The 121,896-nt window shown below is 36.8% G+C and overlaps 5 protein-coding genes across 16 annotated transcripts; 2 read left to right on the top strand and 3 right to left on the bottom strand.

The window, feature by feature from the left end:
• Window positions 1–371: 371 nt before the first annotated feature.
• Window positions 372–5,097, bottom strand: LOC126814590 (leukocyte elastase inhibitor). The gene is made up of 2 exons (XM_050539847.2): window positions 4,852–5,097; window positions 372–3,448 (listed from the first exon to the last, which is right to left on the bottom strand). The coding sequence occupies exon 2, from the start codon at window positions 3,416–3,418 to the stop codon at window positions 2,147–2,149; it is 1,272 nt and encodes a 423-aa protein (XP_050395804.1). The 5' UTR covers window positions 3,419–3,448; window positions 4,852–5,097; the 3' UTR covers window positions 372–2,146.
• Window positions 4,952–21,794, top strand: LOC126814597 (leukocyte elastase inhibitor). 6 transcript variants are annotated; one of them, XR_007677681.2, is made up of 8 exons: window positions 6,661–7,598; window positions 7,893–7,929; window positions 8,362–8,550; window positions 8,675–8,950; window positions 14,432–14,564; window positions 15,500–15,632; window positions 16,322–16,410; window positions 16,852–17,995. XR_007677681.2 is itself a non-coding variant. In XM_050539870.1 (2 exons), exon 2 carries the CDS (start codon window positions 19,062–19,064, stop codon window positions 20,214–20,216), a length of 1,155 nt encoding a protein of 384 aa, XP_050395827.1. In that variant the 5' UTR covers window positions 4,952–5,071; window positions 18,906–19,061; the 3' UTR covers window positions 20,217–21,794. The 6 variants fall into 6 exon arrangements, 4 of the variants coding, with proteins under 4 accessions (XP_050395827.1, XP_050395835.1, XP_050395818.1 ...); XR_008787971.1 differs by lacking the exons at window positions 14,432–14,564; window positions 15,500–15,632; window positions 16,322–16,410; window positions 16,852–17,995 and adding an exon at window positions 9,575–10,000 and having other exon boundaries at window positions 6,665–7,598; XM_050539870.1 differs by lacking the exons at window positions 6,661–7,598; window positions 7,893–7,929; window positions 8,362–8,550; ... (3 more) ...; window positions 16,322–16,410; window positions 16,852–17,995 and adding exons at window positions 4,952–5,071; window positions 18,906–21,794.
• A 2,969-nt stretch (window positions 21,795–24,763) lies between these two features.
• Window positions 24,764–53,776, bottom strand: LOC126814628 (uncharacterized). 4 transcript variants are annotated; one of them, XM_050539927.2, is made up of 2 exons: window positions 53,688–53,776; window positions 24,764–27,757 (listed from the first exon to the last, which is right to left on the bottom strand). In XM_050539927.2, the coding sequence occupies exon 2, from the start codon at window positions 27,748–27,750 to the stop codon at window positions 26,794–26,796; it is 957 nt and encodes a 318-aa protein (XP_050395884.1). In that variant the 5' UTR covers window positions 27,751–27,757; window positions 53,688–53,776; the 3' UTR covers window positions 24,764–26,793. The 4 variants fall into 4 exon arrangements, with proteins under 4 accessions (XP_050395884.1, XP_050395870.1, XP_050395879.1 ...); XM_050539913.2 differs by lacking the exon at window positions 53,688–53,776 and adding an exon at window positions 46,205–46,224; XM_050539922.2 differs by lacking the exon at window positions 53,688–53,776 and adding an exon at window positions 30,604–30,838.
• On the top strand, window positions 30,862–75,311 carry LOC126814654 (uncharacterized). Of its 4 annotated transcripts, none has more exons than XM_050539952.2 (4): window positions 30,862–30,991; window positions 64,665–65,408; window positions 72,340–72,507; window positions 72,957–75,311. In XM_050539952.2, the coding sequence occupies exons 2-4, from the start codon at window positions 64,792–64,794 to the stop codon at window positions 73,123–73,125; spliced, it is 954 nt and encodes a 317-aa protein (XP_050395909.1). In that variant the 5' UTR covers window positions 30,862–30,991; window positions 64,665–64,791; the 3' UTR covers window positions 73,126–75,311. The 4 variants fall into 4 exon arrangements, with proteins under 4 accessions (XP_050395909.1, XP_050395919.1, XP_050395927.1 ...); XM_050539962.2 differs by lacking the exon at window positions 30,862–30,991 and adding an exon at window positions 47,190–47,418; XM_050539970.2 differs by lacking the exon at window positions 30,862–30,991 and adding an exon at window positions 52,170–52,257.
• Window positions 75,312–75,917: 606 nt separating this feature from the next.
• On the bottom strand, window positions 75,918–120,177 carry LOC126814493 (mediator of RNA polymerase II transcription subunit 12-like protein). The gene is made up of 42 exons (XM_050539670.2): window positions 120,080–120,177; window positions 118,668–118,730; window positions 117,741–117,779; window positions 117,285–117,389; window positions 116,775–116,855; window positions 115,043–115,202; window positions 113,644–113,828; window positions 112,901–113,011; window positions 111,907–112,049; window positions 111,012–111,279; window positions 110,688–110,793; window positions 109,809–109,942; window positions 108,788–108,919; window positions 107,577–107,703; window positions 106,744–106,967; window positions 105,628–105,745; window positions 104,298–104,875; window positions 103,577–103,740; window positions 102,638–102,752; window positions 101,711–101,841; window positions 101,251–101,364; window positions 100,300–100,441; window positions 97,298–97,427; window positions 96,299–96,523; window positions 95,725–95,851; window positions 94,663–94,939; window positions 94,068–94,142; window positions 93,489–93,607; window positions 92,807–92,965; window positions 91,587–91,725; window positions 90,529–90,597; window positions 88,453–88,565; window positions 86,921–87,044; window positions 86,220–86,381; window positions 85,737–85,876; window positions 85,088–85,190; window positions 84,193–84,306; window positions 83,446–83,572; window positions 82,590–82,776; window positions 81,245–81,345; window positions 80,161–80,374; window positions 75,918–79,574 (listed from the first exon to the last, which is right to left on the bottom strand). Exons 1-42 carry the CDS (start codon window positions 120,170–120,172, stop codon window positions 79,274–79,276), a joined length of 6,339 nt encoding a protein of 2,112 aa, XP_050395627.1. The 5' UTR covers window positions 120,173–120,177; the 3' UTR covers window positions 75,918–79,273.
• Window positions 120,178–121,896: the final 1,719 nt, after the last annotated feature.

Below are 121,896 nucleotides of genomic sequence, written 5' to 3'. Positions count from 1 at the left end.
TGAAACAACACTCGGCTAACACCTCGTGCAGTATCAATATATTACTTAATGTCTCGCTCTCGACCATGAAACCACACATAATATAACCTTATCAGCTATTCTGGAGAGAGAGAGAGAGAGAGGGTTTAACATCCACTTGACACAAACTAGATCATTTCGGGACTAACACATGGTTCAATTTTATTTCAATAATTCGCTTAGGCGTAGGGGTCTTTAGCAGTGGGTGGAAACCAGAGGGCCCGGAGAAAACCAACGAGGTTGGACAGGCGACCCCATGGTGGATGCAGTGATACAATAAAATCTTGTCTATCTACATCTACATGTATCAGCTATTCTGGACACCCCCTTTCACATCATAAGGTTGACAATGATTAATAATCTAACTTATATTTTTATTTTTATAATAGGAAAATAGATACATAAATATAAATAGATACATATACATAAAATAGTGTTTTTTTCTTGATTCTGTGGACAAATATGTATCAAAAAGAAATATTACAATATTTTCTTACCTATTGCATTATGCATATTATATGGTCAATAAACATCACAGATTTTATTCATTCATAGACCCACCCCCTCTCAAACAAAAACAACAAAACAAACCAAGAAATAAATAACAGATGATTAAATTATCGTTGTTCTTAGCGTTTAACGTCCGCTTCCACCGAAGGTGATATCGCAGACAAGTTCATTTTAATGATCTTAGCGCACGCGCAGGGGTCTTTGCTATGGGAGGAAACCGGAGTACCCGGAGTAAACCCACGAGGTTGAGAAGGCGCCCCTATCTCCAAGCCACATACGCTCACACCTGGGATCGAAACCACAGCCGCAAGCCAGAGGTGACCGGCCAACTAGAGGTCGAAGCGTGACACTCTAGACCACTAGGCCATCCCAACCCCCAGGGTGTATTGGAATTTATAATGTTTGGCAGGTGTAGGGATGGGACAGGTAACTTGCAGGGCTGGTTTCCAGCCATGGTGTGTTGATGAAAATTAATAAAACAATTATAATAAAAATAGTGTCATTTACAACAACTGTGGATTTCGAGATGTTGGAATTACAAGCTAGCTGTTTTGAGTGACAGGTGACAGCATGTGCATAGACTCTTTTTGAGACTATTACAAGGACAGCCACTGTCACATTGTCATCCAATCAGTGGATTCTCACTTGTATTGGGGCGCCACACGTCCATACAGTCCTTTCATGGACGATCGTGGAATATCATTAGTCTAGTATTTACAATAGTTAAGTTGACTGAAATTTCAGGAACATAAAATAAGCTGTACAGGTATTGAAAGTCAGTTATCATTATGCATGTATTAGTTACAGCTGAATATTTTTAGTAAATGAAATGGGGTTTATTACTTTTCTGCACCAACTGGGCTAATGAAGACAGGAGTAAACCATGCATTGTGCTATGAGAAATTGTTTGCCTGAACAGCTACTCTACCGTCTATTCCTATTTCTAATTCCAATTATTAAAGGTTCTTTTATGTGCACATTAATTTGTACATGGATGAGAGCTTGGTCTTTCAGAATAACTAGATGCTGTCTCTTGCACCAATGACAAGGTGAAACCATGTCAGACATTCTGTCAACATAGAGTATACCCGTAACCCCCTGGTTTACCCTTTGGTAAATGTATCAGCTAGATTTGAATATAGTTAATAATGATCATTATCAGGAACCACAGAATTAAAATTTTAATAGTATTCTAAAATCTAAACCCTTGTCTAAACTTAAGCTTAAACAAAAACCAGTAAATACATATGTAGTGGATATAGCTAATATGGTTTTTTTATAAATCAAACAAGTCAATATCTTTAAAAAAAAGAGTCTCTTCCAGTTGATTTCTTATTTTAACCAGCATTACTGACATATTTTATTTGATATCAAACAAGATTTAATTTACCCATCAATATGTATTATTTAATTATTATTTAATTTTATTCAAATTAACTCACAGATAATTCAATTTACTACAAAGTGCACATCTAGACCAATAAATAATTTATTTTTCAGTATTCACCATCACAATTTTGTATTATAAGTATATTGTGATAACTTCAGAGTTCCTGATGTGTTTTAATTTTTCAGTATTCACCAACAAAGTTTGTATTGTAAATCTATTATGATAACTTCAGAGTTCTTGATGTGGTGTATTAACAACTGAACCCGCTGGCTTTTGTAGTTTTCCCCAAAATAGAATCATATCACTTCTGTTGTCTTTAATGAAGAAGAGAAAAGGATGATCGGCCCGGAATTGTGGTATCATTACTAAAGATCGTTTCATTATAGTCACAGCAGTAGCAGCAGCAGCTTCAGTACCTTCTTCATTAACTTCTATAAAAGCTTTGTGAATGGCATCAGATACATACAGCTCTCTGGTGCCATCAATTCCTGACAGATCAGCTTTACTTACAACAAATATATCAGATAAACCCAGATTTATCAGAACTTCTTTCAGGTTTAAATCCGCTTCAAGTTTAAATTTAGGTAGAGCAATGTCCACTTTAACTTCCTTCATTTCTTTCATTAATTTGTTCAGGTTACTGGGTGTTAAATTATTCACCAATGACGCCACACCATCAATCTTCTGGGGCAGTAAAAGAACCATACTCAAGTCTTTCTTTACGTAAGGTAACTCAAGAATGCTACAACTGAGGTCGTCACTCTGTCCGAATTTAAACTTCATTTTCATTTTCATCATCTGAACATCTACATGTGACGAGGGATCAATGTAAAATTCTTCAGATTGTGTGTCTTCAACTTCAAACTGATTTTCCCAGTTGCCTTTAAAATAGATAGCATTAACTAAAACCATGGCAGTCAGTGGATTCAACATACCAGACGGAATTAAATCTTTTATTTTAGAATTGGTTTCTCCTTCCACCCATTTATTTATTTTATCTTTCTCTCCTTCAGCATTGCTAATAAAATCACAGGTTTGAGCTTCAGCCTTGTATGTAGCTTGTAATGTCTGAAGATATTCTTCTAGAAATTTATATTTATTATTAATAAAAACTTGATTAGCTGAAGACAAGGCATATGATGATTGTTTTTGATTCAATATTTGTAAATATTCTCCTAGAGAACCATGAACAGAATCAAAATCAAAATATAAAACCTTCTCTACTTCTGCTTTAGAATTATTCCTGGTACCAAGATGTAGCATGGCCATGGCAGTCTGAATACTTAAAGGTGAGACAAAAATATTTTCAGTTGGTTTACTGGAAGCTATTGTTTTCAGGATATCCAGACCAAACTTCATGTTACTTTGAGTTAATTGGGCCATTACTCCTAGTTCTTCAGCTTTGGTTTTTGAATTTATAAGAAAGTAGATATACAGAATTATTGCTGATATTGCTGGTACTCTTATTTGGGTGATTGGTTTGGCTAAACATAAAAACATACTATCTTCAGCGTATGATGTACCAGTAAACTGAAATAATTATACAAAAGATAAGTGATTTGTACAAAAACATGTACTGGTATAGTTCAGAAGCAACTTCACATTAAAGAACAATATTGGTGTCAGTCATTATCACATATGCGATAGAACTGGTTATACACGTTCCAAATACATGTATAATTTTAACACAGAGATCATTGCTATGATATTGATAGATGCATTTTGAAGATTTAAAAAAAACGGAAGTGATAATGATTGACACCAATATTGTCCTTTAACTAATTGGTTGTTAAATGGAAAGATTCATTGAAATTTTTAATTTTTACAGAGAAACACAATCTATGTGAAATCTAACTGCATCTGTGATTGGCTAGTCTATAGACAGAGAGAAATAAGGTTTAATGTCTACTCGACACAAAGTAGGTCATTGCAGGACTAACATCGTTCAATTTTATTTCAATAATCCACTTGAATGTAGAGGTCTTTGGCAGTGGGAGAAAACCGGAGGACCCAGAGAAAACCCCGGAGGTTGGACAGACGACCCTACCCCTTGTCAGGTACAACCGGGGAATCAAAACCACACCAGCTGACTCGATGACAGACCTTATGATACAACATGCATTTATATAGACCTTCTAGAAGATAATATTAAAATTGTATAGAGGATCTCAGGAGGTAATAAATAAATAATATGTAATGGTACAACTACACAAGACATCACATTTCATATACCGTACTATTATTACTAACCAAATAAGAAAAAATGTACCAGTAGTAGCAGTAGGCTTACTTCACTACTTGCCAGTACCGGTAAGTTCTAAAACCATGATATTTTGATAGAATTTAAATTAGTTAGTAGCATAAATCTGTGTTTTCTAGGGGGGTTGGATGGCTGAATGGTTAGTGTGTGCGCGCTGTATCATAAAGTCTATCATTGAGTCGACTGGCGTGGTTTCGAATCCCCGGTTGTACGTGACAAGGAGTAGGGTCGCCTGTCCAACCTCGTGAATTTTCTCCGGGTCCTCCGGTTTCCTCCCACTGCTAAAGACCCCTACGTGCAAGCGAATTATGTAAATAAAATTAAACCATATGTTAGTCCCAAAATGACCTAGTTTGTGTCGAGTGGACGTTAAACCCCATTTCTCTCTTCTCTCTCTCTCTCTCTGTTTTCTAGGCCTATTAGTCAAATGTATGAGATGAGTCCAGTTATTCTAAAGATCATTCATCACTCCCCCAGTGGTAGTTTAGAGTCGATGGCCCATGCAAAAGTAGGCCTAATCTAATACAAAATACAATAGTATAATTGCACACCCCACCAGTGGGCAATTACTGGGCATTTTTCTACGATCAACAGGGACAAGATTTTCTCGTCCTCTCCTGTTGAACATGTGACCTACCATTTAAAAATTACAAGCGGTTCGGTAGATACTTACCAGTAGTAATACTAATCCTTGAAATGTTTGTTTATTGTTGTTTTATTTACATTCTTCACCAGTACCACCTTTAGAGTTATCTTCCCTTTAATTGGCAAGAGTTATGGTTCTTTTATAAATACATTGGGGATGCTCGATTGTCAGTCCAGAACGTTCCGAATTGCAATCGAGTGACACGGAATTCAGTCCTGTCACAGTTCTGCCAGTCCCGAAAACAAAGGTAGTGTGAGTAGAATCATGACGTAATTAAACCTTATGAATATAATATGTTTCAGCTGTCGTGGTTGGTTGGTTGTGATATTTTCTCACGCAGTCCGCGCATGCGTTTTAGCCCAAAATCTCATTTTCTCTCGATTGTCACCATTTTGGGGTGTGACAGAATTCAATTCCGGAAGGTTCAATCGAGCATCCCCATTACTTCCTCCTTCCATGGTACTATGTGTATACCACACAAATATAATCAACAGATTTTTCTTGGTTAAAACTAATATTAATAAAACACTCGAGATCAGCTCCTCCACCCCAACCTAGACATGGAATATCAACTTCAACTTTTTTATTTGCATATTAATATTAGACTACGTCCATTAATTACGAACAATATATGATAATATATGTGAGCAAAACATAGGCCTACACCTGCGCATAGTGGTTTTACTTTTAGGAGGGCGTAGCTCATTTTGCCTGTGATAAAGCATATGAAATGATATAGAAACCTGCAGCTTTTACAAGACGGACTTGTATAGTTTATCATCTTATTTTATGCAAACTGGATTTTCGTTAAACAATAACAATTATCTAATTCTGTCTGACACTGTTGTAAGTATAATCACATAGACTAGATATTTAGTCCGGAAAGGGACCATTAAAACAAAATAGTTATTTTAAATAGTCAGCGATCGATAGTCGGCATGCAACGCTTGGTTGCTTAAATTATAAATAACAAGGTAGACTTAATATATATACCACCGCCAGCCATTTTGTGTGTTAAATAAATAAGATGTGGAAATATGTTGCATATGAATCGTAACAGAGAGCTCTAGATAGGGAAAAAAATGGGGTTTGACGTCCACTCGACACAAGCTAGGTCATTTCGGGACTAACATTATGGTCTAATTTTATTTCAATAATTCGCTTGCGCGTAGGGGTCTTTAGAAGGGGGGGGGCCCGGAGAAAACCCACGAGGTTGGACAGGCGACCCTTCTCCTTGTCACGTACAACCCGGGATTCGAAACCACGCCAGTTGACTCAATGACAGGCCTTATTATACAGCGCGCACGTGCTAACCATTCGATCATCCAACCTCCCAAATCGGAACAGCATTCCAGCCATAATCATTTAGTTTAATGCTGTAATTTCAAGGCCTGTGTAACACCGCCCCCCCCCCCCCCCCCCCCGTCTTATCGCCATAATCGATACGGTATAGTCTAACTGGGCGCCGAGGAGGCCCGAGACAGTATTCGCCGCCCTCCTGGCCCATGTCATCAGTTTAAAACACGTATTTTAATTTTACAATTTGTAATTTCTATTGCTCCACAATACCAATGTCACAGTGTTAAAATATATAATACACTTTTCAATAATACAAAATACAGTATAATCACTGAAAAAACACTTGTGTTGGATCTCAACACAAGTACTTGTGTTAAAACTAATCTACACAAGTTATGTGTTGTTTTGCATTGCATTAACACAAACTTGTGTCGATTTATAAAATCTTGTGTTTTTTTCATATCATTAACACAAGTAATGTGTACCTTCCAAGATTTGTTTTCTTTTTTAAAAAAAAACTCCATACAAAGTCTGAATTCGGGAGTTGTCAAGTTTTAAGAAAAGTAATAAAGGGCTTAATTCACATCTCGAAAATCACATGCTGTTCTTCACTGGAAGGGTGTGAGTACCAATTAATCAGACAATTGCCAGACAGACTTGAATGTTAATTGATGTTAAGTTGTCTGTAAAGTTAAAATGTCTGTCTTTTTTTATTGACCCAATAAACTGATAGATCAAATGAATATATAGTGTACATGTGATTTTCAGCACCCTGGTGTTTTAGAAAATTGATTCAATGTACAATGAACAAAAAAAAATGAGTAAAACTCTTAATAATGTAATTGGTTGATGTAATCAAAATTGGACAGTATTGGTTAACTGAAAAGTAACCAATCAAATTTAATTGATCATCCACGTGTATCTCATAATCGACTTATTGATATAATGGTTCTCCAAGTTATCTATACTTTTTCTCTGCGATATCACTTCGGTGGAAGCGGACGTAAAATACAACTAACTAAGAAGAAGTATCTATACTTTAGTCATTGCGACAAATTCTTTCTTTGATATTATATCAGCGACATTCAGTTAGATAGATGTAGTGAAGTTAGCATCAACAGGGTGCTTTAGCCGTGATATTTTAAAAAAAATTATAATGGTCACATAGAATACCAGACCGCAGGTTTGTAAATTTTTACAAAAAATAAAACCGTGTATTTAATTTAGCATGTATATATTGCTTCTATGTATATAATAATAGAACTACTGCCACTGACTGCACCGGAAGTCTATTTATATAATTGCGCCACAAAGAAAATTTTTTTGATGTGTTCTAAAAGTGTTCCGCTAATTCAGCAATCTAATGAATCTGTCTTAATTTTTCTGAAATCGTGCTTAATTATTATTAGCTAATCGGCGCTACACCGTTGTTCAAATACTTATAATTGCAAGAAACCCCCGACTAGGACCAGCAGGTAAGAATCTGTCTTGATTTTATAGTAATACCCGGTTGCAATTATTTGCCGCCATCTTTGATTTTTATAGACGTTCGGGCAAAAGGAGAAATGTATATCCAGACATGGACTATAGCTAGATACTAACTTTTGTGTTAGTTGTTTAGTTGAAATGTAATCTTATTTCTGTAAAAGAAAAAAACAACAACAAACAAATCAGCCTTTTTTTATATCAATGTCATCAATGTGTAGGCCTAATATTAGACTTTCAATGATTCAGAAGTTTCTCTACAGTTTCGTTATTTTTTTTTCCAGTCATTGATGTTAGCATGTACTACACAAAGAAAAACAGGTAACAGAATTTCATTTCCTTTTAATATATTTTTTTAATAATGGCCAATAATTGTTATTGTATGTAACACGAAAAGTATTTATCTCTGTAGAGAGAGGGCGAGTAAATGGGGTTTAAAGTTCACTAAATTCACTTGACACAAACTATGCCATTCATTTCCTTGTATTAAATTGGTCGAATCAAGTAGGTCCATGCTATATATATGTCCTAGAATCAAGTAGGACAGGTAGTCTTCTTCCGCCCTTTTTCTGAACACTGTCTCATTCTATTGACATCTGTGTATGTTGTGTTATATTAATTCTGCATAATTAACTCTAGTTAACCTAGTTAACTCTATAATAATAAATGAATTTAATATATAAATAAATAAATAAAATATGAATAAACCAATAATATATTTGTAGTTTAATATGTTTTATCTTATCATTACAGGCAAAGCATGAAGCCAAAGGAAATGTTTTTACCAAGGCATGTTCCTCAATAGCGGAGAGAGTTTTATCCAGTGTCGGTTCTGCAGAAGAACCCATTCATAGCAGACCACCCATTGCAGCACTTGTAAGGTCGCTATAAAGAACCCGACAGACTCTGCGACCAAAAGATCCCACTGGCGTGTCGTCAAGCGTAAGTACTCATGCAATTAAATACCCATGTATATAAGAATTTATTAACATGTAATTAAATGTACAATTTTATTTATTTATTAACATGTACTTAAATGTACTTTTTTATTTATTTTTTGTTTTAGCTTGACGAAGATTTCATCGATCATAGTGCACCGGGATTTTATCAAAAAAGAGTAAAAGTTGGGGAAAGGCGCCATCACATTTTTTGTACTGATAGACAGATGCAACTACTCGCACGCGCAAAAACTTGGTATATGGATGCAACTTTTCGGGTGGTGAACAAGCCATGGTCTCAGCTGTTTTCCATACACGCCTTCATTAAGACTGGAGAGAACACCCGACAGTTACCATTGGTGTTTTGTGTAATGTCGGGTAAAAGCCAAGACGACTATTATAAGGTAAATAGCACTTACTGATTGAATTACTATTAATAGTAAAAAAGGACTATTATTTGGGACCTTGAAATTGTCACAAATGGGTCGCACTAACAGCGACATTTGTTTCAGGCATATTTGTTTCATCGGTGACACGTCTGGTGTCATGTGAATGCAACGACAACAGTCTGGTTGATTGATTTGTTGATTGGAGTTCAGATGTCTACATTAAAATCGACCACTTTCAGGTTGCCGTATTCACGGCCAGGCAAGACCGACTTCAAATTTCTAGAAATTTTTCTGGGGGAGACAGGCCCCAACAAATCCCCCGACGGTGCGTTTCACGACTTTGGCGCAAGACGGTGACCTTGAAGAGACGTCGAAAACCATTTAATAGACATAGTAAAAGTCATATCTTACGAGATTATCGCTGGTCTTGTCAGAAAATGCTATTTTATATATGACCAGTTTGTGTTTGAAAAATTTAATTATTTATTCTCCCACCATTAAAGCACACTAATTACGAAATATCGCTCTCAGAAACTTCATGGTTTCTTTTGCAATTTGTTTGGGGTAAGACGTTTTATAAATAATATCAATCTGTCTACCACACAAATTTAACAGATACAAATGCATGTTATTCCACAGGTAGACAGACAGGGCCTCCTTTGAAGGGACTCAGTGAAGGGAACGCGGTTGGTTTAGAGTTTGTCTGACCCCTTTGAATATTTGCGTCTCATCTCCAATGAAAACAATCATGTTGCTCTCATGCTGTTCTCAACCAGAATCAAACATATATCGTACCTGAGATTTGTTAGCATGTTCCACACAACCCAACATTTATCGGCACCGGGATTAAGGGTGTATATCTTTGTTTCTAACGCTTATTGGGAATACGCCACGGAAACTACAATAAAAACTTATTTACAAAAACATTCTAAAGAGGGAAAACTGACATATTTCAAGCTTTACTGTATTTAAAGAAATAATTTAAATCAGCCGGCTGAAACCCCGTCTCCGCTATTTGTTCAGTCATTCTTTAGGTATAGTGCCAGTTTCCACCGACAATGATATTGCAAACAAGTGTCCAACCTATAAAAGCATACATTCCTACAAAATGTTTCTTTAGTCAAGTGAATTCGTAACGTGAATAGGCTAATGTGACATAGAACAAGGTCACATTGATGTTGACAAATACGTAAGACGATATGAACATCAACTAAAAAGATATGTAATGTGATTCAGCTGCAAGGTGATATATGCATATATGCAGCATAGATAATTAAAACTTCTATTCAAGTTAAACCAACTGTATCTATTTATTTAAGTCTTACGTCGAGCTGAATACATTTTATGATTTATTTTCATCTATTGGTGGTTAACAGTGTGTAACTAAAAACTAAAATTGGATCTTATTATTGCCAATGATATAATGTACATGTAATAGCAAGTGTATATATATTTTTTGTTCAGTCTGTACACAGTAACATATCTGAGAACCATATTATTATCATTTCTGCCCAAAGCTCCCTGTGCCTTATAGTTAGCAGTGATACAAGGCAATTACCAATTTTCCATGTTCTTGGCCTGAAGAAATAAAATAATAAAAGTCAAGTTTTTATTATTATGCAAGTGGAAAAATACAATTATTCATAGTATGATTTGAATAAATACAACTGATTTGAAGTTGGAATTATTATTTGTCTAAGATGACTGGGCATTTACAAATTGAAATAGCTACTCTTCAATAAGAAAATACATGAATATTTTTCCCAATTCACCTGGATTTTATTGTCGGTCTTTGTACGTGAAATAGCTTTATTTAACGTCCGCTACCACCGAAGTGGTATTGCAGAAAATTAACAAATTCGGATTCCCTTTTAAAGGAAATTGACTGCACTATTGCTGGATTGTATTATATAGGTCATGTCAGTTTTTTTCAAAATGGCGCCCAGAACACAAAACAAACATTGCAATTCAGGGCTGACTGGTGTCGAGGCTGTATCCTAAGAATGATTTTTTGAATATTTAATCACACAGAAACACAAGTATGCACATGCAGTTATGATATAATATTAAATTAGCTTACCTCAAATACCTCGAAATATACTGTTTGGTCAGTTTGTCCGCCCGCCATATTTCCTTCGGCTAATTAAAATGGACGTATATTTTGTTTTAACCGAAACGAAAAATTTGCGTTATAAATAGTAAACGAGCTTGATTGACAGACCACTGCTAATGTTTTTTCGTGAAACGGTATAACTGCAATCAACACACGGCCGCCATTCTCGATGATTGACAACTCACATTTTTCCTCATCCACCAAAGAACCGTTAGGTTTCTTTGAACATACTGTAATAACATTGGGATTATCAGTTAATCAGCTTTAATTATCCCGCTTTGATCGTTGCCATTTCTTATATTTTCCACAAAAAAACTTTGCCTTGTACACACTAATTTATCAATTGGTATTGCCATCTACGACAAGCATGTCAACATGCAGCTCACGGATTATCGTTAACAATTTCTAGGGGCTTGTAAAAAAAGATTTTGTGTAGGTCATTTTCAAATAAATTCATCAGCATATTATTCGTTTTAAATAAATATAAAACTTTTATGAGAAACGATGATTATCAAAGAACCGTAAGTGCAACTAATGTTTTATCGTTTGGTTGAGCCTTTTACTAACCACGTGTTTCATGTTAATAAATATTTTCTTTCGTGTTTTGTTTGAATTGGCCTATTTCTAATAAATTATCCCGAGTCCCAAACGTCGTTAACCCGAGTCCCAAACGACGTATACCGGAGTCCCAAATGTCGTGGTCATATTTTTTTGGGTCCCAAATGACGCGAGTCCCAAATGATGTGAGTCCCAAATGACATGTAATCAACCTAGAGTTGTTGTTGGTGTTTGTCGGATAGATCCTTTATACTTACTGGCGCTAGGTAATTTCGAGGCTAATATTGTTCAATTTTATTTGAATGATTTGCTTACGCGTACCGTAGGAGTGTATTAGAAACAGTGTTTGCGCAGGTTCGAGAACGGCTGAAGAACATGAAAATACTTTCATGAGTCTCGAACATGAGAGAACGGTATCCATGGTAACAAGATGAATTAAATTAATACAATCTGTTACGATAACTTGTTTAGTATTTACTTCGCTATTAAGCATAATTTTGATAAATTATGACACCGTTTTACTCCTTTTCAATTCTTTGGATGACGATTACATCACCTTTTGATTCGCCCTCGTCCGTAGGTTTGTCCATCGTCTACAGAACTGATTATTTTAAAATTGATATGTTGTTTATTTTAATGAGATGAATCCTATTTAATTTCAATAATTTCTGTTAGTTTCTTCTGGAGTTATGGCCCTTGTTTCACTTTGTGAAATTCATTTGAATCTTTTAAATTAGTGAAACGAAGACGTCTATTAAATTTCTGCGATTTCTGTGAATTATGTCTAGAGTTGTGGCCCTTGTTTCACTTTTTCGAACCTTGTGAACGCACGAACAACAAAATTATCATCCGATTTGTATGAAAATTGTATGCATTATTTAAATTAGTAAAACACAAAACAAAAAAATCTGTCAAATTTCAACAATTAAGGCCCTTGTTTCAGTTTGTAGAACCTTTGTAAACCCACAAACGACAAAAATTTTAATCTTGTATGAAATTTTCTTGTAAATGCCCACATTACCTGCAAAAGAATGAATATGCGACAATCCCTGTTGACTGCGCAAACGATTAAACTGCTGTGGGCATATGTTTCGTTGCCTGCCAACCTAACTTACTTCATGTTATACTGGCCACATACTACATCCAATTTTCGAATGGTATTAAACTTCTAAATTAATAAATGCACCCATGATGCTGTTTTCTCAGCAGTTATCGATGTGTCGACCTTTGTAAACCCACAAACGATGAAAATTATAATCTTGTATGAAATTTTCTTGTAAATGCCCACATTACCTACAAAAAAATGAATATGCGACAATCCCTGTTGACTGCGCAAACGATTAAACTGCTGTGGGCATATGTTTCGTTGCCTGGCAACCTAACTTACTTGATGTTATACTGGCCACATACTACATCTAATTTTCGAACGGTATTAAACTTTTAAATTAATAAATGCACCCACGATGCTGTTTTCTCAGCAGTTATCGATGTGTCGACCATGTTTGTTCTCCCTCACACCAGCTATGAGGTAGTGTGGGATTTGAGAACGGGAATGTGTTCGTGAACGCATTCCAGACTGCTCAAGTCCCACAAGAACCCATTCTCCGTCCGTTCTCTGCACCGGAACACTGTTTCGAATACACCCTAGGGGTATTTAGGAAAGGGAGGAAACCGGTGGACCCGGAGAAAACCCACAAGGCTGGACAGGCGACCCTATTCCTAGTCACATTCAAGTGGGGAATCACATAATAATGGCCTATTTCAAATAAGATATTTGCATATAAAGAAAGTAGGCTTACAGCCTCTTTCAAATGTGATATTTGCATATAAAGAAAGTACAAACTTAAATCGTCAGTGCTGGATAAACTAGCCAAAGGATTTGGCTGAATCAATTGGCGCTAAACTTCACCTAGTTTATCCACAGACATACGCCCGAATCAAACATGTTTGATATATTTGGCTGAATTGTATTTGAGTGGTGTGTCCGCTTCGCCGAAGCATTCGTCTGATTTTAGAATTCATTAGCCAATCACCACTCATTCATATCGAGTGGGTATCGCAAACTAGCAGTCGAACTGTGACACGGGTGCTACAGCCAACAAATTCCAACTACCGTACTATCGGCTTAAATGCACGCCAATGGGACCTCAGGTTATGTGTTCCATTGAAACGACTAGAAATGAAATGAAATGGGGTTTAACGTCCTACTGTTTTGCTCCGAACTGGGCTAATGAAGACAGGCATACACCACACAGTGTGCTATGAGGGAAATTTTGCCCGGACAGCGGCACTGCGGTGTATCGAATTCCAACTGTCAAGGGATCTTTTACGTGCACGCCAACGTGTACACGGGACCTCGTTTTTTCATTTCATCCGAATGACTAGACAGCTGTCCTTGTCAGGCCCTCCGTCCTGCATCACTGACAAGGGGGAACCACGCCGGGAAATCTGGGTGAACTTTCTCGGCCAATGCAGGGATCGAACACCCGACCTCCAGGCTAGCGAGCCAGCGTCTTACCCACTTAGCCACCATGACGACTAGGCATGGAATCCATGCTGAAAAATTCAAATGAGCTTTCTCGGTCAACACTGGGAGCGAACACGCAACCTCCCGGGTACCAAGCCAGTGCCTTACACACTAAGCCACATGACTCTCTTCTAATTACTGTGACAGTCCAGTCACATGACAAACAAGGGTTATTAAAACAGATTTTCAAGGCTTGGGTAAGATCTTCGGGATTCAAATGGTTTTAGATATCACACAGTTTGTATATGGTAAGGTATCTTAAACAGTTTATTACATGTCACATATTCATATTTTTCAGTTTCCATATTAGATGCCATAGCAAATCAAAGATCATATAATAAAATAAGTCAAAAAACCCAAATATGGAAAAAGAAAGAGCTGAAGAAATGGTGATTTGAGCACCTATGCTTTCTCATAGGTGTTTTTGGAGGGTGAGTGTTCAATTCTAATAGAAAAGATTGTTGTTATGGTATTTTAGAATCTCACCATAATGTGTTTGGCACAATATATCCCGGTTGGAGCTGATGTGACATAAACCTCCATTTCATTTTATTGTTTTGAAATTTAAAATTCAGTTTAGTATAGTAAATTTGTACACGTACATGTATGTGCACAAACAGAATCTTACTTATGTCCAGATACATGTAGATATGACTGTCTCATCTGTGGGGGACCACGGTGGCCAAGTGGGTTAGACACTGGCTCGCATATTTTAAGGTCGCGGGTTTGCAGTAAGACATTGCAGTACGGAGGACTGGGCTAATGAAGTTGGGCATATGCCATACAGTGTGCTACGAGAGAAATTTTGCCGGGTACCGTGACCTTAAGGCCTTCTCTTGTATCACATTCTAACTGCCAGGGGATCTTTTACATGCACACCTATGTGTACACGGGACCACGTTTTTTTGTTCAATCTGAATGACTAGACAGCTGTCCTTGTCAGGCCCTCCGTCCTGCATCACTAACAAGAGGAAACCACGCCGGTAAATCTGGGTGAACTTTCTCGGCCAATGCAGGGATCGAACACCCGACCTCCAGGCTAGCGAGCCAGCGTCTTACCCACTTAGCCACCATGACGACTAGACAGGGAATCCATGCTGAAAAATCCAAATGAGCTTTCTCGGTCAACACTGGGAGCGAACCCGCAACCTCCCGGGTAGCAAGCCAGTGCCTTACACACTAAGCCACATGGCTCTCTTTTAATTACTGTGACTCTCCAGTCACATGACAAACAAGGGTTATTAAAACAGATTTTCACGGTTTAGGTAAGATCTTCGGGATTAAAATGGTTTTAGATATCACACAGTTTGTATATGGTAAGGTATCTTAAACAGTTAATTACATGTCACATATTCATATTTTTCAGTTTCCATATTAGATGCCATAGCAAATTAAAGATCATATAATAAAATAAGTCAAAAAACCCAAATAAGGGAAAAGAAAGAGCTGAAGAAATGGTGATTTGAGCACCTATGATTTCTCATAGGTGTTTTTGGAGGGTGAGTGTTCAATTCTAATAGAAAAGATTGTTGTTGTGGTATTTTAGAATCTCACCATAATGTGTTTGGCACAATATAGCCCGGTTGGAGCTGATGTGACATAAACCTCGATTTCATTTTAATATTTTGAAATTTAAAATTCAGTTTAGTATAGTAAAACTGTACACGTACATGTATGTGCACAGACAGAATCTTACTTATGTCCAGATACATGTAGATATGACTATCTCATCTGTGGGGACCCATGGTGACCAAGTGGGTTAGACACTGGTTTGCATATTTTAAGGTCGCGGGTTTGCAGTAAGACGATGCAGTACGGGGGGCCTTACAAGGACAGCTGTCTAGTCGTTCAGATTGAACAAAAAAACGTGGTCCCGTGTACACATTGGCGTGCATGTAAAAGAGCCCCTGGCAGTTAGAATTTGATACAAGAGAAGGCCTTAGGGTCACGGTACCCGGCAAAATTTCTCTCGTGGCACACTGTATGGCATATGCCCAACCTCATTAGCCCAGTCGAAGCTGAACAGTAGGACGCCAAACCCCATTTCATTTCATTTTTTTCATTTTGTCTCATCTGTGACAAAGCAAACCAACACATTACAATACAATTTAATTAAATTAAAACTTTCGTCTATTTAAATATTGAATCGATTTAAGTCAACTAAAACATAGTATGTTTTTTTTCTCAGTTAACTACATCAGAAAGATCAAGACCGTTGGAAATGGCTATTCATATTATGGAAACTTTTTCTCACAGAGCTTGATAATCAGGTAAAATGTAAGTAACATACATATTTGTATTTTTAATCATCAACTAGTTCTATACACTTGATTGGTAATCTAGTTATTCTTCTTGGGGCAATGCCTAGGACTCTCCTATTCAAGTCTTGGCATTCTTGATTTTTGACAATCACATCCATTGATTTTCTTCAAGTTGTGATAGACCCTATGTGTATTTTTACAGTAAATAGCAGTATAAAAATGGACAATATTTTACTTTTCAAATAGATTTTAATAGGTAATATCCAATTTGATGTCGATGGAAATAAAATATAATAATCTGCCTGGGTCTGTTACTGGACAAGACACAATAAGTGTTACCCAAAGATGAAACAAAATAGAGACTCAGTCTCGATGTGGCAAAATAAATTGTTTATTTAAACATTGTGAACCATAAATAGTAAGAAAGTATTCTTATTGCCTACTTTTTATTTTTTAGGCTGGAAGATTATTTGATGTATGATAACAACAAGAGATCCCAAGCATCAATTTATTTTATAATTCTGCAAAAGAATGCATTTGACCCAATTTTTGAATATTTTTTTTTGTTTTTACTGTTAAATATTCATCCCAAACACAATTAGATTTTAATTCTCTACAGAAATTTATGTATAATATAGAATGTAAAGTGACATATAAATCACTTAGAATTTGGTCGGAAATCATAAAGTATTTAATAGGCATAGTCTAGAAACCAAATGTAGATCAAATATACCTAGAATTACAAAAAACCTTGACCTACATTAAGGTGACTTTCCCTTGCTTATGAAATAAAATAGGGTTTAATATCCTACTTTTCTGTGTTATTATGGTGATTCTGCCCTACAACCTACTCTTATATCAAATATTTCAACTGTCAAGGGTTGTTTAAAGGGAACCCAGGAGGGCCGAATGGTTAACACACGCACATTGGATCAGAAGGGTCTGTCATTGAGTCAGATAATTCAATTGTCAAGGGTTCTTTAAAGTAAACGCAGTGGGGGTAGTTTCAATTCTGGGCTTATACCCAATTATCCCTTGCCATGTCCTACACTACTGACGTGTGGGAACTATGTCGGAAAATCCAGTTGAAATTTCTCGGCCAATGCACTTACTGAACCACAGTGGCTCCTCCTTGCTTTTGACTTGTGATTATTTATATATATTTTGTACATATTATTTAATGTTTGCGATTTTCTCTGATATTTTTTTATTTTTCAATCCTGTAATCTTGATGCTTTGCTCCTTTTATGTACAAAATATTCATTTTGTTTGAGGAAAAGGTTCTACATCATTTTATTACTCCTGCAAAATAGTGCATTTTTCTTTTGTTAGTTTTCTGTGTATGCTAGTTATTTCTAGATGCCTCACAAATCACTTGTAATATGACTTTGTAGCACTTTTCAGTTTCTGAAAGTATTTCAATTTAGTGCATAATTAATCTAATTAGGGCTTGGTTTGGATGTTATTAAATTTAGATATATTTGAATTATATATTTTTGGGGTATGGGGTAGGGATCTTTCTTTTCTCAGTTCTTGTTTTCGGGTAAAGAAAAAATTAAATAGCTATTTTGTATTTTGTGATGTGGGGGGGGAGGGGGGCAAAGTATAACAAAATTTTTATTAGTATTAGAATTATATCTCTGTTTTTCTGTTAACATTTCAAATGATGTCTATTTAGTTTTGATTTGGCGGTGTTAATTTACTTTTTTCTATCATTTTATGAATAAATGATAATTTAACAAATAAAACTATTGTTACCTCATTTATCAAACTTTACAGGTTAAACAGAGCAAAAGGGGTGGGGGCTGCATGGGAAAGATTGCTAAATTGAGGGAAAATAAAACACAAGTTTTTGTTGGTGGTTATACACAAGTTTTTATGAAACCACACAAGTTTCAGAAATTTCAACACAAGTTTCAGAAATTTCAACACAAGTTTCAGAAATTTCAACACAAGTTTCAGAAATTTCAAAACAAGTTTCGACACAAGTATTGTGTAGATTTTCACACAAGTTTGTGTTGTTTTGGTAAATTTTAACACAAGTCTTGTGTTGTTTCAACATTTAACACAAGTTTGTGTTGTTTCAACACAAGTTTGTGTTGTTAAATAGAGACACCTAACACAAGTTTTTTTTCAGTGTAGTTATTTTGCACATTACATTTCGCCATTCTGTATTTTGCATTAGACAAATGCATAACAGAACTTATCAGAACATATAATGTACCTTATATGGGATCTAAGACGAAGCTCATTTGCATACGGAAAATAGTCCAGACAAGAACGGAAATTAATAAAAAATAAAAACATAAGCAAAATACGTTTTAGTCCGCCATTAGAAGATTAGCTCTTGTGCAGTCTGTGGTCTCTTTTTTGAATCGCAAAATTCTACTTGAAATCATGTAGGATTATTATAGATTTGTGTCGCGAAATTGCTGTTAGTCCAGTAAAGAACGATGCGAAGACAGAAGTCAAATCTTCTTTCTACAAATAAATTATTTTTTCTATTTTCAGGGGTCCATAAAGAGATTTATTTGATTTTATGCTTCGTTAAGTCCTTCACCTAAAAAGTAGTATCAGCGATACAGTCATACATTTTATATCGATAGGAACTATCTACTTTACCATAAGTATACACAACACGCAAAGCCGACGGAACTAAGCACAAATATGGATCAACTGGTTGAAAGTAACATAAAGTTTGGTCTGGATATCTTGAAGACAATAGCTTCCAATAAACCAACTGAAAACCTTTTTGTCTCACCTTTTAGTATTCAGACTGCCATGGCCATGCTACATCTTGGTACCAGGAATAATTCTAAAGCAGAAGTAGAGAAGGTTTTATATTTTGATTTTGATTCTGTTCATGGTTCTCTAGGAGAATATTTACAAATATTGAATCAAAAACAATCATCATATGCCTTGTCTTCAGCTAATCGAGTTTTTATTAATAATAAATATAAATTTCTAGAAGAATATCTTCAGACATTACAAGCTACATACAAGGCTGAGGCTCAAACCTGTGATTTTATTAGCAATGCTGAAGGAGAGAAAGAGAAAATAAATAAATGGGTGGAAGGAGAAACAAATTCTAAAATAAAAGATTTAATTCCTTCTGGTGTGTTGAATCCATTGACGGCCATGGTTTTAGTTAATGCTATTTATTTTAAAGGAAACTGGGAAAATCAGTTTGAAGTTAGAAACACGTTACCACGAATGTTTCGGGTTGATTCTTCTAAACATGTTGAAGTTCTAATGATGACAATGGAGAAAAAGTTTAAATTCGGACAAAGTGATGACCTCGACTGCAGCATTCTTGAGTTACCTTACGTAAAGAAAGACTTGAGTATGGTTCTTTTACTGCCACAGAAAATTGATGGTGTGACGTCATTGGTGAATAATTTAACACCTAGTAAACTGAGCAAATTAATGAAAGAAATGAAGGAAGTTAAAGTGGATATTGCTCTACCTAAATTTAAACTTGAAGCTGATTTAAACCTGAAAGAAGTTCTGATAAATCTGGGTTTATCTGATATATTTGATACAAGTAAAGCTGATCTGTCAGGAATTGATGGCACCAGAGAGCTGTATGTATCGGATGCCATTCACAAAGCTTTTGTAGAAGTTAATGAAGAAGGTACTGAAGCAGCTGCTGCTACTGTCATGGTTATGCAATTATTGTGTTTGGAAATTTTACCTAAATTCCACGCTGACCATCCTTTTCTATTCTTTATTAGAGACAACAGAAAGGACATGATTCTATTTTGGGGGAAACTACAAACTCCGGATGGTCCTCTTGTTAATACCCCAAATGAAGAAATTTAAATATTACATCTGACATAGCAGCTAGACCATTTTCTTGATTTGTTTTTACACATTAAAATCATAAAGCTTCATTGGTATTTTCCTAAAATATCAAATTTTTCACGCGGTCTTAATCCAAGCTACTATTATTTAACATTTGATTCGGAAAAAAAAATTTAAAATTCCAATGTTCGATAATGTTTCGGATTGGAAATAAAAAACAGGTCTATCAATAAATTTTTCGCGGACAACAAATGGCAGTGGGCTTATTACATAACGAACAGCGTAGATCGCAGACATTTCAATTCTACATATCTTTGTAAATACTGAACTGTTGGGCCATTGAACATTGGACCGTTTTGGGACCATATTCCTGTTAGAAATTCATCTTTCACTATATCGCTGTTTGCAAGTGATTCATATAGGGTCACAATGACGCACCGAGGCTTCAAAGGAATATTACAAAGTTTTAAACATAAAGGGGATATTTTGTTTGCTGTAAATGTGAATCATACTATCTCATTTAAATTCATTAATTGAAACAGTAGTTTTATCATCCTTAATTCCCGCAAACGTGAAATTGATATGAGTCACTTGTTGATATTCCAAATGAAGAACTTTAAAAAATACAAATATTAAGTTGGGTAATTTTCTTTGATTTGTTTTAACAAAGGAGATATATTCGATATATTGCATATTATACATTTTACACATAAAGGGGATATATTCGATATATTATTGCATTTTACACATAAAGGGGATGTATTCGATATATTGCATATACACATTTTACGTATAGACGGGATGTATTGCATATTACACATTTTACGTATTGCATATTACACATTTTACGTATAGACGGGATATATTGTATATTACATATTTTTTAATATTAAGGGAATATATTCGATATATTGCATAATATACATTTTATACATATGCCTATTACAAGGACATTGATTTGAGCATGTGAATAATTATGTGACAACCTTTTTTTTATTAATAAAATACATATAACAAATATATATATTTTAACATAAATAATCTAACATAAGTTTAGAGAGAGGGTGAAAAATAGGGTTTGATGTCCATTCGACACAAACTAGGTCTTTTTGTGACTAACATCGTTCAATTTTATTTTAATAATTCGCTTGCGCGTCTTTAGCAAGGGGCGAATTTTTTTATGGTCGACTATTTTTTCACTGGGGGGTGGGGGGGGGGTGGAAACTTTTTGCAGGGGGCCTTTTAACATATGATGACATTTCGATCACTGTTATTTTATTTGCCTGTTTGTTTTTACTTTTAGTTACTTAATGTTTTCTTATTTGCTTATTTTAAACGATTTATATCGTGATTGCTAACATATTAAAGAACATGTAATAGTAAAGTGTTATTGTTAGTACGCTTCAAATTTTTATATTTTTTTTATCTTTGTTACTTACATGTATTTATTTTTTATCTTCGAATGTAGACGATTTATCATTCTTGTTGTGTCTCGTAGGCCTTAAAGGCCGGATATTATACATTTATATTCTTTTTTTAAGATCGTATTGTTATTGCTACAATGTGTGACACATAAATAAAACAATTCTTCTTCTTCTTCTTTTTTCTGGAGCCACGGTGGCTAGGTGGGTAAGGCGCTGGCTCGGTAGCCTGGAGGTTGAGTGTTCGATCCCTGCATTGGCCGAGAAAGTTCATCCCGATTTTCCGACGTGGTTTCCCCTTGTCAGTGATGCAGGACGGAGGGCCTTACAAGGACAGCTGTCTAGTCCTTCGGATGAGACGAAAAACCGAGGTCCCGTGTAAACATTGGAATGCACGTAAAAGATCCCTTGGCAGTTGGAATTCGATATAAGAGTAGGCGATAGTGCCGCTGCCCGGGCACACTGTATGGCGTATGCCTGTCTTCATTAGCCCAATTTAGAAGCAGAACAGTAGGACGTTAACCCCATTTTATTTCATTTCATTTCTTCTTTTTCTCTATGTTCCCAAATGAATCTACTTGCGAAGACATCCAAAGGTGTGAGTACCCCCACACCGCAGTTATATCCGGACAAATAACTAGGAAATAACAAAGGGTTGTCACACTATAGTTTTGCCAAATAAATCGACTTGAAAACGCCCAAAGAGATCATGTCCACATTCCGTACTTACATCCACACATGATAATGAGTTGTAACGCTAGTTTTTGCATCGAAAATAACATGGCAACATATGGGCCGTAACTAGCTCAGGGTAACGAGGGGGCGGGAATTGTTCTCAGGGGGCTGTAAAATTGACGGACAATGTATATCTATCAAGGGGCCGGGGGGGGGGGCTATTTCCTGCACTCTGGGCAGCCTCACCTATCGAGGACGATGATGCAGACGGACCGTGTGAAAAGCGGCCAAAGCAATTAGTTCAGCAAATTGAAGTTCAAGAACCAATCACTCGGAATTCCAAAACTCGTAATTTCATTCAATATCCAGTAGACACTGCAATGGTGCATTGCGGTAGACACTGACTGTGGTACGAGACTCATTATCGTATCATCCAGCAGCTACACATATCTACCGGCCTCGGGCGTCGTAGAGTTTTTCGAGTAAAAAGTTATGCCAGGTTTTGGTTACTAGTCAGTAAGAAAACATACACCTACCAAATGACGTCACCACCTATAGATTCCTTTGACCAGGTATGCAGACTACAATTAAATAGCGCTAAGTTGTTCTTCTAAACATAGCAATTTCTCTTTCTCCCTTTTTCTATGACCATTTTTTTTTTCGAGAATCGACGAAGAGGGTTCAATTAATATCAAAGTTAATGTGGTAATTAATTGTTGTCTGAATCCGTTTGATGTCAAAGAGTTATCGTTCTTTTTATAGAGTAGCCTCCCATTAAACACGCGGATGTTACATTTTGTATTAAAATGAGTGAACAAAAAAATTTGCACAAGAGAGACATTCCTCACAACACTGACCGCTGGCCATGGTAAATTGACGAAATCTCGCGTTCATAAACGAGCTGATCGTTTATTTTTAGCGACACTGACAGGCACCGCGTGGTAGGGTTAGGTTTAAGAATTTGGGGGAAGAGTCTCGCCGGCGGGCGACCAAGCTGTGAACAAACGGACCCGTACGTACTCGTAGCAGTGGCGGCGCCAGGCCCCCCCCCCCATTAATCTGATCTGCCCTCTGTTTGCCCCCCCCCCCCCAAATAATTTTAGAAAATAAAAAAAGTATTTGTGATACGTTTCGGTAATCAATACCTTCTACGGTGAATAAATCCCACATCCCCACTCAGTCATAAACTTGCATGTTGTAGAGCATTTTCTTGGCGAGGTCCCCAATGGACTCGCTACTTTGGCGCTCACAAGGGGAATTCGTTGAGGTTCGCAAGTCCGTTCGTTTGACATTCTGTTCTCTAGTCGGATAAACTAGTGATCAGGCTACGGATGGTATCTGGTCAGATCTATTTATCTCGACGATCGGTACTGTAAGACAGCATTTCCGGCAGTCTATTTTTCGTCGTGATTCGCAAGTCCGTTCGTTTGACACTTTACCTCATCGATCAGTGCCTGAAATACTGCCAGGCTGCATTTCCGGCAACCTTTTTTTCAAAATTTTCTGGGGGAGGCCCCCTACCCCTAGTTGAAGCTCGTGCCTTTGCCCCCTTAACCTTGGACTTTGCCCCAGCGTTGCCCCGCCAATCACCGACGGCTGGTGCCACCACTGACTCGTAGCAATAGCTTCTGTGGTGGTTACTATAGCAGTAGTATGTCACTTTTGAAAAAAAAAATGATGTGGTGTTTAATGTCCAACTAGGCTAATGACGACGAGAATACGCCAAACAGTGTGCTACGAAGTGCGAATAAAATTTGCGCTGACAGCGGCGGTACGTTGGATAGCTGAATGGTGAGCGTTGTATCATAAGGTCTGGAATTGAGACAACTGGCATGGTTTCGATTCCCCGGTTGTAGGTGACAAGGAATAGGGTCGCCTGTACAACCTCGTGGGTTTTCTACTGGTCGTCGGGTTTCCCCCCACTGCTAAAGATCTCTACGCGCAAACGAATTATTGAAATAAAATTGAACCATATGTTAGTCCCGAAATGACCTAGTTTTTGTCGCGTGGGCGTTAAACCCACCCTCTCTCTCTGTCTCTCTCTCTCTTAACGTGCAAGTCAATATGTACGCGGGACCTCGTTTTTTTTTTGTCCCATTCCATCCCCTGCCAATACATAAGGCGTATTGTTACAACCCGATATAGTCGCCTAGAGATATCAACTCACTGTTTTATGTCAATCGGGCTCCCATGACAATGTACAAGTTTGATCCACACCCCTTCTGTGTGAATAATGTACGGGATGTTTCGATTATTTTGATCACGTAGCAAGCGGACGTGTAAAGAACGAATCGTCTTTTTGTAAAGAGTAGACATAAACTTAAAACACATGCACTGTAATACGTTACAGCCGTCCTCGTCAGGCCCTCCGTCCGGCATCACTAACAGTGGTTCCCCCTTGTCATTTACGATGATACCTATTAACGGGTCTGATTTGGCTAACAGATATTAAAAAAAATAGCGTTATGAGGTTTTATAAATTTTAATAATTATATGGATACGGAAATATATTATAACAAGTGTCATAAATATATACAAATAGACTACATACAAAACAAAACATAATATAGAATGCTACATTGACTGTCAAAAATAATTTGTTTAAAAAAATAAATATATTAACTAAGTGGCACTTATTGTTAAAATAAATTTCTAGCGTTTGATATAGAATGAGATAAATAGACTTTAAATTTCTAGTAGTGGGCCAGTTGTCAATAATTATTGACGAGGAGACATAAAGGACCAATGCTAGAAATTAAGATCAGAGAGGCACTACATTTCTAACTGTATATTAGACAGGCACTATAAAAGACAATCTGATTAAAACACAGATCCTATTTCGTTTCGTTTTTTTATAGTTCAAAATTTCGTTTTATTTGTCTGTACTACGGTAGGATCTGGAAGAGTTATTATATAACCTGCGTTCTGGATAGCGTGAGGGGTTAGCGAATAAAATCATCTGTTACGGCGACTTCTTGGCGTAAACCACTAGAAACGTCAACGCTGATTGATTAATCAATGTCTGACATCATAGGGACAAAAGTCGCTCGTACGACCCCTGACGCAACCTCCCAATACAATTGGTCAGATCTTCGTGTAGAGTAGGCCATCGAAAGTATATTAAAAAAACGAAACGAACTGCAGATCTGTATTTTAGTCAGATTGTATAAAGGATAATACATGTAATACGCTATCCTCTACACTACATTTCTGAGTGTATATTAGCCAGGCACTATAATAGATAATACTACACTGCCCTCTACACTACATTTCTAAGTGTATATTAGACAGGCACTATAATAGATAATACTACACTATATCCTCTTATATTTGGTAATTAGACCGATCATTAGGCACGAATATAGAAAAACAACATGTGAATAGGATAACACATGATACAATTGTATGAGAACGTTATATCAAGATGAGAGAACCATCATTGAAAAGCATAACTAGAAATAAACTTCTAAGTAACTTGTATTCTAGTCGTTCGTAAAAGACAGGACACACTGGTCTTGTTTAAGAATGTGTCTATAGACCTAGTCTGGTTACCCCCCCCCCCCCCTGAAAAAATATAAAATTCCCCGTGGGGATCACCGCCGTTCAAAGGGTGATATCAAATTACTTTATAAGGGACCTAACAAAAGTGAGTAATTATTACCTGGAAAATACCCTTTTGTTTGAGCGAATTTCCCAAAAAAATATAATTTATTGAATATTAATATTCTAATAACGCACGGCAATAGTAACTTAGTGGATTTATCTTCGCTTAGAATGCATTTTTGCATTGATATGTGTGATATTAAACATTCATTAAAAGGATATATTATCAGTAATAAAATACATAAATTGGATCTGTTACCACGAAAAAGGAAAAGGGAATTGATATCTGAAGTTCGAATATGATATTTTATCCCTTAAAATACGATTAAAGATCTAAAACAAACGGTATAAATGCTTGGCCCTAACTTATCACCGACTATATAGTCCCTAAATGACCTAGTTTGTGTCGAGTGGACGTTAAACCCCATTTCTCTCTCTCTCTATCACCGACTAGAACAAGAACAACAAGAGTATGTCAACAGTTCCTTAAGTCTCGCAAAAACAAACAATGGCCGTCAAAGAAAGGTATGCATATTCTATATATATTCAAAATTTAAGTGATTTCATTAAAACAAATTGACAAAATTATGAAGAATTGAACTATTGCTTCTTGGAGGCTTTTGACAATAAAACACTCTTGTCGGTACTTGGCGGGGATAGGTAGGACCCTGAATACTCATAAGTGCAAATGATTTCTAATTGTGTATATAATGTCTATGGGCGCTATTTCGTCATAACAACTATAGTCTTTGTGTGCTATTTCTTCATACATCTAGATTGTCACGGTCTTTGTTTTTGCAGCGAGTCTTAAATGAAGACCTATGTGATACATATCCATAATTCACTGCACCAATAAAAATGTTGCGACTGTCCATAAAATAAATTATAAAGTAGCCTCAACCTCTCACTCCAGCCATTGGAACAATCACTTTACTCGAGGAAGCAGCGAATAGTTGTGCTATTTGTCCTCTATTTTGTTTAGCAGTCCTTCTCGCGGCAGATGAGCGAACTCGTAATGGAGGTGGAGGTGATGCCCTAGCTTTGCTTCCGTCATGAATCAACCGATTCATTCGTCCTCCTTTATCCAAGTCGGCGTATTCTTTACCGGGTGCTTTTACTCTGGGTTCGGGTTGAGATTCGGTGGGCATTTGACCATAACTTCGGAACAATGCGTTGGTACGGTGCCCGGTGTCCAAAAAGGCATTAGGTTCTCCATCTTGTTTCACCCTTGGTGCTCCACGATCCGTGCCGGTTCCGGTGCCGTATCTATTTACAATTTTCAGCATTCGACCTCCCCTGTCTAAATTAGCGTTACCTACCCCCTCGGTTGTAACTCTGGGATCGGGTCTTGGTGATTCGGGTATTGATTTAGGTTCATGCAGGATGCTTTTCGCCCTGCCACCAAGATCCAAAGAAAAGTTAACCTCCCCCTCGCGTATCACCTTGGGTTGTTTCCTAGCCGATACTGGGTGCTTGCCGTATTCTTTAAATAGGTTAGCCGTGTTAGTGCCTCTGTTGAGATCAGCGTTAGCTTGGCCTTCAGGTTTGGTTCTTGCAGCGACCTGGTAATCTAATCTTGGAGTTGCTGTTCCAGACAAGATACCTCCGACATTTCCTTTACGATGTAGTTCTAGGTTACTCCGTGATGCAGCAGAGGGGCACCTGGGTTCGGGCTGCGGTTGGGGAACTATTTTCTCCCTTTGTGGATTAAAAAGATCCAGCACGCCTTTGTGTTTCTGGGCGTTATCCGCAGCCTCTGGTCTCACTCTGGCTGCGGGCAATTGATCATAGTGTTGCCCTGTTTCGTCATGTCCTGGGTACGGTGCACTGATATTTCTAGGGGTATATGCCATTTTCGTTCTGAAAGATATGAAAAAAAAACCATTGTAAATAAAAGAACAATTTTGTAACCTGTCATCAATTGTCTTGTCATCGTTCGAACCGGATCATGATTATAGGCAAGACCTGGTTAGAAATTAAATATCCTAATCATAATCTAGACTTTTCAGCTTTCGTATATCTGTATGAACTGATGCATTTCGTATTTAACACCGAAAAGACTCCACGAATGCTGAGTTATTTAAATAAACCATACAAGTTTGCTTATCGCCCTTGACATAGGGAATCCTGTATAGTCCCCGTGTCACGGAGTTCTCGATATTTAGAATTGGAAATGAATTAAGTTAGGATAAGTTGGCCGGTTTCTTTTTTCGGACCAACAGTTTAAACCCAGATGATTTTATTTAATGTGCGCTGTTGATGCCCAGTTATCGATTTAAAGGAAAAGAGAGGAAGATTTGTTTAATAAGAATGTATTTACTATGGAACAAGGGTATCCGCTGTAACCCTTCTTATTTACATTATGTGCTGTGACATCAGTTTACCTCTATCAACCAGACAGACAATCAATTTAAAAGCCTATGTTTATTTTAACCATGAGTCTATAGACACGATCATATTTGCCTGTTAGCTTTAGATCGTCAAGGAAATCATGCCAATAATAGCAGCAGTGTGTGAATAACACAATGTAGAGTTCGTTAAATTTCTTAAATTCGCAATCCGCAAAGTTTCTTTTGTTTGGTGTAAAGTGGAATCGATTTGAATCGGTATCTTACAATTTCCTTATTTGGAGATCATCAATGAACTTTTGTAATTTCCTATTGACAAGAACGGATCGTGAAAGTTAGTTCTGAATCCAGACCGTACACCAAAATAAAATTATTTAGTTATCCTGGATACAAATTTACTAAAAGTATTTTTGTTTTGTATGTCACTTTGGTTACGCATCAATCAAATCATATGTTCAGATTTCCTTGATTGACATCATGACTTGTAATCCGATTTCAGTCAATGATCAATTGTTAATTAGTAGGAATTGCATGGCTTGTTATCTGATTTCAGTCAATGATCAATTGGTAATTAGTAGGAATTGATACTCGTCAAAACGACCCATCTAGCACCACTTGAATTAATCTGTATAATATATCTAATTTTAATTTAAAAATTTAATTTTGCGACAAGAATAAGTATTTGTAAGCAAATTTATTAAGCATTAGATATAAACAAGAACGGAGATATCTCAGCATTGGCCGAGAAAGTTCATCCAGATGTTCCAGCGTGGTTCCCCCCTTGTCAGTGATGCAGAACGGAGGGCCTGACAAGGAAAGCTGTCTAGCCGTTCGGATGGGATGAAAAGCCGAGGTCCCGTGTACACATTGGCGTGCACATAAAAGATCCCTTGATAGTTGCAATTCGATATAAGATTAGGCCGTAGTGCCGCTTTCCGGACAAACTCCCTCATCGTACACTGTATGGCGTATGCCCGTCTTCATTAGCCTAGTTCGGAGCAGAACAGTTGGACGTTAAACCCCACTTAATTTCATTTCATTTCATTTAATGATTATTCCAGGGTGTTAGGATAGGCCTTCGAACCAATTCCTTGTCAATAATTAGTATTGGTAAGCAAATTATTAAATGTCAAGAAAATGCTTAATGTTTATTCACAGTGTAGGACTTCAGTTTCAATACGTTTCAAATTAAAGAAATGATTCATTAAATACGTATATATACATAGTGTTAACGTCTATCCAACCTCGTGGGTTTTCTCCGGGTGCTTTGGCTTCCTTCCAGTGCTAAAGACCCCTACGTGCAAGCGAATTATAGAAATAAAATTGAACCATGGGTTAATAGCGAAATAACCTAGATTGTATCGAGTGGAAGTTAAACCCAATTTCTCCCTCTCTATTTGTGTTAAAACTGCTAATATAAATGGTAAATACTTAAGACAGAAAAAAATGTTAATTTCATCAATCAAAAGTCGAGACAATCACGTGCCACAGCCTTGTCCAAAATAGAGGAATTTGTATTTTAATTTCTTAAGATAATTTGAATTCATCTTGTTTATTCTTCTCAAAATTTTGACGACAAATCGCACCATGGACCTTTGGTCTTTCATACACGAAATAAAGATTTTATTAGTATAGCCCCCCCACCCCCGCCAAAACAAAAACCCCAAAAGAAACCAAAAACCATTCGTTAACTTCGAAAATTACACACTTTAGACAATATATGTACACGCAATACTTTATAAATATAACATTCCACGTTTACATATTATTCTTTAACTGTAGTTTATTGACTTATTACCGTGTCACGCACCTGTTGAGTATAATGGAAATAAAATGAGATGAAATGGGATTTAACGTCCCATTTTTCTACTCCATCCGGGCAAATGATGATGGAATAAGGCATGCAGTGTACTAAGAAGGGCAGCAGTGATACGTGCTACGACCCACTGTCCAACTGCCAAGGGATCTTTTACGTGTACGTTAATGTGCACATGAGACCTCGGTCTCCCACGAACGACTATACACTGTTATGGACACAGCCACTGTTCTGTGTCACTGGCCTATGGAAACCACGCTGGAAAACCTCGAGGAACCTTCTCGGCTAATACCGGGATCGACCCCGAGACTTCCAGTATGGCGAGCCAGCGCCCCACTGAGTCACCATGGCTCGCACCGAGTAATAGACTTATGGTTTCATTAAAAACGTTTTAAAATCTTAAAAGCCATGACGTTTTCAGTATTCATCAATATTAAAACACAAATAGTATTGCCCAGTGGTAAGGGATACAACATACCATATATATTATGTAGGCCTGTTCACACAGAGGTGCATTGAAATCTAACAAAACGACTACATACCTGTTGATATAAGTAAGATGTTGTGGTCGTATTACACAAGTTCAATATTGACACTAACACAGCGAGGGCTCGCACATTATTCCAGTTACGCTAAGAATTTGTCGAGGATGAAGATAAATCAATTTAATCCAGAAACATTTGCTCGTAAATAACGAAATATTTACCTGCAGCCCTGGATCGATACACAACGATCACGCGTTGCTATGGTAAACACTGAAAAAGAGGAATGTCGTACTCGGCCTCGATATCGAGTGTAACTGACTTCCTGTGGTGGGAAATGAATCCAAGCGTGTTACAGCAAAGCCAGTCTGACATTATAGCCGGGTACTGTGTAGTGTGTAGTAGGATTTACGGTATATTTAAGCGGATTACTAAGGAAAAATTGTGGGTAAGTTTCCACATGTCATTTTAATTTTTTGTAACCTTTTAGTGGAGTTAACTAATTAGTGTTAGGATATGTAACTATGGAAATTTAGAAACACATCGAGTTATTCATAGATTTAATGACATTTATAAACGGCTTGTCTGCTTGTGCCCATTGTCTCTTCATTCAAGATGACATTACTGCATACTGTTATCGAGGGCGATATCACCACTTCTAATTCGTAAACACGGCGTGTGTCAAGGGTGGCCCACCCCACCATTGTTCTTCACGTTATGTACAAATGACCAGGTACATTTACTTACATGTATAAAGTTATAGTTATGGGTTGGAAATAAACTCCACAATGTGACTTACATGTACATATACAAAATATTAACACACGGTACAAGTTTATGGATACACAATCACTGGATTTACTACTATGCAGCGTTTCGTAGAGGGTACCTTGTGTTAATAAGTTCAGTTACTAATTAAATGTCAAAGAAGTTATACTTACTCAATATGGTAAAGTTTTGTATAGGAAAATAATATGCATTATGTTCATAGCCAAATTATTTTTTATTTCGCATTATAAAACTAATAAATTCATAGAGAAATAATATCTAACATTACAAAACCCTTTTATATTTTAATTGGACAATTAAACTAATTGGGTTAGGAAAATTTCCTCACATTGATATGAATAATTAAAATCTGACTTTGATGAAGATCTAGAGTGCATATGCCGAGTTGTGTCACGCAAACGGTTTAAAGAATATTAAAGGGGACACACGCCTAAAATAAATGTCAAATCCAAGCATGAGCTTACTCCATCAAAAGTACTATTAAAGGCACATCATGCCGTGTGGTTTCAATATTATCCTACTATCGTTTTAACGTAAAGACGGTTGAACTTGTTGTTATGTAATTAAACACATCTGAACTTTATGAAGAATATACTGACTTGTACGGAAAAAAAGATAGCACAATTATTATTACTGTATTTGATGGTTTAAATCAATAGAAACAAAAACAAAATAGCTATAAATTCAAATTGACAGATTTAACTAAATGATGGACTTTAATGATTTTCATAAAACTACTTTTTATTGTGTGTGGTATGAAGCGTTATATTTAGACTTTATACAGACATGCTCGGACTTAAATGACAGCCTGTCTGATCTTATGGGCATTAAAAGTTTGAATTAGCTTCAGTTGACTATGATGATAATAATTTCAAAATCTTTTATTCACAGAATTGCTTAAAAATGTAAATTCTGTTTGATCTTAGGCCATTCATTGAACGATAATAGTAATTCCTAATTCTGTTAATTACAAGCCAGTCTATTTGTACACAGTCCCCATTGTACCCAGATTAGCTTAATTGAAATGTAATAGCAGTGTTGTGAATAAAACGGTACATAACGTTTAAATAATTATGGTCCATCTGGTTGATTGTCTCTTTAATTTATTCAAATTAAAGTGACTTTATATCAGATAAACAAATTAGTATAATAATTGCTATATAGTCCAAACAGGTATATTATGTACGCTTTTTGTTGTTTTCGAAGTTTTTATTAGAGATAATGTACAATTAATCTTATATGTTGGACGCCCATTTATTCATTATTTCAAGTTTATCATGTAGAGAAATATAAAAACAAATGAAGAATAGCCATTGCAATTAGGGTGAAGGGCGTTTTCTATTCATTATTTTATCGTTAAAATAGCAATTAATCAAAATGTCGAATTTTTTAAAGAAAATACATTAATTTTTAATATAAAGAAGAAACAATTGCTGGAATAGTAGAAACAATTATACTCGATTAATTCAGATAAATACAAGACGATGGAGAACACAAACGATCTCTAAAATCATTTCATGTTAGAAGGAAGACACCTGTAATCAGATGCTATTCTATATAAATTTGGTCAACTCTCTGCTAATATTCCGATTTATCTAAACAGAACAAAAAACACTCCTCACACCGAACTGGAGATTTTGGTAGTAGATATGAGAACCACATACACGTACGTGTCTTCTGTTATTCTATCTCCTTATCAAAATGTAATGACTACCTTTCGAAAGATGAGAAATGATATAAAACCAGTGGTTTCTAATTATAAGTTGATATATTGTTTAATAATATTTTATGAAGCTCGTGTGTTATTTACTGATAAGAATATATGTAAAGAAAGTACTGTTCAGTACAAAATAAGAACAGAGGAGTTTTTGTATGTATGCTTTCATACCAATACTGACTGTATTCCAAGAACATGCCAAGGGTGTATGACCATGGATGGGGAACAAGATCCCATACCCCCCCACTCCCTAGAACAAAATATTTATATGTGTGTGTGCGTGGGGGGGGGGGGGGGGAGAGGGATTCCTTCCGTGTCGCCGAGTAATACTAAGCTGTGTGGAACATGCTAGAGTTGATTTGTAGCATATCTGACCCACGGTATATGTTTGACATTGGTTGAGCATTGAATGTTGAAAACCGCATTGGAACCGCCTGACATTTTACCATTTTCTAGGGGGCGCAAAAACTCAAGGGGTCTCAAAAACTCAAAACCATGACGCAAAGCTCGTTATTGCGTGTCTCTCGCATAGCCCCATGGAACTTGCCGAGATAGATGACATTTAGCGATTGAGAAACACATTAACAGAACGCAATTTGTATGGGAAACAATCACTGGTTTTATGTGTTTGATAACTTGTCGAAATGTCTCACTTATATAATAAAACCAGAGATTGTTTCCCATTAAAATTATGTTATATTAATGTTGAGATAGCCTCCAGACATCTTCAAATTGTTTCATGGATAAATATGTAGGTGGTTTCAACACATGTGCGACAGGCATCTGATCAGATCTACAATACACCACGAGCATCAAAGTATAGACTGAGAAAGTTCATCGGGATGTTCTGGCGTAGTTCCCCTTGTCAGTGGTGCAGGGCGGAGGACCTGGAGTAGTTCCCCTTGTCAGTGGTGCAGGGCGGAGGACCTGGCGTAGTTCCCCTTGTCAGTGGTGCAGGGCGGAGGACCTGGCGTAGTTCCCCTTGTCAGTGGTGCAGGGCGGAGGACCTGGCGTAGTTCCCCTTGTCAGTGGTGCAGGGCGGAGGACCTGGCGTAGTTCCCCTTGTCAGTGGTGCAGGGTGGAGGACCTGGCGTAGTTCCCCTTGTCAGTGGTGCAGGACGGAGGACCTGGCGTAGTTCCCCTTGTCAGTGGTGCAGGGCGGAGGACCTGGCGTAGTTCCCCTTGTCAGTGGTGCAGGACGGAGGACCTGGCGTAGTTCCCCTTGTCAGTGGTGCAGGGCGGAGGACCTGGCGTAGTTTCCCTTGTCAGTGGTGCAGGACGGAGGACCTGGCAAGGACAAAGTATAGTCATTCTGTTGGGGACGAAAAATCGAGGTCCCATGTTCACACTGACATGTACGTAAAATATCCATTGGTAGTTGAAATTCGATATAGGAGTAGAGCGTAGGGTAAAATGTCCCCCATAACATACTGTATGCCCGTCTTCTATAGCCTAGTCGGAGCAGAACAGTATGACGTTAAACCCTATTTTATTTCATTACATTTCTTACACATTTGTACAAGTTATGTGAGTTGCCCAAATAAGGAGAATACAAGGGACGATCACAAATACATGAGACAGGGGTCTCATTCTGTTAGTTCCCGTCACTCTATTTCTTAACAGCCGTCACAACGTATTTGTAGCATTATCGTACACGCGTATATTTAAAGAAAATACAATCGACAACGTGCCCAGACTTACATAAACCTATATAGATCTACAATGTTCTTCGTTCTGCATGAATTCTTCTCAATAAACGTCCACATTACGACATATTTAAAGGCTGTGTATACCAACAAAAGCCTTTTAAGGATGATTTAGTATTTTTTCTTATACGGTTGACATAAATAAACCATGTTACAGAGCATTAACGATGCTATATAAGACTCAGTGAAGCGTAGTTTTTTTTTTCAAATGATGATGAATGAAAGTTATTTGAAGGATAGTTGTAGATTGCATTGTACTATTTTCTTGAATGGAGCAACAATTAAAAGGCTCGGCAGATATATATCTTTATCGTTGTTCATGTGGTTCTGCACATTTGCGTTTTCATATCTATATTATACTGGTTGGTTCATCAAATTTAAAACATCATTTCAACAAAATGAAATGGGGTTTAACGTCCTACTCTTCTGCACCTAACCTGGGCTAATTGAACACGGGCATACGCCATACAGTGTGCTATGAGGGAAATTTTGCCCGGGCAGCGGCGCTACGGCCTACTCTTATATCGAATTCCAACTGCCAAGGGATCTTTTACGTGCACGCCAATGTGTACACGGGACCTCGGTTTTTCGTCCCATCCGAACGACTAGGCAGCTATCCTTGTCAGGCCCTCCGTTCTGCATCACTGACAAGGGGAATCCACGCCGGAATCATTCATTTCAACAAGATGAAGAAATTCGTAAAGTATGACTTCTATTAACCCCAAGTAGTTTCAAACATAAATGTCACCCCAAAAATCAAAAATCCAAACCTAACGGCCATGTGTTTAATTTGGTGCAGGAAAAAAAAAAGTTAAAGTCATTTTGAAAATGTAACGAAGATCGTTGTCTTAATTGTTATTCAAGTTCGTGGATTTCTGCAATGGACAACAATACCAGATAGACAACCGTCTCTAGTTTAAACAACTTTAAGACACAAGTTAACAAGATGCTGAAATCAGTAAAATATTATTTTTATTAACCCCGAGGTTAGAACACAAATATCACCAGGAAAAATCTAAGCGTAACGGGTCGTGTGTTCAATTTTGTTTGAAAATGTAACACAGATTGTTGCCTCAATTGTTATTCAATTTCATGAATTTCTACAATGCACAACAATAATAGATAGACGACCGTCTCTACTTCACGCCATCTGGTAAAGGTTTAATTTATTTGTAGTGATTTGAAGTGAAAACAGAAGTTGTAGTGTGGATACTGGCCTCCAGGTTACCACAGCCACATTACAAATTCTAAGAATGTTTGGCACATGGTGGTCCAAATATCTCTTTACTTAGTATCTAAATGTAGAGGGATGTCCGCACTGGGTTTTGTCTCTTTTAAATACACAAGAAAGACACGACTTGTTAGCTGTGCGAGATTACCATATAAATAAAAAGTGGTATCAAACCCACCCTATATCGTGCACGACATCTGTCATAATATATATATTGTTTAATATTTCAAGTGATTGGGGCTATAGTATCAACAGATTGTCAAAATATGTTAATACGATTGTTGTCATGCACTTTCTACGATAATTATTCCTCAGAACTCCCAGAGAGAGAGGGAGAGAGAGAGAGAGAGATGGGGTTTAACATCCACTCGACACAAACTAGGTCATTTCGGGACTAACATATGATTCAATTTTATTTCAATAATTCGCTTGCGCGTAGGGGTCTTTAGCAGTGGGAGGACCCGGAGAAAACCCACGAGGTTGGACAGGCGACCCTACTCCTTGTCACGTACAACCGGAGAATCGAAACCAAGCCAGTTGACTTAATGACATACTTTATGATACGGCGTGCACACGCTAACCATTCAGCCATCCCCCCCCTTCCCTTCCCATTTTCTGAAGTAATAATAAACATCTGTCGTTAAATTGTTATTTAAATATATATTAAAATTGTTATTTAAATATATATTAAAATTGTTATTTAAATATATATTAAAATTGTTATTTAAATATATATTAAAATTGTTATTTAAATATATATTAAAATTGTTATCTAAATATATATTAAAATTGTTATTTAAATATATATTAAACTTGCCAGTGAATGGAACCATAACACCAGATTCGAAATGGTTAACATGTCAGAATTCCCAAATTCTGTTAATAAGGTCGGTGTCATGCACTTTCCTAGATAAATATGCCCAGTAGATCAAATGTTCTGTCAATAAGGTCGTTGTTACTTTCCATGATAAATATAGTATATATGCACAGGAACTCCTATTTTCTGAAGTTAAAAAAACCTATGTCGTTAACACGTTGACATTTGTAAAGGTTGAGGTAACCTTTATAAATCTTCTTCAGTAGTGGTATGATTAGAGGAAATAACGCTCTCTTGTAACATTAATACCAAACAAACTGACCGTATAAGGATTTAAACTATTAAATTACAAGTTTTGTTGTTCGGTTGACACAGGATCTTACGGAAGCGTATTGGGACCATTTAAATAAGTCCAAAATTAGGAGACAGTAACTAGTAATTAGGACTTACTATCTCCTAATTAGGATTTAATGAGAATGTTTATTCATTTATGGCTCTAATACGGTTCCGTAGGATACAATAGGCTAGTGTACATGTATATGCATATCATCTATTTTTTAACACTTGTAACAACTTTTCATTTGAGGAATTCATTAAGGTACGTTTGTACACGTACTTCCAGGAAGAGACACGTGAACACGTAATATCCTTGAACTAGTTTTCTGAGTAGTGTTTTTTTATTTTTAATACTAGAATGCATGTAACAGCTTCTCACTAGAGCAATTTACAAAGGTAGCCTACTTTTGTACATGTATTTCGAGTGAGAGACACAGGGACTCGTAAAATGCAGGAGCTATAGTAGAGTTTTAATTTTCAAGTAAAGATCGCCTGTAACAACTTCTTCCTTGACAAAGATAATTTTTACGTGTATGTATCTCGAGTGAGAGACACAGGAACACGTAGAAATTTAATTTTTAATTATAAATCGCCTGTTACAGCTTCTTACTTGAGGAATTTACAAACGGTACCTTTGCACACATGTCTGAAGGCAGTGACACGAGTACAGGTAAAATGCAATGGCTAGATAACAGTTTTAATTTATGGCCTAAACATTTGATTTACCTACATATATGTCTAGCTTACGTTTTTGTCGTTAAACACCTGTAAAAAAAAATAGTGATTGGGCCTCGGGGAATCGAACATAAAAACAACAACTTCCTTTAAGTGGAAGGTCATGGTTAATATATATTGGTGTCTATAACATCGTAACTATACGATCTGAGACTGCTTGTTTCATATGTCTCGTTAACCAACATGACACAAACCACTCCTTATGTACCCAAATCTAGGTATAACCAACGTAAAAATTAGCGATAGGTTGGTATAGTCATCCGTAGGACTAATCTAATGGATTTATAAGCCTACCATAAGCCTAGGGATTTACATGAGATTTCATCTTTAAAGTCAATATCAATGTAAATAATCCCGAGTGTTCTACTGATTTATGTACATATATGAGAGTATTCATGAATATATAAACCAGTGTATACATATATATTATTAATATAGTGTCCATATTTTAAGGGCAGACGATGGAGAATCGAAAGTAAAACGAAACGAAGTATCAATATTGTACGTCAATACTGTGCGTGGCTTCTCCATGTCGGGGGAGTGGGGGGGGGGCAAATGATTAGCACGTGCACGCTGTATCATAAGGCCTGTCATTGAGTCAACTGGCGTGGTTTCGAATCCCTGGTTGTACGTGACAAGGAGTAGGATCGCCTATCCCAACCTCGTGGGTTTTCTCCGGGTCCTCCGCCCCCCCCCCCCCCACTGCAAAAGACCCCTACGCGCAAGCGAATTATAGAAAAAAAATTGAACCATGTGTTAGTCCCGAAATGACTATGTCGAGTGGACGTTAAACCCCATCTCTCTCTTTCTCTCTCTCTCTCTCTCTCTCATATATCGAGTACAGAAAAGTAGGACGTTAAACCCCATTTCAGTCATTCATTCATTCCTACGTTAAGGTGTCCAGTTTTACGTGTTCTTGTTAAAAGATTACCTATAGAGTGGTTCATGTATCGAGTATTTGTTTAGTTGGTTATATACAATAGCAGACGATATGTTAAATCTTACGGCAGGGAGTGGACCAAATCATCAACAACAAAAGATTCGTTCAAACCTTTTTTTGTTTTATCTACCTTAAAGCGATAATTGCATTTTTTAAGTCATATGTTTAAAACATGGTAACAGAGGCTTTAAAATACATGGCTTCTATACACATAGTCTTACCCAGTTAAAGAATAATCCCAAATCCTATAATCCACTTGTGTCAATTAAGAAATTTGCAAATATATCATTTTCTTTTAAAATCGAGCAGCATTATCCTTATCTGTTTAACCACGGACCTTGACAATTGAGACAACTCCCTCTTTCATTGTGTAGACTTAGTTTTCTTGTGAAAAGAAATGATACAATTTCCAAATAACGTCGGCGAGTAGAAATTATTTCAAATGTTTATGTGAATGTTTTTTTTCAAGTGCTAGAATGATTCCTATAATTGTATAGTAGTGATTTGACAACCTATTAAGTAAAAGATATAGAAATAATTATGTTTTGACTTTCATAGAAAATATGCACTTATCGCTTTAACGTTTGCGGGTTGCATTATTAGGAAAATAAGGTCAATACACGGTGATTTACAGGGACTCCGTGCCTTTAATACAGATCTAAAATATGATCGCCATGTTTAACGTGGATGCAGGAAACCTTCAATCTATTTTTAGGTTGATCCTTGGTGCAAGTAAATTTGGCAGAAAAATCTGAAGACCAAAAACATAAGGTCGCGCTGATCACTAATAACAATATCCACAGCTACTTAAGCTGGTTATCTATGTGCCAGCCAGCCCGACTGAGAGAGAGAGAGAGAGAGAGAGAGAGAGAGACTAGTTCATTTCAGGAATAACGTGGTTCAATTTTATTTCCATAATTCGCTTGCGCGTAGGGGTCTTTAGCAGTGGGAGGAAACCGGAAGACCCGAAGAAAACCCACGAGGTTGGACCCCGGCTGACAGTCAAACCTGAATTTACTTACCATACCTAAGATCGTAGCATTTATGGCAAAGCGGGCCACATTGCGCACGGTCGCCATTCATGCTTTCTTTTCTTACACTCGGAGTTTCTCCTTTGGATGAAATTCACCGTACCCCAAAAAAGCTGGATCAAGCCTATTTTGTGACTTCCTCTGGCAAGTTTCTCAGGAAACACTTGTCTACGATATCACCATTGGTGGAAGTGGACGTAAAACTCAAGGAAGGAACGAACGAACGGACGAGTAGCATATACATGTAGCTAAAGTTTGTGCCGCCAGGAGAGATGCTGGCGTTAGCCCCCCCCACTCCCTCGCAACCATCACCACCATCACCTCCCCCACATTGATACGCTACTGCGATCCGTCCAAATGCACTCAACACATAAAAGGTTAAATAATTGTAAGTCATTTGGATCATCACTGATTTCAAAATCGTCTCAAGCAATATCAGAGACCACAGAGCAACGATAAGGCATATTATAAAAATGGCGCTGTTAATTACGACAGCATTGGAGGGTTAAATATAACATTTGTTTCACTTGAGTATGAGCTGGAAATCAAAACTGTTTATTAAGACAGTCTTGGAGGGTTAAATGTAACATTTGTTTTATTTAAGGATGAGCTGGAAACCAAACTGTTAATCCGTGCTTTTGTCTGGGAAAACAACCTTTTGCTTTGTTCATAATATATAACACACTATTACGTTAAATTCTTAGCTTACTCAAACATATAATTTCTAGACTGGGTAATACGGGTTCAGGATAAGACGCCTTGATAAATCTGTCCTTAGTAACACCCTAACTATATCATGTTCAGTATACGATGTTCATTTTGTAAAGACGTTATTCGTGTTATTTAGATAAACCAAGGATGTATGGGGGTTAAAATACTAGAATACACTTTACATTCACAAAACCAAATAAACAAAACAAAGTTTCATTTGTTTACTATGTGAGTAAATAAACTATGGTTTGTTTACATAGATTGTTTACACTGTGATAGAGATACATGTACCATAGAATCAGTTAGGTACAGATACACGCTTGCTCACATAATCATATCCTTAGATGAGGTTTTGAAAGATTTCCTAACGCAGTTTCAACCGGCGTGGTTTCGATTACCCGGTTGTGCATGACAAGGGGAGTAGGGTCGCATGTCCAACCTCGTGGGTTTTCTCCGGGTCATTCTGTTTCCTCCCAATGCTATTTTATTGAAATAAAATGAAACCATATGTTAGTCCCGAAATGGCCTAGTTTGTGTCGAGTGGACGTTAAACGCCATATGCAGGTATAAAAAAAGTTGAAAACATAAGAAGTTCTTGTATGTAACCAACTCAAGAATTACTCAAATTTATAACCCACTGTATACCCAAACTACAACATCCTGAACACATTTGTTGGATTGGTTGGCCGTTATATATATACAGCAAAATAATTTATAGTATTTCAAATTACACCCGGTTTCCTCCCACTGCTAAAGACCCCTATGCGCAAGCGAATTATTGAAATAAAATGAAACCATATGTTAGTCCCGAAATGACCTAGTTTGTGTCGAGTGGACGTTAAACCCCATTTCTCTCTCTCTCTCTCTCTTTCAAATTACACAATGTCTAAATGATAAGTAATGGTTAATGCCCCCGTGCCTGGTAGCTCCCAAGTTTTATTCCCGGAATACATAATGTTTAAATCACTAAATTTCTATAAGAAACTGAAACATGTTTTGATTACACCAATGATGTCTATGTTTTTCAAGATACAAGTCATGACTGTCTGGTTACTATTCATTTTAAAAGACTTTTATGGTTTCAATAAAGACAGTTAATCCCAGGATAGACCTGAAACGGGGAGCAATTACACAACTATAAAACATGATGAGATACTGTATGCATCTGAACATAAAAACAAGTTAATGAAAGCTAAATTTTGGTTTTGATGATCGGTTAGCAGGTTCTGCATTTGATGATATGTTATAAGGGTCTGGTTTTGATGATCGCATACAGAGTTCTGGAATTGATGATCGGTTATACGGTTCTGGATTTAAAGATCGGTTACAAGGTTCTGGTTTTGATGGTAGACGAATTATCAGGTTCTGGTTTTGATGGTACAGGGCTTAGAATTTGGTGAAAGCAGATACATGTATTTAGATTATGGTTCTCGAAATCTTAACTAAAGATACAATCCAAATTTTAGTAGATACTTCAGTTTTGATTGGCTAAGCGCTAAAATCAATCTAATATTATCCAATCAAGTTACTAAAATTTAGATTTTATCTTAGTTAAAATTTCGTGAAATAAGCTCCTGATACTTTAGTGTGTTTTGATATTTTAAACGTGTACGTATGTTTATATTTAAATGGTTTAAGTCGAATTCAGTAATTTAACCGTGAAATACATAAGTCACAATTCTGGGAAATACAATTTCTGTTGATTACTGAATGACGTTTAGACTAATGTTCCACAGTCCTTCATCAAGTATTAGAGAATCCTATAAATCGAACATCGCCTAGTAACAATATTGTATTCAATAGAATTATGGCGTTTCGTGTAGGTAGGTACACGGGGACCTTTATGATGATATTAAAATACGTTCTCATGTTGACGATCTGCCATCCTTTAGATTTAAAACTGTTATTAAAGTCTGTATTGTATCGGTGTATAATTTAATTGAACCGTGCGGTCTTTAATGGGTAATAGAGGGGTCAAAGGAAGACGTATTGAAACTTAATCGGTATCATTAACAGCTTGGGGGTATCAGTATTGTCATGACTTGAATAGTTGTCATGATGAATATATAATGTTATATTGTTGTTTTAGTGTCACTTCATCTCCTCTTTACAAGTCTTAAAGGTCCTGACCTGTGATCTTATATGATCGTATTTACTGTTGAGCCGTTGTTAAATCACCCAATCTGTATTACAGCGGCTAAAACTGAGAGAGAGAGAGAGAGAGAGAGGGAGAGAGAGAGAGAGGGGGTGTTAACGCCCACCCGACACAAACTAGGTCACTTCGAGACTAACATATTGTTCAATTTAATTGCAATTATTCACTTGCGCGTATAAATAGGGGTCTGTAGCGGTGGGAGGATACCGGAGGACCCGGTGAAAACCCACGAGGTCTAAAACAGAGACTTGTAACATAAATATTTTGATTTTTTTCCCTGATGCGACATAATTGAAATGAGGTTTTACGTCTTATATGTCGGCACCGATTGGGCTAATGAAGACGGGCATAAGCCATACACTGTATTATGAGGGGATATTTTGCCCAGACAGCGGAATTGCGACTTACTCTTGTATCGAATTTTAACTGTCAGTGGTTCTTTGACGTCCACACCGATCTGTACAAGGGACCTCAGTTTGTTCGTCCAATCTGAACGATAGGTACTGTCCTTGTTTGGCTCTCCATCCTGCAACATTGATAAGGGGAAACCATGCCGGAAAAAATCCGGAGGGACGTTCTCGGCCAACACCGGGAGCGAGCCTCACTCAATAAGTTACCGCGGCTCCCCTATGCAACATAAACTGTTCTTTGTGTTATTACTCGATGAGTGTCATGCACGAATATCTATGCCGCGGGATACTTCAATAATTCACACTTGAAAAACTCCCAAATATTTGATTTTGATCAGGTCAAATTGTGCGTCTCTTTTAATTTTTAGATCAATATTCGTAAATGTTTGCTATCCGTAATATGACCACCCTAATAGATTGCCCCAAGGGCTTACAACTATCGGGTGCAATCTGACATTTTGTTTATCATAGTAAGTCTATCTATTTGATCATAAGTGTTAGAACATACACTTTTTTAACCCACTCTATTATATTATCTATTATATCTCCGAGCTACCGGTTTATCATAATGTATATGCACTCCCAATGCATCGACATGTTCCAATGTCGTCACGCTACTTAACCCATGCGTTAGTCATTTCTTCAAGTCTATATTTATTTCAGTGATTATGTTACGGATGAATGGATAATAAACAAGTTTGGCAGCTCAGTTGTCTGATTTATGTGTCAGACGATGTTGTCCTAATGATTTCACACTAGAGAATTATTTACACGGGACACCGAGTGTTTTATGGATCTTGGGAGACAATAATAAACAAAATGGCCAAAGATGAACACGACGTATTAAATAGGTTCAACACGGTCGCTAGGTGTTTTATGCGAAACGAATGAGCAGATTCTCGAGAGATACAAGTTTATAAATGAATTAGCAGTTTCTTAAGGGAGATACGGGTTCATAAATGAAACAACGATCTTTGGTCGTCATGGATCCGCAGAAATTTATATTCATTGATCAGAGAGACCTGTGTATAAAATTTGTGTTACATAATGCGCACTTGATTCTTGAGTACGCACAATAATACAATTTATGATGTTTGGCTACCCATGATGTTTATTAGGGGGTTGGGTGGCTGAATGGTTAGCACTTGCGCGCTGTATCATAAAGTCTGTCATTGAGTCAACTGGCGTGGTTTCGATTCATAGGTTGTACGTGACAAGGAGTAGGGTCGCCTGTCCAACCTCGTGGGTTTTCTCCGGGTCCTCCGGTTTCCCCCCCCCCCCCCCCAAATTATGGAAATAGAATTGAACCATATGTTAGTCCCGAAATGACATAGTTTGTGTCGAGTGGACGTTAAACCCCATTTCTCTCTCTCTCTATGATGTCTATTAAAGGGCATCACAACGCAATTGAAGTCTTGATTGTTTGAAACCAAATGCATTCGAAAAGTTAACAATTACTAAAGTTTATACTTATAAAGAAATGAAATAGGGTTTAACGTCCTACTTTTCTGCACCAACCGGGATATTGAAGACGGACATATATCAATCAGTATGCCATGAGGGAAATGTATATCGAATTCCAACTGTCATGGGTTCTTTTACATGCACGCCAATTGTTGCTTGTCAGGCTCTCCATCCAGTTCCACTTCCAAGGGAAACCGCTCGGAAACTGGAAGAGACCCGGAGATCTCCTGTTTAGCGAGCCAGGACCTTGCGTACTGAGTCACCGCGGCTCCCAAGCGTTCTAATCTACATGAAGCCGGATTCATGTTTTCTTTTGCCTTCAATATTATTCATCTTAATCTAATATATATAGGCATAGATGATTAATCATATGACCTACATACAGAACGGTAATACGTTATAAAAATACTGGCTTTCTCATCTAAATATTTTTATTAGAGGTCAATAAGTTTATGGTTTATTTTCTTTAGTAAAATGATTTTTGTATTTCGTATTAAATATTTGATTCTTCTGAAACCGATGTTACTCTAGTTCTCACGTTTTATACGCTTTGGTGTGTGGGTAACCTGTAACCCTTGTCCTGCATTGGCCGAGAAAGTTCATCGGGATTTTCCGACGTGGTTTCCCTTGTTAGTGGTGTAGGACGGAAGGCCTGTCAAGGACAGCTGTCTAGTCGTTCGGATGGGACGAAAAACCGAGGTCCCGTGTACACTTTGGCATCTAGGGTCTTTGCTCTGGCAGGAAACCGGAGTTGGAATTCGATATAAGAGTAGGCGATAGTGCCGCTGCCCGGGCAAAATTTCCCTCATAGCACACTGTATGGCGTATGCCCGTCTTCATTAGCCCAGATAGGAGCAGAACAGTAGGACGTTAAACCCCATTTCCTTTCATTTTCATTTCTCACGCCAGGGATCGAACAGACGACTGACTGCAAGCCAAGGATGACAGACACGCCAGCTAGTGGTCGAAGCTCGATATTCTAGACCACACCAACAACATTCGATAAAAAATGGGAACTTTTATTTTAAAAAAAACAAAAACAAAAACAAAAACCACTGCAATGTAGAAATCGAAGAAAAACAGTTTTCGTTGCTTTCTCACCGTGTTTTTTTTTATTAGAACGGGAACTGAGTCCCAGGCGGTATTCATCTTGTTCGTCTTGACATTATTGGTTTTTATGTTTTTTTCTTGTTTTCGGGGCGGTTGAATGGCCAAATGATTAGGACGTGCGCGCTGTATCATAAGGTCTGCCATTGAGTCAGCTGGCGTGGTTTCGATTCCCCGGATGAACGTGACAAGGAGTAGGGTCGCCTGTCCAACCTCGTGGGTTTTCTCCGGGACCTCCGGTTTCCCACCACGACTAAAGACCCCTACGCGCAAGCGAATTATTGAAATAAAATTGAACCATATGTTAGTCCCGAAATGACCTAGTTTGTGTCGAGTAGACGTTAAACCCCATCCCTCTCTCTCTTTCTCTCTCTCTTTCTCTCTCTCTCTCGGATTGCTGTGTACATTTCTGTAGCAAAACTTTTCGCTGCATTCGGTTGACTCTCTCTCTCTCTCTCTCTCTCTTGTTCTCTGTTTTACTGATCACGTAAATATTATGTCCCCATATTTACCGTTTTAATGTATATGTACTCCTGTACATAGGGCTTATAAAATATACATAACATTACATGACATCTCAAGCACAAGATATTTCAACCATGTTTAATTTTCCCACCTGAAACAGTGTAGAAAATTTAAATCTGAATAGCTTAAAAGCCTTATATGATCTAGAACGATGAAAGATTTGTTTCAAAATTATGTTTATTTTATACTAAATATGTTTAAACAGGCATACAAATAGATAAAGTCATAATTTTATGTCCACAAATCAGATGAGTTTTTGGAAGTGATCGTAAAGTTTAGTAACCTGGCAGAGGACCGTTTGTATCGGCAATCTTCAAACGATTATCATTCATCTGAGCTTTTCGGCTTTTCAAATTTGGACTGTTCATTATTTTATGATTAAATATTGAACTATTTTTTTAAAATAATACGCTTAAGTGAAGATGTTCAACATTCCTTATAGCTCATTTGTATTTACTTAACGAAGCCAAGTAATTCTGCAGCTATTTCATATACGTCGTGTGAACCACGAAATACAAACGAAAGAGGAATTAAAAAAGAAACTTATTGCGTCGTCTAAGAAAGAGAGGCCATGTATTTTTTTTTTTCTATTTCAAATAAAATGTGTTTGTTTGTCATTTCCAAATCTTGGTGTTGAACAAAACAACAGAGTTAACGTGATTGCGTATCGTTTATCGTCTGGTGGTTAGATGTTTCACATCGTCAGATATATATTTTTTTCATCCCAAGCTGGATATTACGTGAAAAATGGGGACCATTCCTCTTAAGACCTGGTCCCTAGCTACTAGAAGCACAAAGTTAAAAAAATTCCATAACATTACGAATAAAAGTCACGAAAGGAAAATAAAACTAGAATTGGTGAAACGACCACTGGGTTAAGTCTTCGAGTCCTATTTTTTCGGGATAGCTTCGGATTCGTCAAGTTTGCCTGTTCAAAGTTGATGTGGAAATGCCCTTAAAGCACTTCTCCGTCCACTTGTACCCTGATGGTTAAGAGAGATTGGGGATAAAATTTTGGATCTGAACCAATGACGTTTCTAGGTTTAGAGCCAAGCATCTTTCAGACGGGGAAATACGAACCGGACTGTTAATGCTTTCTTCAATTGCAAATGATATTTTGTAATTCAAGGAAAATCTGTGATACCGCTGTCTGACTGTTGTTTCTGTTGGTTAAGAGTGACACATAGAGGCAATGTTTGAGGTAAGATTGTCCGAAATGTCAATATCATTTTCATGGTTCTGTCAAATGTTTGACCACCTTCAAGTATTTACCCCTGAGCTATGACGAACTATGTTGGACCGGGTTAAGTCTATTTGTCCTTAGTTTTAGTCAGCTTCGGCTAATCAGGCAACCTGTCTTCAACTTTTTGTTCGAAGGGGACTTCGTGTAAATTTGCTAAATCGCCCTGTCAATGGAACGGGGTACCTTTTCAATGAGATGGCAATAAGCACCAGTGTTAAGGCCATGTTACTCACGTGTCTTTTGTCGTCTGCTACTTTGACATGGGCGGCCATCTTTAGATTTGTTGATCGTCATCAATAGACACCTGCCTGGTTTCAAGCCAATGTTACTGACGTGTCATTTGGCGGATCCGGGCTTATAAACAAACCACCGTTTCTCCACCAAACGCATTGTAGATTCTTTACAAATCGCCCAGTACCGTATCTCTGTAATGCATGGGTGGGGTGAATTAGCTGGCAACATATTGTGAGCAATATCGATGTCAACCTATGGGCGACCATTACCCAAATCACCTATGGCGGTAATAGCCCCTTTAACAAATGGCCCACCTCTGCACGCCCCTAGTTCCACAACTACGTTAGCTACTATTCGTAAGGAATAAGACTCAAATTGCGCTAGGATTGTGTCACGGTCACCTACTGTAGACGTACTATAGACTCAGATTATCTAGCAATACGACAGCTACCTCTTACCAAGGGTAGTCAAGTAGGAAAGGTCGAGAGGCTCGGAGACTTTTTATTTTGTTAACGTGAATGTCGTTCAAACTGAATCTCCAAGAGTCGCCATCTTTAAATGTCTTTATAATCTTTAGATGATCATATTTCAAGAACAATTAAGTCATTGTCACCCAAATGCCATAATGTTTTAACAACGTGTTCTTTTACCGACGAGCTCTTAATATATTTTAAAATTTTATTGTGCTCTCTAAATGGCACATTGATGAATTAGCCCCTTATTCAAAATGTGTGAAATGATATCGATTTAGTTGCATTAAAAGCAGTTTTAAAAGAAAAAATGCAAATTCTTCCCCTCTCTGTATGAATGACTCATCATTGCATGTTACTGTAGGGCATGCATGAATCATTATTTTACTTCATGTGCGTTATCTTTGTTGCCGAAGGGAAATTTAAAACTCATTCTAGAATCTTGACATGACTGATTAAGTCGAAGTGACGTAATATTTGATTTTGGTGATATTTGAATAATGGCTACTAAAGCGGACGTGTATAATAGTCATTCGGGTTACTTAATATTGTAAGGTTGCCTGTCACAGGTGTTTGTTAAAAGTAATTAAGTTGTTTAACCTTGTAACTAATTGTTAGTTATTGGTGTCGCTTTAATTCCCAGTCATCTTTTATTGTCGACCAAATGCCATCATCTGACAAATGATGATAAATTGGTACTGCATTGTGTCAAACGATTATTTGTTTTTACCAGAGATTGCCGAGTGGTACAAGTTGATGTCCTCGGCGATAAAAATCCAGATTAATCAAGGCATTGCGCATAATAAAATCAAGACAGTATTAGTATTCATAACTGGATGAATAATTTTGAAGTGGCGCTATTCAGTAAGAACAAAGGGTACACCCGATGTTATCTTCCATTTAATTATCTCGAGCGACCGACTTAACTATCTCAAGCGCTCGACTTCGTATCTCAAGCGTTCGACTTTCTATCTCAAGCGCTCGACTTAGTATCTCGAGCGCTCGAGATATTATTTTTTTTTGTGTGTCCTAAATCAGACACCGTATATACAAATGTCCAGATCTATTCTAGAAACCCTGGCAAAAAGAAACCTACATGATAATTATAATCATGTGCTAGGATCGATTCTCTATATCCATGCTGTTTTTATACTAACTCTTCTGCAACGTGGCCGGACGACAAATATTGGTATGCTATGCGAACCTCTCAAATGCAAAGTGTTTATATTGATCGGCGACCGAGGAACCAATTTTCTTTGTCTTGACTGCAATCGCCATGGCCTTATTTAAATGACAAATACAAACTCGACAAGGACAAATATCAACGCGCAACATTAACATATAATTACTAACAAATGTGACCCACAAATATTTTAATTAAGAAAGTATGTATGTACAGCCGACGATCTGGATTTAAACATGTAGTCCTATAGGTACAAATGAAATGGGGTTTAGCGTACTACTTTTCTGCTTCGACTGGGCTAATGAAGACAGGCATACGTCATACAATGTGCTATGAGGGAAATTTAGCTCGAACAGCGACACTACGGCCTACTCTTACATCGAATTCCAACTGTCAAGGGATCTTTTACGTGCCCGCCAATGTGTATACGGTACCTCGGTTTTCCGTACCATCAGAACGACTATACAGCTGTCCTTGTCAGACTCTCCCCTCCGTCCTGCAACAATGACAAAGGGAAACCACGTCGGAAAATCTCGATGAACTTTAACGGCCAGTGCAGGATATAGGTACATGTCACACCACGGTTTGTTACTTTAAATCTTTAAGTGTTTATTTTAACTTAGTTTTTTTAACGGTTATGTGACTCATTATTGAGAAACACGCCATATATAGGTCTAGAAAAGAAAGTTTGTTACATTCTTTAAGAATAAGAAACGTGGCTATGAAAAAACTTTCCCATAATATACCCTCAGAACCGACTACAGATTTTTTAACGGTTATGTGACTCATTATTGAGAAACAAATCATATATGCAAACAAAAAACACATATACTTATGGAAGACGGCTACTTGTGTATTTAAAGCGATAGATGTTTCAAAGAGTATTTTCTCAACATTATCAAGCTAGTACAGATATAGTTTTATGGGGAAAAGTTCATTACATTTGATAGAAATAAGAAACGGATTTAAAGTAGCTAAGTCTCTAACTCAATAACATCCAACGTCTTTGACATTGAAAACACGAATTATTTGTCAATTTAAATCAACATTGATGTTGTGATCTTACGGGAAAAAGATGGGCTTCTGATATCCAATATTTAAGACAAAATAAATATTTTACCATTGGTACACGAATCGTGTATCATAATGCGTTTCATTGCCATATTGTTATCTGGAGAGCATGCGGAATAAATTCTGTCGGGGGTAGACTGGTATAACCAGACACTAGAGATTGCCATTCGATTGAGACTTCTCGCATATTTCGCCGCACATAACGGATTAGAAATTAGAGTAAAGACAGAAACGATTGAATGTAAATCAGTTTATATACATTCATATTACATTATTATATACGTTGCGGTCCATTTGTGTCAAGGGGGGTTGGATGGCTGAATGGTTGGCGTGCGCGCGCTGTATCATAAAGTCTGTCATTGAGTCGACTGGCGTGGTTTCGAATCCCTAGTTGTACGTGACAAGGAGTAGGGTCGCCTGTCCAACCTCGTGCGTTTTCTCCGGGTCCTCCGGTTTCCTCCCACTGCTAAAGACCCCTATGCGCAAGCGAATTATTGAAATAAAATTAAAAACCATATGTTAGTCCCGAAACGACCTAGTTTGTGTCGTGTGGACGTTAAACCCCATTTCTCTCTCTCTCTCTCTCTCTCTCTCTCTCTCTCTCTATCCCATTTGTGTCAATTTCTAGGTCCCAAATATTAGCGATTTAGCTCCTTTAAACATGCAGTCATATATATAGGTACTCTTAACACCACTTTTAGTCACTGTAAGTATTTATTTTAACTTGTTGTTTTAATGGTTTTAATGTAACTCATTATTGAGAAACAACCCATATAGAGTTCTTTGGGGAAAATGTTACCTATGTTTTATAAGAAAAAGAACTTTACCTCCAGATTCACCTAAAGATTTTAATTCTTGAAATGAAAATGAAATGAAATGGGGTTTAACGTCCTACTGTTCTGCTCCTAACCTGGGCTAATGAAGACGGGCATACGCCATACAGTGTGCTATGAAGGAAATTTTGCCCGGGCAACGGCGTAACGGCCTACTCTTATATCGAATTCCAACTGCCAAGTGATCTTTTACGTGCACGCCAATTTGTACACGGGACCTCGGTTTTTCGACCCATCCGAACGACTAGACAGCTGTCCTTGTCAGGCCCTCCATCCTGCATCACTGACAAGGGGAAACCACGCCGGAAAATCTGAATGAACTTTCCCCGCCAATGCAAGGATCTAACACCCGCCCTCCAGGCTAGCGAGCCAGCGTCTTACCCACTAAGCCACGTGATCCCCACGTGATTGACGAAAATAAAACAACAACCAAACAAAAAAAAACCAACAAAAACCCCATAAATTATTTTTAAATACTCTAAATCATCTGGTACGATTTTTAATTAAAGAAGTTAACAAATCTAACAAATATCTGATATACCACGTTTGTATATCTATTATAGATATTAACAATTTGGTTCAGAGGCGAGACAATGGTTTTTTTGCAAGTGTCTGGTCATTTCTATATGTTAAATTTACATAATATATGTAAGTAGCTGTCAAACGTTGTGTAATTTATCTCATACCTGGGGCTATATCGCCATGTCTGATGGTGATGGATCTGATTTTTTTTATGATGTTATTAAGTACACACCGGTCTCAGTTTTTATTTAAAAGTAGTACCACGTGTTTAAAATCACATCCACATATATTATTATACAATATGATTTTCCTGTCAACAACAATAGTGGTGTTGTTTACCGGTATGTCATATTATACACGACCTTCTATGTTTTGATTTAATTTAAATGACTTAAAACTTATTTGTTAATATATGGAACATTCAAACTGACATTATGTACTGTAAAGCTTATAAACCTTAAAGGATAACTAATATCAACTCGAGGTAAGACAGTTACTTGTAACGACTGAAGTTGTCCTTTATTGTTGGCAAGACTCCCGAAGTTACAACATTTCGGATGTAACGTTCAGTTTTACTAAGCTTAATACGTTACAATTTTAGAATATGGAAATCTAGCACATCGAAATTAACTTTAATACATTTGTACTGTAATATATTTCTGTACTATCACATCACTTCTAATAACAACTACTGTAATAGGAAGGCGGTGATATCATGTGCGGGGATCACAGTAGCTAAGTATGGCTCGCTAGCCTGGAGGTCGGATGTGCGATCCCTGCATTGGCCGAGAAAGTTGATCGGGATATTCCGACGTGGGAAAAAAAACGAGGTTTCGTGTATACATTGACATGCATGTAAAAGATCCCTTGGCAGTTGGAATTCGATATAAGAGTAGGCCATAGTGTCGCTGCCCGTGCACAATTTTCCTTATAGCGCACTGTATGGCGTATGACCGTCTTCATTAGCCCAGTATAGGAGCAGAACAGTAGGACGTTAAATCCCATTTCATTTCATCTCATTTTTGATATCATGTGGCTTAGAAAGAATAAGCACAACATGCCACGTGCCCGATGCCCAATACTACTTATCAAACTCAATGAAGCAATGGTTTGGAACTGTATATCAGAAACCTAAGTCTACTGGGAAGAAGGTTTAAATACATCCATTCTGGAACTGATGCATCAAGACTACTAACAGTAAATAATGAATCTAGTTTTGGAATGTATAGTACCGTAACACGCTGTTCTGAAACAGCACTATATTTTGATATTCTCGGAATTCTTGTTCCAAAATTAATACGATAGCTTACAATTCCACGTTCACCCAGGAATGTTAATTGGCATTCCTTTGTTTCTTTAACTATTATCCGACTGTTTACCTCGTACCCAATAAACTGTATCTTAGACCAACAATATCACTCGATCAGATTATCAAAAACAACAGACCATAGAGTACTTATAAACAACAGACGGGGACCATAAACCATTTTGTTATTTGACTCGATCCTCGTCCTTATATTGAACTGTTCAGTTCTGGATAGAACAGACCATAGAGAACTTAAAAACAGGATAGGGTGGCCATAACTAGGATGTTATATGACTCGACCCTCGGCGTTATATTGAACTATTAAGTTCTGAAAGGAAATAGATGGTTCTTCGTGTTGGACCATAGAGGACCTATAAAAAAACAAACGGTGGCCATAACCAAGATGCTATTTTACTCGATCCTCTTCCTTAGATGAAACTATTTAGTTCTGGAAGGGGTGTGGCATGGGTTTCCGTGTTGCGTTCGGAGTTGTTAATTGTGTTTGTTTAAATATCTATATATAAGTCGATTAGCGGGATCCCATTCTTCTGAATATTGACCAAAAACAGTAAAAGAAATCACTGAATTTGCTTTAAACAAGGACTCACCTTCAAATAAAGATCTAATTGCTAATGTCCCTCCATGTCTTCATGCCTCTATAGGTAACCTATCCTGATATTACAAATAAAACTGATTGAGATTAGACTTATCTTTTCACCTTAAGCTAAAACTAAATCTGGATTAAGATCAGATTTGACACCTATATTTAACCGGTGTAGAAATATCACGGCTATAAACAGGCAGATCAGCGGATAATTTATATATCTGTGGAGATTTCATTTTAATACATTAACCTATACCAATCATCGATGATTGAGGTTGCAGTTCACACAGCGGGTAGGCCATTTATAAATACTGAAAGACTGTCAGATAAAACCTCTGAAAATAGGCCTACAGGTTGTAATGAACCCGATCTGATATAAAATTAGTTTTGACTTGTTCAACTTATTGGTCATATATCTTTTATAAAAAGACGATTGACGTATACTGTAAGTTTATCTGTGATATAAATTAGGATACCTGAGTCTCGAGGTTAGTGTATCGTTAGGGTTGTCGAAGGCTCCTGCTCCATTCTTCCTGTGTGTGTGGTAAGTTTTATTTCTCTTTATGTACAATGTATATTAATTAAATCCAACGCCACAAACTCATTAATATCAGAACATTATAGTGATACTATCAATTCGAAAATTCTTCATTTGAATATCGATGTTCATTGCTAATATTTATTCCCAACCTGAGTTGGTGGTGAGAGAGAGAGAAATGGGGGTTAACGTCCACTCGACACAAACTAGGTCATTTCGGGACTAACACATGGTTCAATTTTATTTCAATAATTCGCTTGCGCGTAGGCGTCTTTAGCAGTGGGAGGAAGCCGGAAGACCCGGAGAAAACCCACGAGGTTTGAACAGGCGACCCTACGCCTTTTCACGTATGAGTTGTTAACAGCAGTAGTTTAGTGATTGATGGGTTAACAGAACCGAATTCAGTTACTGGCGTTCCAATGGTTCTTTTTACCGTTCAATACCAATTAAGTCTAGAAAACAGAACTGGCATTCTTTCAAAGTTTGCGGTGAAAATTAAAAGCTTTGTGGTTATGATAAATGTGTAACTTCTCTAATAACCTAGGAACGTTAATTATTATGGACCTAGAATTGGTATCCGGGATCCAACATTGGCGTCAGACTTGGTATAAGAAATCTAGATGTGGTATCAGTGGCCTATGAGTGGTATCAGTGCCGTAGACTTGCTATAAGGGACCTAGAAGTGATATCATGAATCTAGAAGTGTTATCCGGGATCCAACATTAGGTCAGAATTGGTATAAGAGGTGATATCAATGTTGCGGTAGACAAAATAACCACATCCTGTATAATAACGAAATGTTGTGTTCACATCATTTAATTTCAAACAAGAACGTTTGAAGCCTTTTACCATGCCCTTTATTCAAAACATTCTATAATCATTTAATGATATCTGAAACTCTTTATTTTAAACATTCTATAATCAGTTAATGATATCTGAAACTCTTTATTTTAAACATTCTATAATCAGTTAATGATATCTGAAACTCTTTATTTTAAACATTCTATAATCAGTTAATGATATCTGAAACTCTTTATTTTAAACATTCTATAATCAGTTAATGATATCTGAAACTCAATGAGGGGGTTGGATGGCCGAATGGTTACAACTGCGCACTGTATCATAAGGTCTGTCATTGAGTCAATTGGCATGGTTTCGATTCCTCGGTTGTACGTGACAAGGAGTGGGGCCGCCTGTCCAACCTTGTGGGTTTTCTCCGGTTTCCTCCCACTGCTAAAGACCCCCAAGGGCAAGCGAATTATTGAAATAAAATTGAACCATATGTTAGTCCCGAAATGGCCTAGTTTGTGTCGAGTGGACGTTAAACCTCCATCTCTCTCTCTCTGAAACTCGATATAAGTGGTAGCTATATTCCATTTTAACGTCAATTTTATCTGAATAATCTTCACATGAAACCTGCCTTCTTTTCTGTATATTTCAACTTGATCAATCAACTTTCTGTTCATCTTTCAAGGTACATTAGAAATACAATCTTAAACTCGGCTATTATCTACAATAACTATCTTATTATACGCTTAATTTCACTGATGGGCAGAATGCAGTTGCCCATCTGTTTTGACCATCATCTAGTAACTGTCTTGGTTTACATTGATCGGTCAGTTGCCTTCACGAACTCTCTGTTTATTGAGAAAAAAGAGCAAATTTCTGTCTTTATGATTTGCTTTTTTCATCTAGATGGAAAAAGAAAAGTTTCACGTCAAGCGTTTAAAACAATGTATTATTATACTATAAAAAGTTTCACATCAAGCGTTTAAAACAATGTATTATTATACTATAAAAATTGCAAACTTGAAGTGTTACAATTATAAAAATAAATTATCAGATATAAACAGAATGCCCAAAGCGACTGTTTGTCGGGATGGGAGTGGGGGCATATTGCTTATCTTAATATATCAAATATACGCTCTTAAAAGTTCAGTGAGATTATCAGAATAACCTGTAGGCACCTGTAACACGAATCAAGGTCGTGTTTCAACATGCATCAGTATGATTACATCTAACTCGAAACAAGGCCGTGTTCCAAAAGCATCAGTATGGTTATGATAACAATAGTAAATTGAACTATAATCTTCGAAATGGTTTTGCAGATAAAGTTATTTTCAATACACCGTTTTCTAATGCCTAAAAACGCCCGTAGGCGCCGGTTTCTCTAAATCAACATCCCCGGGCCGTGTTTCAACAGAGTATCAATATGGTTATGATAAGAATAGAAAATTGAACTATAATCTTTAATTACCGAAATAGTTTAGCAGATAAAGTTATTTCCGAAACACCGTTTTCTAATGCCCAAGAAATGATAAACACGTGTTTCTTTTAGACCAGACATTCTATAAATGTAATCCAGATATTATCATGTTAAAGTGGCTTTCCAAATTACCGTATAATTGCTAATCAACTACATATTTTCACTGATCTATAACAAAAAATTGTTCTGGAATATCTCAAAGTTGAATTCCGTATAGTACGAACTGTTAAATGTTTTAGCGTCTTCGATTGTAATCATATGGTTTTATCTGTATGGAAAGAACAAGAGATTTACTCTGCTGACGGTCGAAAGGAACCATGTGTACATTCTTTCTCAACAAAAATTAAGTACGGCCTATATTGACCTGTCGTGATGTTAAGTCTACAAGTTGGTACTCCTCAGACAACAGCCGATCTCAACGAAATCCTTACATTGCACATTGTAGCCCATTTTTACATTGATCTTAGAAAAATAAACAAATTCAAATTTCCAATTGATATGTGTTTCTGGGTTTAAGCATTTTAATATATAAGCCAGAATCAATGATCAATAATAAGGGCAGATTTTAAATTCGTACCAGACATTTCCTAAAGTGTGTGTCTGCTAGCAAGCGCATAATATTTGATATTTTGGTTGAGTTAATACACGTGGTAGAGTCTGGTCTGCGTACTGTTTCTAGAGCATCGAATATCACTTCGCATTTCAGGATTTTACATAGTTAGTTTTATATTTTACAAGGGAGGTTGGATGGCCAAATGGTTAGCACGTGCGCGCTGTATCATAAGGTCTGTCATACAGTCAAATGGCGTGGTTTTGATTCCCCGGTTGTACGTGACAACGAGTATGGTCGCTTGTCCAACCTCGTGGGTTTTCTCCGGGTTCTCCGGTTTTCTCCCACTGCTAAAGACCCCTATGCGCAAGCGAATTATTGAAATAGCATTGAAAAATATGTTAGTTCCGAAATGACCTAGTTTGTGTCGAATGGACGTTAAACCACATTTTCTCTCTCTCTTTCGGATTGCTGTGTACACACTCTCTCTCTCTCTCTCTCTCCCTCTCTCTCTTATATTCTACAATGTTGTTGTTGGTATGTATGATTGGTGACGTGTAAAATGTAGTGTATGCTTACTCTTTCTAGAACACCAAATAACACTTCTGTCGCATTTGAGGAGCTTACGCAGCTAATACCCATTTGCCCTACACTAATGTATTTGACCTAGGGAGGACAATCACCGGAGAAGTTAATCTGACATCAGAACGTGACATTTTTGTTTAAAAGGAAGAAAATGTTGAGATATGTTTTTGTTTTGTATTGATTTTAAACGAGTGTTGATTGTTGACTTGATCTTTGTTGGAACATTTTCACGTTTCTGATAGTTGCTTGAATTAAGAACGTGATTTGAGAAAAAGTCTCGTCTGCTGTGTGATTTTTGTCATTCGGACAACCTCGTGGATTTATTATTGTATTTAGTCTGTTTAACGTGACGTCAATGAGTGGAATGTAGTCACAGTAAGTCAATATAAATACAAACATAAAACGTCGACCAGATAGTAAACATTTAGAACAAAATGCCGCGATCATGGCTGACCTGACTCAATTTTAGTTAGGGTTAGGGTCAGGATAATGAATTCAATCACATCGATCATGAATGCACAAAATGTCTGTCAGCTAGAGATTTGGTACCCTCTTTAACATGTAGTACACTTTATAAGGGCCCGCGGTTCCTACTTGTGGGAATTGACGTACGTGGGGCCGACAAGTAAGGCTAATTTACTGTTGACATATAGTACTTTCACCTGGTAAACGAAAAGAGTTGGGGTAAATGTGATTGTCTCTTTCGGATTAGGGGGGTGGATGGCCGAATGGTTAGCACGTGCACGCTGTATCATACGGTCTGTCATTGAGTCAGTTGGCGTGGTTTCGATTCCCCGGTTGTACGTGACAAGGAGTAGGGTCGCCTGTCCAACCTCGTGGGTTTTCTCCGGGGCCTCCGGTTTCCTCCCACTGCTAAAGACCCCTAGTCCCGAAATGACCTAGTTTGTGTCGAGTGGACGTTAAACCCAATTTCTCCCTCTCTCTGTCGGATTCCTCTGTATATTCACAGTGAATATTTTGTTATTGCCATTATTTACTCATCGTACATGAACAATTTGATGGCGATGATTTTATGAGCTGTCTTGGTTTTTTTTCTCTAAAATCAGATGATCTTATGACAATAATAAATCACACTAAACGTAATCCACCTGGGGAAAATCTTCCATCCGTCATGTACTAGACTGTGATTCATAACTTGAATTAAAAACAAAATGGAGCAGAAAATCGCTGATCCGTTAAACTGAGTAAAATTAAACGAATAACCTGCATAATCTTTTTCTACAGCTGAAGTTAATGGGGTATAAAAATGTGAATTATGCAAATTTGACTGCAATGTGTGATGTACTAGAATAAATATACACACAATTCCGTAAGTGAATGATGAATAGTTGATTTCCAAGACCACATTAAGACCCACAGAGGCCCTGAGCACTTAGACGATTTTGTTGCCCCTATATATGTATAATTCAGAACATAAGCAATTAAAATATAAACAAGCGTCAAGCACGTGGTTAGAGTTTTTCTGGGGTTATATGCACGTCATTATCTATTGCGACAAATCAGGTAACAGTAAGGTATGACAAAAACAAATTTAATCAAAAGTTCTAAATTAATTTTTAAATTTAATATTTTAAATTTGGCAGGTAACAAGCAGACATTCCCATGATGCCCTAAGCACGTGCTTATTTTGCATTATGGTTAATCCAGCCCTGCGGATTTCTTGTGTGATGTGAATTAGTTGCCCCTTTAAACGTATGGAAATTTCACGATATGCTACGACACCCTGACAACTGAAGCGTATAAATGTCGCTAATATCACCTTTTTTATGTTTCGTTTCTTTTCTTCTTTTAACTCGGGTCTAAAAGGTTGTATACGTATCTGTGACTCGGATCTAAACGAAAATTGTTGATTTCATTAGATTTTATAGGTTTTACCTATTTTGTGGGATGGTGATCTGTCTTCGTTGAAGTTGATCTATGATCAAGTCAGTTTTATGAAATGAAATGAAATGGGGTTTAACGTACTACTGGTCTGCTCCGACTGGGCGAATGAAGACATGCCAGTTTTATGGTATTACCCATTTTGTGTTCAACAGTCGACACGGCTAAAAATGTCTCTTTGAAAACTGATTCCACCCCTTATCTAAATTACACGTCACGTAAAACCAATCCTCAATACTTCATATTTATATAAATTCAAAGAGTTTAGCTTCTGTAAAATGTAGTAGAAATAATAAAGAGACGTGTCAAAATTGTGCGTTTCTTAAAATCAGGAAATACTCTGTATTAAGGGCACCAACAAACTGATAACAGTAAATATTAGTTGAGATGAGGGTACGGCTAAATCTATTTGTTAAGGCCAGCTCAATTTTCGTCAAGATCGCTGAGATGTAAATAAGGTTAGCACACAAGATTGTTGGCTAGATTGTAGGTTAGGGTTAGGGTAAGCATTAGAGCTAGGTCCAGGGTTAGGGTTGGGATTAGCGTTAGCCCTGTTTACATCTCGCAACCTTTGACCAAACTTGAAGTTGGCCTTATCAATTAGATCTAACCAGGCCCACGAGACTACAGTATATTACTCATATTCAGTGTTTTAAATGTTTCCTCGTCTATTCTCTACCAGTTATTCTCTAATATAGTACAAAATCATTAGACCGATACGGCTCATTTGTGTGAAAATATTAATATAAGGTTTTGAACTTTATCTGGCTTATTTCCTTTAAATGAAAGTGGCACTACCATATCCTTAGTAGCCTATTCGGTGTTCGTATTTAAAAAAAGAAAAAGTTGTTTTGTTTTGTTCGATTTGAGCACAGAGTTCAACCAGGCTTGTTCAAATGAGGTTGTGTTATAAATTAAAGAGAGCGAGAGAGAAAAATGGGGTTTAACGTTCACTCGATACAAAGTAGGTCATTTCGGGACTAACATATGGTTCAATTTTTTATTTCAATAATTCGTTTGCGCGTACATGTAGGTGTCTTCAGCAGTGGGAGGAAACCGGAGGACCCGGAAAGAACCCACGAGTTTGGACGGACGACCCTACTCCTTGTCACACGCAACCGGAGAATCAAATAAGGTCAATGACAGACCTTATGATACAACGCACACGCGCTAACCATTCGGCCATCCACCCCACCCCCGATAAATTAAAGACACACCAGCTTATCAATACTAGATTTATTTAAAATATGTTAAATTATTTATAGTATATATTTTCGTGTTGAAAATTACAATACTACTTCAAATTTGCCCGTCGAATTTTTAAACTATGTAATCATTGTTTGATCGTACCCAATGGTGGTGAAAGCACGCCGAAAGATCATTTATTTTTTGGGGAAAAAAAACGATATTTACTACAATCGCTAGACAAATTGGAGTCAATGTAGGTTAATTGGGTGGATATTTATAGTTCATAACTTATTCACTTGAGTGAAGAATAACAACTAGGTATTGTTTACTAATATCCATATGAAACATTTAGATTAGGTTGTACGATGCTATCATTAAGTTTGATATCAAGAAACCCCTGTGGTTATAATTAGAGATGAAAATAAAAGAGGTATTATATACAACCATGGAAGATAGATCGAGTGAAAGTTGGACTGTAATCAAATTGTCCAAACCTACGATTTATCTCTCCCTTTGATTACATTTTTTACCGACTGGGTCATGACATAGAAACGTTGATTTTGAATTTGCCCTGAGACATGCAAAGGCTAAATGTAAACAAATGTTGATAACGGATTAGAACAAATTTCAAGATAAATTATTATTAGGTGGGTGGTTGGATGGCCGAGTGGTTTGCGCGTGCGCGCTGTATCATAAGGTCTGACATTGAGTCAACTGGCGTGTTTCGAATCCCCGGTTGTACATGACAAGGGGTAGGATCGCCTGTCCAACCTCGTGGGTTTTCCCCGAGTCCTCCGTTTTCCTCCCACTGCTAAAGACCCCTACGCGCAAGCGAATTATTGAAATAAAATTGAACCATGTCTTAGTCCCGAAATGACCTAGTTTGTGTCGAGTGGACATTAAGGTCCATCTCTCTCTCTCTCTCTCTCTCTCTCTCTCTCTCTCTTATTACGGGGGAACACAAGTAAATGAAATGTGGGTTAATGTCTTTATTTTCTGCACCAACCGGGCTATCGAAGACGAGCATATACCTGTAATATATCGCCCACACTTTATCAAATACCAACTGTTAAGGGTTCTTTTACGTGCATAAACTGGAGTAAACCGGTGGTACTCGGATTTTCGTTGATGAAAAGATGAAATGGGGTTTAAGATCCTACTGTTCTGCTCCTAAACTGGGCTAATGAAGACGGGCATACGTCATACAGTGTGCTATGAGGGAAATTGTGCCCGTTCAGCGGCGCTACGGCCTACTCTTATATCGAATTCCAACTGCCAAGGCGGATTTTCGTACCATATAAGCAGGGTCGATTGTAGAAAATGCGGGGCCCTATTTGGGAGGCCCGAAGTTACAGGATATGAATAACTGTAACTGGGCCTATATTCATTCATATAGGCTTTACGTCACAATTAGTAATTGATGAATACATCACCTGCTAGATTACCTGGAAATTCCTTAACTTGGTTAGCTGCGGGGCCCCTTTCTAGTGCAGGGCCCAATTTTGGGGAAATTGGCCATACGTGCCAACAACCGACCCTGTATATAAGCTTCTTTTGGGTAAACCAACCAAGGAAATATCGAGGAACCCAATGTCTCCTGGTTAGTGAACATGCACCATACCCACCGAGCCACGCCTTCAGAATTAAACAAAAGCCTAATGCAAATAAACTTTGATAAACAGAATTCAATAAATACTAAACACTTTGCAAGACAAATTTCAATATTATTGTATCACAAGTGAACATATATATATATATCAATCGCGTGAAGCCAAAAATACACAAGAAAAACAATGAAGCAATGACTAAGATATAATTTATTAAGCTGTCAGTATTTGAGAGATAACGGGACTATTTGTTTCAACATAGAGGAAAGATTGTATTTGATCTTCTGTCTACCTGTTACCATTAATATAATTAACGGTATTTTAACGATACTCTAACCTAATTCACATCTTTAACTGACCAAATTGTTAAAGGTCCACCATGACTACATCCTTCAGTTGAGGTTCTTATCCTGACTACACCCTTCATTAGATGTTCACACTCTGATTACCGCCTTTATTAAAGGCCCACGTCACCATTACTATAGCCTACATTAAAGGTCCACACCATGACTACAACTGCGATATCACCTCGGTGGAAGCGGACGTAAAATACAACTAACACACACACTACAACTCCCATTAAAGGTCCACACCACCATGGCTACAACCCCTATTAAAGGACCTGCAACCTGCATTAAAGGTCCACACCATGACTACAACTGTGATATCACCTCGGTGAAAGCGGACGTAAAATACAACTAACACACACACTACAACTCTCATTAAAGGTTCACACCACCATGGCTACAACCCCTATTAAAGAACCACCCTGCCCTGACTGCAGCCTTTATTAAATGACCACTCTACCCTGACGGCAACTTTCATTAAAGGTCCACGCCACCATGACTGCAAGCATTATTAAAGGACCCATTCACCATGACTACAACTTTTATTAAAGGTCTACTCCTCTTTCATAACAACTGCCATTAAAGACCAACTCGACATTTGCTAAAACTTTCAACAAAACCCAATGCTTGCTGTTAACTCGATGTTAAAAAAAAAAAAAAAAAATCATTTCTTTCAAAATTGTGACTGTAGTGGAATGTGGAATTAATAGCACCCTGGACACAGTCTTAACGTATATTATTGAAACTTCGGTTCGTTTTATTTATAAAAAGACACCGCGATAGTATAAAAAGACAAAGCCCGACCCTGAAAGATAAAACCCGATCAACGGATATTATTTTAAACAACTTAAGATCAGTCTATTAGCACCCCCCCCCCCTTTATTCTAACTAAACAATAGATAAACTTTTCATCATATCCAGCTTAATACATGGGCCTTTAAATTGGAAGGGTCGTGTAGCAAATTTGACCTTTACCAGTATAGTGTGAAATGGATAAATACCTATTTAGTTTTCTTATTCATACAATGGCAACAATAGTTTACACGAACTCTCTCGGTTAAAATTACATAACTATTATGTGTTGTTTTTTGTGATTGCCCTGTAGGAAATGAAACAAAAACCTGTCAAATACAAGTGGTGGATATGAATATAAAGACGTTCATGTGGATTCTATTATTAACTTTAGTAATATGAAACTTCCTTTTCAAGACGATTTGGGTCTTTTCATCTTGGGGAATCCTTAGATATGTACAGCATATGTACATGTTCATGTATTCATGTTATTATTGTCTGCACGACATTTTCAGCTTACTTGCTGGGCCACATTCAAAATTCAATTGGTTACCCAATCGGGGTTGGATTTACCAATAGGCATATTGTGCCACTCGCCTAGCACCCATGGGCATGTGGGGTCCACTGAACTGATTTGTCGCCCAGCGTACCAGCGTAAACCTTGTTTCAGGTGTACGCCGGGTATTTCATTATAAAATATCTTCAAAACCATAACAGCCTGTACAATAAGTATAGGGATCGGAGTATAGGGTCCCTGTACGGTAATGGCAGGGCCCGGAGTATGGGCGCCCCTGTGTAATAAGGATAGGGACCGGAGTATGGGGTCCCTGTGTACAGGGCCCGGTGTATGGGGGCCCCTGTGCAATAAGGATAGGGTCCCTGTACAATAAGTACAGGGCCGGAGTATGGGAGCCCATATGCAATAAATAAGGATAGGGACCGGGGTATGGGGCCCCTGTAAAATGAGTTCAAGCCAATAGTGATCTTCAAATGGTAGGATAAATTTGGCGACCTACTAATGAGTTTGGCCTAGATAAATTCGGCCAAGTACCCAATTACAATATGAGGGTCAATAGATATATTATTTAATATCGCATGCTGAATTTTGATTTCGGAAGGAACGCAGAATTAAGGAAATATATTTGAGAAACAATTAAAAAACCCAGAAGTTGCCAATTGATTAATTGTATTCTCTTATTTTTTCAGATTGTGGAATAACGAAAGATTTGTGTCAAGTATAAAACAGAATCTGAATGTGTTGAAAGAAGCCATTACTAGTCCGTAATTAAGTTATAGAGTAGCCCTTGTAACAGAGAACGTTAACGGCTTCACGATGAACGGAACCCCATACACACCCCGATCTAAACCCCACCCTAGAATAAAACCCGAGGCACAGGAAAATGCCATGAAAAATCGCGGGGGCATGGAAAAATGGTTCGACTACGATCAAAATATCAGTGACTATAATTCTCCGAGACCTGGCGATCGGTTAAGGACTGATGAAGCGAAGAAAATCGCTGAAGTTAACAAAGGGTGTATGAATGAATTCATGGAGGGTTATCCGGATCGACCTGTCGAAAGAGAGTTACATCCCAGGGGAGTGACGGGCGCTGGGGCAGAAATCGCCGACATGAATAAAGGAAAAGGTATGAAAAACCTCATCGATAGTTACGGAAATCTTGGAATCTCAGATCGACCGAATCCAAAAGTCAAAGGCCAGGACGCTTCGGAAAATGCGGAGCGGAACCACGGACAAGTCAATGACGTTTTGAACAATTATGGCAATCACCCCCTGTCTCCCCCTCCAAACCAGAAAGTGAGTTATGGTGGTGAAGAAGTAGCGAATAAACACAAGGGAAAGGATATGGGACCAATCATGAAGATGGAAGGAGGTAAAAGGTCACCACGTGATGGTAAACAAAGAACATTACACCAGGAATCAGACGGAATGTAAGTATATTATATGTATTAATATTGATGAGTTTTGAGAAGTAATTCATTGTATTCTGTCTAAAACATCGACAAGCAAACGTATTAATAGGTTGGCATATCCCTCGGTTCGCTATACCGTCTAGTCAGGCTATAGATATCGACATTTGATTGGCTTCAGGCCGGAAGTACTGAAGGAGATTGTTATGGAACTGTTGGAATGGTTAGTGCTAAATGATAAGGTCAGTTCAATTTTTCGTCGTAGGTCACGAGATGTAAACAGGGCTAGCGCTAATCCCAACCCTAATCCTAACCCTGGACCTAGCTCCGAAGCTTACCCTTAACCTAACCTACAATTTCGCCAACAATCACGTGTCCTAACCTTATTGAGCTGGCCTTAACAAATAGATTTAGCCGTGTTGTTGGAGTGGCTTTTAGTCTGGATTAAACAGTAATACGACAGATATAGCTGATTATTATCAATGCTTGGTGAGCGCAAGGAAGGGTTAAAAGATGGCGTCTTGTTTTTCATTTGTGTTTCATGAAAAACAAGAAACAAATCTTTCAATAAAATATAAATAATGTCATAAATTTTAAGGCAAAAGTAGATCTTAAATTAAATAGCGGGGACCCGGAGAAAACCCACGAGGTTGGACAGACGACCCTACTCCTTGTCACGTACAACCGAGAATCGAAACCCCGCTAGTTGGACAATAACCAAGACGTGGTTTATCAGAAATACCACCTAGTAGTAGCCAATGGTCAGGGGTGTTTTACGCTAAACAGGTAAATTGACGTAGACTGGCCGGACTACACTGGACAGGTGGTAAACGTATTCAGGAGTTCAAGTTGAGAGGTCAGACAGTAATTTGATAGAAGCCGAGGAATGTTCAAGATTAAGGCTGCCGTGTGGGTTCCATGCTGGGTTTGCAAATTTCCACTGTTATCCCTGAGATATCTTAAACATAACTGTAACCGAATACTGACCCAGGATGAAAATTAGCTTCTGTATTAGTTTCAACTTTCCCATTTTAGTTAGGACAATATTTTATATTAGGCGATCTTTAGAATATAGAAATGAAATGAAATGGGGTTTAGCGTCCTACTGTTCTGCTCTAATGGGCTAATGAAGACGGGCATGCAGTGTGCTATGAGGGAAATTTTGCCCGGACAGTGGCACTACTACCTACTCTTTTATCGAATACCAACTGTCAAGGGATCTTTTACGTGCACGCCAATGTGAACACGAGACCTCGGTTTTTCGTCCCATCGGAACGACTAGACAGCTGTCCTTGTCAGGCCCTCCGTCCTGCATCACTGACAAGGGGTAACCACGCCGGAAAATCTGGATGAACTTTCTTGGCCAATACAGGGATCGAACACCCGACCGCCTGGCTAGCGAAATCCACGGTTGTACGTGACAAGGATTAGGGTCGCCTGTCCAACATCGTGGGTTTTCTCCGGGTACTCCGGTTTCCTCCCACTGCTAAAGACCCGTACGCGTAAGCGAATTATTGAAATAAAATTAAACCATATGTTAGTCCCGAAATGACCTAGTTTGTGTCGATTGGACGTTAAACCCCATTTCTCTCTCTCTCTCTCTCTGGGGTCATGATGGCGCGCTGGGTATTCGGTTGGCCAACTAAGTAGGAGTACTCGATCCCGGCGTCTTCGGGAATTTTCAGCCTGGTTTCTCCTTGTCAATCGTGCGTCTACTAATTCGGGTGGGATAAACCTCCGAGTTCTCAGGTGCACCATTGGAATCACGTTAAAGATCGCCTGGCATTTTATAATTCAAATGAGAATACGCTTAGCGACGCAATCCGGGCAAATCACTCTCATAACAGACTGCATTGCGCATTCTAATCTATTATCAGCCCAGTCCAGTCAATTGGTGGAGACAAGTTTAGACCTTTAACCCTTTTAATATCTTAATCTAAAAACTATCCTTACTATACCTACATGGACGAGGCGCTAAAACCCTGCATGGACAAGCCGCTAAAACCCCTACATGGACAAGACGCCAAAACCCCCTGCATTTTGTTAGATGGGAACATTCTGTAGAAAGGTTTGATAGGTTCCATATGTGAAACCTGGCATGTTCTGTATTAAATACTATCTAAACGACAGCTTTAATCTCTAACCCGTCAACTCTTTTACCATTATCACGCTATTATATCTTGTTCACTTAACCCTTTATATCTCCATTTCACCAAATAACTTTCTACATGCTTATTTACCGTTAATAAATGACACGAGTGGGTTAATTGTTATGACCCCGGACGTAGGAATTTCCACTTTTGGCTACTGAAGTAATTCCAACACGTCTGGCGCTCATATATTTTGATTAAGTTGAGTTTGTTGGTTCGTTCGGTTATTAACCCATGATATGTAGTTGTTAAAACCATAATTGATCAGTTCAACTCCCCACTTGTTTAGAAATTAAAGGGAGTTTACTCTTTGCGCAGACCCCCATCCCACCCCACCCCCAACAAAAGCAGAGAAAAAATAATTAAATCTCGTTATGTTTTTCAAACTTGTAAATATTTATAGCATTGAACCGGGAAAGATTTTCGCGCATTATTTGGAAGTTGTCGCCGATCTTGTAAATATACAAAGGCCCTATAACAAACTAATAATGGAATAATGTTTTTCTGTAGAAATTTCTAATTGAATGAATATCGAACGTTTTTTTAAAAAAAAAATGTTAAGCTTTATATCCGTATTTTGTATATTCGCAAGAATAGAATAACTTTTTATTCGATTTTGTTTGTTTACCAAATTACTCGATGCCATCCAGTAATGTTCTTGAAATCAGAATAACTTTTAATTAGATTTGGTTCTTTTACCAAATTACTCGTTGCCATCCAGTAATGTTCTTGAAATTTTGTCATCTAAGGCTATTTGGTCCATGAACGACGTTTTGTCAAACATATAGTTCTACATCGATATCTTTGAAAGTTACACTTTAAAACCTAGACTGACTATTTACCCTTGGATTAAGTCTACATACTTAAGAATGCTGCAGTTTACCAGTGTTAAATGTTATGTAAGTACAGTCAACATCATTCATTATGCCATCAAAGACGTTACCTTTATAGATTCTTTGAAGTCTAGGTGACCAGATTTGCAACGCAGCATATTGGAAGCTTTTTATATGCATCAAGTCAACATCAGGTTATTTTAATCTAACGCTAACAGATCGGGTTGTACGTGTTTTTCACGCGGTCCAACTTCTGGGTATCACACTACTTCGAAAAAATTGACGAGTTACCGTTAACGCAAAGTGTGATAATCGCATTTGCGTATTTTAATTGTAGAAAACACATGAAAACTAAGAAATGGGTGTTACTTTTCACGGATGTTGCTTGAATTTTTTGTATTTTACTCTCTTTGAGAATACAACATTTGCCGTTTATTGGACTAAGAAAAAAAAATGTATATTATACTATCTTAAGGTCCCGAATCTTTAAAACTGGTCCACTGGCCCTTGGTTAAAATTGTAAATTTCAAACCACACGACCATTAAGTGTGTTAATAATTCATATTTTATTCAATGTGCAATGTTCTGTTTTTCTTCATACTATGATGCGCCGACGTAAATTCTGAACCACGTGAAACGTTTTTCGACTAGAAGCTAGCTCCCCCATGCGCTGTGGGGGGCTTCGGTGGCCGAACGCTTTGAATTAGAAGGTCCATCATTGAGTCAAATGGCGTGGTTTCGATTCCCCGCTCGTACGTGACAATGAGTAGGGTCGCCTGCCCAACCTCGTGGGTTTTCCCTCACTGCAAACGAATTATTGAAATAAAATGGAACCACGTGTTGGTCCCGAAATGACTAAGTTTGTGTCGAGTGGACGTTGAACTCTCTCTCTCTCTCTCTCTCTCTCTCTCTCTCTCTCTCTTTTTTTTTCTTTCTTCGAAAGAGGCACAAGAACGATCAACATGAATCTTGGCATGCAATGCATGTGTATCGATCGACGGACTTCGAGTTTTGTTATAACGTCGCAATTCCATGATGGCTTCGATGAGGTCATGTTCTGTTCCTGGAGCCTGTTTCACGAAATTTTAACAAAGATAAAATACAAATTTTAGTAATCTGATTGGATAATATTAGATTGATTTTAGTGCTTAGCTAATCAAAATTGAAGTATCTACTAAAATCTGGATTTTATCTTTTGTTAAGATTTCGAGAAACGGGGCCCTGTTCCAAATAGTACTATTGTACTTATGTGGTTTTTTTTCTGGACAATCCAACAAGCAATAGCTAGCCCTGTAAAATAAACATGACTAACATAAACATTAACAAGAACTCTCGTAAATGTCAAAATGGCTGACTATTTATCCACCATTAACTAATGATGACGTTTAATGTGAATGTTCTAATTGTTGACAGACTAATGAGTATGACTAGTGTAATGACTAGTATACCCTTAAACATTAACATCCGAGTAAATCATTTATTTAGTAATACTAAACACTCCCTACCTTTAAAAGAAATAATGGCTTATTTTCTTAGTCTTTGAACTTTTCAATGACTTTCTCTCGAGTGCTAAATAAATGTTTTGCTCGTCTATCCAATTTCACCTGGAATTAAAGATCGTAATTAAAAAGTATGTATATATGTGGCAAATGTTTATAGAATTATATCGGCTTTGATTTGCGTCCATTCTGATAAAATCTAACTTTTCATAATACATCAGCGTCATTCGATTGGCCGTTTTGTTATGCCGAGAAAGCTGGCTTTTCTGGTGGTATGAAATGTGACAAAGGATATGAAATACGATAGGATGGGATTCGCCCAGTTTCAACTGTCAAGGGTTCTTTTACGTACACCCCGAAGGACTAGACAGGCTCTCATTGTCAGTCCCGGTTCTTCTCCACATCAGGATTCGAAACCAAAACCTTCTAGTCCAGTTCGTTAACCGTGCGTCTACCATGCCCCCTTAGTTCGGTGGCATAGCGATTTTCCGACGTGGTTTTACTCTTGTCAGTGGTGCAGGAAGAAGGGCCTGACAAGGACAGTTGTCTAGTCGTTCGGATGGCACAAAAAACCGAGGTCCCGTGCGTACACGTAAAATGCCATAGTGACGCTGCCCAGGCAAAAGTTCCCTCATAGCACACTGTATCCCAGTCGGAGCAGAAAAGTAGGATGTTTAACCCCATTTCATTTCATTTCAGTTCGGTGGAATCTTATATAAACTTGCATCTGTTTTCATTTCTATAATCCGTTTATCAATAGTTTAGTTATATTCATCAGAAGAGATAAACGGGGGAAAGATGTTACCGTTGAGTTGAAATTCAGATAAGCAATGAAAAATATATCAAGTTTACAGATAATTAGGTTGCCAGGGAATCCTGTGGTTACCGCGATAAGAAGCGAAAGTTTAACACCCAGAATCATATCAGTGTTTTTAACAATTATTTTACTTGTGCTTCTGTTTTCATCAAGTTAAATTTTTACATGTAGTCATAGCGTAGGTTTGTAAGAAACCGCAGTATCTGGAGAAAACCATTGACTTAGGCAGGTTAATGGGTACTACATAAGAAAATATTCGTCTTTTCAACTATAATGTTTAGCCCTAACCAGTTAGCCCCTATTATCACCAGCTACTGCATATTGAACCGATAACCAGTTAGCCCCTATTATCACTAGTTACCGCCTATTTAACCCTCTGCAGTTAGTCTGTCTTACCTATTGAAGGTGGTCTCGGAGCTAAAGGCCACCAGCCCAGTGTTTAAACACAGAATTGTCAGGCTTTTAGAAAATCAAATAAAGTTAACGAAATTTTTCCAAACAATAATACCAAGAAAGAATAGGCTACAGCAAGAGTTAGGGATTAGCCCACTAGATTCTATTAATACCTTTCAGGTAGATTTATACATGGCTGTATGATAAGAAATGAAGTATTTATGTCAGGTGAAATCACCTCTGTTTATTATAACCCGTTTCATTTCACTATCTGATACAAAGTGTTTATTACATGTAAATAAGCCGTTTCCTTTCACTATCTCATACTATATATGCAGTATATTAGTCAGATTAACTATCTTTGCTAGACATCTTAGATATATAGTGGTAATATTGACTAAGATAATGGTTTAAGGCGATACCAGTTTACTGTAACGAATAATAAAAGCCTCTTGTTAACCAACATGCACAAAACAACAAGGGGGGGGGGCGAATGGTTAGCACGTGTAGCTGTATAATAAGGTCTGTCATTGAGTTAAGTGGCGTGGTTTCGATTCCCCGGTTGAACGTGATAAGGAGTAGGGTCGCCTGTCCAACCTCGTGGGTTTTCTCCGGGTCCTCCGGTAAAGACCCCTACGCGCAAGCGAATTATTGAAATAAAATTGAACCATATGTTAGTCCCGAGATGACCTAGTTTGTGTCGAGTGGACGTTAAACCCCCTCTCTAGCTCTCTCTCTCTCTATCAAAACAACAGCATTTTCCTTTTCTCATAAGGTACATACTCCCGCCTTCACGTTGCATCTTTTACTAAAGCCCCCAGCCCGCAGTCAAACAATACAGTTATTTCGGTATAACCCACACTAAAACAAAGAGTTCAGAAGGTTTGTAATTTGATATGACTGTGCACAACTGAACTTTTCTTTGATCGAAAGTAACCATCTATTCACATAAAACTCGAACGCCTGTTACTGCAAATGATACCTTTTGGTAAACGTTTGACCCTACATTAAAGGTATACTTTTTCCAGGATTTGCTACCAAAAACAAACCATCAAAACCTCCCAAAGATTTTCTCATATTTACTATTTAATTAAGTATGCATTATGTCACAGTCTTTCTAAAACGCCGAATTATGAAGATAAGGTCTACCTTAATCCCCAGGTATAATTTTGAAGACTTAAAGCTGATTAGTTTCTTATTACATCTTGCCCATCTTAAGCAATATGCACAATTCTAATGTCTCGCTTTACAATATTTCAGGGGATGGGATGAATTGCCGCCACATCAACGAATTCGACCAGAAGCTGAACAAATAATTTCCAAATACTCTAAATCAGATATGACTGACATCATGAAGGGCGCCAAGTCTCCAGATCATCTGAGCCCCAAAACAAAGATACTAAAACATATGACAGAATCAGAAGTGCCGTAAGTTATTTTATTATTTTAGCAAGTGTTTTTTTATGCTTTAATTAATCATGTCATTTGGCATTTGCAATGCCCCTGCTTTATTCCACCAGCTACCTATGACAAGAAATGTGGTACATGGCTAAATGCACATTTTCTTTAAAAAAGTAGGACGAACCTCCGATATTGTACTTGTAGTACATAATTTAGTATTGATAAGTGTTTGTTTGGTATTAAACAATAAATCTAGAAAAAAAATTATATTTTGATTGATAATCTCATACGGGTTCATCATTGCTCTGTATATTTCCAAAAGACTGTCATACGAATTGTTTTACTTTCTTAGTCAATAACATATGGCACCCAAATAACGTCGCTGTCGTATTAATAATCCAGCCTTTAAATCACACCGTATAGTTTGTCGAATGGTTGTTCTTTCTGGTTAATTGTATAATTTCTTTCTCTTGTAGTCGACCAAGAACGTCTCCTGCAAGAACAAGGCCGGAAGCAATGCAGTACTATCAACGGAACAACGATTCCGAGATGGCGGCCATCATGGGAGGAGGTAAACCCATCACTAACGGTGTCCACAACAACAAAAACCACAGTCGAATGTTGAACAAGTCAGAAGATTGGTGAATTAATCGTATCCCGATTTCTTGATTAGTTTCATAACCAACGAATTAACGAAACTGACCAAGAATTATTAAATTTAAGAAGGCTCATGGAGTAATCTCTTAATTGTGTATAGAAAGACCCAAAGCTGAATGAATTATTTCTTGTGTATATGTCAGTGGGCAACAATCAAAATAATCATCAATGCATTTAATTGTCATGATATGGCAACCGAGGTTGTTTCCCCAAAAAATTATTTCATTAAAAAAAAAAAACAACATTATATAGGATTGGCCTTATATAATCAACGGATTTAGTGCTAAGATACATAGCTCTATGATTTGAATATATGTGCACACCCAATCAATTATTAGTTATTTCCAATTTAAAATATTTTGTCCATGTTATGGTAATAAAAATCTGATCCAATCCAGTAAGCATCCACTCTGAAGTATCAACTCCAATGATCTCTAACATTGCAAGTATACATTGATCACCTTCTTAAGAAGAAAACAAAACAGATTTCATTTTATTAAAATCAAAACAGTTCTTATATAATACTGACAAAAGTAAAACCAAGTTAAGTACATCTATAATGATACAAGTGCTTTTTTGGCAGTCCAAGTGTACCATATTTGATTCTTTGTTTTCCAGCTATATAAGTTCTTGCCATGTATAAAGTCATATTTGTTTAAAATATTTTGAAGGGTTTTATATTTGTAATTTTATTTATTTTATACACTTTCTTTGGTTGTACATTTCAAATGTTGTGAAGGGAATTACTAAGTGCTTTTTAATACATGATTATATCTTACTCACTATTTTACCAAATGATTCAACATTAAAATTTTAGAATATGTGTCTCACTGGGGAAGTATTTTTTATTGGGTTTTATCATATTTAAATCATTTTTTGGTTCAAAAATAACCCCCATTATTCAGTGTCTTATAACTCTTTGTTTTTTATTGATCTTTAATTTTCATTATAAAATTTAAGTAAAATCCATGCAATTTTTTCTTTAAAATAAAATTCATGCAATTTTATCTTTGAAATAAAAATCATGCAGTTGTCTTAATAATAGTCATAGGACACATTTACCATATCTAATATCCGTTTTTTTGTCCATAAAACCCACTTCTTCTTCATTTAACTTCCACTTCGACCTCGGGTGATATCGCAGACAATAACAATATCCAGTATCTTATAACCTTTAAAAGTTCAATAGCATGGGTAGTTTTTAATTTAAAATCAGATTTCAATATATAATTTAAAAGTTCAATAGCTATCAGTATTTTTTAAATTTAAAATCAGATTTCAATATATAATTTTGTGGATGGTTCCAGTCCTATATGTCAGCATGTCACTTGTGGTTTTCTATTTTTAGTTAAGTATCATCAGTCTATTTAATTCAGTCTATTTTAAGTTCCCAAGAGCTTAGACTAATATTTACACCGGAGTGCAGACAAAACATACAAATCATTGTTTTTCTTTCTAAAATAGTGAACTGCATGATCTTGAAATCGATCTAATGGTGTTGTTTTAGAATGCTGCAATGAATGATTTCTAGATTTTGTTTTTGTTTTTGTAACATTTTAGTTTACGGTTATCACCTGTTAGGGAGGTTTAAGAATACTGCAATGTAAAATTATAGATTTAATTTTTTTTGTTATCCTGTAAAGTTTTTTTGTTATAATGGCCTTAGAGAGAGAGGCAAATGGGGCTTAACGTCCCCTCGATACAAACCAGGTCATTTTGGGACTAACACATGGTTAAATTTTATTTCAATATTTTGCTTGTGCGTAGGGGTCTTTAGCAGTGGGAGGAAGCCAGAGGACCCGGAGAAAACCTATGGGGTTGGACAGGCGACCCTACTCCATATATCACACCAGTTGACTCAATGACAGACCTAATGATACAACGCGCATGTGCTAACCATTCGACCACCAAACCAACTGAGAGGTTTAAGAATGTGGCAATAAAAAAATTATAGATTTAAATTTTTTTTGTTATTATTCTGTAGGTTTTTTTTATAATGACCTTAAGTCTCGACATTATTATCACTTGTTACTATGCAAACCCAAATATTATTTTAGTGCATGTTGTATACTTTTTATGCTGTTTTGTCTTATTTTAAACAAAGATGATATTCATGTAAACATCTATTCATATATATATGTAACTGTAAATAAATGTATATATCGCAAACAGAATTTTTGAGTTACTTTCTACTTTAATTTTTTTTTTGCAACAAGGTTTAACCTGAGAAAATTACTTAATAATTAGTGCCCATCTCAGGAAGTAGATGTCTTATATATTGTAGCCCTTGCAATGGGAGTCAAAAATTTACATTCAGAAATATAGCCAATTACTTCAATGTACTGGACCATTAAATTCTCTAAAAAATTCTCCAGAAGAGGGAGGGAGGGAGAGGGAGAGGGAGAGAGAGAGAAAGATAGAGATAGAGATGAGGTTTAATGTACACTGGACACATACTAGGTCATTTCGGGACTAACATATGGTTCAATTTTAATTCAATAATTTAAATGCGAGTTGGGGTCTTTAGCAGTGGGAGGAAACCGGAGAAAACCCACGAGGTTGCACAGGCCACCCTACTCCTTGTCATGTACAAGCAGGGAAACAAAACCAGGCCACTTGACTCAATGACAGACTTTATGATATAATGCGTGCGCCAACCATTCGGCAATCCAACCCCAGCAACCTAATGACAGACCTTACGATCTAATGTGCATACGGTTCTCCAGAAGACAATATATCAATAAAAGGATAGTGATACAATAAAAACAGACGATATAAAATATGTTTTGATACATTTATTATGTACAAAATTATAAACAACCGAGACACTGATGACAAACTACACCCTTTTTACATTATAAAATACATAGAACCTATACTTTCTTGTATAAATCAGAGGGGGGATTTTGAAATGGGGGGTACAATCCTGTTTAATGATTACTTTTACCTAAAATGAAATGGGGTTAATGCCCTACTTTTCTGGGTGTGCTATGTGGGAAATTTTGCCAGTACAGCGGCATTACAGCCTACTTTTATATCAAATTCCTACTGTTAAGTTTTCATTTACTTGCATGCTCATGTCCCATCCAAATGACTAAGACACCAATTCGCTTTACAGAAAGTTCATCACCAAACAAGAGAATGAAGACAAGCCTATACCATACAGTGTGCTATGAGGGAAATTTTGACTGGCAAGCAGTACTATTATTTCTGTTTTCCATTTTCAACTATCAGGGGATGATTAATGTGTTGCCACATGACAGGACCTTGTCTTTTTGTCCCATTCAAACAACTAGATGTTTAAGGTAGTGAAAGCACTCTGACAACCTGGGGTGACATGCAGTCAAATTTGGTCATTTTGTGTGAAATTATGTTTTTAATGAGAACATGATTGAATAACAGGAGCATGCATAACTTATGGTTACCTAAAATAGTTGATGAACTTGAAAATACATTATGGGAGATAAGATAAAGAGCTGGCAGTTCTCACTATAATAGTTAAAAACTAGATAATGTAAAGGGAATTTGCTGAAAATTTCAGTCAAATGATCCACTCTAAACTGAGAATTTAACGATTGAATTTACATATTGAAACAATAGTTTAAGCAATATCTAAAAAAAATAATTTGAATACCAACAGAATCACATGCAAATTAACATCTCCTTTGCCCTAATGCTGCCTGCAAGGTACACAGTTTCATTTTTCATCATTTACAACCACCAGCCATTTTTTGTTGCATTCAATTATTTTCATTGTGAGATAGCCGACAATATTTATCTAACTGTTTAGAAATAAAAAGTCACAAGTTGTTGAGGACTGCGACTTTTCTTTTTAGGCTTCTTTAAACATACATTATGCAAGAGGTAAAACAGTCTATTGCAGGTCTTTCTTTAGGCTTGAAATGTTATATAAACTATTAATTAGACATTTATTAATAAAACAAGACCACAATCAACTCTTGATGGCATCGGATACTCGCCATTTAAAACTTTAATTTAAAAATGGGAAAGCGAGGCCAAGTCTTGAATACACCAGTGCCCTGGTTACCACAACGCACACGTCTTGTCAAAACTACAAACAGTGATAACGTGGCTCAGAATGAAGCAATTTGAATGAAATTTTCAATATTTTAATTTTACATTATCATTTTTTGAACTATCATAGCAAGAATGATCAGCTCTTTATCTAAATCTTACATAATGTATCTTTAATTTTTGTATTTTGATTATTTCAAATTTCAGCATGTACTTGTACCTAGACAATTAGTCCATTGGACGAGTACACAAATATGACAAATTTCAGTTTGTACCAAATTACACTATTAGTCCATTTCTAATAGCTTATCTTTAATAAATACATTTTCTACTGCATCTTAATAAGATAACATGGTTTATATATACAATGATATGATATGACATTATGTACAACAATTTAATCTATGTTCTGGGGCCTGTTTCATGAAATTTTAACTAAGATAAAATCCAAATTTTAGTAATTTGATTTATAATATTAGATTGATTTTAGTGTTTAGCCAATCAACATTGAAGTATCTACTAAAATTTGGATTTTATCTTTGGTTAAGATTTCGAGAAATAGGGCCCTGATTTTACTTACAATACAAATGGTTCAAATTTCAACTGAGGAAAATCATATCACTCTTTCAGATCCCAATCTCACAACATGCAAATTCATTCATTTATTTATTTCGAAGTGCTCACACAGGCTGTGAAACAAGGAACCAAACAAGCGATATTTCAATAAATACTGGCTTGTACATATTCATTGATAAGTTATATGAATGCATAGACAGACTATGAGAATTTAAAGGAAATTATAATGCCCTTTATGATACAATAAATAGAATTTAGTGGGGGATTTTCTTTATATAAATTATTTAAAATTAATTCCCATATAGGAGAATGAAATTGAAACCACATATATTAGTAGGCCGTATAAAATAATATTCTAGTTCTCAGATAATCTTAGTGATTTCATAAAGGATGAATGACATGTTTTTTATTTAAAAAAAAGAAGAAATTATTCTAGTCTCATTTATTTCAGCAGTATATATTTTACCACTGGTTACAGGAAGTAAATCTATATAAATATTTAAATGAATGCACAGACTCTTTTATCAAATACACAACCGGCATAAATAAACAACCTGATGCGATAAATGTAGTTCTCTGGTTCACCATGGATTAAAATGTATTGAATATAAAAACCACAAGTGAGATACTCAGATAGGCCATGGTTTATTCAACCTCTCTAAGTACAAAAGATTCCACATATGGGAGATAACTCCCGTGGACTCTAATAATGAACAAAAGGGAGAGAACTCTTCCATGTAAGGTGGCATTACTATATGACAGCAGTGCCTTGAAATCTGATGTTTATGAGAAGTCATTTCACCAAGTAATGATCCTTAGACAAAAAAACCCCAAAAACAATAAAAACCTCCCTCCCTCCCTCATCAGATTTTCGTAAAGATTGTCTGATGATAACCAGAATATTTTTTTTGTGTGGCCTAGATATTCTTTCAATGGCTTCACAAAAATGTTTTGAGTCACAATATTTTCCGATCTACTGATGAAAAAATATCTTATGTACAGTGAGTTGAAGTTTAGATAAACAAGAAGTCTACGGTAATGAGTTTAGGGTCAAGAATAAAATGTCAACATTCAACGGCCTATTTGCTTACACTCCACCCCGAGATTGGACAGAATTCTGATCCGGAATTGGTTTCATTTAATATTGTCCGTAATTACTATATTGAGGTCCCTGGGGAGCTTGGGTAAATGTTACATCAGATTCAAAGCTTATTTGCTTACACTGCACCATGAGATTGGACAGAATTCTGATTGGAATTGGTTTCATTTAATATTGTCTATAACTATTATACTGAGGTCCCGTTTGGTATTAGTTGCATCTGATTCAAAGCCTATTCAGATCAGAATTGGTTTCATTTAATATTGTCCGTAAATATTATACTGAGGTCCCTGGGGTACACGAAGCATCTGATTAAACTGTGAAACACCCATTGATGCTGACTGAAGTCTGATCAGAATTGGTTTTATTTATTATTGTCTATTGCTGCATTTGATTCAAAGCCTATTCTATCAGAATTGGTTTCATTTAATATTGTCCATAATTATTATACTGAGGTCCCTGGGGTACATGATGCATCTGGTTAAACTGTGGAACACCCAAAGATCCTGATGGAATTTGTTGTTGCTGTTGTTGCTGCTGCTGCTGCTGTTGCTGTTGTTGAATTAAACGTTGATGCCGCATCTGTTGTAATCTTTGTTGTTGGGGCATTGTTTGCATGTTGTAAGATTGGTGTGGTGGTGCTCCAGGTCCCATCTGATTATATCCCGACATACCCACGTTATTTGGGTTGGGTATACCACCTGCTGCTGCCATAGAAGGTTGTAACCTGAAATATTATAAATGTATGTTTTAAGACAGGAAAACACTATACTTTGGTCATTTTGCGGGAAACCTATGGTTAATTTTGCCTGAACAGTGGTGTTGCTGCCTTCTCTTTATAGAATTTCAATGAGTTGAAACAGGTCCTTGTAAACATTGGCCTACATGTAATAGAACCTTTAAAGAATCATTATTTCAGAGGTAAATCTGGCTATTGCAGGTCTTTATTTTGGCTTCAAATATTATACTAGCACTAAACCATTTGGACATCCGACACCTTATCAGTAACAGAGAGAGAGATAAATGGGGCTTAAAGTCCACTCGACACAAACTAGGTCACTTCGGGACTAACACATAGTTCAATTTATTTTAATAAGGGTCTTTAGCATTGGGAGGAAACCGTAGGACCCAGATAAAACCCACAAGGTTGGACAGGCGACCCTTCTCCTTGACACGTACAACCCGGGAATCGAAACCACTCCAGCTGACTCAATGACGGACCTTATGATACAGTGTGCACGTGCTAACCATTCGGCCATCCAACCCCTTACTTATCAGTAACAAGAATGAGAGTAATTTATAAGTTCCCTTACCTCTGTTGAGGATTATAAGCTGGTTGAGACTGGGGCATTGACTGTGGTGATATATAATTTGCTCCTTGCTGCATCCCACCCATCATTGCCGAGCTCTGATTGCCTTGATATGATTGGTTATAGCCTTGTGACATCATGCTGCTATTCATTGGTTCCATGATTCTACCTGGCATTTGTTGCATGGAATTATACCCCTGGTAATTATTGGACATACCTGAAACACGAAACATAAATTCTTTATAAATTAAACCCAATATTCACTTGTGTATCACTGTAGCCCAGGTATCATTTAATCCTGCACTAATTTCTTTCACATTTAAAAATTCGTAAAAATCGTTTAAAATCGCCAAAAATCATCTAATTTGTACTTGTGTCCAGTTTAAAGCTGACCATTCAATTCTGATAATGAGTGTTCAATTTACAAATGTTTAATTTCTTGATCACTGTTAAAAAATAAACAACCCAATTTATTATTGATGTATAATGATTAATTTTTTAACTTAATTTTTGAACAGTGATCAGGAAATTAAATATGGTTAAGTCATGAAAATTCTCTATATTTTACTCAGAAGAGATTTGATTGATTGGATGATGATAATGGACACACTCCCTTAAAGACTCAAGTTTTCAGTCACAATACAGCAATGGCTAGAGAGGGATTTCTCGGGCCATTGCTGCAAGAATGTTTTAAACTGTGAGACACAGAAATTAGAAGAAGTAAGAAAACAAAATGAACCATGTCTGGTTCATGATCTGCTTTGTGATTTCAAACTTGATGTGGCAGAAATAAATGAAATGGGGTTTAACGTCCTACTGTTCTGCACCTGACTGGGCTAATGAAGATTGACATACTCCATACAGTGTGCTATGAGGAGAATTGTGCCTTGGCCTACCCTTGTATCAAATTCCAACTGTCAACGGTCCCGAGTGACAAGGGAGGGAAGCATGTCAGAAAACTATCTTGTCATCAGAGTGTTTTACTCACCGAGCCACCGTGGCTGAAAGAGGATTTACTTGATCTAGAAAAAGAATCGAGACCGCCACACCTGACAAAGACAGTTATGTGAAACAATATTTTACGTACCTTGTTGCATTGGATGCATGGAACCATGAGGTGCTGGACCCGACGACATGGGATTACCATACATTCCGGAATTCTTCTGTTGTTTCTGGAATATGTGGTTCCTAAAAACAAAACAATGACAATATATGACTTTGCAGCGTAAACAAGTAAACTGATGGGAAACTGCCTAAATCCCCAAATAAATGAAATGAATTGAAATGGGGTTTAACGTCCTACTTTTCTGCTCCGACTTGGCTAATGAAGAAGGGAAATCCCCAAATAAACAAATGACCCTCATTAATTATTTCCATTCAAATTACTTATCAGCAGAATATCTCCATTATCTAACTTTGTCAAGGTTTTGATGTCATGAAACCATAAATCAATTTCCACCACTTTCGCTTAATTAGAAGCAGTGCCATTGTGTTCCAAATGGTGTGACAAATAGATAGAAGGACGGAGTCACCCATTTAAACAGACCCTAGCTTTCTCTAAAAGGGAAAGAGAGAGATATATAGTTTAAAGTCCACTTGACACAAACTAGGTCATTTTGAGACTAACACACAGTTTAATTTTATTTCATTAATTCGCTTGCGCGTAGGGGTCTTTAGCAGTGGGAGGAAATCAGATCCCCAGAGAAAACCCACGAGGTTGGACAGGCGACCCATCTCCTTGTCACGTATAACCGGGGAATCGAAACCATGCCAGTTGACTCAATGACAGATCTTATGATACAGTGCACACACGCTATCCATTCGCCCATCCAACCTCCTAATGAATAAACAACATGAAAAGATAAATGTAGTGCCTTGAAATTTGATGTGTATGAAAAGTCATTTCAGACCCTGTGATTTAATGGGCAAGCTTTAAACCATTCGACCACCCAACCCACCTTCTCTAAAAAGAAGGGGAACAATAAAATCTTCAATGAAATGAGTTGACTGCAAAACAGTGCAATAATATTTAACCATACATCATGCAAGAGCTAAATCTGCCTATTGCTGGTCTTTCTTTAGGCCTGAAATATTATCTAAATTATTAATTAGACATTAATTAACTTATCCAGACCATAATAGACTCTCGATGGCATCGATAGCCTGCGATGTTTAAGGGATTAGGTTCTGATTTGCTGATCAACTTCCATTCATAATTTAATTATTAAATGGATAATCGAGACTATGTTTTATATCCTACCGACTTTAGTAATGATGATCGAGGCTAGGCCGAAAATTTCGGATCATAGTGGTTCAATTTGACTGAAATTTTCAGCAAATTCCCTTTACAGTATCTAGTTTTTAACTATTATAGCGAGAACTGCCAGCTCTTTATCTTATCTCCCATAATGATATTTAATGGAGAAACATACCTGATCATTTGATGTTGTTGTTGTTTATGCATCATTTGTATATTTGGCATCTGAGATTGAGCACCCGGTGCCATATAGCCAGGATTTGAATTCTGAGGTTTACGATTATGTAAGAAATTGTTTAACATCATCTTTGGATTAGCTGATGAGTTACTATTATTATACATGCCCATTCTTGGTCTAGGTGCTGAAATATTCAAACATTGACATAATAAATGAAATGAAATGAGATTTAAGGTCTATTGTTCTGCTCCGACTGAGTCATCCAGTGTGCTATGACTACGAGGAAAATTTTGCCTGGACAGTGGCACTATGGCCTACTCGTAAATGGAATTTTAACTGCCAAGAAATCTTTAACATGCACGCCAATGTGTACACGCTTTTCATCACATCTGAAAAGATGGCCGTATGATATCCAATATATAAGACAAAATAAACATTTTACCATTGGTACACGAATTGTGTACCATAATGCGTTTCAGCACCATTTGTAACAAGGGACTCGAAGAATGAGGCTAGACATATTCCACCAAATTAAACGGCGTCGCCATATTCTTATCTGGAGAGCATGCGCAATAAATACTATTGGTGTTGACTGGAATAACCAGACCATAAAGATTGCCATTTGATTGAGACTTCTAGCATATTTTGCCGAACATAACTGATTAGAAATTACAGTAAATACAGAAACGATTGGATGTAAATCAGTTTATATACATTCATAAAACATTATTATATGCTTTGCGACATTTTTCTAGGTCCCAATTATAAGCGATTTAGCTCCTTTAATTTGTCAATAAGATAATAAAGATGGCTTTAAGAAACTAAGTACAAGCCGTGAAATATTAGTACTTACTTTGTGTCATTGGTTGTGGAGTATAACCATATTGAGGTGGTTGAGGTTGGGGTGTATTATACCAACTATTAGGACCAGGTGGTTGATACATATTCTGTTCCTGACCATAATATGGACGTACTGGTGGCTGAAATATAACAAAACCACAACACATGTATTTATAGTTTAATCTTGTGTATCTAGCACTAATTTCTTCCACATTCGTTTAATATTAAATCTTTGTTTAAAAATTTGTAAAAATCATTCAAAATCACCAAAAATCATTAAATTTGTACTTGTGTCCAGTTTTAAGCTGAATGATTGATTTTGATAATGAGTATCCAATTTACAAGCATTCAATTTCCTGACCACTGTTCAAAAATTAATCATTATACATCAATAATCAATTGGGTCGTTTATTTTTTAACCATTACTCTAAAATATTTCAATTATAGAGAAAGAGAGAGATGGGGTTTAACGTCCATTCAACACAAACTAGGTCATTCCTGGATTAAAATATGATTCAATTTCAATAATTTGCTTGCACGTAGGGGTGTTTAGTAGTGGGAGGAAACTGGAGGATCCCGAGAAAACCCACAAGGTTGAACATGCGGCCCTACTCCTTGTCACGTACAACCGGGGAATCGAAACCACTCCAGTTAACTCAATGACAGACCTTATGATACAACACACACACGTTAACCATTCGGCGACACAACCCCCTATTTCAATTATATGTTGAATTGAGCTAGCAGTAAGTTAACGTACCTGCATGTAAGGAGCTGTAGAAGCAGCTTTAGATTGACGTCTACGTCGAGTTTGTTTAGCTTTTTTACCGCCATCACTATTATTTATATCCAGTGTATCTTTAGGTTTATCTTCCTGTACAAATATATACAAATATATACAAATACAATTATCATAATTCATACAAAAATAAATACCTCTCTCAACAGTACATACGAATGTCAGTAAATAAAGGTTGCCAGGCAGTTCTTCAATTCAATGGGAGAGACAACCAATATAAATTTCAGAAAGATAGGTTAACATTTACAAGCTACAAAGTTCTCTAACAAGATTTCGTCACGAAGGGGCAAAACTCATTGAAATATTGAGATACTGAAATGTCGTTTCAATGAGTTTAAATAAATTAGGCAAGTACATGTTTATGCGAGTAACAATTTAGTATATTAATATATATTAATTAAAGATACATTATGGGAGATTTGATAACGAGTTGGCAGTTCTCACTATAATAGTTAAAAACTAGATAATGTAAAGGCAATTTGCTGAAAATTTCAGTTAAATTGATCCACTATGAACCGAGAATTCAGCGATTTAAATTTCAGCCTAGCCTCGATCATCATTACTAAAGTCTGTACGATAAAATATAAAAAACAGTCTCGATCATCCATTTCATGATTAAATTATGAATGGTAGTCGAGTCGCAAATGGGATCATAATCCAGGAAATATCGCAGGCTATCGATGCCATTGAGAGTTAATTATGATCTGGATAAGTTAATTAATTTCTAATTAATAATTTAGATAACAATTCAGGCCTAAAGAAAGACCTGCAATTAGCAGATTTAGCTCTTGCATAATGTATGTTTAAGTAGTGTAACTTGAATTAATTAGGTAACTGTACATGTATCTTGACTTACAATTTTTTCTGGTGGTGGTTCTAGTTCTTCTGGTGGTAATGGTGGTGCCTCTAGATAATAACTGTCTGATTGTCGTAAAGAATGGGTGTGATATAAAGATATCCTGTAAATAAAAACATCTACTTTCAATTTTATTATTCAACAACTTTCAATAGGGCTAGTAAATAAGTCAGATGATATAATTATCATTATCTAGCGTACATTAAATGCCAATTAAATACTTCAATTAGAAATGAAATGGGGTTTAACGTCCTAGAACTGTTCAGCTCTGATTAGGCTAATGAAGATGGGCATACGCCATACAGTGTGCTAGGAGTAAAATAACCTGGGCAGTGGCACTATGGGCTACTATTACATCGAATTCCAACTGCCAATGGATCTTTTATGTACACGCCAATATATACAAGGGACCTTGGGTTTTCATCTCATCCGAATGACTAGACAGCTGTCCTTGTCAGGCCCGCCGTTCTGCATCACTGACAAGGGGAAACCACGCCGAAAAATCCTGATGAACTTTCTCAGCCAATGCAGGGATCAAACATGCGACCTCAAGGCTAGCGAGTCAGTGTCTTACCCACTTAGCCACCATGGCTCCAGTTCAATTACAAAATACATAATAATCTAAAATACAACACAACACAACACGTACCTGAACTGGTCCTCATATCTGAGAGCTTTTTTCTCTGTTTTAATAGCACTGAAGTTAGCCCAGGCAATAGATGCTGAATTTCTATAACCTTCTATTACTTCCCACGGACTTATCTTAATCTTCTGAGCTACTTGTAGACCCTGAAATTAATTTATATTTCAATACAAATAAAATAAATTGAGTTGTAAAAGAGTTACCTCCCTTGTTTTTAAAATACTTTTATTTCATGTCCTACACCTGGTTGTCCAGAGAGAGAGAGAGAGAGAAAGAGAGAGTTAAATGTCCACTAGACACAAACTAGATCATTTTGGGACTAACACACGGTTGACTTTTATTTCAATAATTCACTTGCGCATATAGGTTTTTAGCAGTGGGAGAAAACCTGAGGCCCTGCAAAAAAACCCACGAGGTTGGACATCTTTATTTAAACATCTTCGTAGCCCAAATGAGTAGGACGGAGGTAATAAAATAAATTATAAGAACCTGTTTTTTGCCGATTGAATCGAATCCAGCGATTTTATTACCCTTTGTATCGACTAGTGTACCATACGTTTCACAAGTTATAACCTCGTATGACTTCTTTGGTATAGGTAATAACCGCCGTAATTTATCTATACAATTAGACTGTTTATCTCCTAACTCTTTCTGTAATTATAAAAAATAATACATTATTATTACAGATACTAAATAGATAGACAGAGAAAGAAAAGGGGGTTTGATGTCAAACGGATACAAAATAGGTCATTTCGAGACTAACATATAGTTCAATTTTATTTCAATAATTTGATTGCTTGTAGGGGTCTTTTAGCTGTGAGAGAAAACTGAAAGACTCAAAGAAAACCAACAAGGTTGGACAGGTGACCCTACACCTTGTCACGTACAACCAGGGAATCGAAACATTAATTTCATTTATAACATTATACTACAAATATATTTCAAATTCTAAGTTTGATTGAAAGAAAATTTGTTCAAACTTATACATCCATATAGATAAAGCCAATGTTGAGTTATAAGCCATAAAACTAAAATTAGTAAACAAATTGACTTTCGCCTAGTGCTTATCCCATTAGTAATTACAATAAAAATGTGTTAAATCACCAAAATGTGGCAAGAACACAGCTCTTGAGTTTATTTAAAACCCCATTAAATAGTCTCTGGATTTAAATCAATGTGGTATAACTTACCTTTAATTTTTTTATCAGATTTGTGTATGCCTTTTTATTTTCTTCTCCTTTTTCTCCTTCCTCTGACAGCAGAGTTCCGTGAATGAGAACAGATAACATATCCAGTACAGTTGTAAATAATTCACTGTAATAATAATTATAATAACATTATATTTTAATAAATACAAATGAAATGAAATGGGGTTGAACGTCCTACTGTTCTGCTCCGAATTGGGCTAATGAAGAGGGGCAAATGCCATACAGTGTGCTATGAGGGAAATTTTGCCCGGACAGCGGCACTACGACCTACTCTTATATCGAATTCCAACTGTCAAGGGATCTTTTGCGTGCATGCCAATGTGTACACGGGACCTCGTTTTTTTTTTGTCCCATCCGAACGACTAGACAGCTGTCCGTGTCGGGCCCTCCGTCCTGCAAAAACACTGACAAGGGGGAACCACACCAGATAAGGGGGATGAACTTTCTCGGCCAATGCAAGGATCGAACACCCGACCTCTGGGCTAGCGAGCCTTACCCACTTAGCCACCGTGACCCCACCTTTGATAAAAACATAAACAAAATTAAACAAGTAAGAGAAACTGACAATTATTCTTTATCTAATTTTTTTTTTTTCAATTAAAAATATATCAAAATATTATTCACTATTCATTCCCAGCATTAAAACACCCATGCCCACACTACCAGAGTTACTTGGGACTTTCTACAGCAGAACGGTGTCAACATTATGCACAGGCCAGCCCTCAGTCCGGACTTAAACCCGAATGAACATCTTTAGGATGAAATTCAGAGGAGACTTAATAACATCGTACCGATGGATTGCGCCAGGCTTTTCTGAGAGTGTGGTTCCAGGTGCCAATGACGTTCATCAATCGTCTGGTTCACTCCATGTACAGACGTTGCGCTGCTGTTATAGACACTCGCGGTGGACACACCAGATACTGATGTATAGACTGTGTACAGACTCTAAACTTTCTCGTAATGTCTTGGAATTGTGATGAATTAATCACTGATGTCTCAACATAATGTTCACAAAAAATTGCTTTGATCCATTTAGTAAGTCGTTTTCTAGAATGATTTGATTAAAGTGCCTCTCTGATTTTGAAATCGTACTGATGGTTTTTTTGCTCTTTAGTATAGTACAGTGGGCAACATGTTTTGTTATAACATGGCAGACAAAATGACTTCTCACAACTCTATAGTGGAGTTCCTCTGTACAACAAATGAAGATTACCTATAACAGAGTGGTAGGTGGGAAGGGGATGGGATGCTCTAGTGGTCAAAAGTGTCATGCTCTAGCAGGCCTGTCATTTTTTCATGATGCTCTGTGATATTTTATTGCTTTTTCATTTTATGTTGTACCGCCTATTGAGATCTATGTTGATGTAATTGGCGTTAAATAATAAATATTATTATTATTATTATTATCCCTGGATTAAGGTCGTGGTTTTGATCCCTGGTGTTAGCATACATGTATGTGGCTGCTCAAGGTATTAGACAGAAAGATCGTGTGTGTGGATATATTATAAACTTACTTGTTAGTAGTTTGTGTATCTACTACACCATGACTTATTAACATAAGTAATAATATTGCCCATTCACTTGTAGTTGTATTATTTCTCTGTATAGTATCTATCATACCTCCAACCTACAATAGAACATAACACTACACATTACATAGTATCTATCATACCTCCAACCTACAATATAACATAACACATTGTATAGTATCTATCTATATAAACAAGCCAACAGTGAGGCTGATGTCCCCCGCCGAAATCCCCAAATAAATAGATGAAACATATTAATTAATCGCACATCTATTTTTTTCAAAAATATCGAGCAATCAAACTGATTATCAACTATACACTAAGTTTCATCACTCTCTATCAGATAGAATCAAAGTTATCTTGTCCCAAAGCATCGACCAAGGAAATTGCTTATCTCTGCTTAGCTTTAGCTCGATATGTTAATCATTGAACTAAGTCAAGACGAACATCTACATCAAGTTTAAACATTCTACCTCAATTAGAAGCAGAGTTGTTATGTTCCAAAGTCTTGACCAATCAAAATGCTTATTGCTCCTTAGCCTAAGCAGACAATTCTCATCATCGAACTTAGTCAAGGTATTGATGTAATGAAACTATACACCAAGTTTCATCACTCTCACTTAATTAGAACTAAAGTTATCGTGTCCCAAAGCATCAACCAATCAAATTGCTTATTTCTGCTTACCTTTTAAGCAGAAAATGCTCATATTCGAACTCCATCACGGCATTGCCCTAATAAACACCTACACCAAGTTTGAACATTTTAGCTCAATTAGAAGGAGAGTTATTGTGTTCCAAAGTCTCGGCCAATCAAATTGCTTATCGCTCTGCTTACCCTGAGCAGAAAATGCTCATTATCGAACTTAGTCAAGGAATTGATGTAATGAAACTATACACCAAGTTTCATCACTCTCGCTTAATAAGAACTAAAGTTATCGTGTCCCAAAGCATTAACCAATCAAATTGCTTATCTCTGCTTACCCTAAGCAGAAAATGCTCATCTTCGAACTCCATCAAGGCATTAACCTAATAAACACCTACATCAAGTTTGAACATTCTAGGTCAATTAGAAGGAGAGTTATTGTGTCCCAAAAAGTGTGACGGACAGACAGACAGACGGACAAACCCATTTTAATAGTCCCCTGCTTTCTTCGAAAGGCGGGGGACAATAAAATCACAGATATCTGGGTGTGTGTGTTCGCCCATTATGCTTCCTCACAGCGATCCACAGCCAACACATGTGTGGTATCAATTAATGGGCATAACACTGTGACTGTTTTAGTCCATCCAGATTGGGACCGGGCGAATCATGCTTCAATGCCACGCTCCACCCCCACATATGTTGTATCAAATTAACCAGCATGACCCTGTAAATGTTTTAGGTCATCAAATTTGGGCCCAGGTGAATTTGGGCAACGGCCGAATTAGGCCCCTGGCAAATTTGGGCATGGGCGAATTTGGGACCCGGTCGAAGCCGGGTATCCTTCTAGTAGTAGATAGAGCACCGTATCTCACAACCCTCACAGTTTCTATCTGGAATATCTATCGTGAATCACAACACGATTAAGTGTGGTTTAATGATCGAGAGCGAGACATTAAGTAATATATTGAACCAATACGACTTGAACCAGCTCGAGATCATTAAACAACTTAAAATACAGACACTCACACGTGCTTTGCAATGAAATACGTCACATGGGTCCAAAATTCTAACTAGTATAAATAATACACGCTTGGCACATTGCCCTACCATTATTTAAAATAATGATACGCCAACATCAAAGGATGACATCACATACTAAACCTTAGTTAAGAGTAATGATCACTTGTATGATTTAATGAAAATTTTTTTGGTAAGTAAAAGGCCTAGATTCATAAGTCAACACTATCAGTTTATTAATTCCATGTTTGCCGTGCAAGTTTTACAAATTGTAGTTAGTATCAAATTTATTTATAAGTCTAAACGGAAAGTCATATCTAGTAAAGTCTGTACCTGGTTCAACGATTCATTAGTCTGTTGACTTGTTATCGTAAATTAGTATTAAAATAGTTAGTACATACCAGTGAAAGTCGTAACTGTAAATCCTTATGTAGATCTTGTCTAACTTTATATTCATCAGGACTTTTTTCCTGTAATAAAATATATAATATTAAAGGAAACGAAATACAATGGTAATTTTGTAATTAATATATGGTTATATTTATTTCTATGGTTATGAATGCAATGCATGTGCATGACGCTAATGTGTACACTGTAAGACCTGGGTTTTTCATCCTGTCCCCAAAACCTGGCACACTTTTCCTGTCAGCCTTTCAGACACTACCCCTAACAAGTGAAGTCTGGGCATTAACTTTCTTATTGGCCCACAACAGGATGTAAACCCAGAGCATTCTAGTTGAGAAAGTTGCCTTTCCACTCCAGTAACTGGGTTCATCAAATTATCCACCCCTGATTATTATCCTATTTTTATCGACCAATCCAAAAAATCGGTAAATACAAAGGAAGACAGTGAAGGGACGTAACGCTTATCTTGTTGCAAACTTTCTCATAATCACGCGAACAATGCCGCCATACTGTTGTGAACGTAAACAATGAGGCTAAGAGCTATGATCAAGTGAAGATAATATGAATATGTGAATACCCTATGGATGCACCCAGGGGTTAGTGGAGTAGAATAGAATGAGATCAACGGGGATACCGAGGATGAACTAAACTATTCCTTGTTATGGCACCGGATACATATCAAATAATATAGAATGTACCAAACTGATTAAAATACAGATCTATATTTCGTTTCGTTTTTTTATACTTTTTATGGCCTACACTACATGAAGATTTGACACGTTGTACTCGAAGGTCACGTCAGGGGTTGCACGAGCGGCTTTTGACCCTATGACGTCAGACATTGATTAATCAATAAGCGTTGATGTTTCTAGTGGTTTACCCACACGCCAGGAAGTCACTGTAACCGATCGTTTCATTGGCTAATCCCTCACATCAACCAAAACGCTGGTAATATAACAACTCTTTTAGATCCTAGTGTAGTTAAGACAAGTAAAACGAAATTTTGAACTATAAAAAACAAAACGAAATAGGATCAGATTGAAAATCTACTTACCAATATTTCCTTCATATTAAATATAAACTTTTCAAGTTGCGAATGAAGGGAGTTAAGCAAACCCTCCCGTTGTTCATCTTGACCTTTTAAACAGGTCAACACTAATGATAAGAATGATTGATGCCCTAATAACGATTTACTGAAATATAAATAGCAAACATATTCAATACATATTTTCAGAAATAAATGTCCATTTTAAAACATACCATTATAATTACAGAACACAATTTTTATGGGAAACAATCACTGGTTTTATTCTAAGAGCACGACGTTTCGACAAGTATCCTCTTATTGTTATCCTCTTATCGTTTCCCATAAAAATTGTGTTCTGTTATTGTGTACCCCAATCACTAAATGCCACTTAAAGATTATACCATTATAAAGCAACTTATAGAGAACATGCTATGGTCATTCTTTCAAGTTGACTTTACAAAAAACACGAAAGATATTTTCCCCCAAAACATAGCGATAATCAAGAAAATAATTCTGTATTATTGATTATTTCTTTAATACTAACCCAGTCTCAACCTATTGTCTTCACAAGAACACGAAAAGATATTTAATTCTAACCCAGTCTCAACTACTGCTCATTGTCTTCACAAGAACATCAAAGATATTCCCTCCCCCCCCCCCCAAACTAAGACATAGTGATAACAAAGAAATATTTCTATATTATTGATCAATTCTTTAATAATAACCCAGTCTCAACCTACTGCTCATTCAAAGCTGTAAACTATTTTGAGGTGGTATAGGAAGAAGTAATTTTAAGAAGTTTAAGAATGAGCAACAAAACCCAATTCTGTGTGTGAAATAGATTTATTTAATGTCCGCTTCCACCGAAGTGATATCGCAGACAAACCCAGTGGAACAAACATCACTTTTTCATGGAACCAGGGTAATCAATTAAAAAAGAAAATCACAAATATTTTCAAGACCCAAAAGCATTTGTCACAACTGAATAATCTAGTTATCAATGGTAAAATGCAACAATGATAAATAGGTAAAAACAAAAATACATACTTATGGAAAAACAGCTACTAGTTTTTTTGGAGGCAACATTTCGTTGAGAATACATTTTTTCGAATGTCGCCTAAAAATACACTAGTAGCTGTTTTTCCATAAGCATGTATTTTTGTTTTTACTCAATCCAGTTATTAAATGCTATTCAAAGATTATGATTGACAGGTAATATATATTTCATGAAGAATCCAGAAACTTACCTTTTTTGATTTTTTTCTCTGTCAATTTTACTTTTTGAGACTAGATTATTGCCACTTTCTAGAACCTGACCAGCAGATTTCAACACTCGACCTTGTACATTGGCTGATAATTTTGATATTAAAGGTGCTACCAACCATATACTATCATTAGAATCAGACCTATAAAAAAAAATATAATTATTACCTAGGGAGGTGAACTTTACACAGGCAGTGGAGTTAAAATAGCTAAGTCTCTAACTCAATATCATCCAAAGTCTTCGACATTCAAAACACGAATTATTTGTCAATTTAAATCAACATTGATGTTGTTATCTTATCGGAAAAAGATGGGCTTCTGATATCCAATATTTAAGACAAAATAAACATTTTACCAATGGTACACAAATTGTGTACCATAATGTGTTTCAGGCCCATTTTTAACAAGGGACTTGAAGAACGAGGCTAGACATATTTCACAACTCCTGTCAAACGGTGACGCCATTTTATCTGGAGAGCATGCGCAATAGATGGGAATAACCAGACGCTAGAAATTGCTATTCGATTCAGACTCATGCCGTATTTCGCTGGACATAACTGATTTGACAAATAATTGACAAATAATTCATATTTTCAATGTGTAAGACTTTGGATGATGTTGAGTTAGAGACTTAGCTGCTTTAAATTAACTAGCAAGTAAACTTACTTATTATTAACATCAGATAATGGTGTAGAACTACTGCTAGCTGATTTATTAACTTCTGTTTGTTGATGAAATAAGTCTATTGTTCCTTTAGCTAATATATCTAATAAACTATTCGTCTCCTATAATCAAAAAAAATTACACCAATATGTATTACTCATCCAATAATCTCGAGCTTGTTGATGATGTCAAACTCTGGGGTATCCAGTCATTTTCCACGTTGACTCCCAAATCTACATAGCAGTCTGATTTCTTAAATATTAGTGCCATTCGGACTAACTGCGGCTGCCACTACTTTTTGTAGTAATATTTCATAAACTCTAAAATAGGCCATCTTAATAGACACTAACCCATCGCAATAAAAAAATATATACTTACAGCAACCTATATAGATTGCTTAAACATTAACTGTAATTCTAACCCGCTAATTTTTTCATTTGGACCCCAACATCTACATAGCAGTTTGATTTCTTAAATAAAATATTAGTGCCATTCGGACTAACTGTGGCTGCCACTACTTTTTGTTTTAATATTTTATAAACTCTAACATGGGCCATCTCAATAAAAAAGAGGTATACTTACAGCAACCGATGTAGATTGTTTAAACATTAACTGTAATTCTAACCAGCTAACTCGTAATGACCATTTATCTAATGTCTGAAATATACAAATGAAATGAAATGGGGTTTAATTTCCAAAATGAAATGAAATGGGGTTTAATGTCCTACTGTTCAATTCCAACTGGGATAATGAAGACTGGCGTAAGCCATACAGTGTGCTATGTGGGTAATATTGGCCGGATAGCGGCACTACAGCCTACTCTTATATCGAATTCCAACTTTCAAGGGTTCTTCTATGTGCATGCCAATGAGTACACCGGGCCTCAGTTTTTCATCCCATCCAAATAACTATACATTGTCCCTTGCACTAATGACAAGAAGGAACCACACCATAAAATTTATGAGAAACTTTCTCGGTCAAAGCAGGGATCAAATACAGGACCTCCAGGTTAGCGAGCCAACGCTTTTTGTCACTCCTTAGATTACTTTATTTATCATGACTGGACCTTCTGAAAGTTTTTTTTCGGGAAACAGTTAAGTAGAAGTGGAAGTGGAAGTTAACCCCATTAAAGAACTATTTTTTTTATTTTTAAATTCAAGTATTAATGTTAACTAACCTGTAATATTCTAAGTATATTTTGTTTATTATCCGGTTCACTACCATCAATCTGATTGGGTACACCAGTAGGATAACAGATCATCTGTAATAACTGATGAGCTTGTTTACTAGATAACAGATGATCTAATAACATATCCTCATGAAATAAACTATCTGGTTCCTTTAAAAACTTCTCTCGTACCCATTCCTGACTACACATTTCACGTAATGAATATTTGGCGAATTCACTTAATCCAGCTCTCTCAACACCCGTCTTCTTACTGCCCATAGAAGATCTGAATTATTACATAATATACAAATATATATTTTCATTCATCGTTTATCTTCTTAGAAAAAGATACAATAACTTCATACCCATCTGAATGTGGTCTATAGAAAAATACACTACAACACAGGTATCATTTAGTTGTGTTGTTTTAGAAGGAGTTTCTGTATTTAATGTTTATTTTCAAACTATTATTGGAAAACTGTTTAAATTCGTTGAGAATCATAGAAAATCATTGGGTTTCTACTTTTATGTAGTTGTGGGTTTCTAACTGTTTAGAGTCTCAAAGATTAATCAATTACCCAATACTGCTCTAGAAACTAAACAGTTTTAAACCCAACATTCATTATCTAATCTAGACAGATAAAATTAAACTACACAAAAGTAGAAACCCAATAGTTTTCTACGATTCTCAACGGATACATGCACACACCCAAAGTCTATTATAACAAGATAATTTTTCTCCATATAATTTACTACATAGTGATCGACCACAACGACCAGTAAATAGAGAAAGAGAGATTTCAATAATTCGCTTGCGTGAAGGGGTCTTTAGCAGTGGGAGAAAACCAGAGAAAAAGATGAGGTTGGACAGGGGCCCTACTCCTTGCCACGAACAACTGGGGAATCGAAAACACACCAGCTGACTCAATGACAGACCATATGATACAGCGCGCACGTTCTAACAAATCGGCCATCCAACCTCCCGACCAGTAAATAAAAATGTCCTAAAATTTTATGGTTCTAGTTCTCATCTTAGAAATGTTGAAAGAAATAACGTATATTTTTGTTTACCCTAGCAACTGTAGATCTATTTCATTATCATCATCTAAACTACGTAATAAACTAGTAAATATATCGCCTGATTTATCTTTCTGATTGGCATTTCTTGCTTTATATTCATCATCATTATATGAATCACCTACAAGAAAAAAATAAAACATCTTTCATAAACGAATATAAATATTACACAAACAAGATTCAAATATATAAATTCTTGTCATTGTTGTGTTGTACTGCCTATTAACTTATATATATCACACAAAATGTTTTAGCTTAACCAAAATTTTACTTAAATTATATTGCCTCTGAGGTGTTTCACTGACACTATATTCCAGGTACAATTCAGCCTTAAAAATCTTGACCCTATGACATCAGACATTGATTAATCAATCAGTGTTGACGTTTCTAGTGGTTTACCCACAGTTCCGTGCATCGCACGCCAAGAACTCGTCATAACAGAACGTTTCATTGGCTAATCCCTTACTTCAACCAAAACACTGGTAATATAACAACTCTTCCAGATCCTAGTGTAGTAAAGACAAGTAAACCAAAATTTTGAACTATAAAAAACCGATGTGAGACTAACCTAACATGAGAATAGCCTTTAATACAGCCAGCACACCGCCTACAGTAATACTATCATGTGCTGCTTCTAACAGATGACAATCAGCTGATGATTTAATTAACGGAGCATTCCGACTACCAGATGATAATCCTGGTTGTGGTTGGGTTAGATGAGACGTTTTAAACAGACGTAATAACAGGTGACATGTCAGACGGGCTCCAGACTCTGCATCTTGATCTCCTCCCGCTAAAAAACAAACCCAATATTAATTAAGAAAATATTTCATATATATACATATTAAAATCAAGAAATAGGTAACGAATTTATATTTGACTTGTGTATGTAAGTAAAAGATAGGTTTCCAGGCAACAATACATACACCCACAACAGCAAAGCTGTCCTTGAAGTCCATAAAGGTAGTGAAATTCTGATTCTTTTGTAGGTGATTGGAGCATTTACAAGACACTGAAAACTGATCAAAGGCAACAACTCACAAAGTGATTATCAGGAATAATTGAATTTGAGAGACTTCTAGGTCTTTCCGATGTGAACAGGTACTGGAAACCAGATGATAATTTTAATGTTTGAGTTAACGGATATTATTGGAAATTAATAGGGCACAAGTCTTAGAACGACAGGAAAGTTGGACAGACGGAATCGGATGAAGGGTGACAACAATATTCGAGCACATTTAAATGTGGGCAAAGATAGAGAGAGAGAAATGGGGTTTAACGTCCACTCGACATAAACTAGGTCATTTCGGGACTAACATGTGGTTTGATTTTATTTCAATAATTTGCTTGCGCGTAGGGGTCTTTAGCAGTGGGAAGAAACCGGAGGACACGGAGAAAACCCATGAGGTTGGACAGGCGACCCTGCTCCTTATCACGTACAACCAGGGATTCAAAACCATGCCAGTTGACTTAATGACAGGCGTTATGATACAGCGCGCACATGCTAACCATTCGTCCTTCCAACCCACCTCAATGTGGGCGTATAAAATCATCAAACAAAACTTACCAGATGGACAGGCAGCCATTAGTGATGGTAGCGCCACATGTATCACAAAATCTTGTAGAGAGAAACAATGTCTAGCAATCAAGATGGCCGTAAATACAGATAGTGAATCGTGTATAGACATATCACTCACCTGAAATAAAATTATTACAATCTAATACAAAACAGTACAGTGGATAATGGAAGCTTGGGTGTTTATTATTTTTAAGTTTTTATTGGCGTTTTCCATAAATGAAGATATCGTAGACTATAATGGCTATATCTTTGAATCATATACTTTCAAACGAGACATCAATGTTAGGGTGCCCCGTGCAGCGAAACGTTTCCCTATAGAAAGTTGAACTCGACACGGTGAATGTGCACACTTCAGTGGCTTGTCTCGAAGTGATTTCTGGTTTGGTATATATACTATTCAAAAAAAGTAGGGGATATTTGATTTTTAAGTGTTATTAAAGTCACCTAATGAAACTGACGAAGAAACAAATGACAAAATGAAATGAAGTTCACATTCATCGATTTATTCCAAATGATCGTTAGACTAAGTAAGGCACAGACTGACCATTATAAGGGTAAAATGATACCCGGGGTCAAACAGCAAAGTTACCACAGCATCACAACCAAGTCAGTAACGGGTAAATCCTCCTCTGTTTGCCAAACAAGCATTGATCCGACGTGGCATACTCCTAATGAGACGTCTAAGGTCATTTTGGTCCAGATTGTCCCATTCCTGTTGCAACGCAGCAGCAAGTTCTTGGACATTGGCAGGACGTTGTTGACGTTGACGTAACCTCTATCCAAGCATGTCCCAGACATGCTCGATGGGGGAGAGGTCGGGACTCAGTGCTGGCCAAGGTAATGTGGTGATGTTCTGTTGTTGGAGGTAACCTGTAACGATCCTGGCCCTGTGACATCTTGCGTTGTCATCCTGGAAGATGAAACGGCGGCCATGACGTCGTGCGAACGGCACAACATGGACTGCCAAGATGTTGTCCCGGTAGTACTGGCCTGTAACACGCCCTGCAACAACATGTAAAGCCGTTCTTCCAGCAACAGTGATGCCTCCCCACACCATAACAGAACCACCCCCAAATCGATCATGTCTGATGACGTTAACGTCTTGAAAGCGCTCGTTTCGACGACGCCACACCCTCCTACGTCTGTCCAAAAAATCAACAGTGAACCTTGACTCATCTGAAAACATCACATTGCTCCAGCGTCGATTATCATAGTGTTGACGATCCCTACACCAACGACGTCTTGCCTGAATGTGATGATCTCTCAAACAAGGGATCACGCGAGGACGTCGGGCGCGAAGGTGACCCCTATCCAGTCGATTCCGAATCGTCTGGCCACTCACTCTCACACCAGTGTCTGTTTGAAGACGAGCGCTGATCTGATTTGCTGTGATGACACGATTTCTCAAGGCCAAGGTACGGATAAATCGATCCTGGGCTTGAGTTGTCGCCCTTGGTCGACCTGAGCGTGGTCTGTCCTGTACAGATTGTGTATCACGGTATCTGGACCATAGCCTGCTTATGACAGACTGAGAAACATTCATCGTCCGCGCCACAACCGCCTGTGTTGTGCCGATCTGTAGCATGCCAAGGGCACGTAACCTTTTATTTTTTTGTAAGCCGACGCATATCAAAATTTGTTTTCTGGTCACTAAAACAATTAAACTGATGTTTCCACCCTGGAATTCAATGCCACAATGACTGTAACATTCAAAGTCAGAGTCGTGCAAATCTTGGGTTGGACCCCCATGATGATCCCAAGCATCACCTGCATTCCATGCGGTAGCTATTGGTGCGTTTGGGCGTCACATGTAACTGGAAATGTTTCTTCTGTTAGGTTCTATAGTGACTTTTTTCGTAGTCATTTGCATATTTTAGTATTATGCCCCCAAAATCAAATATCCCCTACTTTTTTTGAATAGTATATATAAATTTTGTGGTGTAATTGTCGAGATATTTGGAGATATTTATTTATGGTGGGGCACCCTATCAATGTGAGCCACTATCTATCTAAATGAATACTATGGGCTGAATGTGTTTTAGCAATTTATACAATGGATGTAGTAAACTGCTGGGGAGTCATGGTGGTGCAATGAGTAAAACGTAGGTTTTTTTAACCACGAGGTCTTGAGTTCGATTTCCGCTTGCCAATGGTGCAGGACAGAGAGCCTTGCAAGGAACAGAGTCTAGGAGTTTGAATGTACCTATTTGGAATTTGAAATAAGAGTTGGCTGTAGCTAAATTTCTCTCATAGCACACTGTACGTCGTATGCTCCTCTTCATCGTAAGAAATTAATATTTACATTATAAGTCTACAAGCGTTATTTACTATAGTATAAAAGAAAGCAATTCTAGTCACATTATTTTTTTATTTGGACTTTAAGGGACAATTGTCTCCGAAAATAAATGACTTCTGAATATTTCGTCACAATCTGTATTTTCTCAATATTTTCTGTAAATGTGATTTTTATATATAAAACTGAAGTATGCGAACACCAAAACGTTCTTTTACTTAGTTAAAAATTTAGCATCACATCTGATGAATCATGTGGTAATCTTGGTTAAATCTATTTTGACCTCCCTCAGACTTCAAGTTTTCAAGGAATTGATGCAAATATAGGCAACATTTTCGGGTATTAGATTAGGTAAATTGCGGGTCACATGGGTGGGAATCGAATTTGTATCTCTTCGGAGAGAGAGAGAATAATGGGGTTTAACATCCACTCAACACAAACTAGGTCATTACGGGACTAACATATGGTTCAATTTTATTTCAATACTTTGTTTGCGCATCGGGCTCTTTAGCAGTGGGAGGAAACTGGAGGACCCGGAGAAAAAAAGACGAGGTTGGACAGGCGATCCTACTCCTTGTCACATACAACTGGGGAATCGAAACCCCGCCAGTTGACTCAATGACAGACCTTATGATACAGCGTGCACGTGCTAACCATTCGGCCATCCAACCCCCCGACTAGAATATGGAAAACTTACATCAATTTGTGTGAGAACATCAATAAAACCACTGCTACTGTTTGATGAACAACACAAAGCCTTTAACACACCCAACCACTCGGAACTTAAAGCATTACATCTAGCAGTAAACTCAGCACATAATATAGCTATATCATTTAATCTGAAATATACATATTCTAACAATTATACACCATTATTATACAATGATATATCACTTTTTAGTTATTACTTATTGCAGAGCCAGAGAAATGGAGTTTAACTTCCACTCAACACGAACTAGGTCATTTTGAGACTAACACATGGTTCAACTTTATTTCAATAATTCGCTTGCGCGTAGGGGTCTTTAGCAGTGGGAGGAAACTGGAGGACCCGGAGAAACCCACAAGGATGGACAGGCGACACTACTCCTTGTCACGTACAACCAGGGAATCAAAACCATGCCAGTTGACTCAATGACAGGCCTTATGATACTGGCCTCTGGTGAGTCACCTAATAGGAGAGAGAGAGAGAGAAATGGGGTTTAACGTCCACTCGACACAAACTAGGTCATTTCGGGACTAACATATGGTTTAATTTTATTTACATAATTCGCTTGCGCGTAGGGGTCTTTAGCAGTGGGAGGAAACCGGAGGACCCGGAGAAAACCCACGGGGATTCGAAACCACGCCAGTCGACTCAATGACAGACTGTATGATACAGCGTGCGCACGCTAACCATTCAGCCATCCACCCCCCCTCACCTAATAGGGATGGTATCTGTCACAGTCTAACAATAGTTGTACTTAGATTGAAGATGTGGTTATGATTAATGGACTACAAAATGTTTTGAATTAGAATTCAAAAAAGTGTGTTTTTGGGAACAGTTAGCTCTTTACTTTCAATTCCAGTAAAAAAATATTAAAGATAGTATAATTATAATCATCAGATCTGCTCTACATCTAAACTTTAATTATTTTAATTTTATTTTTACCTTTCGGGTTGCTGTGAACCACAAATATTGAGGGTTGCATTACATACAAAACTATATAAGTTTAATGAATTCTCCTGAACTTGTCGAACTAACTGTTGATCTAGTGGATTTTTGCTGTAATAATAAAACCAGATCAAATATAAACAATAGCAAGGATTAAATGTATTCAATTTTTTTGTAAATGTATCTGATATTTTGTAAATAAATCAGACAATTTGTAAAAGTATCAGATATTTTGTAAATGTATCAGATATTTTGTAAATGCATCAGATACTTTGTAATTGTACCAGGAGTCAAGTAAATGTACAAGGTGTTCTGAAAAAAGGTAAGTATACACTGCCTTGTCCAAACAAAAGACAATACTGTGAGACTAGTCTCATATGGTCAACTGTCTGATGAATGCAGAGAAACAATGAAAAGGAAACTGACTAAACTGAATTCAGAGAAGAATTATACTTACCAGCCTTTGTTAATGACATCAATCATAAAGGCAGGATCCCATCTTAGATTAGATGAAGATGCATTAACTGTAGCATATAATGTACTCTTCATCTTATTATATGGAGCATTAAACATCTCGGAATATTTATTCTGAAAACATAGATCAGATGTTCTTAATAACAAAACAAAATAACTTAACAGGGTTATCATTTATGTACTATTAGTAACAAATATCCATCTCCATTCAGAGGGAGGGAGAGAGAGAGAGAGAGAGAGAGAGAGAGAGAGATGGGCTTTAACGTCCACTCGACACAAACTAGGGCATTTTGGGACTAACATACGATTCAATTTTATTTCAATAATTTGCTTGCGCATAGGGGTCTTTAACAGTGGGAGGAAACTGAAGGATCAGGAGAAAACCTATGAGGTTGGACAGGCGACCCTTCTCCTTGTCACGTACAACCGGGGAATCGAAGAATCGCCAGATGACTCAATGACAGACCTTTTGATGCAACCCGCACATGCTCTAACCATACGGTCATCCACCCCCCACCTCCATTCAGGGTGATACCAAAGACCAGCTGTCATATATTACAAGGTATATAACTTATCCTTATTTGAAAACATTACATATGCCAGGCAGTGTGCTATGAGGGAAATTTTGCCCAGACAGTGGCCCTATAGAATATTCTTATTTCAAATTGTCAATGGTTCTTTTAAGTGCTTGCCAACATGTAAACAGGGCCTAAGTTTTTAGTCCCATTTGAATGACTAGGTCACAACTTTTTAAAGTTCTGGTTACATTAGCAAGGCTTCATCTGATACTGCAGTTTGAAGGGAATTTATAGCTCAATTTTTATTAAGCAAAATTTTTTTTTGGGTGGGGGGGGAGGTAAAATTAACTGCTATAAATGAAAGACAACAGTAGACGTCGTGTTGTGCTTACCTTGAGGTAAATATTACAGCTATACGTATCACATAAATACGCTAACATACATCTTGAGGCAGACGTACAATCAGCAGGATTAGATACATCTAGTAATCTCATAACACCAATTAAACTAGAAAAACATAAAAATATTGAATATATCTTATAACCTCAATTAAACTAGAAAAAATATAACATAAAAATATTGAATACATCTTATAACCTCAATTAAACTAGAAAAAATATAACATAAAAATATAGCTTATAACCTCAATTAAACTAGAAAAAAATATTGAATACATCTTAACGTATTTGCATTTCAATATCCCCTACCTTTTTTGAAGAGTATATATTACTATGTAAAAACATTGAATATATATATTATTACATAAAAACATTGAATATATCATTATTACATAAAAATATTGAATATATCATTTTATTTTATGATCAGTAGTGGAATACCGCGTTTTATCAGTGAAATAAAAGTGTTATTCCACTGGCTAAAGTAGTCCATGTTGTTTTTACCTAAAATGATTGTAAAATCATAAAATAAATAGAACATTTGTCGTTTTGTCGTGAATAACATATTTTATTTCATCTCTAAGCAAGAAAACGTTTATATTTACTCTAAAACGACAAATATCCTCCATATTACGTACAAATACGGTTAAAGGAACTTTTCAAAGAAGATGAAAATGGAACTAGAACTGTTAAATCCAGGAACAGAAAGCAATGGAAAGGCATGCAATGTTATTTTGCTCCGACTCAGTGTTTTGCCTGTGCTTATTCAAGGGTTCTTTTTATTGCACTATCACATCTGTCCCCATAAAAGACTAGAAAGCCTAGCAAAAGATATCCTTGGCAAGTGGGAACTGGCTTACAATGGAATCCAGCATCCTAATCACACTATTGTTGCCTAGTTTTGACTAAACTTAAATTATATTTTTAACTTACCCTTCAAAGGCATCAGCTGTCTGTTCTTGTGATACCAACATATAGGAGTTATAATTCCTTAATACACTAACAATACATAGACCTAATGACATAGTATAACTACTGACTAATGTCGATTCTTTCATCTTTAACTGGGTTACTACTTCACATAATTGATTCAATAACTGAAATATATATACAAATAGAAAAATATAACGAAATAAGTTTATTTATTCCTTACGTCAAGTTGAGTCAAACGAAACCAATTATTTGAAGATCTTCAGTAGGTTGGGCCTTTCACTGCCCAACAAGAAAGTTCATTGACATTATCCGGCATTGACGAGGTCCCATGTAGACATTGGCATGCACGTAAAAGATCCCTTGGCAGCTGGAATTCGATATAAAAGTAGGCCGTAGCACCACTGTCAAGGCAAAATTTCCCTCATAGCACACTGTATGGCGTATGCCCGTCTTCATTAGCCCAGTTCGGAGCAAACAGTAGGACGTTAAACCCCATTTCATTTCATTTCACTCCCATTTTTGGGTATGGATGTTTGAAATAAATCATGCTTGTATCCCAACAGAATACTCTATACAGAGCCTGTAATATTCTACGTTCGGCACCGTTATATAAGACTATAAAGAAAGATTTTCAAGGCATATCCATTACAAATGAATTTGATATATGTATATGTTTGACAATTCTGTTATGTGACCAAATGAAATATTAGCTAATTCTCACCTTAACAACAAAATCGATTAATCCATTAATATTCATGGCGTATTCCATCATATCAAACAAATACGCTACATGATCTACTAGGGGCAGATAACTAGAGTTACCATCAATAAAACTTCTCATTTGTTCCATTACAGCATTTACACACTGATTCGTCACTGCATGTTCATCAAAAAATGACAGACGCTGAAATTTGAGGAAAATGGCTTCCAAATTTGGGAGAGACGGAGCGGACATTCCTGCTACAGCTGCTTCCCCTTCCTTTTCTTTCTTCTTTTTGACTTTCCCCAAATCTCCGCTACTGATATCAATGGAGTTTCTCTTTCCATACAAACGCAGAACTTCTTTAGAAATTTTCTTGAGGAAATGTCTTGCTTCGTCTCTGGCTTTTCCGACTCCATACAGCATCATCATTCTTTGATTACTTTCATGTATAGAATATTCATCTTGTGGTATAGCAAAATGTGTGACATACTGCATATGTCTAGAAGGACCTTTAGGCTGTGAGGGAGCTTGTTGTGATTCACCAACGCTAGGTATATTCTGGTCACCTTTCTCAGATTTGACTGACTTCACTGAGGCTAGAAAATATGAAAGTAGAAACATCTCATTACATATCTTTATTGTGTTAGTGTGACAAAAAGATGCTGTCAGGAATCAAACCCACTATCCAATGCATGGAATCCATCCACTTATTGTCATAGTGGCATATTAAATATCGTTGTGGTCTGAAACCTTATGTTTATGTAGATGTTATAAGTTGTCTCCCTTATGTTGTAGATCTTCTGCCTTTTTGAATAATAAAGACAGAGATTGGAATTCTAAGATGGAGAATGGCTGTTTTTCACTTGGGAAAAGCTAATTATTGGCCGACTGGGAAGGTTTGGGAATTTCCGATGATTTCCAATGATTGCCGAATCCAATTTATCTTTTACCCCTCTTAAAAGGGTTAGGGTTAGTATTCCCCAAAATACTCATTTATATAAAGTTGCCATTGTGGACTCAACTTCGGTCCAATTTACTGTCAGAAATTTCCAAACCTCCCCACCCGGCGTACAATTAGCATCTCCCTTTTTACTTTCATCCACAAGTTTAGCTTAACACCCCAGAATCCGAATATATAATGGGGTACCAAAGAAATTGCCCAAAACCAAGTGCAAATTCACAACTTTGAAAACATATTTATCACATTAATTGACTGTCAGATGTGTCTCAAATTATGCACAGAATCTGAGTTTAAAATCCCAGACTTTGTCAAATTTCATCAACTTAAAAATCATATTTTTAGTGATTGTCAATTATGATCAAAAAGTGAATGAAAATCTGTAGTTACCTGGTGGTTCTGGACTAGATTTTGATTCATCTTTAACAGAACTAAAGAGACTACCAAGGTCACTCTCCATGGCATCCATAGTGAGTATATTTATATCAACTTTAATATCATCTTGTGGCTGCAAAAATAAAAAAAATTATTCAATTTAGTCACACATCACCCCACTTTTGAATTAATGGTAAGAAGTTCACAACTTTTCCCCATGAGAGAAAGAGAGAGAGAGAGAGAGAGAGAGAGAGAGAGATTAACTTGACACAAACTAGGTCATTTTGGGACTAATATATGGTTCAACTTTATTTCAATAATTCGCTTGCGTGTAGGGGTCTTTAACAGTGGGAGAAAACCGGGGAATCAGATCCACGCCAGATGACTCAATGACAAACCTTACAATACAGCACGCCGACGCTAACCATTTGGCCTTCCAACCCCCCCTTCCCATGACAGACAAGTGAAACCCCTAACTACGACAGACTGGTGATACTGACTTAGTCACATGTTTGGTTGCCAGATAACTGAACATACAACCACCAGCAAGTCATGAGCAAAATACATAATTGTTTTTTAAAAGAGAGAGAGAGAGAGAAATGGGGTTTAACGTCCACTCGACACAAACTAGGTCATTTCGGGACTAACACATGGTTCAATTTTATTTCAATAATTCGCTTGCGTGTAGGGGTCTTTAGCAGTGGGAGGAAACCGGAGGACCCGGAGAAAACCCACGATGTTGGACAGGCGACCCTACTCCTTGTCACGTACAACCAGGGAATCGAAACCCCCCCAGTTGACTCAATGACAGACCGTATGATACAGCGCAGCACGCACGTGCTAACCATTCGTCCATCCAACCCCCCTTGTTTTTTATAAAGTTTAGATCATAATTAAAGACTTAAAAATTAGGGTATCCTCAAGATTTCATAACACAGGGGAATAACGTGGAAAAGTTAATATTGAAAATTGTTAAATATGAATAGGATTCTTCATTTCAATAAGATAGACAACAGATATGTCAATTTCAAAACTATATACAGAATTTTGCATCTGAATAACAGATTGTTGGCCGAACAGACAAGGGAGATAACAAATGTCGGCGCACGAAAACCATTTTATAAATATTACCTCATGTTTTATACTGAAACTTTCATTAAGACTTTTAACACTACTAACATCCATCATGCTATCACAGAAAGGTACAATAGGTGCCGTCGATCTCATTAATTCTCCACGAGATATCAACGTACACATGTACGCATCATGGGAAAATACTTCATGACGAGTCAGTTCACAGAACAAGTGGATGAGATTCTTAAATGCCAGTTTATTTTCTTCTGACGGATTATCTTCTGCAGAAAAACAAAATACGAAAGAACATTAATTTACAGTAGTTAGAGAGTGATTGTTACAAAAATAAATCGAAAAGATTCGGGACTAACATATGGTTTAATTTTATTTAATTAATTCGCTTGCACGTAGGGGTCTTTAGCAGATGGAGGAAACCAGAGGAGCCAGAAAAACCCCACCAGGTTCGAGAGGCGACCCTACTCCTTGCCACGTACAATCGGGGAATCAAAACCACGCCAGTTGACTCAATAAAAGACCTTATGATTGAACACGCACGCGCTAACCATACGGCCATCCAACAACAACAACCCCCCCCCGCCCCACTGTTCAAAAATTAATCATTATACATCAATAATCAATTGAGATGTTTATTTTTTAACAGTGATTGAGAAATTAAATGCTTGTAAATCGGACACTCATTATCACAATTGAATGGTCAGCTTTAAACTGGACACAAGTACACATTTTTATGAATTTTTAAACAAAGATTTCTTAATTAAATGAATGTGAAAGAAATTAGTGCTAAATACACAAGATTAAATAATACCCGGGTTACAGTGTAATGCATCTTTAATAAGAGGTTATGTCAAACATGCTTCTATTAAAACTACCTAAAACAGGAGCAGACGTATCAAGGAAATCCATGAGCAAATGTTGAAAGATGGGAATACTAGGAGGTACCATGGCATCTGATCCAATAGAATCTTTATCATCCATCATATCACTATCACCATATTTCTACAAAATAAAAACAGATCATAATATCATCATATTTCTACAAAACAAAAACAAATCCCACATCACTATCGCTAAATTTCTATAAAATAAAAACTGATCATATTATCATCATATTTCTACACAATAACCAGTGGCTGCCAGGCAGGATACGCCCACATTTTCAAGAGATGGATAGAGAACAAGCCAAAAAGAAAGTGATTTTTCCTGGCCATAATTCAGGAAATTACAATTCAATATGCGCAAATATCAAAAGCAACCGAGATCTTTGGGTTATAAACTTACATTTCAAGTTTCAACAAAATCGGATAAAAATTGTGACCTCTATAGGGTCCACAACCTTGATATACCATATTTTTACGCTATTTGAGAACGAACGGCGGCCATTTTGTCTGTCAGTTTTGGGCTGATTTTCACGAAATTCAAACTCAGCCGTCCTTAGGGTGTAACGGTGATATAATAATACGTTTTTTTAAATCGGATAAACAATATGACTTTTATAGGGTCCACAAGTTAAAAACGCGATTTTTCGTACAATCAGGGGCCATAATTCAGGAAGTTACGGTCCGATATGCACGAATATCGAAAGGAACCGAGATCTTTGGGTTATAAATTTACATTTAAAGTTTCAACAAGATCGGATAAAATTTGTGACATCTATAGGGTCCACAAGCTAAAAACGTGATTTTTCGTACAATCAGTGGCCATAATCCATGAATTTTCAATCCGATACATGCCAATATCGAAAGCAGCCAAGATCTTTTGGGGATAAACCTCAATTTCAAGTTTCGTCAAAATCGGATAAGAATTGTGACCTGTAGAGAGTCCACAAACAATTGTGGACGGACGGACGGATGTCCGGATGGACAGGGGCGACAGCATAATACGTCCACATGACAATGTGGGCGTATAAAAACAGTTTATAATATCACATTTCTACAAAACAAAAACAAATCCCATATCATTAAATTTCTATAAAAAAATTAAAAAAAACAGGTCATCATATCACTATCTATCATATTTCTACCAAAAAAAAACCAACCAGTTTTAGATAATATTGATGATGTTCTGTTATAAAACTACCCACCTCACTACGTATTTCTGTTTGTCTTCTGTCTAGTAATTTAGCTACAACTATAGCCCTATGATCACCACATCGTCTAGTACTAACAGCTAAATCTAATAATAGGCGAATTATAGCATCATCATTTGGCATCGACTGGAAATATAAATAATTTAAAAATTCATTTCTCTATATAGATAGAAACCTTGTGTATATTTTTAGATGCTGTTTTTGTTGGGAGTAATCTGAATTTGGGTCTGAATCTATGAAATGTATAATATTTTCAATTAATTGTTAACTTATTAAGAGATCCGGAGCAGAACAGTAGGACATCAAACCCCATTTCATTTTAACATAACAAGTGAAATAGTGCCAGAATATAACTCTGAGTCTGCTTTCATTCTGGCTTTGCATGTTTTAGGCTTCTTTGCTCATTTTCTTCCTTTTCTAAAAGTTAAGTATTTTTAGTTTTCTGTGAGTAAGTATTTGGGGGGAAATTTATTGCATTGATTGTTCTTGTTTATCACATGATCTTTATTTATTAAAGATACATTATGGAAGATTAGATAAAGAGCTGGCAGTTCTCACTATAATAGTTAAAAACTAGATAATGTAAAGGACATTTGCTGAAAATTTCAGTCAAATTGATCGACTCTGAAACAAGATTTTAGCGATGGAATTTTCGGCCTAGGCTCGATCATCATTACTAAAGTCGGTACAATATAAAATATAGTCTCGATTATCCATTTCATGATAAAATCATAAATGGAAGTCGAACAGTAAACTGGAACCTAATCCAATAAACATCGCAGGCTAGCGATGCCATTGAGAGTTGATGGGACGAAAAACCGAGGTCTCGTGTAAAAGATCCCCTGGCAGTTGGAATTCGATATAAGAGTAGGCCGTAGCGCCACTGTCCAGGCAAAATTTCTCTCATAGCACACTGTATGGCCATCTTCATTAGCCTAGTCAGGAGCAGAACAGTAGAACATTAAAAACATTTCATTTCATTTACAATATACAATTTGCAACAGCTTTCACTCACCTCATTATCCTGAGACTGGTTAACAGAGAATATTTTATTGTAAAGCGTATCCATATTATTGACCACGTCCACCACATCAAATTTATGACGGTCAAATATATCTAATACTGTTAATATCTTAGATATTGTAGCTCCTGTAAAATATAATAATAATAATAATAATAATCGTTTTCTATAGCGCTGAACAGTCAGTCAGTCTGACTGCTCTGTGGCGCTGCGTATGCAATTGCTCTCTCACCAAATTTTGACTTCTGGACTGGACATATGAGATGAATGTAAGGAACGAGAAGGTACATATTGTTTAATCAAATCAGAAAAATAGGATGGTGCCAAATATACAACATATCTATCTATTACAACTTCCGTTCACTGTCAGAGCCACGGTAAAGAAATCAAAATCAAACGAGGTTTTCTTGTTTTTTGAGTGTTTGCTTACTTATACATTATGCAAGAGGTAAATCTGCCTATTGTTGGTCTTTCTTTAGCCCTGAAATGTTATCTAAATTATTAATTAGACATTAATTAACTTATCCAGACCATAATCAACTCTCAATGTCATCACTAGCCTGCAATATTTACTGGATTAGGATCTGATTTGCTGCTCAACTTTCATTCATGATTTATTCATGAAATGGATAATCGCGACTATGTTTTTTATTGTACCGACTCTAGTAATGATGATCGAGGCTAGGCCTAAGATTTAATCGTTAGATTCTCGGTTCAGAGTCGATCAATTTGACTGAAATTTTCAGCATATTCCCCTTTACATTATCTAGATTTTATCTATCATAGTGAGAACTGCCTGCTCTTTATCTAATCTCCCATAATGTATCTTTAACCTAAACAGTATCAGTATATTAAGTGTTGAAGCTAACTTACCCTTGCCTGTAGCAGATTGTTGACATTTATCAGACGACCATCTTGTTTCAGCCATTCTACCACGCTGTTTAACTTGCTGCTCACACAGTCGAATTTGAGCTCGGAACTACAATCATTAAAAACACAATAATTATAGATATAATTTTTTGTTTAAAGATTCGTAAAAATCATTTCAACTCACCCAAATCATCTAATTTGTACTTGTGTCCAGTTTAAAGCAAACCATTCAATTTTGATAGTGAGTGTCCAATTTACAAGCTAAATTAGTGCTAAATACACAAGATTAAATGATACCCAGATTACAGTGAATAATAATTCAAATACCTGTGGATTTTGAGGGCCTGGTAACATTGGAAGACTGGAAGGTGCACATGGTAGGAGGTCTAAAGGTGAACCGCATATATAATTAGTCATTTTACCATCACCCAATGTATTCCATACTAACGATGTAGGACAGCGTAAAGTAATGGACTGTAATATAGCACTAAGGTTTAATATAATAGTTCTATGTTGAGGACAGCTACTGTACTCAGCAAACATGGCCGCTATAGGATTGGTGTAGGCTTGATTATTAGAGGTTGTTGTTATATTTCTGAAATTAAACCAATGAATCAAAATTAAAATTTAAAATAAGATGATTGCAGTTTTTAAGGAAGACATGAATCATTATACTGAACTAACGATAGGTTGACAGTCATCAGAGTAGTCCCCTAAAAAGCCCAATATCATTAGCAAGACAACAAGTTTCTGAACAAGTAGCCCGAACTGGGCTAATGAAGAAGGGCATACGCCATACTGTGTGCTATGAGGGAAATTTTGCCTGGACAGCGGCACTACGGCCTACTCTTATATCGAATTCCAACTGCCAAGGGATCTTTTACGTGCACACCAATGTGTACACGGGACCTCGGTTTTTGGGACTAACATATGGGTAAATTTGATTTCAATAATTTGCTCATGTGTAGTGGTCTTTAGCAGTGGGAGGAAATCGGAGGAGCCAGAGAAAACCCACGAGGTTGGACAGGCAACCCAACTCCTTGTCACGAACAAGCGAGGAATCAAAACCATGCTACTTGACTCAATGACAGATCTTATGATTTCATGCGCACTCGTTAAACCGCTAGATCACCCAGCCTCCCTCCACAAAGCCAGCAAGGACCGTAATTATAATGGGATATATATAGTAGCTTGGTTGACAATTGTGTGCAGATTAGCTTACCCATTTGAATTAGTAGTTAACATAGGTGATTGAGTTCGTGGTGACGTTGTTCCTGTTTCGCTACATAAAAAAGATATCTTCTTGGCACAAACAAAGGCCAGTTTTCTTGATAACAGAGCTGAGTTGGTCATTTCATCCATGTACTGAAATGAACAGATTTTTGTCATATTAATTTCAACCAAACATTTTCAACATATCTTTATAGTATTTATTATTAATCTAATTGTATTTTCTTCTAATAATAGCTTTGTTAAAATTCTACCTTTTTCAAATATTTATAATTTCAGTTTGAGATAGAAGTTTTGGCTATATTTCGTCGAAATTTTAAATTGACGGAGAGAGAGAGAGAGAAATGGGGTTTAACATCCACTTGACACAAACTAGGTCATTTCGGGACTAACATATGGTTTAATTTTATTTACATAATTCGCTTGCGCGTAGGGGTCTTTAGCAGTTGGAGGAAACCGGAGGACCCGGAGAAAACCCACAATGTTGGACAGGCGACCCTACTCCTTGCCACATACAACCGGGGATTCGAAACCTCGCCAGTCGACTCAATGACAGACTTTATGATACAGCGCGCGCACGCTAACCATTCAACCATCCAACCCCCCTCTTAAATTGACGGTACATGCAGGGTACATGAGTATAATAGAGAGAGAGAGAGAAATAGGGTGGAACGCCTGCTTGACACAAACTAGGTCATTTTCGGACGAACATATGATTCAATTTCATTTCATAATTTGCTTGGCCGTAATCATTGTCACGTTCAAACAGGGAATTGAAACCATGCCACTTGACTCGATGACAAACTTGCATGTGTTAAACCACTAGATCATCTACCCCCCTTGAGTAATAGAATGACTCCCATATATTCTATGGTAGAAGGACAACTGTCGAGGAGGAAAACTGCCTGTGAGGACAATTGCCAGCAGTGCATTGCTGGCTATATTAGTGTCTTTTTGTTATTTTGTTAATCATTAAAATATAATACCTGTAAAACTTGAGCTATGATCAGTTTTAAAACCGTGTCATCAGGTTGTTTCATTTTCTCAAATAAATCTACCAACCATGATAAATATTCATGTCTATCTAATAATCCCTCCTAAAATACACATACAATAGTGATTACAACCTAGTTGTCAGGATGGAACAAAAAACGAGGTATATATTGCCATGTACACACAGTAAGAAATTGAACATTGGGTAGAATTTTACCCAGGAGCATTGCATGCATGACCATAGTAATTACAATATCGGTTTAAGGTGGTTTCAAAGTGATCTAAGTAATGACAATTGACGATATATCAAATCTCATTCCATTTCAATCTGGTTAAAACACAGATCCTATTTCGTTTCGTTTTTATAGTTCAAAATTTCGTTTTACCTGTCTTTACTACACGTGGATCTGGAAGAGTTGTTATTTAACTCGTGTTCTAAATGGCGTCAGGGATAAGCCAATGAAACGGTCTGTTACGGCGAGCTTTAGACATGTTTTTCACGGAACTGTGGGTAATCCACTAGTAACATCAATGCTGATTGGTTAATCAAATGTCTGACGTCATAGGGTCATAAGTCGGTCTTTTGACCTCTGACGCGACCTATCGCTACAACTGGTCAGATCTTCATGTAGTGTAGGCCACGAAAGTATAAAAAAAACGAAACGAAATATAGATCTGTATTGTAATCAGATTGATTCCATTTCATTAGCAGCCATTAGAATCGTTTTTTACTTACGTTATACATATGTCTAGCTAATCTACAACAGTAATGCCATTGTTTTAAAGCTGCGTCCATGTCTGCTTGTAAGGGCGTCTGCTGGGTTGTGAGGAAACTAGTCTGTGTACCGGAACCACCATGGTAAAATTCCTGTACTTTCTGTAACTGGTCTTTTAGATATTTAGTTATGGCTGATGCCCATTCTGTAAACAAGATTAAAACATTATAAAGAAATAGACAAAAAATGAAATGAAATGGGGTTTAACGTCCTAATGTTCTGCTCCGACTGGGCTAATGAAGACGGGTATACGCCATACAGTGTGCTATGAGGGAAATTTTGTCCAGGCAGCAGCACTATGGCCTACTCTTATTTCGAATTCTAACTGCCAAGGGATCTTTTACGTGCACGTCAATGTATACATGTAACCTCGGTTTTTTCGTCCCATCCAAACTACTAGACAGCTGTTCTTGTCAGGCCCTCAGTCCTGCACCACTGACATGGGGAAATCACGCCGGAAAATCCTGATTAACTTTCACGGCCAATGTGAGATGGACAAACTCTATACACGGAAATAGATCAATATTTCAATATTATATAGAGTGGTCAAGTTTTAGTTCTGTCACAGAGGCAAGTGCTATGGTTCCATTCCCAGGCTACTATGAGACAAGGAGTAAAGCTTTCTCCAGATTATCTGGTTTTACCTCCCCAATAAATCGACATATGCCCACGATTAAAGTTAGTCACAAAATGATGGTTTAATTTTTATTTCAATGGTTTAATTCGCTTGCATGTAGGGGTCTTTAGGAGTGGGAGAAACCGGAGGACCTGGATAAAACCCAGGAGGTTGGACAGGCGACCACATCAAAAAGTACAATGTGATTTGTCAATATATGAATGAATCAAATGGGGTTTACCATCCTACTTTTCTACATCAACCAAACTAATGGAGACAGGTATACTAAACTTTAAAAAAAAAACGTCGGTACGATTTCAAAATAGAGAGGCACTTTAATCAATCAGAACCTTTCCTGGGTTCAATTCGGTTTTTGGGAAGGAGCATTATTGGTCAGGTAAAGTTGGAGATGTGGTCACAAATATACAATAAAAACACTTGGCAAGTCTTATGCTATGCATCTATTCAGAGTAACATACCAACCTGACATTTCTTTTGCTGCTTAGTATATATAAACTATTGCTAGGTTCCCACTATCACGATTCGTGCTACGAATGAAATTGTCGTTTTAATTGTGAAGTAATCTTTGTGATCCTATCAGGTCTTATCATATATTAAGGTCATTCGTAGCAATCGTGTTCATCTTATCGAAACATATTTGCATGTAGCAGATTGTGGACTCAATAGAGACAATCCTTTCATAAGGCATCACACAACAGTGGGAACCTAGCACCAGAAATTACCTGAAGATTGATCAATAGTTTGTCTCTTTCTGTTTCTATTTTCTTGTGTAGCTGTATTATAGGCTGCCATCATCTTTACAAACCATGCAGCTCGTACCATGGGTATACTATATTCACATAATGTAGAAAATGTGTCTTCTTTTCTATTGAACATCGGTACCTGAAATATTCAAATTTTATAATCTTCTGATTTTGCATTTTCAATATTAAAGATGGGTTCCCAGAAAAGTATTTATCGGGTGATTATTTCCAATAAAAGTATGGCACTTTTGGTATATATGGAAAGTAGAGATATCCAATCTTACTAGAAAAATACTGGATTCCCCGAAAAACACTCATGGAGCATATACAGGACAAAAATGTAAGGGTTCCCCTAATCAACAGCCTGACGAATTTCTGCACACGTGATGTCAAAGGTCACATGCGAACATTGAGTGCTTGATATACAAGTTGATAAACTTTATGAAGAGTTAGACGTACAACACTTTCTGAGATAAAAATTACGGAAAAAGACGCGGATAGTGGATAATCCGATAATTTAATTAGGATTGGATATTTGTAATAAATAGTAAGCGATTAAAGACAACATCGTCTTATGTATGCAATGAATTCTCCTCTGACTTCCAAGAGAGGTAAGTCACGTGACGTAAACAAACCTGGTTTGATCGAATTTTTATAGCAGGACATTCCTTCGCAATTACAACGTTTGAGAAGGATTTGAAGGAAAATTATGATAAATTAATTACTTTGAATATGTTTTTAGTCCATATATACCATTAAATTACCCAGTTTGCGCGGGAATGTATCTTTAAATATTGTGTTACCCTGATAAAAATATATTAAAATCTCTGAGTGTGATTTGAGTGATATATACCACTATTTTTTAATGTGTTCCATTATAACTGGATATAAAATGAATTCATTGATTTTTGGCCTCAAGATAGTTATTTCATTTTTTTTTGATTGAACACTAAATAAAGAATCTCTCACAAGTCTTTTTTGATATGAAAAAATATCAACACAAGTCAATAAAGTAAAAAAAAAACCGAGACTTTGCAAAGTTTGATATTTTTTTATATCAAAAAATACAAGTAGGAGATTTTATTTATCACCCAACCCTTTTTTACGCGCACAAAATAAGTAAATATAATTCTTAGCTATAGATTTAATTTTACTGAACCTGATTACATTACGACGTAGTGATACATCATTTTTTAACAGCAATTCGCCCGTTGCAAATTCCTATATATTGACCCGTTGTTTTCGTTAAGGTTATGGGGAGTATTGTAATTGTTTTTGGTAATTGAGAACTTTTCTCCAACAATATTACTGGATCCAAAAAGTAGTTCCTTTTAATAAAAAAGTAGTTCCTTTTTAATTGACCAATCAAATTCATGTAAAGCAATATCTACTGTAGAAAGTGTTATTGTGTCATAAATGAATATATAGAGGATATTTGTCGTTTTAGAGTCAATAACATATTTTATTTCATCAAGAAGCAAGAAAACTTATATTTTCACGAATGCGTAGCATGAGTGAAAATATAAACGTTTTCTTGCTTAGAGATCAAATAAAATATGTTATTCACGACAAAACGACAAATGTTCTATTTATTTTATGATTTTACAATCATTTTAGGTAGAAACAACTTCTAGCCAGTGGAATAACACTTTTATTTCACTGATAAACGCGGTATTCCACTACTGATCATAAAATAAATTCAAATACTTACTCTTTTAAACATCTGTGAAAGAGGTTTATTGCCTGCTAAATCTTTAAACCATGCTTCCATAACTGTTGGTTTACTTCTTCCCTAAAATATCAAACAAAACAAATATTAATGGTTGTCTCAAGCCGACGTATTTTCTGGCCATACATTGTCACATTACAGTAAATGTAACTGTACTAGGAAATGTAACAGCAAAACTGATCATGGCAAGTGAAAACAAAACAAATCTGGACTGACGGCCAAAATTTTATGCACACACCCATTCCGACCTGTAGGACTGGCCATAATATTTTTTGTAGATAATTGTAGTTAACATAAAACATAATGTCCCATCATTTTTTTAAGTACTTATTAATATCAAACTTAGCATTAACAAGCAACAAATATACTTCCACCAACAGCTATTCAAGCGTGACTGTTAAAAGTTTTCATGTGAGAGGTAATAACTACACATCTGATGTGGAACTATAAATTTAGATAGGATTCCTTGTTACGAATATATATAATACTTACTGGCCAGAATATTTCTTTATTCGGCAAACTCTGTCTTTTCTTGGAGTCTTGTAATGTGTTGAACTCCATTTTCTTTGTAAGCACAGAGCTGAAGTAAGTTCCAAACTGAAAAACAAACAAATGTAGAGATATTTTGCCTTATTTTGCAAAAAAACTCTGCTGTGCCTGATAATGACAGCCTGATGTCAAGATACAATATCTACCATATATGTAATAAATCAGAATAAGACTCTTGTTGTAACTTTTAAAATGTGAATGTAAACACAATGATATAGTAGGGGTCATTAGCAGTCAGGGGAAACCAAGGATCTGGTGAGAACCTACCAGGTTGGGTAGGCAACCCTACTCCCTGTTACATACAAACTCAACGACTGACCGTATGGTCTAAAGCACACACGTTAGACCACTCGACCACCTAAACCCTTTTTAATAACAGAAGTCAATTTTTAGACTAACCTTATCAATATTGATATCAGCATTTTTTTCTGATCCATGCTAAAACATAAAGAGCAAGAATATGGTAAATTACATAGATATAATAATATTCAGATCAACAATTAGATGTTATTCGTTTTGTTTTAATTCATAATCTCTATTTTGTATTTTACCAGAAAAGTTTTATCAGTGTGTAATGTTCTTAGTCATTCAAATCATGCTAACACATTGTCTACTGATATTATAACCTCTCCAAAATCATGACTCATGGCTGAACGCATACAACCTTAACTCATAAGAACTATATCCCTTACTTATTTTAACAAAATTACTGTTCATTCGTCAGTTTATCATCCAAGAGAAAAACCTGGTAGCAACATGAAATCAGTAGATATTAATGGTAAATTTAGATGCCACACCCTCTGTTAGTATTGAATGATTTGAATAATGATTTACTGATAGATGTACATCTAATTGTCTATGGTTTGAAAGTCTAAATTTGCTATTAATAATCTGAAATATTGTGCAGTGTGCCTTTAATATACATGTAACTTGCTATGAATATGATGATGGCGAATGCATAAATGCAGTAATGAGCTTATACATATTCAAAGAGATTATAGGTGATCTAAGACAAACTAATGCTGGGTATTGCCACAAGATCAGTATAATTTACCAACAGGATAAATGAATAGTTGATATTTTTAGTCCTTCTAGTCGAAGAAATAAAACTGTCTTATATCATGGTATTGATGTCAGACCAAAATAAGGACCAAAACAATTTAAGAGTGTTTGTGTACCTATGGATAATGTGTGACATGGATAATTAAGAGTGACAGGTTACTTACATGTACTGAAGCGGCAAAAAAAACATTTTAAAAAATGGAGATACATTGATTCAGCATCTCGTTTTACTCAATAGTATAATGTCCTCTTAATCAAACTTACCTCATCAGAAAATGTTTGAACATTGCTGAATCCATGTTTAACATTGCTGAGGTTGAGTTCATCCTGAAATAAAAATAAAAAATAAAATGAAAATGACAGAAAAAAACTTCAAATAGGCAAGGCTATTTTTTCTAACAATTAAACTTTTCCTGGTATCTACAGTAAGTATATTTGTAGTTTGAATATAATAATTTATGGTATTCCCCTTGAATCACAATCAATCAAACAATCAAGAACATGAAGTCTCCCCCATATCTGATGATATCGCAGACATGTTGTCATATTTCATTATGCTTAGTGCATGTGCAGGGGTCTTTCATGATGGAGGAAACCGGAGTACCCAAGTAAACGCACAAGGTTGAGAAGGTGCCCCTATCTACAAGCCACATACGCTCACACCAGGGATCAAAACCACAACCAGAAGCCAGAGGTGACCGGCCAGCTAGACCTCAAAGTGCAACACTCTAGACCACTAGGTCATGCCAACCCCCTCACCATGTCACCAAAGACATATTAATACGCCTTCAAAGATGCTAAGATTATGGCAAGTAGTTCAGATACTGACTTGGTTACTGACATGGTATTATCTTACCTAGGCCACATACAATGTATGACAATTCCATTACAATATTTTTCATCACCCATTTATTTGCAGGATTTAATTTCAATATTCATATGTGAATATGCTTATGGAACAACATTTATTACTGGGCATTTTTTGAGGCAGCCAAAATATCCCTTTTTTGTAGACATTATTCATTAAATATGGACTGTGGTTGAGGGGACATGATTAGGGAGTTCTAGGTCAGTATTCTCTAGGCTAATGAAAGAAGTTCAGGAAGCCCTTGTATATTTTGATAGGATGGAATAGTGACAGATCACAGATGTGCAAGTATTCCTATTCTCTAGTTTCAACCCTCTACCCACCACGCCAGACGCAGACCATATCCTACCACCAGTAAATTGATAACCCAACTTGTTGATTCATATATAGGCAGGGTAGTGATACATTTAGTACTAATAGCCTATTTAAACTAAATTAAACTAGTTCTACATTTACTAGCACCATACATGTAGATAGTACCGTATTAATCTGCGCTGGCATTTAAAATTTCAGTAGTTACGTGAATCGGGTTAAAGATAGTGACATATATGTACTAGACAAACGTGCAATCTCGAAAAGCCAAATCAATAATACAAGTATTCAAAATTTCATGTAATTACATACATGCATCAATGCCCTGATGATACAGATTTATGTTGGGATGCATTTATAAAATTAATCTTTTGTCGGAATCAGAAAAAAAAACCCCCGACAAACAGAATGTGGTGAAAGCGATTTTTAAAAACATTTTCCAAAAGAATGTTAAAATATTATGATTTGTACACAATCTACAAGTAATGTTTTATACCTCACGCTGTTTAGGTTCCTGTGGATAAACATCTGGCGGCCCAAGACTAGATTTTTTCAGCGGTCTATATTCTTGACTTGGGTACGCCGCCATTTTGGCTTGTTTTCACTGGAGGTGAAGGTCGTTTATGGAAGATAACTCTTCCTGATATTCCGGAGACAGACCAAAAAAAGAAATTCGGTCATTGACATTAAGTACTTTCTTGCCTCATTGCCCGGTTCCAATTTCCCCTCAAATTATCGTTTTACTGTACACCCTCACCACAGATGGATTAGCATTTTGAACATTTTGCTAAAGAAACGGGGATAAGTTGGTAATTTGTGGTGGGGTGGTCTTATAGGAAGCAGTAACTAGCTGGTTCATATTTGAATTAATAATAGAAATTATTCATTTATGTTTTGGATGATGATTTTATAAGTAATATAATTTTCTCAATATTAAGTAGGTAAAAACGTCACGCGCATCTTTAGTCCTGATTTTGTACTTTTAAAAATGCCTAACAGCGCAGTGGATGCATTTAGGAAGTGGCACCATTTCTGACAGACAAAAAACTGGTTGCTGTGCAGTTTCCTAGCATTTAAAAAAACTATATTAGATTTCTATCGCGTGCTAATTAAAGACACACACATATGCACTTTAGGTTGAGCATGGAAGGATATGAATCTACAACGGCTGTGCATTCCTTTTTTAATAAGATATCCAAAAGGTTCCAGTCGATATATCTTCAATAAACAAAATAAATTTGATATTCGGAATCAGTGCCCTGTTTCACGAAATTTTGACGGCGTGGCTAAATGGGAAATAACTCCGCATAAATCAATTATCAATTTAGAATTCATAAAACATTTTTTAAAACGTACGCAAGTTTATTCTCGATCTGGGTCCTGTAAGCACACTTAGGAAATATGTGCACGTGTAATATATCACGCTATTTCCATTTCATGTATGTAACTTTCTTGTACTTATATTTCTTAAAGCAGACTAAAGTTCTTGGCCCTGTTTCTCGAAATCTTAACTAAAGATAAAATCCAAATTTTAGTAGGTACTTCAATTTTGATTGGCTAAGCTCTAAAATCAATCTAATATTATCCAATCAAATTACTAAAATTTGGATTTTATCTTAGTTAAAATTTCGTGAAACAGACCCCAGGGCCACAAAATCAATAATTTAAAATTTCAGATTAGTTCATTTATATGAGTTAGGTCTGTTCAATATGTAAAAAAGAGGCAGAATGATCTTTATTTTCCCATACTTTTAACATTTTTTACAGCCCGCATATATAGTATGGGAACGAGCGGAGTGGCCCGTTTACAGGGGAGCGGATTCGAAATTGGGGATGGTTGGGGGGGGGGGAGGGTATTGACAATTTCTTTTTGACTACTCCACTGCAGTAGGAAGACTTCTCGTGATCCCTATTCTTTATTTATTTCTTCACCTTGAGGGTCCACGTAATACTACGGAAGTCGCGGTGGCTCAGTGGCTCAGTGAGTAGAACGTTGGCTCACTAACCTTGTGGTCCCGTGTTTGATCAAAGTGTTGACCGCGAAAGTTAATCGGATTTTCCGGTGTGTTTCCCCCTTGTTAGTGGTGCAGGACGGAGGGCCTGGCAAGGTACAACGTATAGTCAGTCGAATGCGACGAAAAACCGAGGTCCCGTGTTCACGTAAAAGTACCCTTGCGGAATTCGAACTAAGAGTAGGACGTTAGACCCCATTCCATTTCACTCACGTAACACTACTCATTTCCCTACTGTTGGAGGGGTGAGGGTGTACCAACGAGACGTTTAAAACAATTTGAGGCGTGGGCCGATCAGCAG

This window comes from Patella vulgata, chromosome 1 (assembly GCF_932274485.2).
Source record: "Patella vulgata chromosome 1, xgPatVulg1.2, whole genome shotgun sequence".
Classification (NCBI taxonomy): domain Eukaryota; kingdom Metazoa; phylum Mollusca; class Gastropoda; family Patellidae; genus Patella; species Patella vulgata.
The sequence above is the reverse complement of the archived record's forward strand: the minus strand, read 5'-3'. Positions and strand labels throughout refer to the sequence as shown.

What these genes read in the sequence shown, in the direction of transcription:
- LOC126814590 (XM_050539847.2), bottom strand. Translation starts at nt 3,418, where the DNA reads ATGTTTTTATGTTTAGCCAAACCAATCACCCAAATAAGAGTACCAGCA.
- LOC126814628 (XM_050539927.2), bottom strand. Translation starts at nt 27,750, where the DNA reads ATGGCATATACCCCTAGAAATATCAGTGCACCGTACCCAGGACATGAC.
- LOC126814654 (XM_050539952.2), top strand. Translation starts at nt 64,792, where the DNA reads ATGAACGGAACCCCATACACACCCCGATCTAAACCCCACCCTAGAATA. An exon ending in CACCAGGAATCAGACGGAAT is followed by an intron (nt 65,409 to 72,339) that starts GTAAGTATATTA and finishes ACAATATTTCAG; the next exon opens with GGGATGGGATGAATTGCCGC. An exon ending in ATGACAGAATCAGAAGTGCC is followed by an intron (nt 72,508 to 72,956) that starts GTAAGTTATTTT and finishes TTTCTCTTGTAG; the next exon opens with TCGACCAAGAACGTCTCCTG.
- LOC126814493 (XM_050539670.2), bottom strand. Translation starts at nt 120,172, where the DNA reads ATGGCGGCGTACCCAAGTCAAGAATATAGACCGCTGAAAAAATCTAGT. An exon ending in GATGTCATTAACAAAGGCTG is followed by an intron (nt 101,365 to 101,710) that starts GTAAGTATAATT and finishes TTATTATTACAG; the next exon opens with CAAAAATCCACTAGATCAAC. An exon ending in TTATCTGATGTTAATAATAA is followed by an intron (nt 92,966 to 93,488) that starts GTAAGTTTACTT and finishes TTTTTTTTATAG; the next exon opens with GTCTGATTCTAATGATAGTA.
- LOC126814597 (XM_050539870.1), top strand. Translation starts at nt 19,062, where the DNA reads ATGGATCAACTGGTTGAAAGTAACATAAAGTTTGGTCTGGATATCTTG.